The 144,179-nt window shown below is 44.2% G+C and overlaps 3 protein-coding genes and 1 long non-coding RNA gene across 9 annotated transcripts in view; 2 read left to right on the forward strand and 2 right to left on the reverse strand.

The window, feature by feature from the left end:
* Positions 1-3,755, forward strand: part of NMT2 (N-myristoyltransferase 2) — a gene marked incomplete in the record, with an annotated part of 47,621 nt that extends 43,866 nt beyond the window's left edge. The window contains 2 exon segments of the mRNA XM_056519097.1: positions 854-991; positions 2,699-3,755. Coding sequence (XP_056375072.1) covers positions 854-991; positions 2,699-2,719 — 159 coding nt within the window.
* Positions 3,756-7,901: 4,146 nt separating this feature from the next.
* On the reverse strand, positions 7,902-12,188 carry RPP38 (ribonuclease P/MRP subunit p38). The gene is given in 3 exon segments (XM_056519102.1): positions 7,902-9,895; positions 9,897-10,597; positions 11,929-12,188. Coding segments are annotated over 3 exon segments (1,059 nt in total). The 5' UTR covers positions 12,143-12,188; the 3' UTR covers positions 7,902-9,751.
* A 20,042-nt stretch (positions 12,189-32,230) lies between these two features.
* Positions 32,231-120,179, forward strand: LOC130273000 (ATP-dependent translocase ABCB1-like). 4 transcript variants are annotated; one of them, XM_056519098.1, is made up of 28 exons: positions 32,244-32,538; positions 34,266-34,381; positions 46,003-46,081; positions 60,358-60,502; positions 60,630-60,678; positions 64,504-64,695; positions 73,241-73,412; positions 73,667-73,791; positions 74,262-74,433; positions 76,005-76,118; positions 81,109-81,219; positions 87,202-87,327; positions 87,455-87,658; positions 87,896-88,066; positions 88,802-88,963; positions 90,959-91,141; positions 92,848-92,994; positions 95,066-95,167; positions 96,648-96,725; positions 97,731-97,814; positions 101,683-101,886; positions 105,110-105,210; positions 105,341-105,481; positions 110,152-110,308; positions 111,644-111,841; positions 111,950-112,156; positions 113,808-113,954; positions 119,666-120,179. In XM_056519098.1, exons 2-28 carry the CDS (start codon positions 34,275-34,277, stop codon positions 119,864-119,866), a joined length of 3,879 nt encoding a protein of 1,292 aa, XP_056375073.1. In that variant the 5' UTR covers positions 32,244-32,538; positions 34,266-34,274; the 3' UTR covers positions 119,867-120,179. The 4 variants fall into 4 exon arrangements, with proteins under 4 accessions (XP_056375074.1, XP_056375073.1, XP_056375075.1 ...); XM_056519099.1 differs by lacking the exons at positions 105,341-105,481; positions 110,152-110,308; positions 111,644-111,841; ... (1 more) ...; positions 113,808-113,954; positions 119,666-120,179 and adding an exon at positions 103,135-103,175 and having other exon boundaries at positions 32,231-32,538; positions 105,110-105,211; XM_056519100.1 differs by lacking the exons at positions 32,244-32,538; positions 34,266-34,381; positions 46,003-46,081; ... (14 more) ...; positions 95,066-95,167; positions 96,648-96,725 and adding an exon at positions 103,135-103,175 and having other exon boundaries at positions 97,737-97,814.
* LOC130273003 (uncharacterized) lies at positions 64,613-82,146 on the reverse strand. Of its 3 annotated transcripts, XR_008843824.1 has the most exons (4): positions 82,101-82,146; positions 72,029-72,244; positions 71,470-71,745; positions 64,613-64,717 (listed from the first exon to the last, which is right to left on the reverse strand). It is a non-coding gene; the product is annotated as an uncharacterized LOC130273003 (long non-coding RNA). The 3 variants fall into 3 exon arrangements; XR_008843822.1 differs by lacking the exon at positions 64,613-64,717 and having other exon boundaries at positions 70,429-71,745; XR_008843823.1 differs by lacking the exons at positions 64,613-64,717; positions 82,101-82,146 and adding an exon at positions 76,920-77,150 and having other exon boundaries at positions 70,429-71,745.
* Positions 120,180-144,179: the final 24,000 nt, after the last annotated feature.

Consider the following 144,179-nt stretch of genomic DNA (forward strand, 5'->3'; position numbering starts at 1 on the left):
AGCTGCACAATCCTAAGGGAGATAAGCCGCCACCAGAGGAGTCTGGCACCATCTTACTCCCCTCTACCCACTCAGAACACATGCATGGTTTTCCAAGCTGAGCATGCATGTTTATGGGAGAGACAGCTTTTGACTAAACAAGCTTTCAGCAGACAGATATCTAATGTGTATGGTCAAGCTTAGTTGTCCCTGTGCTGTTAAACTATTCACTGGTAATTTACATGTCTCTTTATTTAGAGGGGTTGGACCATGGACAACATTTATCTCCTATAAATAGTATCGGGGAAAAATGCATGATCCCTGGGGGTCTAACCACTGGGGACCCCCATTGGTCCCAGAATCTACTTAGTGACCACAGCCTACAGTCTATGGAATTGATTAAAGGGTATTCCAGATTTATACATGTTATCCCCTATCCATAGGATAGGGGATGAGATTTATGATCGCAGGGGTCCCGTCGCTGAAGACCCCCGCGATCTCGGTGCAGCCCCCGGCATTCTGTGCCAGGCGATGTCTTTGACGGGAATGTGACGTCACGCCCCCTATTGACATCATGCCACGCCCCCTCCATACATGTCTATGGGAGGGGGCGTGATGTCCGTCACGCCCCCTCCCATTGAAATGTATGGAGTGGGCATGGCATGACATCTCGTCCCCGTCTCAGAAGCAGCGCCCGAGATCGCGGGGGTCCCCAACAGCGGGATCCCTGCGATCATACATCTTATCCCTTATCCTTTGGATAGGGGGATAAGATGTATAAAGCCGGAATACCCCTTTATCGTTGTTGCATATTTACTATGTACGAGGAGAACTCTAGCTCCCATTCATGTGTCTTATTCCTCTCTCCTGGCAGAAAGGATTCGATGTGTTCAACGCTCTTGATCTGATGGAAAACAAAACTTTCTTGGAAAAACTAAAGTTTGGCATCGGAGATGGCAATTTGCAGTACTACTTGTTTAACTGGAGATGCCCGGCTATGGACTCTGAAAAGGTGAGAACATATTGTATCTTTCCAGAAGCCGGACATATGGGAGGGTTTATGGAGAGGTCCTCATGTTGTAGAACTGCTTTAGAGATAGTAGCATTTAAAAGGTTAAGCTCCTGTCCAGTGACCGTTCGGCACCCCACGATTGCATTGCCTAAGGCAGGCTGTACCAGCAGAGCACCAATCTAACTGATCAATGCTATGCCATAGCATTACATTGATCACTATAAGCAATCTAATGATGGCTTATAAAAGGCCCCAAGAGGGACTCAGAAAGTGTTAATAAATAAATAAAAAATAAGCCCCTCCCATAATAAACACTTAAATCGCCCATATTTTCCCAATTTTTAAATACGAAAAATGTAATCTCCATGTGAATTCCGTATAGTGAAGGTGGTACCCTTAGTGCAGTGTTTCCCAACCAGGGTGCCTCCAGCTGTTGCAAAACTACAACTCTCAACATGGCTGTCCGAGCATACTGCGAGTTGTAGTTTTGCAACAGCTGGAGGCACCCTGGTTGGGAAACACTGCCTTAGGGTACGTTCAGACGAGCGGATTTTCGGCGCTGAAGGACCCTCTGTATTCTGCCTTCAGATGTGCCTGCTTGTAGCGCCAATACGCTGCTACATGCACACGCTCTGAAACCATGTGCGAGTCGCCGCTCATGCGCGGTGTACTCGCACACATCGCGGCCGCTCCCCCTGCTCAGTGAGCTAGGCCGAGAGCTGCTGCGATGAGAGTATACTGCGCATGCGCGTGGCGACTCGCACATGACACTGTGTCACATGTAAAGGCAGAATACAGAGGGTCCTTCAGCGGCGGATCTGCAGCGAAATCCGCTCGTCTGAACGTACCCTAAGTGTGACAGATTTTCAGCCTGCCGTACATTATGTGAGAAGACCTCCTCATTAAAAGACCACTTTTCAGTGCAATTTTAGGTGGTCTTTTTAAAGAAGTTTTACTGTACATTATAGTAGTGGCAGCCATCTTCCCTGAGCTGTTTTTAACAGCATTTAGAGATCTGCTTTACTGCAGGCCCCATGAGCATAGGCAACAATAGACAGAAGCTGCTGTCCAAAATGCATGAATGGGAAAGGTGTCCAGTAGGGATCGACCAATTATCGGTTTGGCCGATATTCACGATTTTGGATGTTATCGATATCAGCAATTACCTTGCCGATAATGCCCCGCCCACCACCGCGCCGCACCTCCCCGGCCAGAGACTGCCGCAGCGCGGCGCAGTAGTGGTGGGGGCGGTCACGGTGGCGGTGATAGGACTCAGGACAGGCAGGGGGAGAGAAGCGGGTGGTGGTGGTGGTGGTGGTGGTGGTGGTGGCGGCGGCGGCCTCTGGTATCGCAGAAGCCGCTGCAGTTCATTAATTTAAAGTGCCCGCTTTAAATCAATGATCTGCAGCTGTGTCGCCGGGGGGAACGGGGGATAAATAGCCGATAACTTATACCGGAATATCGGTATAAGTTATTGGCTATCTGCCCTAACCTCCACAGAGTATCGGCCCTAAAAAATCGATATCTGTCGATCCCTAGTGTCCATTCTCTGTAACCTTTGCAGAGGTCATTTCACAGGGAGGCTGAACTCTGAGCTTCAGCTTTTGGTGTCTCATCTCTAGACTACAACTCCCAGCATGCGCTGGCTATACATCTATGTTGTAGATTGCTGCATTTTTGTGAGTATTCTCGGTCTCTTCTTTCCAGGTTGGTCTGGTTTTACAGTAATCTGCGCCATAGTCGACCGCCTCAGTCATCCGACGCATGGATCAGGAGCTGCTCTTCAGCGAAGACAAGCACAAAGCGGATGCAGATGCCGGAGCCGGGTGGTGATGAAGGAAAAGGAAGTAGCGTCCTGGGGAGCTTTTGCCACCATACAGACATTATACAGCGTTGTCGTCGTCATTTTCCTCCTGGCGCACATAACTTTATTTACAGGAATAAGAAAAAACAACGAGAAAACAGATTCCCACAGAGCGAAAAATAAAAGCCGAAAGCACACATTCCTTTGAGTTTGGAAAGAGTTTGAAAAAAAAAAAAAAACTTTTCGAGGACATGACAGATCATGTGGTCTTGACGTCACCTTCATTTTTTTTATACGGATCGAACTGCGGATTGCATGTAAAATAAACTTTTCAGATTTTGGCAATGCACCATCGAATGGAGCATCTCCGCTGTGTTGGTTTATCAGAGGGCCAAAAATAAATTACCCTACAATGGATCGCTGGCCAATTTTGCCCAGGTGCCTGTCATTTTAGTGCCCTCCCTGTCTTTTGCTTTAGAGTTTGTTTGTGCCCTTAAAGGAGCACTCTGGCAAATTTTTTATTTTTATTTTTTTTGCACCTATAATATGGACTGACTAGAAATATTCCTGCAGTGTCTATTGTTTAATCCTAGCTCAGTTTCATCCATACAGATTGAACCTTTTCATAACGGCAGCTGGGTCATGTGACCCATTTTGACCACCAGTCTAGAGCTAGTATATCCTGTGAACTACAATCAAATCCCTCCAGGCAGCTCTCGGACCCCTTCACACCAAGCACTGCCATCTTTGTTGCTCTGTATGCCTTCCTATGTGTAGATTGCTGCTGAAGAAATAATGTTTGCCCTAAGACCAGGACAAAGTGTTACATAGTAGGTGAATCCATGATCTGATCAGCTGCAGATCAGTGTAATAGAATATGGCACTGTTAAGTAATAGCGGTGCGCAAGTAGGATCCCACTCCTTGAATTCATAGAACCAAAAATAAATAAATAAATTGGGGGTGCCAAGTTTTTTTTTTTTTGTTCTGATCAGCTGCAGAGTTATACACCTCCCTTGATCACACTGACTGTCTATTCTATGCACAGAATTTACAGTGTATCCTATGAGATGCAGCTTCTGCGAGATGACAGGGAGAAACCTAACACAAGGAGACAGACTGCAGCTGCATCTCATAGGAACACACTGGGACTTCATAGTGTGAATTCGGGTGCAGAAAGCCTGTGTCACCAATCTATTACTTTAAAGCACTTAGGACTAAAAGCAGGTGCAGTGATAGGACTTCTCCCTCTCCGTTTCTGCAAGAGATGTAGGCTGCATCAGGAAACCACATCAGAGGGGAAGAAAGTATCAATATGGCAATTACAGTAGGTATACAAACGAGTCTTATCCTTCAGGTCTCACTATATAGGCAAAAGAAAATTTGCCGGAGTGCTTCTTAAATTCCCAGAAATCCTTTCTCGCCGGGGGACCAATCAGTCCTAGGATAACGTTGCAGTATCTATTATTGGCAATACTAAAAACGTGTCATTTGTAATAGAAAAATGAATAGATACGTGGGCAAGCTAGTGTTATGTTTATAGTAAATATGATAAGACCTTTCATGGCATTTGCGCAGTTTCTGGAATATCGCTTCTCAGCTGGGAAGGTTTAACAGTGTCCTTTTAAGTTTCTACATTTATTGGTTTAAGGAGTATTCCAGCTTTATACATCTTATCCCCTGTCCAAAGGGGGCTTAGCCACTGTACTGTTCATTTCCTATGTTAGTGGACTCCAGCTGTTGCAAAACTACAACTCCCAGCAAGCCCGGACAGCCGTTGGCTGTCCGGGCATGCTGGGAGTTGTAGTTTTGCAGCAGCTGGAGGCACCTTGGTTGGAAAACACTTTGCTACACAACAATAAAGAACCTGCAGCCTATAAAGAAGATTCAAATTCCAGCCACAGGCTCCATCTAGTGGTCACTGGTGAAAATGGCAGCTCCTGATATAGAACATTTTTATATGTAATTCTGTTCTGTATTTGTGCAGCCCTAATGCCATATGTTTAGTTTCCATTTTATTTCCGATCCCTCATTTGGTAATTTGTGATCTCGTCCGACAAACTAATTGTTTCTGATTACATTAAAGGGGTATTCCGGCCAAATACATCTTATCCCTATCCAATGGATAGGGGATCAGATGTCTGATTGTACACGGGGGGGGGGGGGGGGGGCTGCTTCTCCAGTCTCGAAAACTTCTGGCCCGTGACAGCCATCATGCTCCTTTGGATAGTGGATAAGATGTATAAAGCCAGAATACCCCTTTAAGATGTATGAAAATACTGTAGCCTGAGCTCATTGTAACTTGGGTCCCGCAAGTGGCCACAACCCGGCAAATCACCAGAAATCTATGCAGTATGTACTTCTGGTCATGGCTACCTGCAAGTCAGTAAGTTTTTATTAGCTGCGATATAGTGATTCAGTGAGCACGACATGGCCAACCATAGCCAAAACTATTACATCACCTACAGGATAAAACTTACCAGGAAAGGTTAAAGGACCTTAACATGTAGAGAAGAAAGAAGAGACAGGGGGGATATGATAGAGACTTTTATATACATAAAGGGAATCAACACGGTAAAGGAGGAGAGGAGATTTATATAGGAGGAAACTACCACAAGAGGACAGAGGTTTATATTAGAGGGGAAAGGTTTTTTGCAGTAATATCTGGAAGTATTCCTTAACTGAGAGAGTAGTGGATGCATGGAATAGCCTTCCTGCAGAAGTGGTCACTGCAAATACAGTGAAGGAGTTTAAAGTGAACCTGTCGTAAGCAAAACCTTTTGATATAATGTAGATAATACCATTATATGTATATTTGTAGTATACATTGGTTAAAGAAATGCTGTCTCGGCCGCTCTTGCCTGTGTGAGGGCAGAACATGCAAGACTGCAGGCTCCTGGCTTGTCCATCATCCTGCTGAGTCAGGAGCGTGTCATAGAGCCTCAATGCACAGAGCCCCGCCTGTCCTCGGTGCACAGAGCCCCGCCTGTCCTCGGTGCACAGAGCCCCGCCTGTCCTCGGTGCACAGAGCCCCGCCTGTCCTCGGTGCACAGAGCCCCGCCTGTCCTCGGTGCACAGAGCCCCGCCTGTCCTCGGTGCACAGAGCCCCGCCTGTCCTCGGTGCACAGAGCCCCGCCTGTCCTCCCACAGAAACCCACATTTTTAACTAATGTATATATAAAAAGATTTTGCTAATGACAGGTACACTTTAAGCCTGCATGGGATAGCTATAAGACTATCCTTCATATAAGATAGGCCCAGGGACTATTGAAAGTATTCACAATATTGGGCAGACTAGATGGGCCAAATGGTTCTTATCTGCTGACACATTCTATGTTTCTATGTCTGGTCAGATTGTGGGGGGAAAAAAACCTTGAATATGTAAAATATTAGACGCATTATACTCACTTTACCAATTCTCTGATTCCAACACTTCCCAGGTACCCGCCAGCCTCTGTACTTCCTGGTCTTACTAGACATGAACATGTGACAACTACAGCCAATCACTGGCCACAGCAATACCCAGCAGTTGTGGTCACATGTTTATTTCAAGAGGGACCAGGAAGCAAAGGAACAGAGGTAAGGTGAGTATAACACTTTTTTATTTTGATTTTTTTTCACAAAATCCTGAGCTGCCATAAGGAAGGGTGCATGCACAACACGGTTTATGTATATGGTCACAGTGGTGATGGGACCAATGGTGCCGAAACGCACACTCTAATTAGTTGTGATACCGCTAATTAGCAACAGTGAGTAAACATAGCCTGAAGGGGTTTATCTAGGATTAGAATTTCTTTTTTAAAAGGCTGCTGTTTTTTGGAATAAAGACAGCACCACTCCTGTCCACAGGTTGTGTATGGAATTACAGTTCAGCTCCATTGAAGTAAATGGGACAGGGCTGCAGTACTGCAGATGACCTGTTGACACAGGTGGTGCTGTTTTGTAAAATAATAAAAAAAAAAATCTGTGTTTTGTCAATCCTGAACAACCCCACAAATCAAGAACAGGGCCTGAAACGAAAATGTAGGTTTTGGACGCATTGCAGTATATGAGCCTTAAAGGGGTATTCCGGCCAAATACATCTTATCCCCAATCCAAAGGAGCATGTGCAATCAGACATCTTATCCCCTATCCATTGGATAGGGATAAGATGTATTTGGCCAGAGTACCGCTTTAATGTAATTAGACAATTAGTTTGTCGGATGAGATCACAAATGACCAACGAGGGATCGGAAATAAAATGGAAACTAAACATATGGCATTAGGGCTGCACAAATACAGAACAGAATTACATATAAAAATGTTCTAGATCAGGAGCTGCCATTTTCACCAGTGACCACTAGATGGAGCCTGTGGCTGGAATTTGAATCTTCTTTATAGGCCGCAGGTTCTTTATTGTTGTGTAGCAAAGTGTTTTCCAACCAAGGTGCCTCCAGCTGCTGCAAAACTACAACTCCCAGCAAGCTGGGAGTTGTAGTTTTGCAACAGCTGGAGGTCCGCAGTTTGGAGACCACTGCCATAGGAAATGAACAGTACAGTGGCTAAGCCCGTGCACTGTAGCTCCATTCACTTTGGGGACAATTGACCTCCCTATGATCAGTAGGGGGTCCTAGAATTTAGATACTCCCCACCAATCCTGTGCATTGGTGATACGTTTAAAGGGGTACTCCAAAATGTTTTAAAATCAACTGGTGCCAGAAAGTTAAACAGATTTGTAAATGACTTCTATATACAAACCTCAATCCTTCCAGTACTTATCAGCTGCTGTATGCTCCAGGGCAAGTTGTGTAGTTCTTTCCAGTCTGACCACAGTGCTCTCTGCTGCCACCTCTGTCCGTGTCAGGAACTGTCCAGAGTAGAAGCAAATCCCCATAGCAAACCTCGCCTGCTCTGGACAGTTCCTTACATGGACAGAGGTGTCAGCAGAGAGCACTGTGGTCAGACTGGAAAGATCTACACAACTTCCTCTGGAGCATACAGTACTTGAAGGGTTAAGACTTTTATATAGAAGTAACTTACAAATCTGTACCAACAGTACTGGAGGAGGTAGTGTGCTTCATCTATACAAATCAACACAGAGTCGGCAGTTTTGGGATGAAAAGTTCAGACATTGGATGTAGCCATTTTATTTTACATCCTACTAAATAGAAACAATTATTTAAAAAAAAAAAAAGGATAAATTGCTACATTTCACATGTCGTCATTTAGTAAAGTCCTGGCAACTGTAGCATTCAGGAATTATCTAGGAATAGAAAAAAAAGAGCTAATTTCTTACAAAAACAGCACCCCCACTGTCCTCAGGTTGTGTGTGGTATTACAACTTGGCTCCATTCACTTTAAAGGGGTACTCCGGTGGAAAACTTTTTTTTAAATCAACTGGTGCCAGAAAGATAAACATATTTGTAAATGACTTCTATTAAAAAATCTTAATCCTTCCAGTACTTATTAGCTGCCGAATATTACAGAGGAAATTATTTTATTTTTGGAACACAGAGCTCTCTGCTGACATCACGAGCACAGTGCTCTCTGCTGACATCTCTGTCCATTTTAGGTTTTCTATGGGGATTTTCTCCTTCTCTGGACCGTTCCTAAAATGGACAGAGATGTCAGCAGAGAGCACTGTGTTCCAAAAAGAAAATAATTTCCTCTGTAGTATTCAGCAGCTAATAAATACTGGAAGGATTAATATATATATATTTTTTTTAATAGAAATAATTTACAAATCTATTTAACTTTCTGCCACCAGTTGATAAAAAAAAAAAAAAGTTTTCCACCGGAGTACCCCTTTAAGGGTACAGTCACACGTAGCGTATACACAGTGTATTTTGCTGCTGCATATTTTCCTACCCATTGAGATCAATGGGTAGCAAAATCTGCTGCAGAAAATATGCTAAGTGGGACCGTACCTTAAAGGGCTGCTGCAATTAAAATAATAGACTTTAACTTCCCTCCCGCAGCTCCCCAGGTGCCGCTGGTATCGCTCTCCCGTCCTCCTCCCAAGCATATGGAGAGGAAATAAAATTTTGCCGGATAACCCATTCAAAGTAAAAGGAGCCAAGTTGTAATATCACAACCAACCTTAGGACAGGGGTGGCGCTGTTTTCTAAAAAAAACATTATTTTAATTGCAGCAGCCCAAACATATGGAAAGGAAATTTTTCTTTGGTTTCTTTGGATAACCCCTTTAATTAAAATAAGCTGCAATACCACACGCAACCTGAGGACAACAGTGGCGCTGGTTTTCTAATCCTGGATAACCCCTTTCATAGAGGCTCCGAACTCAGACATCACTGTAGCCGCCCGCGCGCAGAAATCAACACCAGCTCCGGGCCGCAGTCCATTACGCCGTTTGGCTGATGTAGATTGTTATACATTAAGCCACACCTCCTTTTACACAAGGCCACACCCACTGTTCGAAAACAGGAGCGAGTGGTGTCAAAAGAAAAAAAAAATTTAAAAAAAAAAAATAATCGCACATTTTTTGCACAAAACATGCGTGCCTTTCCTACGCCTAAAAATATTTGTCGGTGTAGAGGCTTCATAGATGGCCGCCATATAGTCTCTTATTTCTGGGCCGCTGCTTTTTTTTTTTTACTTTTGACACCACTCGCTCCTGTTAAAATAAGCTGCAATACCACACACAACCTGAAGACAACAGTGGCGCTAGTTTTCTAATCCTGGATAACCCCTTTAAAGAGGCTCCGACCTCAGACGTCACTGTAGCCGCCCGCGCGCAGAAATTGACACCGGCTCCGGGCCGCAGTCCATTACGCCATTCGGCTGATGTAGATTGTTATAAATTAGGCCACACCTCATTTTACACAAGGCCACACCCACTGTTTGAAAACAGGAGCGAGTGGTGTCAAAAAAGCCCACATTTGGCACAAAACGTGTGCGCCTTTCCTACGCCTAAAAATATTTTTCGGTGTGGAGGCTTCACAGATGGCCGCCATAGTCTCTTATTTCTGTGCCGCCGCCGCCGTTGCTTTTTTACTTTTTTTGACTTTTCGTTTCTTATTGGGGTTCGGGACGATCTTCTTGACTTTCAGCTCCTGCAGCTTCACATCACCATGCTGCGGGGCGCCGGGAGAGAGTTTACGTTTTCTGGAGGGGGTTGTGGTGGCCCCCCCCGCCATCCTCCATCTCTTCTTGCGGTTCCTCCTCCAAATCGCCAACCTCTTGGTCCTTCCCGCCCGCGGCCTGTAGCCAGGGGACGTGTAACGGCGGCACTCGCGGCGCGATGGCCTCCACCTGCACCCGAAACACCTCGGAGCTCCTTCTGAAGCCCAGCGCCAGCACGGAGGTCAGGCCCAGGGCCGGCGCCACGTTCTCGCTCAGCCGCGGCAGCTGGCAGGCGGGGACGTCGCGGCTGTGGCTCAGCTCTATGATGTGTTTGGTGATTATGTCGGGTTTGGCGGACTTGCACACTATGACCAGGGACAGGTCGTTCCTCTCCAGAGCCCGGGTCACCTCATTGATCCCTATGGCCAGCTGTTTCCGGAGATCCGCGTGGGTCCATGATGGCACCTGAGCTTCCTCCTTTGGAGTCTCCGCCTCCTCTTTTTCTCCGTTTTTGCCTTTTTTACTCTTTTTCCCCTTCGTACGGATCTGAATCCTTTTCAGTTCAAGTTGCTTAAATTTTTCCAATAAAGTCTGTAGGATGAAGTGCATGTCGTCCCTGACCACCGGGCTCCAGATCTTCTCGTAGGGGCTGCTCAGGCACGTCTTAGACGCTATCGGTTTGGACTTCCGTATGGCCCCTTTGGCGATCTTCGCGGCCATGTTGGCAACAGGATGGTGATCTCCTGCAAGAGGGAAACACATTGGATCAATAAAGCCATTTTTTGTTAATGCCCGATAGAAAAACATAGTCAATTTCTTGAGCAGTGGTGTCCAAAATTCTGTTGCAAAACTACAACTCCCAGCATGCCCGGACAGCCGTTGGCTGTCCTGGCATGCTGGGAGTTGTAGTTTTGCAAAAGATAGAGGTCCACAGTTTAAAGATCACTGGTCTTAAGTATTGGGGTTACACAAGTTTGGATACAGAAATAGCGCCACCTTTGTCCATAGGCTGTGACCGGTATTGCACATATGTGCTTTTAACACCTTAAAGGGGTACTCTGTTGGAAAACTGTTTTTTTTAGATTCCTAGCACTATACACTGCTGTGCCATTGCTTAGCATTGATCAGTGCGATCGACGATCTGCTTGTACAGCCTGTATGAGAAAATTCAGAGAGCAAGACGGAGGTAAGCAGAAGTTCTCCGTCCCCCATCTTAACTCATCGCAATGGTGCTGGTGGGGGGGGGGGGGGGGGGGGGGGGTTGGGTTGGGTTTGAATCGGCTTTGATTGTGGCATCCAAAGGGTTAATTCCCGATGTCAACTTAATGTCTGGCATTACCCTTTAGATGCTGCCATCAAAGCTGATGTCCGGGCATTAGCGGTGAATCTTGGGTAGGAAGCGATTGTTAAAGGGGTACTCCCGTGGAAAACTTTTATTTTATTTTTTTAAATCAACTGGTGCCATAAAGTTAAACAGATTTGTAAAATACTTCTATAAAAAAAAAATCCCAATCCTTCCAGTACTTATTAGCTGCTGAATACTACAGAGGAAATTATTTTCTTTTTGGAACACAGAGCTCTCTGCTGACATCATGACCACAGTGCTCTCTGCTGACACCTCTGTCCATTTTAGGAACTGTCCAGAGAAGGAGAAAATCCCCATAGAAAACATATGCTGCTCTGGACAGTTCCTAAAATGGACAGAGATGTCAGCAGAGAGCACTGTGGTCATGTTGTCAACAGAAACAGCGCCACCTTTGTCCATAGGCTATGACTGGTATTGCACATATGCGCTTTTAACACCTAAAGAATCGCTTCCTACCCAAGACTCAGCGCTAATGCCCGGACATCAGCTTTGACTGCAGCATCTATAGGGTAATGCCAGACACCAAGTTGACATCGGGAATTAACCCTTTGGATGCCACAGTCGAAGTCAATTCACAACTAAAATGGCACAGATAAAAATTACAGATCACGGCAAAAAAAAAAAAAAATGACCCTCATATACGTAAACCGTATACAGAATTTTTTTTTTTTTTTTTGGAAGTACACTAACAGATTTTAGACTGTTTACCTCCAACGGTTGCAAAACTACAACTCCCAGCATGCCCGGACAGCCAGGTTGTAGTTGAGAGTTGTAGTTTTGCACCATTTGGAAGGCCACAGTTTGGAGACCCGGTTTCCCAACCTAGGGATAAGTATAGTCGCCCATTCTCTGACAGATCACGTGCATAGCCTTTAATGCTGACTACTCCCGATAAACATTGTGGCGTCTGAGTGGAAACCATCAGCAATTTAGAATACAGTGCAGTATATGCAGAGCTGGACTCGCGGCTCCCGTGCTATCTCAATCTAACAGCAAAAAACTCACCTCTATCTCCTGCACCGATCACGTGGAGCGCCCTGCCAGGACCGGCGGCAAAACAGCCAATCAGAAAGGGCCATCTGAGCCTCGGTCCGAGGCTTGACTTCCCTTTGGAACGCACAGTCGGAAGTTACACCCGATTGGCCAGTTTGGGACCGGCTCCGCCTCTTCTGTTCGTGAGGATTCTGGGAGATGTAGTTTGTATGTATATATATATATATATATATATATTTTTATATATATATATATATATATATATATATATATATATATATATATATATATATATATATATATATATATATATAATTATTATTTTTTTTAATAGGATTTAGTACTACTGCTCTCATTATTCCTGGATTGTGCGAGTGTAAAACTTTGCGGCTGGTGCCTCAGACCACGTGACCGGGACGCTTTGACAGAGTGGCAAAATTCCTGTTGTTGTTGGTATGGTTTGGCGTTTTGTTGGGGGTGTGGCTTTCTATGTGGGCGGGGCTTCTCCGGATTTTGGGGGGAGATTTATCAAAACTCGTCCAGAGGAAAAAATTGATGAGTTGCCCATAGCAACCAGTCAGATCGCTTCTTTTATTTTTCAGAGGCTTTTAACCCCTTAAGGACCACGGACGTACAGGTACGTCTAAGCTGGTAGTTAAGGACCAAGGACGTACGCCTACGTCCCTGGGAATTTCGGTCCCTGCCGCTCGCCGGGGTGACTGCGATCAGCAGTCACCCCGCGCATATGCCCAGGGGGGTCATCAGACCCACCCATGTCGGCAATCGGCACAAATCGCCGGTGAACACAGGCGATTTGCACCGATTCTGGGTCATACGAGTCTATGCTGACCCGGTGACCCGGAGAATAAGGGGGATCGGGGTTGTCCAAGACACCCACGATCCCCCTGAAGGGATAGGAGTGCCACCCCTCCTATCCCTGCTATTGGTCATCTAGAAGCGACAACCAATAGCAGATCGGGGGGTGGGGGGGGGTTAACTTTCAGTTTCCCCGTTCTGCCCACCCACAATAGGCGGGGCAGAATGGGTAAACCGACAGAGGACCGGCGCCGAAGTCCACTTACCCATCAGCGGAGGCTGCGGGCGGCGATGTCGGGCGACTGGCTCCTTGGATCCTACGGAAGCCGGTGAGTTGCCTAGCAACATCTGGAGGGCTGCAGTTTGAGACCACTATACAGTGGTCTCTAAACTGTAGCCCTCCAGATGTTGCAAAACTACAACTCCCAGCATGCCCACACAGCTGTTTGGGCATGCTGGGATGTGTAGTTTTGCAACAGCTGGAGGGCTACAGCTTGAGACCACTATACAGTGGTCTCTAAACTGTAGCCCTCCAGATCTTGCAAAACTACAACTCCTAGCATGCCCACACAGCTGTTTGCTGTCTGGGCATGCTGGGATTTGTAGTTTTGCAACATCTGGAGGGCCACAGTTTGGAGATCACTGTGCAGTGGTCTCTAAACTGTAGCCCTCCAGATGTTGCAAAACTGAAAATCCCAGCATGCCCAAACAGTAAACAGCTGTCTCGGTATGCTGGGAGTTGTAGTTGCGTACCTCCAGCTGTTGCATAACTACATCTCCCAGCATGCCCTTTGGTGATCAGTACATGCTGGGAGTTGTAGTTTTGCAACAGCTGGAGGCACACTGGTTGGAAAATACTGAGTTAGGTGGCAGAACCTAACTGGAGGTTTTCCAACCAGTGTGTCTCCAGCTGTTGCAAAAGTACAACTCCCGTCATGCACGGTCTGTCACTACATGCAGGGAGTTGTAGTTTTTAAACAGATGGAGGTCTGCTCCCCCCATGTGATTGTACAGGGTATATTCACACGGGCGAGTTTACAGTAAGTTTCCTGCTTGAAGTTTGAGCTACGACAAATTTTTCCCGCAGTGCAAACTCCTAGCGGGAAACTCACTGTAAACCTCCGCCAGTGTGAATGTACCCTAAAAACACTACACTACACTAACACATAATAAAGGGTAAAACACCACATATACACCCACTTACACTGTCCCCCCCCCCAATAAAAATAAAAAAACGGAGCCTCCAGCTGTTGCAAAACAATAACTCCCAGCATTTCCGGACAGCCACTGACTGTCCAGGCATGCTGGGAGTTTAGCAACAGCTGGAGGCACCCTGTTTGGGAATCACTGGCGTAGAATACCCCTATGTCCACCCTTATGCAATCCCTAATTTAGTCCTCAAATGCGCATGGAGCTCTATCACTTTGGAGCCCTGTCGTATTTCAAGGAAACAGTTTAGGGTCACATATGGGGTATTTCCATATTCGGGAGAAATTGCACTACAAATTTTGGGAGACTTTTTCTCCTTTTACCCCTTATGAAAAGGGAAAGTTGGGGGCTACACCAGCCTGTTAGTGTAAAAAAATTTAAAAAAATGTTCCACTAACATGCTGGTGTTGCCCCATACTTTTTATTTTCACAAGAGGTAAAAGGAAAAAAAATACCCCCAAAATTTGTAACGCAATTTCTCCTTAGTACAGAAATACCCCATATGTGGGTGTAAAATGCTCTGCGGGCGCACAACAAGGCTCAGGAGTGAGAGCGCACTATGTACATTTGAGGCCTAAATTGGTGATTTGCACAGGGGTGGCTGATTTTACAGTGGCTCTGACATAAACGCAAAAAAATAAATACCGACATGTGACACCATTTTGGAAACTACACCCTCACGAAACGTAACAAGGGGTATAGTGAGCCTGAACACCCCACAGGTGTTTGACGAATTTTTGTTAAAGTTGGATGGGAAAATGAAAAGAATTTATTTTTTTCACTAAAATGCTGGTGTTACCCTACATTTTTCATTTTCACAAGGGAAAATGGGAAAAAAGGCCCCCAAAATTTGTAACCCCATTTCTTCTGAGTAAGAACATAGCCCATATGTGGATGTAAAGTGCTCTGCGGGTGCACTACAATGCTCAGAAGTGAAGGAGCGCCATTGGGCTTTTGAAGAGAAAATTTGTCCGGAATTGAAGGCCATGTGTGTTTACAAAGCCCCCATAGTTCCAGAACAATGGACCCCCCCCGACATATGACCCCATTTTGGAAACTACACCCCTCATGTAATGCAATAAGGGGTACAGTTAGCATTTACGCCCCACAGGTGTCTGACAGATTTTTGGAACAGTGGTCCATGAAAATGAAAAATGTAATTTTTTATTTGCACAGCCCACTGTTCCAAGGATCTGTCAGATGCCAGTGGGGTGTAAATGCTCACTGCACCCCTTATTTAATTATGTGAGGGGTGTAGTTTCCAAAATGGGGTCACATGTGAGGGAGGTCCACTGTTCTGGCACCACGGGGGCTTTGTAAACGCATATGGCCCCTGACTTCCATTCCAAACAAATTCACTCTCCAAAAGCTCAATGGCGCTCCTCTTCTTCTGAGCATCCGCAGAGAGCTCTTGACATCCACACATGGGGTATTTCCATACTCAGAAGAAATGGTGTTAAAAATTTTGGGGGTCTTTTTATCCTATTACCCCTTGTAAAAATGTATTTGGGGGAAAAACCAGCATTTTAGTGAAATTTGTTTTTTCATTTACACATCTGTGGTAAGCTTGTAGGGGTGTAGGGTATATGGAGTGTAGCTGTGCGATAATTATAGGGTGTTTTATTAACCCTAGTCACTCGTGATGCCAGGGTGAGGGCTTCTCTATATATGCTTATCCTATCGCCACCCGTCCCAAGAACGATAGGGAGGAAATAGGGACTGTCCACAACCGGAGATTAAGTAAAATGTAGGTAACTTTACTGCAGCATTTATGCAGGTAGACAACGGTTAACAGTCTGTACATAGGACCCTTCTCTTGGGTTCCTCACAGTGGTCGGGACCTTGTGGTATCTCAGCTCTGAGTCTTAAGTTGCGCTGTTCCACTGGATTAAGGGAGTAATTTGGGTCCAGTAGTCACGCAGGGATAACAGAATTGGGAATTGTTAGATTAGATCCAGGTCGAAGGTAGCAGGCTTCAGGCCTAAGCTTGTCTTTTGGTTGCGTAGAGCTCCTCTCGCTGTCATATCCCAGGGGAAAGAGAGCAAGGGTTGGCTAACAGCTCCTTATAAGGAAAGGGGCTGGCTAAGAGCTGATTGGTTCCCACTGACTGTCAGTCACTTACACAAAGCATTGTGGTACATCAGGTGACCACTCACGTGACCTGGAAGGTCCTCAAGCATACCATAAAGAATTAACACCGATCACATGACCTAAGGTCCTGCTACCACTATACAATAATTATATTTACAATAATTATACACATTAGACACATAAAACCAAAGAACGAAGAGGTGACCAGGGGTTATCTCAGCAAGCGGACCCCACTGGAACGAAGTAACTCTGGATTTGGGAACCACAAGGTACAGTATGGAATACAGTACCGGGAAACCACACATCCAACTTTAACAAAAAGTCGTGAAATACCTGTGAGGTGTTAAGGCACACTATACCCCTTGAGTTCCTTACGTTCCTTGAGAGGTGTATTTTCCAAAATAGTATGCCACGTGTTTTTTTTTTTTTTTCTTTTCTGCTGTTCTGGCACCATAGTGGCTTCCTAAATGCGACCTGCCCCCCCAAAACCATTTCAGCAAAATTTGCTTTGCGCTTTAGTGAATTTTTTTTTTACACATCCAACTTTAACGAAAAGACGTCAAACACCTGTGTGGTGTTAAGGCTCACTGGACCCCTTGTTATGTGCCTTGAGGGGTGTAGTTTCCTAAATGGTATGTCATGTGGGGTTTTTTCTGCTGTTCTGGCACCATAGGGGCTTCCGAAATGTGACATGCCCCCCAAAAACCATTTCAGAAGAACTCACTCTCCAAAATCCCACTGTCGCTCCTTCCCTTCTGAGCCCTCTACTGCGCCCGCCGAACACTTGGCATACACATATGAGGTATTTTCTTACTCGAGAGAAATTGGGTTACAATTTTTTAGAGGATTTTTCTTCTTTTACACCTTGTAAAAATTCAAAAACTGGGTCTACAAGAACATGCGAGTGTAAAAAATAAAGATTTAAAATTTTCTCCTTCACTTTGCTGCTATTCCTGTGAAACACCTAAAGGGTTAACACACTTACTAAATGTTAATTTACATACTTTGGGGGGTGCAGTTTTTATAATGGGGTCATTTGTGGGGTATTTCTAATATGAATGCCCTTCAAATCCACTTCAAAATTGAACTGGTCCCTGAAAGACTGCTGAGACACAATTAGCTCCTAGCAGGCTATAACTACCCCTCCCCCTTACTACAATAATTAATTAATTAAATAATAACTGACACAACAACAATTTAACTTTTCCGTGGGTGGGGATCGGCCACAGCTTTATTTATAAAATTACTTATATAAATAACAATTTAACTGTAACAAAGACACCGATTGGCTTCTTGCCAACCCGAGAGGTGCTGCCACACCGTCCTGTGTGGAGGTCTACCCCGGGTTGACCCCGCTTTCACCGTCTTCTTACCGCCAAGCTGTGACTTACAATAAACAGAGATACAAAAAAGGGAGGGAGGGAGGGCAAAACTCTGGGTCCTGGGCAGATTGAGGGGGGAAGGGAGGCACCACAGCTATAAATACCCAGGGGAGGGCCCCTGAAAGCCCGGGAAACTATTGAACCCCTGATTGGTGCACTCCTTCCCCCACCCATGGGACATACCACTATAGCCACTGGCAAGTTTTACAGGTGGGGGAGGGGGCTAAAACATTGCCTGTATATTTCTTAACCCCTTACTGCTCACCAGTCAGGGGGCAAGCTAGTTATGCACAGCTTGCCCCACCAGACTGTTGAGACCCAATTAGCTCCTAGCAGGCTATAACTACCCCTCCCCCTTACTACAATAATTAATTAATTAAATAATAACTGACACAACAACAATTTAACTTTTCCGTGGGTGGGGATCGGCCACAGCTTTATTTATAAAATTACTTATATAAATAACAATTTAACTGTAACAAAGACACCGATTGGCTTCTTACCAACCCGAGAGGTGCTGCCACACCGTCCTGTGTGGAGGTCTACCCCGGGTTGACCCCGCTTTCACCGTCTTCTTACCGCCAAGCTGTGACTTACAATAAACAAAGATACAAAAAGGGAGGGAGGGAGGGCAAAACTCCGGGTCCTGGGCAGATTGAGGGGGGAAGGGAGGCACCACAGCTATAAATACCCAGGGGAGGGCCTCTGAAAGCCCGGGAAACTATTAAACCCCTGATTGGTGCACTCCTTCCCCCCCCACCCATGGGACATACCACTGTAGCCATTTGCAAGTTTTACAGGCGGGGGAGGGGGCTAAAAACCTTGCCTGTATATTTCTTAACCTCTTACTGCTCACCAGTCAGGGGGCAAGCTAGTTATGCACAGCTTGCCCCTCCAAATTCCAATTTTGAAAATTTTGAGAAAAATTGGAAAATTGCTGCTGAACTTTGAAGCCCTCTGGTGTCTTCCAAAAGTAAAAACATGTCAACTTTATGATGCAAACATAAAGTAGACATATTGTATTTGTTAATAAAAATATAATTTATTTGGAATTTCTATTTTCCTTACAAGCAGAGAGCTTCAAAGTTAGAAAAATGCAAAATTTTCTATTTTTTCATAAAATTTGGGAATTTTTCACCAAGAAATTATGCAAGTATCGACAAAATTTTACCACTAACATAAAGTAGAATATGTCACGAAAAAACTATCTCGGAATCAGAATGAAAGGTGAAAGCATCCCAGAGTTATTAATGCGTAAAATGAAAGTGGTCAGATGTGCAAAAAACGCTCTGGTCCTATGGTGAAAATTGGCTGGGTCCTTAAGGGGTTAAGGACCACAGGTTTTTCAATTTTTGCCCTTTCGTTTTTTCCTCCCCACCTTTAAACCCTTTTAATTTTGCACCTAAAAATCCATATGATGTCTTATTTTTTGCGCCACCAATTCTATGTTGCTGTGAAATCAGTCATTTTACCCAAAAATCTACAGCGAAACAGGAAAAAAATCATTGTGCAACGAAATTGAAGAAAAAAACGCCATTTTGTAACTTTTAGGGGTTCCGTTTGTACGCAGGTCCATATGGTTAAAATGATACCCTACTTATATAGGTTTGATTTTGTCGTACTGACCCCTATAACTTTTTTTATTTTTCTGCGTACGGGCCGGTACGAGGGCTTATTTTTAGCACCGTGATCTGAAGTTTTTATCGGTATCGTTTTTGTATTGATCAGACTTTTTGATCACTTTTTATTAATTTCTTCATGATAAAAAAAGTGACCAAAAATACGCTATTTTGGACTTTGGAATTTTTTTGCGCGTACACCATTGACCGTGCGGTTTAATTAGTTATATATTTTTTTCATAGTTCGGACATTTACGCACGCGGCAATACCACGTATGTTTATATTTATTTTTATTTACATGTTTTTTCTTTTAAATGGGAAAAGGGGGGTGATTTGGACTTTTATAAGGGAAAGGGTTAAATCACATTTATTAACTTTTTTTTTACACTTTTTTTTTTTTGCAAAGTTATAGCCCCCATAGGGACCTATAACACTGCACACACTGATTGCCAGCACTGTTCACTGCAAAGCCATAGCTTTGCATTGATCAGTGTTATCGGCGGTCGTTTGCTCAAGCCTGAATCTCAGGCTTGAAGCAATCAATTGCCGATCGGACACACCGGAGGAAGGTGAGTGACCCTCTGCTCGCATCCTAGCAGATCGGGACAACGCATTTTCACTGCGGTGGTCCCAATCAGCCACACTGAGCAGCCAGGAAGCTTTTACTTTAGATTTAGATGCAGCGTTCAACTTTGAACGGCACATCTAAAGGGTTAATAGCGCGCTGCACCGACGGGACCGACCCTATATGACGCGGGGTCACCGTAAATATACGTCCATGGTCGTTAAGGGGTTAAAAAATGAAAGAAGTGATCTGATTGGTTGCTATGGGCAGTTCTGCAACTTTTCCTCAGGACAGGTTTTGATAAATCTTCCCCTTCCCCAACGTAGACCACAGACCAGACCCCATAATCTATACCCAACATTGCAGACTCCAGACCATACCTCATATTCTACACCCAACCATGAAGACTATGGGGTCTGTAGTCTACATTATTGGGTAATCCAGATCGCATAACTTCCACACCCAACAATTCAGACCTCAGACTTGACCCTATAATCTAAACCCAACACTGAAGACCCCAGACCAGACCCTATAATCTACACCCAGCAGTGCAGAGCCCTGATCAGACCCCCTAGTCTACACCCAGCAATGCAGACCCCCCAGATCAGGCACCATATTGTTTAACCAAAATTCAGACCCCAGACTGAACCCTATAATCTACACCTGACAGTGCAGACCCCATACTGGACCCCTTTGTAAACACCCAACAATGCAGACCAGACCCCATAATCTACACCCAACCATGCAGACCTCAGACCAGACCTCATAATTGACAATAAACACTCCATGCCCTAGACCAGACCCTATAATCTACACCCAACAATGCAGACCCTAGACCGGACCCCATAATCTACATCCAACACTGCAGACCCCAGACCAGACTTCATAATCTACACCCAACTATGCATACTAAGGGATCTGGGGTTTTCATTGTTGGGTATCAATCATGGAGTCTGGTCTGGGGCTTGCAGTGTTGGGTGCAGATTATGGGGTCTGATCTATGGTCTGCATTGTTGGACAGAGATTATTGGGTCTTGTATCTGCATTATTGGGTAATGCAGACACCATAATCTACACCCAGCAGTGCAGACCACAGATCAGACCCTATAATCTACACCCAACAATTCAGACCCCAGACCAGACCCCATAATCTACACCCAAAAATGCAGACCCCAAACCAAACCCCATAATCTACATCCAACAATGCAGACCCCAGACCAGACGACATAATCTACAACCAAAAATACAGTCCCCAGACCAGACCCCATAATCTACACCCAACAATACAGACTCCCCACCCCGGACCCCATAATCTACATCCAACAATGCAGACCCCATAATCTACAACCAAAGAAGCAGTCCCCAGACCTGACCCCATAATCTACACCCAACAATACAGACCCCATATTCTACATCCAACAATGCACACCCCAGACCAGACCCCATAATCTACAACCAAAAATGCAGTCCCCAAACCAGACCCCATAATCTACACCCAACTATACAGATCCCAGACCAGACACCATATTCTATACCCAACAATGCAGACCCCAGACCAGATTCTATAATCTACACCCAACAATACAGACCCCAGAATGGACACCATATTCTATACCCAACAATGCAGACTCCAGATCCGACCCCATATTCTACATCCAACAATGCAAACCTCAGACCCCATAATCTACACCCAACTATCCAGACCCCATAATCTACATCTGTTACGACACTCCCCGACAGGTAGAGGAAGCCGCCGCTTGCAATGATCCCCTTCTCCAGGAACGCAGGTTGGTTCCAGCCGACCGTCCAACTCCCGACCGGAGGATACGAACGCGGCCGCTCCCGATCAGCAAATCAGTCGTACTCCTTCCATAGCTAGAAATAACGAAGCGCTGTCCCAATAGTAATTCCCCCCCACAAACGAGACCAGCTCCGTCTTGAGGCTCAAACAGGAATGACTTTAATGGGGCTACCTGCCCGGTATTTATGCAGGTCTCCACCAGGTGGACACTCCCCTAGGGGACCTGATGGAAGACTGTAAAACATAGTGGACAGTAGCCAATCGCAGTGGCTTCAACATAAGCCCTTCCTACTTTACCCATACCTCCCTCCTCTCTATCCCCCAGACAACTTGGAAGAAATCCAATTATCTCCCAGGATGAAGAAATCCAATTATCTCCCAGGACAGAGACAATCGCCATCCCAGAACACAACAAGAAAACACATTGAAGCATATAAATGACGAAATAGAAGGCGGACGGCAGCTTCCAGCGGTGTTTGGTAGATAAAGGGTCCATTTCTAGTTCCATAGGATTTGTACCGAACACTGCTGATTTTTCCTCGGGTCCCAAAAACGCCCGCCGCCTCGTGGTCGGCGAACGACGAATACCCGTACGAATGGAATGGAGAGGTGTCTGCGGTTAACCACAACGTTCTAATTGGGGCCAAGAGGTTAACCAGCAGATGGATCCGTCACAACACCCAACAATGCAGATCCCAGACCCCGTAATCTACATCCAGTAATGCAGACCCCAGACCAGACCCCATGATCTACACCCAGCAATGCTGACCCCAGACCAAAGCCTATAATCTACAACCAAAAATGCAGTACACCCAACGATGCAGGCCCCAGACCAGACACCATAATCTACACTCAGCAATGCAGACCCCAGACCAGACCCCATAATCGACAAGTCATAGTCCAGTTAAGATGTTAACAAACAGGGAGGTGTTAAAACATACCGAAAGTTACACATACCTACAAGCTGTATGACTGAAAAAATGTCTTGTAGTGTCTGAGACAACTCAGGAGGTGGATCATTCACAATAAGTGCCCAGAGCACTTGCCCAACCCCTCCTCTCAGCTCTGAGAGACAGCTCTAGTGGTCTACATACATACTAAATGGGGTCTACCTACCAACTATACAGGAGATATATACCTAAAATGGGGTCTCCCAATCTTTTACATACCTAGAGTGCCCTCATCCCTTTGCCTAGAGTCCCCTCAGCCAGAGTCCCTCCATGACAGTGGGGCTCTCCTGTAGGGCTTACCCCTAGTCACCTCTTAATAATGTGATATTTAATGTATATATTTATATTTAAAATGTATAGAAGATCTCTGTATAGGACCTTAGAGGTCACGTGCCTTTAATTTATGTTATGCTATGGTTTAAAGGGGTACTCCGCCCCTAGACATCATATCCCCTATCCAGGGATAGGGGATAAGATGTCTGATCGCAGGGGTCCTGCTGCTGTGGACCCCCGCAATCTCTCCTGCAGCCCCCCGAGTCATCAGCTCTCCGGAGCAAGGTTTGCTCCATGGCTGATGACTCATGATACAGAGACCGATGGTTCGTGACGTCATGGCTCCGCCCCCTCATGATATCACACCCCGCCCCCTTGATGCAAGTCTATGGGAGGGGGCGTGACTGTTACCACACCCCTCCCATAGACTTGAATTAAGGGGAAGGGCGTTACGTCACGGACTGCCGGCTCCTGTCATCAGCCACAGAGCAAACTTAGTCCCGGAGAGCTAATGACTCGGGGGGCTGCAGAAGAGATCGCGGGGGTCCCCAGCAGCAGGACCCCTGCAATCAGACATCTTAACCCCTATCCTTTGGATGGGGGATAAGATGTCTCAGGGCGGAGTACCCCTTTACGGACCTTTGGTCATGTGATATACCCAGAGTTCACTGGGTCAGGACTGACAGGTTCTGCTGACCAATGAGCTGTTGTTCCACCCCCTTAATATATAAGGGGCTGCTGCCACTAAATTCGCTCTCTTCTGCCAGACTATCAGAGAAAGCACATCTATATCTTCAGCTTCAATTCAAGCTAGGCCTGAAGCCTAATCTTCAGCAGCCACAAAACCGTGAGTTATTCCAGCTCATAAACTACTAAAATCCTGTGTGACTACTGCAACTCAAATTCAGTAGCACAGTAGCTAGCAACAAATCTCATAAATCTCAGAAATCCCAGCAAACCTGTGAGGAACCTGAACTAAGGTCCTCTCTACAAAGACTGTTCTGTTACATGCAGTTGCCTAAAATATACAGTAAAGTTTATCCCGTTTATTTTTCAACTTCTGCTGTGAACATTCATTTCTTTCTCCCTACTGTTTATGGGACAATTGGCGGTAGGACCATTACCCTAAGGAAACATCACCCTGGCGTCACGACAACTAAGGGTTAATACCAACACCCTACACTACTACCCTTGCAACACCCCAGACACCAAAAGTCCCTCCAGGCTACCACATAGCTTTTTGGCGTCTTACGAATAGGATACGGGTGTGTGCCTACAGCTATTCAGCCACCATTATTGCAAGCAATAGTACTCCCCCTATTAAGAACTGTGATACATGAACTGTTTGGAATTTTCGCAAGCTCCAAACATAATTTGCGCACAAAAGTGTACGGGACTTTGCTATTAAGATTGTGTTGGACCGGTGCGCAAGAAAAGTAAGGGGGAGGCGAAGATTGGTTCACTGCAAAAATGTGTAAAGTCCGCAGCAAAGCCATGCTGCGATCCTCAGTGCCATTCATGCCTAAAAGGGTTAACTACTTGCCTGAAAAATGTGCAAACATGTCCTGTGCTGCTCCGCGACCCTGGACGTGGACATCAAGTACACGTGTCGATGCCGAAGTGGAACTCTGATTCTTTGCTGATGTTCGCCGGGGGGACGGAGGTCGGCGGCCATTTTGTTTGAGCCTCATATAAAGGAAGCACTGCAGCGCGACCTTTTCAGTCTGGAGAAGGAAGCAAGGATTACAGAAATGGCGGAGCACAGTGCTACACCTGAGGAGAGCATCAAGATGGTGCCTGGACACCGAAAAGTTGCCGCCGCCGCAGCGCAACTTTTTCAAGACCTTGCCGAATGCTTGCAGCGGTTGTCCATCTGGGCCGAGGAGGCCTGCAACCTAGCACCGCTACCCGAGGACGACGAGTGGCCGGCTACCCCGAAAGTGGGATCACTAGGGACATCGAAGGCGGCATCACCGGTGAGACTGTCCACTCACCATCGGACATGGGGGTCCTGGGCCGAGATCCCAACAGAGGAATCAGATGTGAGTACCCAGGCTGAAGCCGATTTTTCCTCTCACCATGCCGAGTGCACGCCTGAGCTCACCCCCTCTCCCGAAGTGGGAATTTGGAGATGAGCCTGAGCTAATTGAATATATGCCGGACGTTGTCCTTCCGCAGCCAGGGAAGTCCCATCCACCGGTCCCCACAGCTCAGTTAGAAAGGGCCTGCAGGGAGGCTGAAATTAACAGCATAATTGAGAAGTTAAAGGCTGTAACAGAGAATGTGCCTAGGCCTACTCCATGCCCGGAGGTGTGGCCTAACCAACAGGCACCAACAGAAGTGCCGCGGCCTACTCCAGTTAAGGAGGTGAGGCCGAATCAACCGGCACCAACCGTGGTTCCAGTGGCCTCAGCAGCGGCCATTCATTTTGTAGTGAGTGTGAATCCGTCTGTGTCACAATCAAGGCTCACTAATGTTTCATGGGACACTGCTATTCATCCCATGAAGGAGTCCCCACCTCGCGCTCCTCGCTATGTGTCCGACAGGAGAAAGAATCCTGACAGGCGAGGGTGGGTTTCCAGAAGATATCCGATGTAGAGCCTTTGATCTGTTGTTTTGCTTGTCATTAACTCTCTGGTACCCAGTACCTTTGTTTCTCCAACAGACTATGCTGTTTGTAACCTTTACACTATAGAAAAAAACAAGTTAACTACCATTTACATACCGTATATACTCGAGTATAAGCCGAGTTTTTCAGCACGATTTTTCGTGCTGAAAACACCCCCCTCGGCTTATACTCGAGTGAACTCTCCACCCGCAGTGGTCTTCAACCTGTGGACCTCCAGAGGTTTCAAAACTACAACTCCCAGCAAGCCCGGGCAGCCATCGGCTGTCCGGGCTTGCTGGGAGTTGTAGTTTTGAAACCTCCGGAGGTCCGCAGGTTGAAGACCACTGCGGCCTTCGACATCATCCAGCCCCCTCTCACCCCCTTTAGTTCTGTACAGTACTCGCCTCCACTCGGCGCTGGTCCGGTGCTGCAGGACTGTCCGGTGGGGAGGTGGTCCGGTGGGATAGTGGTTCCGGGCTGCTATCTTCACCGGGGAGGCCTCTTCTAAGCGCTTCGGCCCGGCCCCAGAATAGTCACGTTGCCTTGACAACGACGCAGAGGTACGTTCATTGCCAACGTACTTCTGCGTCATCGTCCAGGGCCCGAAGCGCGGAGAAGAGGCGCCCCCAGTGAAGATAGCAGCCCGGAACCACTATCCCACCGGACGACCTCCCCACCGGACAGTCCTGCAGCACCGGACCAGCGCCGAGCGGAGGCGAGTACTGTACAGAACTAAAGGGGGGTGAGAGGGGGCTGGATGATTTCGAAGGCCGCAGTGGTCTTCAACCTCCGGACCTCCGGAGGTTTCAAAACTACAATTCCCAGCAAGCCCGGACAGCCGATGGCTGCCCGGGCTTGCTGGGAGTTGTAGTTTTGAAACCTCTGGAGGTCCGCAGGTTGAAGACCACTGAGGGCGGATGATGACAAGAGGATGATGAAGGGGGGTGTGGGATGATGACAAGAGGATGATGAAGGGGGGGTGGGATGATGAAGGGGGGTGGGGATGATGACAAGGGGATGATGAAGGGGGGGTGGGGATGATGACAAGGGGATGATGAAGGGGGGGGTGTGGGATGATGACAAGGGGATGATGACAGGTGATGATGATGAGGGTCTGGATGATGACAGGCGGTGATGATGATGAGGATGTTAATGACGGGTCTGGATGATGACAGGGGGGGATGATTTATTTCCCACCCTAGGCTTATACTCGAGTCAATAACTTTTCCTGGGATTTTGGGTTGAAATTAGGGGTCTCGGCTTATACTCGGGTCGGCTTATACTCGAGTATATACGGTAAAAAAAAAATACCTTTTATTAGATTACACTTAAAAACAGTATCTCACTAAGGTAATGATGTAAGCCAAAATTACAGAAATAAACAAGCCAGAGTTACAAAAACAGCTACAATGTTGTATATCAATAAATGGAAATCATCCGTATGCAGTGATAACATTATTATAAAGTATGGCGCAGAGACTAGGCATCATGGGAGGCACCATGTGGCATGTTCCTCTCCCCGTATGGGGGTCACTCCCACCCTTACTGTCCCTGTAGCTAAGTGTTAAAGTCTGTAATCACTCACCTATATCAATAGCTGGATTTGCGCCTGGACCCCGAGCGCGCTTTCGCTCCTTCCTGTGCGGAACCTGAACCAATGTCCTCTCTACAAAGACTGTTCTGTTACATGCAGTTGCCTAAAATATACAGTAAAGTTTATCCCGTTTATTCTTCAACTTCTGCTGTGAACATTCATTTATTTCTCCCTACCGTTTATGGGACGGTTGGCGTAGGACCATTACCCTAAGGAAACCGCACCCTGGCGTCACGACAACTAAGGGTTAATACCAACACCCTACACTACTACCCTTGCAACACCCCAGACACCATAACCCCTCCAGTCTACCACACTAGTTTATTAGGGGTTTACCTACCTAATATCTCCAATATTGGAAAGGGTCTGCTTACCTGTTCTATCTGCACACGGCACAATCTCCAACAGCAATGGTAACACCACATCAGCTTTATTCAAATTTCTAGATAAAATCACACACCAGTGAAGATGGACATACGAGATAATGCAGGGAAATGCTGGGCATGACTGACTCAACTGCATGAAAATAAAAGAATGAAGCTTCACCTGAATGAACATCACAACGTTTTGCCTGGGGGATTGTTGCCTAGAGGATTGTTCATACCCCCCAAGGTTCTTGGATGCGTTTTCTTCAAGGGCCTTTTGTGCTGCCAATGTAAGCCACATCCCATTTGCTGCGCCAAAGTTTATAAAAAAACAAATGTTGACTTACAAATAATAAAGTGTTTAATTGGATAAACTTTTTTGTTGCAAGTATGAGCGTGTCTGTAGACAACACATTTCTGCTGACCGCATTTGTATAAACCTCTTGAACCTGACTCCACAGCGCCCCCTGTAGAGGTAGAAGAGCACTAGGAGACAAGAGGTTAAGCCAAGTTGGGAGCTCTCCTAGAGGAAAGATTACAGCCAGATGGATCTTGATGGTTGATATTCCTTAATGCTATTTTTAATCTGATTAATCCCCAGGCTGTAGGTGGTAACAAAAGAAAGTTTGTTTGGTTGACAGCGACCATTGCGAAATTAGTTATGCTTAACCCTTATTAGTCCATGTTTTGATCAATTACTGACTCTACATTTAGCCCTGTTCAGAGACCATAACAGATCCCGGCGGTCAGTCAGGCGTCCACATACAGCATTGACCTCAGGTTTATAAGAATCTTCAGAGAAACAATTTCTTCTAGCTCAGGTCATCTCACCCACAGGTACCACTAAAACGATGTCTTTAGAGTGACATAATTCCATGTAAAGAACAGTGTTACGCGCACTAGGTTTTCTGTATGTGGACGTCTGAATTTGACCATCCTGAATGTTGAGAAAAACATCCAGAAATGGAGTCTCAAATCGATTCCAAGAGTAGGTGGAAAACAAATGATGAAAGATGTTCACAAACTCCACATCAGAAATAGCTTCAGACTCTGTGGATGACCAGATAAAAAAAAAATGCGTCGTCCATATATCTGCTGCACCAAAAAATACTGTCTCGAAATGGATTATTCTCACCAAAAAAATGTATTGCAATTCCCACCAGAAGACAAATACATTTGGAACTGAAGGGGAGAATTTTGCACCCAGTTTGGTGCCTGTGCATTGCACATAAAAATAATCCGTTATGGACTCTGAACAGGGCTCAACAAAGAGTCAGTAATAGATCACGACATCAACTATTAAGGGTTAAGTATAGCAAATTTCGCAATGGTGCCTTTCAACCAAACAAACGTTTTTTTTTTGTTTCCACCTACAGCCTGGAGTTTAATCAGATTAAAAATATCATTAAGAATTATTAACCATCAAGATCTATCTGTGTCCAAGTTTTTGCAATCTGTCTGTAATCTTTCCTCTAGGAGAGCTCCCAATTTAGTTAAAACTCTTGTCTCCTAGTGCTCTTCCACCTCTACTGGGGGCGCTGTGGAGTCAGCTTTGCTGTCACTAAGAGGTTTTTACAAATGCGGTCAGCAGAGACTTGTTGTGTAAGACTCACAGCAGTAGGCTGTAACACACAAGGTAGTAGTGGATCCGCTGGACCTGTGTGGTAGATGACGTGGGCCATGCCAGGGAGCGAAGTCTAAGGTGCCGCTGGTTTTCACCAGAGCCCACCGCAAAGCGGGATGGTCTTGCTGCGGCACCCAGGTCGCTGCCCCTGGCACAACTCGGCCACACAGGCGGTTGAGGAGGTACGAGGCACAGGAGGGATGCGGCAAGATGTGGTCAGGATAGCTGAAGGTCAGGGCTGGCGGCACAGATGCGAGGTCAGGAGTGTGGCAGGAGGTCAAAAGGCAGGCGGCACAGGAGCAAAGTCAAGTCACGGAACAGAGGGATCTGGAACATGGCAAAGCAAGGACAAAACACTTTCTTTAAGGCACAAATGGCAAACAAAGATCCAGCAGTGAGTGGGAGGAAGTGCAGAAACTTATAACAAAGGTGCAGGTGAAGGTGATAATTACGGGCTCACTGGCCCTTTAAATCTTAGAGCTGCGGGCACGTCAGAGCAGGGCAGTGTGTCCGGTCGGAGCGCCAGGCATAACATATTGTCTGCAGACACGCATGTAAAATTCCAAGCACCCTTCATACTTGCAACAACAAAGTTTATCCCATTAAATCCTTTACTAAGTCAGTCACTTGTTTTTTTGTTTTTTTTTTAAATAAGGCGCAGCGAATGTGATGTGACTTACATTGGCAGCAGAAACCATCCCTTGAAAAAACATCCAACAAAGCCTTTAGTGTTTGAACAGTCCTCTAGGCATCAATGTTTCAAGTGTGTCAAAACACTTTCGTGACTTTTTTGGGAAATTCGAATGAAGCTGATGTTGTTTTACCGCTGACTACCTGCTTGCCTACCTATTATCCACCTACTACACCGGGTCTACCTACCTACCTACTACATGGGTGTGCTACCTACCTATTCCCAAGGGAGATATCCATGATTAACCAAGCACAGAATACATGTTACATCAGACTGCGGGGCCCTCCACTGGTTGCTAAATCGGGATATCCTTGCTCACATTCCTCCTTGGATGGAGAACGCCACGGCCGAACATCAGCAAAATCCAAGGACCAATATTTAATCCACCGGAGAATGAAGAAGAATGAATGCGCTTGTTCTTTCGTTAAAATGATGCATGGACTGCATTGACGCATTGAAGGGATTTCGGAGGCAGGAGCGGCCGCACGGGTGGAGATTTCATAGTGTGAACATATCCTAATTGTTGAACTTTTTTGTTATTTATAAAATAAAATAATTTCTTTTTTGCTAAAACCAGAATAGCTGTTACGCCGAGCGCTCCGGGTCCCTGCTCCTCCCCGAAGCGCTCGCGGCGTCCCTCTCTCTGCAGCGCCCCGGTCAGACCCGCTGACCGGGAGCGCTGCACTGACATTGCCGGCGGGGATGCGATTCGCATAGCGGGACGCGCCCGCTCGCGAATCGCATCCCAAGTCACTCACCTGTCCCGGTCCCCGGCTGTCACGTCCTGGCGCGCGCGGCTCCGCTCCTTAGGGTGCGCTCGCGCCAGCTCTCTGAGATTTAAAGGGCCAGTGCACCAGTGATTGGTGCCTGGCCCAATTAGCCTAATTAGCTTCCACCTGCTCCCTGGCTATATTACCTCACTTCCCCTGCACTCCCTTGCCGGATCTTGTTGCCTTGTGCCAGTGAAAGCGTTTAGTGTTGTCCAAAGCCTGTGTTACCAGATCTCCTGCTATCCACATTGACTACGAACCTTGCCGCCTGCCCCGACCTTCTGCTACGTCTGACCTTGCCTCTGCCTAGTCCTTCTGTCCCACGCCTTCTCAGCAGTCAGCGAGGTTGAGCCGTTGCCGGTGGATACGACCTGGTTGCTACCGCCGCAGCAAGACCATCCCGCTTTGCGGCGGGCTCTGGTGAAAACCAGTAGCAACCCTAGAACTGGTCCACCGACACGGTCCACGCCAATCCCTCGCTGACACAGAGGATCCACATCCAGCCTGCCGAATCGTAACAATAGCGCAGAGGTATTTGTAAATAGCACAGAATCTGTTGAAGGTCAAATAGAGCTGGTGCAAGGACTTTTGCCACTCTAGGCAAAAGCTAATTTTGCAGCCCCTTGACTCCGCCCATTGTCCCGCCCTTTGACACGCCCCACCTTACTACTGGGGTGACATACAAGCCCCCTTCTCATGCTCCTGGTTGAGCAAGTGCTTCGGATGCTGGTTGTCTAACTTTCATGCAACAGGCAGAGTGGCGCCCCCATCAAGATGGCGCTCTAGGCGGCTGCCTATTTTGCCTATAGACAGAGCCGGCCCTGAGGTAACAGAACTAACCCGATGACTTCCAGGTATAATGCCCCAGTAGGGCATATGCATCTCACAGTCCTATCAGCTTGAGTCCATGCACATCCCCAGAACTCACGTTGTATATTATTTTTAAAGGACCTTTGATAAGGTCACATGGTTATTGATCACATGATAATGGTTGTCACATGTTAAAGTCACATGTTTTGTTACCCAGAGAGCACCAGGTGTCGAGATGATCCGCAGCTAGCCTATGGGCTCCTTGCTCAGCCCCATTTATAAAGGGGGGAGGTACTACAATCTCTCTCTTGTGATTCACTTTCTGCTGAGCTGTAGTCCAGTCCAGACGTCTCAGGGTCGGTGTCCAGCACATCTGGAGGCCTCAAGCCTAAATTACAGCCACAAGTCAGTAAGTCAAGTCATCTCTGTCTGCTGTCACTATCTTCAGTCAAGTCAAGTCTATTATAGTCAGCGTGGCTGTCCTAAAGTCTGTCCAAGTCACTGCAAGTCCCAGCAAGCTGTGAGGTCCTTCTGTGTTACTGGTCACCTCTCTAGGATCCTGGCCTAGCTGTAAAGACTCTACCATCTGTTTACCTCAGTAAAGCTACCGTTAACCCTAACCTGGCCTTGGACTCTTACTTGCCCTCCCCAACTACGACTAGCGGTGCTATCGTTCGGGTGGTTCCCGGTAAAACCACGCCCTGGCGTCACAAACATTTAGGGGTTAACACCATGTGCCCCTGGGCTACAACCTCTGCCCCATACACCTCACATTACACCGCCATGGCTCACCACACAGGCGTCTGATATGATGTCACCGACCAGATCTGTTCATAGACATCAGGAGGGGAGGGAGGGAGGACGCTGCAATGTCTGCCGAGGTTTATATATAAATATGGGAGGACGGACGTCTCAGAGCGTATGAGAAACTATATAACTATATGATTCCTTATCTCCATTAAATATTAAAAGACAGAGGAGGAGTCACTGCCCCCGGGGGCCGCCCCCAAACCGGGGTCACATCAGGACGACAAGTGCAATTTATTGGCCTTGGGGAGGAGGGAACCAAGAAGATTCTCCTACATTTCACAGTCCTCCTCCACATCAGGATAAGTGCAACATCATCTCTGCCTGCTCATCTAGAGAAACCGTAAAGGTAGGTAAAAAAAATAAAATAAAAAAAATAATAAAATAAATAAAAAATAATATATATATATATATATATATATATATATATATATATATATATATATAGCAGAACCGAGCTGCACAGATACAACAGTATTACGTTTGTCATTTGGAACAGGTTGTTGTAATATAGTCTGCTTACAAAGCACAGATAATGTGACATAACCCATTCAGCTCTGCTACATTTGTATAGCGTTGGTCAGGATAATTACATTATACAGCTTCTATTTTTGTCTGTCTTTGTGCTGCGGAACAATAGCGCAGATTTATTATTTCCATTCTGGATTTAGACATAAAGCTAGAAGAGGTAGGTAGAAACTGCGGGGTAGTTTTTGCAAAACTACAACTCCCAGCATGCCCGGACAGCCTTTGGCTGTCCGGGCATGCTGGGAGTTGTAGTTTTGCAACAGCTGGAGACACACTGTTTGGAAAACACTGTAGTACGGTAGAGAAAGTGTGTAAAACATAAAAAAAATTGGGTCACAGGGTTTAAAGAAGAAATTTGACCCCCTGCTGAGCAAATTGAAAAACAAAAAAATTTTATGAATATACTGGAGCCTACATGTACCATATATATTATGGAAAATAACATAGAAAGACAAGATTACTCTACCTGTATATCACCACTTTTTAAAAAAGTCCAATGAAATGGTATATGAAGGAGTTGCTATTTAGGTTATTTTGTCACCATATTAATGTAGGTACTTTGAATAACCTGGAAGATTTAGTTGATCCTATATTTGGTAATTATTATATATAATTTTTTTTTATATATAATTTTTTTTAATAAAATTATAAAATATTATTATTATTATTATTAATAATAATTCTTTTAAGGTTATTTTGTCACCAAATTAATTTAGGTACTTTGAATAACCTGGAAGATTTAGTTGATCCTATATTTGGTTATTATTATTATCTATTATTATTTTTTTTTTTTTTTAGAATATTTTTTTTAATACAATTATATATTATTATCATTATTATTTATGTTTTTAAGGTTATTTTGTCACCATATTAATGTTGGTACTTTGAATAACCTGGAAGATTTAGTTGATCCTATATTTGGTTATTATTATATATTATTGTTTTTTTACATAATATTTTTTAAATAAAATTATATATTATTATTTATGCTTTTAAGGTTATTTTGTCACCCTGTTAATGTAGGTACTTTGAATAACCTGGGAGACTTAGTTGCTCCTATATTTGGTTATTATTATATATTATTATTTTTTATACAATATATTTTTTCAATAAAATTATATATTATTATTATTATTTATTTATATAAAAAATTTATATTTATTTATATTATTATTATTTTTTTAGAATATTTTTTAATACAATTATATATTATTATTATTATTATCATTATTATTTATGTTTTTAAGGTTATTTTCTCACCATATTAATGTAGGTACTTTGAATAACCTGGAAGATTTAGTTGATCCTATATTTGGTTATTATTATATATTATTGTTTTTTATATAATATTTTTTTAAATAAAATTATATATTATTATTATTTATGCTTTCAAGGTTATTTTGTCACCATATTAATGTAGGTGTTTTGAATAACCTGGAAGATTTATTCAAATATTAGGTTGTTATATATATATATATATATATATATATATATATATATATATTACAATATATATTGTTATAAATTGGTTGTTATATATATTTACAGTAATTAAACATGACAAACGACTGGAATAGTGTACCCAATGGGATGGAGACGAAAAGCCAAGCTAAGGATGTCGGAGACGTTCAGGTGGATATCGCAGACCCCAACCCAGCAAAAAGGTGATTCTTGTGATATATATAGATGTATTGTTATTTGGATTTAATGGTTTGTTAGAGAGGAAAAAAATAAAAAAGGAAGAAAACTAATAAAAAATTAAATGTAAAAAAAAAGTAAAGATAAGTAAATGAATAAATAACAAATAATGTGTTAGAAGAAAATGGAAAGAAAATTTATAAATAATAAAATGACTAAAAAAATAAGTGAATGAACTAATAAACAATGTGTTAGGGGAAAAAAGGAAAGAAAATTAATATACAATAAAGTGAATTAAAAACAATAAGTAATAAACAAAGAATTGTTTCTAATAAGTTATCAAAAATAAAATGAATAAAAACAAAAACAAGTAAACAAATATACAATAAAATGGATAAATGATAAAATTATCAAAAAAGTAAACAAATAAACAATAAATGAATGAATGAATGAATAATGTGGCAAGGAAACAAAGAAAGAAAGAAAAAATAAGTAAAGGAATAAACAATGAACAAATAGATTTTTTTTGAGGAGGTGGGAGAAGAATAAAAAAAATTGATAACTAATTTAATGAATTAGAAAATAAGAAAATGAATAAACAATAAATGAATGAATAATGTGTTCGGTAAAAAAAGAAAATGAATAAATAAAATGTATAAATAATAAGTAAATGACTAGCAATAAAAAAAATAAAATTAAAAAAATAAAAAAAAATGTGTTAGGGGAAAATAAAAGAAAATGAAGAGATAGTAAAATGAAGTAAAAAAAAAAAAGTAATTGAATTGACAATTAAGAAATAAATATTGTGTTAGGGGAAAAAAGAAGGAAAGTTAAAATTAAATAAATAAGCAAACAAAAAAAAAAACTAAAGGTCACTATATAGCTTAGATTGAAATAGGTTCAATGCGCCCCCTCCGGTGGGTTCAGCCTTTTAAAGGGGTATTCCAGCGAAAAACAACTTTTCGTCTATCCACAGCCAGGTTAGGAGATAAGTGTTTGATCTCGGGGTGCCCATCTGCTGGGACCCTGGCAATCTTCTGCCCGGTGCCCAGGCTTTCTGAGAGAAGCGTTTGCTACATGTATTTTCTATCAGAGCGCAGAAATGACCCAAGTGCTGTCTTTCGCCGGACTACCCATTTAAAGGGGTTGTTTCAAACGCTGGGTGCGGGCTGCAGGGGTCGTAATGGCTGTGGAGTCATGACCCGCGCAGCCCGCACCCAGTGTTCAGAACAAAATGTTCTGAACCCTGGGGCAGTGGAGTACCCCTTTAAGGGATGATATGGAGGTCTCTCAACTCTTCACCTGCACATGATAAATAAATAATAATACGAGTAACTTGGTATCATGGTTGGAATATTGTTCTGTCACATACAGTAGTACAGGGCATTTTTTTATGACTTCATTTTGTCATATGCACGTTGCACCTCCTCTGTTTGCGGTTACATGTGGCACAATGGATAAAACAAGAGGGGCATTGTATCTCATGTTACCATTTATCTCCAGGATCTCTTAGAGCTCCAAAAAAGACTTTAAAGGGGTTGTGCGCTGCCATGACTTTCAGAGCTTCGCTCACAGCGTCCGGAAGTTCATTACTCCGAACGCTGTGTGCGGGCTTCTGTGTTCGTGACACCGGTCGCGCCCCCTTCCCATAGACTTTCATTGAGGGGGCGGGCGAGACGTCACGAGGGGGTGGGCGAGACATCACGAGGGTCCGGGCGTGACGTCACGCCCGGCGGCCGCGAACACGGAAGCCCGCACACAGCGTTCGGAGTAATGAACTTCCGGATGCTGTGAGCGGAGCTCCGAACTGCAGGGCAGCGCACAACCCCTTTAAGGGGTTATCTAGGATAAGAAAAACAGAGCCAATTTCTTTAAAAAAAACAGCGCCACGCTTGTCCCCAGGTTGTGTGGGGTATTGCAGCTTGGTTCCATTAATGTGTATGGAGCCATTTTGTAATACCACGTACAACCTGAGGACAGGTATGGCGCTGTCTTTGAATTTTAGGAATATAGCTCTGTTTTTCTATTCCAACTACACACCTTTATGGAATATTCCTAGGCAAAGAGGAGGAGGGAGGTGAGCGCTGCGAGGGATGGTAAGTACACTTTTCTCCATTGCATTCTATTGGAGTTTCAAACCAACTGGTGCCAGAATGTTAAACAGATTTGTAAATTACTTTGATTTAAAAATCTTAACCCTTCCAGTAGTTATCAGCTGCTGTATGCTCCACAGGAAGTTCTTTTCTTTTTAAATACATTTTTTTGTCTGACCCCAGTGCTCTCTGCTGACACCTCTGTCCATGTCAGGAACTGTTCAGAGCAGGAGCAAATCCCCATAGCAAACCTCTCCTGCTCTGGACAGTTCCTGAGACAGACAGAAGTGTCAGCAGAGAGCACTGTGGTCAGACAGAAAATACATTTAAAAAGAAATGAACTTCCTCTGTGGTATACAGCTGCTGATAAGAACTGGAAGGATTAAGATTTTTAAATAGAAGTCATTTACAAATCTGTTTAACTTTCTGGGACCCTTTAAGGGAGGAGTGTTGGTCAGAGTAGAAATCATTTATCAGAAAACTACATGAGATCCTTGTTTGTACAATCTGACGGCATAGCCCCTGCGCCAAAGAATATTGTGTATTCCACATTCCTCATCTATAAAAGAATCTTCATTAAACGGAAACAACATCTTTAAAGTGTATTTTCTGGAAATCATTGTAATTCTCCCCAGTCTTTTCCTGCTTCCCGGTCACTCAGTCATGTGGATTTTATCAAAAATAAAACCTTCATCCTGAATCACGGGGGGTCCGATTGTTGTGGTGGGAAAAACGGAGTCCACACAATAGTGGGCAGCACCTGGTGGATCCTGATATGTCATCTGTATATGTTTAACAAGGTTCCCTGGGACTTTAAAGGGGTACTCCGGTGAAAACCTTTATTCTTTTAAATCAACTGGCTCCGGAAAGTTAAACTGATTTGTAAATTACTTCTATTAAGAAAAATCTTAATCCTTCCTGTACTTATTAGCTGCTGAATACTACAGAGGAAATTCTTTTCTTTTTGGAATGCTCTCTGATCACATCACGAGCACAGTGCTCTCTGCTGACATTATTATAACAATAATAAGTCTTTATTTATTGTTGTCCTTAGTGGGATTTGAACCCAAGTCCCCAGCACTGAAAGGCAGCAGTGCTAACCACTAAGCCACCATAGTGCCCTTAGCATAAATCTGCTATGCACGGTTGCTAAAAGGGACAGAGATGTCAGCAGAGAGCACTGTGCTCGTGATGTCATCAGTGTTCCAAAAAGAAAGGAATTTCCTCTGTAGCATTCAGCAGCTAATAAGTACTGGAAGGATTAAGATTTTTTAATAGAAGTAATTTACAAACATGTTTAACTTTCTGCCACCAGTTGATTTAAAAGAAAAAAGGTTTTCACCGGAGTACCCCTTTAAGGGTACGTTCACACGTTGGCTGTCCGGGCATGCTGGGAGTTGTAGTTTTGCAACATCTGGAGGTTCGCAGGTTGGAGACCACTGGTCTAGGTACTTATCCCCTATTCACAGGATAGGGGATAAGTGTTGATCACGGAAGTCCGTTTACTGGGACCCCCCACAATCTCCTGTATGGGGGCCCGGCTACATACCCGTCCTTTGTGCACTCCGAGCCCCCACATTTGTGCACAGGCACAAGAGACGGCCCGCACAGCCAATCACCGGCTGAGGTGGGACATCACTATGGCCGGTGATTGGCTCAGTTGGCTATCACTTGTGTTTGCCCAGAAAGGTGGGGTTCCGAGGGCACTAAGGATGTGTAAGTAGCCGGGCCCCCATACAGGAGATCGCTGGGGTCCTAATAGTCGGACCCCCACAATCAGACATTTATCCTGTGGATTTTGGCTCTCTAAATATGGGTAGTTTGCAGGTGTAATCGGTAAGTAGATGTTTGGGCCCACATGCCGACATTATCAGCGATATTAATATTAAAGGGGTACTCCGGTGGAATTTATTATTATTATTTTTTTTTTTAAATCAACTGGTGTCAGAAAGTTAAACAGATTTGGAAATTACTTCTATTAAAAAAAATCTTAATCCTTCCAATACTACAGTGCTCTCTGCTGACATCTCTGTCCATTTTAGGAACTGTCCAGAGTAGGAGAAAATTCCCATAGAAAACATATGCTGCTCTGGAAAGTTCCTAAAATGTACTGTGGTGTCAGCAGAGAGCACTGTGTTCCAAAAAGAAGAGAATTTCCTCTGTAGTATTCAGCAGCTAATAAGTACTGGAAGGATTAAGATTTTTTAATAGATGTAATTTACAAATCTGTTTAACCTTCTGGCACCAGTTGATTTAAAAAAATAAAAATAAAAAAAAGTTTTCCACCGGAGTACCCCTTTAACCCCTTAAGGACGCAGGACGTAAATGTACGTCCTGGTGAGGTGGTACTTAACGCACCAGGACGTACATTTACGTCCTGTGCATAACCGCGGGCATCGGAGCGATGCCTGTGTCATGCGCGGCTGATCCCGGCTGCTGATCGCAGCCAGGGACCCGCCGGCAATGGCCGACGCCCGCGATCTCGCGGGTGTCCGCCATTAACCCCTCAGGTGCCGGGATCAATACAGATCCCGGCATCTGCGGCAGTGTGCGATTTGAATGAATGATCGGATCGCCCGCAGCGCTGCTGCGGGGATCCGATCATTCATAACGCCGCACGGAGGTCCCCTCTCCTTCCTCCGTGCGGCTCCCGGCGTCTCCTGCTCTGGTCTGAGATCGAGCAGACCAGAGCAGAAGATGACCGAAAACACTGATCTGTTCTATGTCCTATACATAGAACAGATCAGTATTAGCAATCATGGTATTGCTATGAATAGTCCCCTATGGGGACTATTCAAGTGTAAAAAAAAATGTAAAAAAATGTAAAAGTAATAGTAAAAAAAAATGAAAAATCCCCTCCCCCAATAAAAAAGTAAAACGTCCGTTTTTTCCTATTTTACCCCCAAAAAGCGTAAAAATGTTTTTTTATAGACATATTTGGTATCGCCGCGTGCGTAAATGTCCGAACTATTAAAATAACATGTTAATGATCCCGTACGGTGAACGGCGTGAACGAAAAAAAAAAAGTCCAAAATTCCTACTTTTTTAATACATTTTATTAAAAAAAAAATTATAAAAAATGTATTAAAAGTTTTTTATATGCAAATGTGGTATCAAAAAAAAGTACAGATCATGGCACAAAAAATGAGCCCCCATACCGCCGCTTATACGGAAAAATAAAAAAGTTAGAGGTCATCAAAATAAAGGGATTATAAACGTACTAATTTGGTTAAAAAGTTTGTGATTTTTTTTAAGCGCAACAATAATATAAAAGTATGTAATAATGAGTATCATTTTAATCGTATTGACCCTCAGAATAAAGAACACACGTAATTTTTACCATAAATTATACGGCGTGAAAACGAAACCTTCCAAAATTAGCAAAATTGCGTTTTTCGTTTAAATTTCCCTACAAAAATAGTGTTTTTTGGTTGCGCCATACATTTTATGACATAATGAGTGATGTCATTACAAAGGACAACTGGTCGCGCAAAAAACAAGCCCTCATACTAGTCTGTGGATGAAAATATAAAAGAGTTATGATTTTTAGAAGGCGAGGAGGAAAAAATGAAAACGTAAAAATTAAATTGTCTGAGTCCTTAAGGCCAAAATGGGCTGAGTCCTTAAGGGGTTAACGTGGAAAACTTTTTTTTTTTAAATCAACTGGCTCCAGAAAGTTAAACAGATTTGTAAATCACTTCTATTAAAAATCTTAATTCTTCCAGTACTTTTTAGGGGCTGTATACTAAAGAGAAATCCAAAAAAGAAATGCATTTCCTCTGATGTCCTGACCACAGTGCTCTCTGCTGACCTCTGCTGTCCATTTTAGGAACTGTCCAGAGCAGAAGAAAATCCCCATAGCAAACATATGCTGCTCTGGACAGTTCCTAAAATGGACAGCAGAGGTCAGCAGAGAGCACTGTGGTCATGACATCAGAGGAAATGCATTTCTTTTTTGGATTTCTCTTTAGTATAAAGCCGCTAAAAAGTACTGGAAGACTTAAGATTTTTTAACAGAAGTGATTTACAAATCTGTTTAACTTTCTGGCACCAGTTGATTTAAAAAAAAGTTTTCCACGGAAGTACCCCTTTAAGGACAATCCCGCCTTTCCTCTATTCCTTCCCTGACACCGAGTTCTTGAAGTAGTTAGGGGTAACCAGTATAGTACATATATTTAATGGGGATGTTTTTTTAATCCCTTACCCAACTCAAGGAGCAATATGTCACATCCTGTATGGCTCTTTATAGGGATTTTCAACTTAGATTCCCTTTGGATAACCGATTTCCACGACCCCGGTAGCGTATATCACAATATCCTCTGATAGGAGTCTTTAAGACACAGGGACCTTCGGGGCTTATCTTGCCCTTGTATACAGTACAGTAATACAGTTTCTTCTGTGAAGAACAAGTGGCAATTCCTATTTCCTACCCTTTTATGGGGTACTTTGGAGGAAAAACCTTTTTTTCAAATCAGCTGGTGCCAGAAAGTTAAATACATTTGTAAATTACTTATTTTTAATCAGCTGCTGTATGCTCAAGAGGAAGTTGTGTAGTTCTTTCCAGTTTGATCACAGTGCTTGTCACGATGCCGGCTGGCAGGAGGTGGATCCTCTGTGCCAGAGAGGGATTGGCGTGGACCGTGCTAGTGGACCGGTTCTAAGTCACTACTGGTATTCACCAGAGCCCGCCGCAAAGCGGGATGGTCTTGCTGCGGCGGTAGTGACCAGGTTGTATCCACTAGCAACGGCTCAACCTCTCTGACTGCTGAAGATAGGCGCGGTACAAGGGAGTAGACAAAGGCAAGGTCGGACGTAGCAGAAGGTCGGGGCAGGCAGCAAGGATCGTAGTCAGGGGCAACGGCAGGAGGTCTGGAACACAGGCTAGGAACACACAAGGGAACGCTTTCACTAGGCACAAGGGCAACAAGATCCGGCGAGGGAGTGCAGGGGAAGTGAGGTATATATAAGGAGTGCACAGGTGAACACACTAATTAGAACCACTGCGCCAATCAGCGGCGCAGTGGCCCTTTAAATCGCAGAGACCCGGCGCGCGCGCGCCCTAGGGAGCGGGGCCGCGCGCGCCGGGACAGGACCGACGGAGAGCGAGTCAGGTACGGGAGCCGGGGTGCGCATCGCGAGCGGGCGCCACCCGCATCGCGAATCGCATCCCGGCTGGGGGCGGTACCGCAGCGCACCCGGTCAGTGGATCTGACCGGGGCGCTGCAGCAACGAGGATGAGGCGAGCGCTCCGGGGAGGAACGGGGACCCGGAGCGCTCGGCGTAACAGTACCCCCCCCCCTTGGGTCTCCCCCTCTTCTTGGGTCCAAAGAACCTGAGGATCAAAAACTCAATTCTTTCGTGATGAGGTCCGATGCACATTAGGAGGGGTTCCGTGCGGTAACGCACGGCACAGTCCAATCTTTCATTGTTAACACAATTGATGTAGAGGGGTCTGGCGAGACTGGTCACAGGGATGTTGAACCTGTTGATAAGAGAGGCCAAAAAAAAATTTCCTGCAGATCCGGAATCCAAGAAGGCCATAGTAGAGAAGGAGAAGGTAGAGGCAGATATCCGCACAGGCACAGTAAGGCGTGGAGAAGCAGAGTTGACATCAAGAACTGTGTCACCTTTGTGCGGAGTCAGCGTACGTCTTTCCAGGCGGGGAGGACGGATAGGACAATCCTTCAGGAAGTGTTCGGTACCGGCATAGTACAGGCAAAGATTCTCCATGCGGCGTCGTGTCCTCTCTTGAGGTGTCAAGCGAGACCGGTCAACTTGCATAGCCTCCACGGCGGGAGGCACAGGAACGGATTGCAGAGGACCAGAGGAGAGAGGAGCCGGGGAGAAAAAACGCCTCGTGCGAACAAAGTCCATATCCAGGCGGAGCTCCAGACGCCATCCGGAAAAACGCATGTCAATGCGAGTGGCAAGATGAATGAGTTCATGTAGGTTAGCAGGAGTTTCTCGTGCGGCCAGAACATCTTTAATGTTGCTGGATAGGCCTTTCTTAAAGGTCGCGCAGAGAGCCTCACTATTCCAGGACAACTCGGAAGCAAGAGCACGGAACTGAATGGCGTACTCGCCAACGGAAGAAACACCCTGGGCCAGGTTCAGCAGGGCAGTCTCGGCAGAAGAAGCTCGGGCAGGCTCCTCGAAGACACCACGGACCTCAGCGAAGAAGGACTGGACTGTGGCTGTGGCAGGATCATTGCGGTCCCAGAGCGGTGTGGCCCCAGACAAGGCCTTTCCAGAAAGGAGACCACGGCAGAGTCTAGAGTCCTCATCAAATTTGTCCGGCAGGGACAAGCAGGGGTTAGGAGCGGCCGGTTGCTGCGGAGGAGTTGCAGGAGCCGGCGGAGGAGATGGTTGTTGCAGCTGCTGTGTCTGTGACTGAAGTTGCTGTATCTGCGGCAGCAGCTGCTGTATCTGTGACTGAAGTTGCAGTGTCATGGTGGTCAAGTATGCCAGCTGGTGATTTCGTTGGGTGATCTTTAGGGCTTGCTGGGCGATCACCGTGGAAATGTCGGCAAGACTTGACAGCGGCACCTCAGCGGAATCCATGGCCGGATCTACTGTCACGATGCCGGCTGGCAGGAGGTGGATCCTCTGTGCCAGAGAGGGATTGGCGTGGACCGTGCTAGTGGACCGGTTCTAAGTCACTACTGGTATTCACCAGAGCCCGCCGCAAAGCGGGATGGTCTTGCTGCGGCGGTAGTGACCAGGTCGTATCCACTAGCAACGGATCAACCTCTCTGACTGCTGAAGATAGGCGCGGTACAAGGGAGTAGACAAAGGCAAGGTCGGACGTAGCAGAAGGTCGGGGCAGGCAGCAAGGATCGTAGTCAGGGGCAACGGCAGGAGGTCTGGAACACAGGCTAGGAACACACAAGGGAACGCTTTCACTAGGCACAAGGGCAACAAGATCCGGCGAGGGAGTGCAGGGGAAGTGAGGTATTTATAAGGAGTGCACAGGTGAACACACTAATTAGAACCACTGCGCCAATCAGCGGCGCAGTGGCCCTTTAAATCGCAGAGACCCGGCGCGCGCGCGCCCTAGGGAGCGGGGCCGCGCGCGCCGGGACAGGACCGACGGAGAGCGAGTCAGGTACGGGAGCCGGGGTGCGCATCGCGAGCGGGCGCCACCCGCATCGCGAATCGCATCCCGGCTGGGGGCGGTACCGCAGCGCACCCGGTCAGTGGATCTGACCGGGGCGCTGCAGCAACGAGGATGAGGCGAGCGCTCCGGGGAGGAACGGGGACCCGGAGCGCTCGGCGTAACAGTGCTCTCTGCTGTCACCTCTGTCCATGTCAGGAATTATCCAGAGCAGGAGAGGTTTGCTATGGGGATTTGCTCCTACACTGGACAGTTCCTGACACGGACAGAGGTGGCAACAGAGAGCACTGTAGTCAGACTGGAAAGAACTACACAACTTCCTCTGGAGCATACAGCAGCTGATTAGTACGGGAAGGATTAAGATTGTTAAATAGAAGTGATTTACTAATCTGTATAACTTTCTGGCACCGGTTGATTTGAAAACATTTTTTTTTCACCGGAGTACCCCTTTCATATGAAGACTGGGCGCATGTAGAGGAGTCCCCTAATGTATGTTTCCTCTGGGGCCAATAATACAGTTATATCATTTGTACCCAGGTTAGGCTTCACTGGATGAAGAGATTTCCACATGATTGTTGCCATAGATGTCACTTGCTTAATGAAGACTTCAGGTGCTTAATATGGAATTTCTCTAATATACAACAATTCTGGGAGGATCTACTGACTACAATCATGGGTCGTCCGGTTGCATGTCCCCCTGCAGTTTGTTTATTTGGCATCTTGGATGAAGTAGAATGGTCCCACCTTGAACAAATCTTTTTTCGGGTGCAGCTTTTTAAGGATTGTAAAGTTGGCACCGTGCAAAATCGTTCCCCGTGAAACTAGTGAACATGTCTCTTCTGAATATATTGTTTAGAAGTAGAATGGGTGTCCCGAGAAATTCCACTCCAGTATTTCCCAATCAGCGTGACCCCAACACGGGTGTGAACATAGCCTTTTTGGGATCATGATAGTAGAGCCCTCTGCGGGACTGTTTTCTTATTCCCGCCAGTGCCCGCCGGATTTCTGAACATTACCATAACCTCCTGCAATTTGTGTGTCCAATCCCACCCGCTTCTACAAACAATTTGTAAGATTTTAGAGATAGTATCCCCTGTGCAATGTTATCACCCCCTTGTGCCATTTTATTACCCCAATGCCATTTAATCACCCCCTTGTGCCATTTTATTACCCCTAGTGCCATTTAATCACCCCCCTTGTACCATTTTATCACCTCTTCATTTTGACACCTCTGTCATTTCATCAGCCCCTTGTGGCAATTCATTAACCCCCTGTGTCATTTCATCACCCACTAATGCCATTTCATCACACCCTTGTGCCATTTCATCACCCCCTTGTGCCATTTCATCACCCCTTGTGCTATTTTTTATCACCCCCTTGTGCCATTTTATCACCCTCTTGTGCCATTTCATCACCCCTTGTGCTATTTTTTATCACCCCCTTGTGCCATTTCATCACCCCTTGTGCTATTCTTTATCACCCCCTTGTGCCATTTTATCACCCCCTTGTGCCATTTCATCACCCCTTGTGCTATTTTTTATCACCCTCTTGTACCATTGTATTACCTCATTCTGCCATTTCATCACCCCCTTGTGTCATTTCTTCACCCCCTTGTGCCATTTTTTATCACCCCCTTGTGCCATTTTTTTATCATCACCCCCTCGTTTCATTTCATCACCTCCTTGTGCCATTGTATTACCCCATTGTGCCATTTCTCACACCCTTGTGCCATTTCATCACCACTTGTTCCATTTTATTACTCCCTTGTGCCATTTCATCACCCCCTGTACTATTTCATCACCCCCTGTACTATTTCATCACCCCCTGTACTATTTCATCACCACCTGTGCTATTTCATCACCCCCTGTACAATTTCATCACCCCCCTGTGCTATTTCATCACCCCCTGTACTATTTCATCACCCCCTGTACTATTTCATCACCCCCCTGTACTATTTCATCACCCCCTGTACTATTTCATCACCCCCTGTACTATTTCATCACCCCCTTTGTGCAATTTCATCACCCCCTTGTACGATTTTATTACTCCCTTTTACCATTTCATCATCCCCTTGGCCATTTGATCACCCCCTTGTGCCATTTCATCACCCTCTTGTGCCATTTGATCACCCCCTGGTGCCTCTCTGGCATTTTAGAGGTTTGCGGGACTGGGCGAGATTTTGCAGGACCGGCTATATGTTCTGTGACCGACTGCTCCCGCCCGCAATAACCTCAATACCGGCTGCAAGTTTTTTATTGGGTCCTGCGGGACCCACAGGATCCCAATCCTGATGCAGGGCTCCATATTATTGAAGTGATCGCCTTGGTTCACCCAATTGATCCTTATGGTTTGTTTTTTATTGTGATTAAAAAACTGTGAAAAAAATGGAAGAACTTTAACCAATTGTGTTCTGACTGGGTTATGTAACTTTCCATTACAGGAATAAAAAAAGTTTTTTCTCTGGATCGAAGGAAAAGGAAAAAGTAGAAAAACCAAAGATGATCAGTCCCTTCACAATGGTAAGAGGCTCCTGATGTAGAGCTGTGTTTCCCAAACAGGGTGCCTCCAGCTGTTACAAAACTACAACTTCCAGCATGCCCAGACAGCCGAAGTCTGTCCGGGCATGCTGAGAATTGTAGTTCTGGGAAACATTGATCTATACAGCCTGGTGCACCCCTACTAGATCCATTAAGTTTATTGAACTGAATATAGTCATCTAGTGACTACTTTTGGTAAATTTTCCAGCTGTATACTGTTATTTTTGGGGATTTGGGAAACAAGAGCCCAAAATGCATAAAAATATGAAAGCTGCAGTTACTTACCTCCCCCCCCCCCCCCCCATCCTGTGCTGATCCCCCATTCAGGCTCCAGTCGGCACCCAGGTCTTCCTTTTAAAGCAGACATGACAGTGGACATCATGGCACCCATCACCAAGCGGTGATACCTGGAGTGCAGCACGTGACTACTAAAGGCCGCTGATTGGCTGCGGCAGTCACATGACATCTGCTTTAAAAGAAAGATTAGAGTGTCAACCAGAGAGTGGACAGTGGGATAAGAGTGGGATCGGAGGAGTAAATAACATTTAGGGCCCTTTCAAAAAACACTCAAATTTTAACTCTAGCGGTCCCCATTGGGACTCTAGAGGTCCCCATTGGGACTCAGGGCTTGCTTCTAAGCTGGTGAGTATTGGCTGCTGTCAGTAGCCTGGACTCACCGCTAATGCATTAAAGGAGTACTCTGGGATATGAAAATGTGGTGTGCCAGGAGGGTAATGGTGTCTAGGGTGTTGCAGTGGTAGTGTAGGGTCTGATGGTATTGACCCTTAGATGTTGTGACGCCAGGGTGAGGTTTCCTTAGTGTAATGATCCTACCGCCAACTGTCCCATAAATGGCAGGGAGAACAAATGGAATGGCCACAGCAGATTTTATTAAGTAAACTGAAGAAACTTTACTTGCAGATTTTATGCAACGGCATTGAACATAACAGTCTTTTCAAGAGTGAACCAGGACACAGGTTCCTCACAGGTTTGCTGGGACTTGGAAGCAATGAGCTTTCTCATGCAGGCCACTGTGCTACTATTTTAGGATATTTGAACTGGTAGTAGTCACACAGGATTAGATAGGTTGAGCTTTGATTAACTCACGTTTTGTGGCTGCTGGATCTTAGGCTTTGGCCTAGCTGGATTAGAGATTTGTGCTGTTCTTGTGTACAGGATAAGATCCAGGAGATAAGTGAGAGAATTTAGTGTCAGCAGCCCCTTATATATTAAGAGGGCTGGACAAAGCTAATTGGTTGGCAAACCTGTAAGTCCTGACCCAGTGAACTCTGGGTACATCACATGACCTCTAAGGTCCTTAAACCATAGTACAACATAATTAAAGGTACGTGACCTCTAAGGTCCTATACATAGATATTCCCTATACATTAAATATACATACATTAAATAACAGATTTATATGAGGCGACTTGAAGTAAGCCCTACAGGAGAGCCCTATGAGAATGGAGGGACTCTGGCTGAGGGGACTTTAGACAGGGACAGGACCAAGTCCTGTACCGGGACACCACAAAAACGTATCCCCTATCCTAAGGGGGGGGGGGGGGGGGCGACCGCCCCCTGCGATCTCCCATACAGGGCCCAAGCAGTAAGCAGCAAGGGGGTGTGTCCGATCACCTACATGCCCCCTCAATACATCTCTATAGGAGAGCCGGAGCGCTGCATTAGAGATGTATTAAGGGGGCATATCGGCCGCCGCATCATGCGGTGGTCAAAATGTGCTATTTCAGCAAAAGCCACGGGGACCGTTAGGGAGATCGCGTTGGGCCCCGCGATCTGAATCTTATACATCTGCGGGTGGGTTTGAGGGGGCTGATACCTTTAGTAGGGTGATCATGGGGTCCTGATCAGCTGAGATGAGGGCCCAAGGTCGCCCACCTGCCACCTTGTCTGATCTTCCATCTGCTTCGGCAGCCTGTATAAGCAGAGCGCCGATAACACTGATGCTATGCTATGGCATATATTGCATGAGATAGTCCCCTATAGGTACTAGAAAATAGTAAATAAAATAATTTTAAAAAATGTGTTTATGCCCCCTCCCTAATAAAAGTTTGAATTACCCCCCTTTTTCCATTTTCTTCCCCCAAAAATTGTAAAAAAAAATATATAAACATATTTAGTATTGCTGCATGCGTAAATGTCCGAACTACTAAAATATAACGTTAATGCAACCACACAGTGAATAGCGTAAATGTAAGAAGGTCCAAAATTGCTAAAATTTTGTCACTTCATATATAAGAAAAAATAAATAAACAGTGATCAAAAAGTCCCATCTAAACGTAAATGTTACACATAAAAACTACAGATCACGGCGCAAATAATGACCCTCATACAGCCCTGTATACGGAAAAATAAAGGAGTTATAGAGGTCAGAATGGGACAATTGTAATGTCATCTGATACAAATGCACATTCTAAACACAATACACAAGTAAAAACTAAAAAAGAACTTCTGACAAACGCCATGTTACTCACCTAATAACATTATAAGAACCTCTTTTTAGCACAATCACTTCTAGCAGATGGTTCCTGTAGCTACAAATAAGATATAAACAACATTAAGGAGAAATTTGGGCAATTTGTTAGTTATTTTTGTGTGGAAAGTCTCATGTTACTAAAGCCTAATGTCAGATGGAATTACTTTAATTGCTGCTAATGTCCTTTTATCGCTAATGATTCAGGCTTAGATCTCTAATGGGCGCACACTGCTACAGGCTCCGTCCATTTCCCTAACCACTGGCGGGACAGACCGGCAGCTCTTAAAGGTATATTCACACGTCCAGGATCTGCTGTAGATATCCATGAGTCTGCAGAACATCCAGTACATGTGAATGTACCACAGATTTTATGTTGTACTTAAAGGGGTACTCCGCCCCTAGACATCTTATCCCCTATCCAAAGGATATGGGATAAGATGTCTGATCGGGGAGGGCCCGACGCTGGGGCTGCGGCACCCCAGACATCCGGTGCACGGAGTGAAATTCACTTCGAGCTGGATGACTGATGATACGGGCAGAGGCTTGAGACATCATGGTTACGCCCCACCCACTCCCATAGACTTGCATTGAGGGGGCGTGGCTGTGACATCACGAACCTCCGACGCTGCACCTGACGCTCCAAACGAACACCAGGTGCAGTAGGGAGATCGCAGGGTTCCCCAGTGGCGTGACCCCCGTGATTAGACATCTTATCCCCTATCCAAAGGATAGGCGGGGGTCCCGGCATTGGGGGCCCCCTGTGACCTCGGCTGCGGCACCCCAGACATCCGGTGTACAGAGCGAACTTCGTGCTGGATGACTGACATCACGAACGGGGTGTGGCCGTGATGTCACGAGCCTCCAGGGCTGCACCTGACACTCTAAAGGAACACCGGGTGCAGCAGGGAGATCGCGGAGGTCCCCAGTGGCGGGACCCCCCGTGATCAGACATTTTATCCCCTTTACAAAGGATTTGTATAGGGGACCCCCGCAATCTGAGCTGCGGCACCCGAGACATCTGGTGCACTGAGCGAACTTCACTCCGTGCCAAATGACTGACGATGCGGGGCGGAGGCTTGTGACATCATGGTCACGCCCTGCTCATGATGTCACAACCCCATCCCCTCAATGCAAGTCTATGTGAGGGGGCGTGGTGGCCGTGACATCACGGGCGTGGCCGTGACATCACGAACAGGGCTGTGACAACATGAGCCTCCGGCACTGGACCTGACGCAAATAGTGAATGCCAGCAGAACATGCCAGTGCTAGGATTGCTTGGTAATGCATCATCTCCAGGGCTCAAGTCCTGCAGGAACTCATGGGAACAGAGTTCCTGCACTTTTTCCACAGCAGGAACGCAGTTCCCATTAGCAGGAGTCCTGCAGGACCAGCCCTTAAAGGGGTACCCGGCCCCTAGACATCTTATCCCCTATCCAAAGGATAGGGGATAAGATGTCTGATCGCGGGGGTCCCCCTGCTGGGGACCCCCGCAATCTGGGCTGCGGCACCCCAGACATCCGGTTCACTGAGCGAACTTCGCTCCGTGCCAGATGACTGGTGATGCAGGGCAGAGGCTCGTAACGTCACAGTAATGCCCCCTCCCATAGACTTCCATTGAGGGGCCGAGACCGTGACATCATGAGCCTCCGGAACTGCACCCAACACTCTAAACGAATGCCAGGAGCAGCAGGGAGAACGTGGAGGTCCCCAGCGGCGGGACCCCTGGGATACATCTTATGCCCTATCCTTTGGATAGGGAATAAGATGTCTAGCACCCCTTTAAGTGGAAATCTTGGGTGAGTTCCCACACTTTTTCCCCAGGACTTGACCCCTGATCATCTCCATAGACGGCAATGCATTTCCGAATAGATTCTGCTGTTGAGTTGACAAGTCAATTCTTTTGGCAGGGGCCAGTATCAGGATTTCCGCGGCAGATGTTTCCACTATGTGCACGGTGCAGCAGAATCCCACTGAAAACAATGGAACTCTGCTGCAACGGAATTTATGAGAGGAATTCAGACGGATTCGGCTTGGATATTCCGTCGTGTGAACATGGCCTTAAAGCAGTGTTTCCCAACCAGGGTGCCTCCAGCAGTTGCAAAACTACAACTCCCAGCATGCTCGGACAGCCAAAGGCTGTCCGAGCATGCTGAGAGTTGTAGTTTTGCAACAGCTGGAGGCACCCTGCTTGGGAAACACTGTCTTAGAGGTCATTCATACGGGCGGATTATTTGCTGCAGTAGAGGAAAATCTGAAAATTTCCCACTATTGTAGATTTTCAGCTGACCCATTGAAGTCAATGGTAGCACAATCCGCAGTAGATTTTCTGCAGCATATATGCAGCAGAAAATCTGTCCCTAAATTGTCCAAACATGCACTCAGTGTGCTCCAACTGCTGGTCTTGTTGTACACCCCGATAAGTAGAAAGTCTATCAGGCTGCATTTGTGGGAGGAGCTTAGTATATTTAATCACCGCTGACCCCTCCCTCTGGGCGTATGCTGGGTTGGCGAACGTGACGTTTGAGGAAGGCGGTTGTCCAGCGTGCAGACTTCCCACGGTAACCTGGTTTATCCGGCCTCCAGTCTTTACTATGTTCCCACCCACGCTTCGTGTCCCCCGGGGGTCTGACCAGTCCTCCACGCCACACTCTGTCGCACGGGGTCTCGGGCGGAGGATCTGAACACCCAGTCCCCGGTTTCCACTGACTGTTGAGACCCAATTAGCTCCTAGCAGGCTATAACTACCCCTCCCCCTTATTACAATAAATAATTAAATAATAACTGACACAACAATTCAACTTTTTTATGGGTGGGGATCGGCCACAGCTTTATTTATAAAATTACTTATATAAATAACAATTTAACTGTAACAAAGACACCGATTGGCTTCTTGCCAACCCGAGAGGTGCTGCCACACCGTGCTGTGTGGAGGTCTACCCCGGGTTGACCCCGCTTTCACCGTCTTCTTACCGCCAAGCTGTGACTTACAATAAACAGAGATACAAAAAAGGGAGGGAGGGAGGGCAAAACTCCGTGTCCTGGGCAGATTGAGGGGGGGAAGGGAGGCACCACAGCTATAAATACCCAGGGGAGGGCCCCTGAAAGCCCGGGAAACTATTAGACCCCTGATTGGTGCACTCCTTCCCCCCCACCCATGGGACATACCACTATAGTTACCAACAAGTTTTTACAGGCGGGGGAGGGGGCTAAAAACCTTGCCTGTATATTTCTTAACCCCTTAACTGCTCACCAGTCAGAGGGCAAGCTAGTTATGCACAGCTTGCCCCTCCAGTCCCGGACTCTCCTCTGCTCCCTCCGTGGCGGCCTTCGGCCCCCTGCAGTGGTTATCTCTGCTGAGCCCGGCGATGCATGGGGTGGGGGTGCTCGGCCGCAGCCGGCCTGCTGGAGCGGCGGAGGAAATCCTGGCCTCTCCCTCCCTGTGGCCGAGCGGCGTGATCAGTTCCTCCCCGCTCATCACAGCGGTGCCGCCGGTCCGCGTGGCGTGCGGGGGACGGGGCCCACGGCTGTCACGGTGCCGACCAGTCTCTTACCTGGTTCCTGCGCCGGGTCTCCTCCTCCTTGCTCCCCGTTGCTCCAGGCGGCTTGAGCGCCTCCGTTGCCGGGCTGCGCGGTGCGGGGGGGGGGGGGGCGGAGCCCACGGCCCTCACGGTGCCCGGCCGGGCTCTCCTCCTCCTTGCTCCCCGTGGTTCCGGACGGCTGGATCCAACGTCCTCCCTCGTTGCCGGGGCGCCGCCACCGGGCCACATGATGTGCAAAGGGGCGGAGCCAAAAAGGAAAAAAATAAAAAATAAAAAGAGATTTTGTAAATACCAGGGCAGCCGGGTTCTAAACAACGGCCCCAACACATGCAGGGGCTCGGCTCCCCGCGGCCACCGGGCCGCATGTATGCAAATGGGCGCAGAGTTTCTCGGGCAATTCCTTCCCCCCCCCCCAGTTTTCTCACCCCAGGTTTCCCTGCCAGACTCAGGGCCACCACAGACCACGTCAGTGGTGGCAAACGTTCACATAGCGTCCATGCCGCACAGCCGGTTACAACGTTTGGGCCATGTAGTTACTTGTAACATTCATACCGTACAGTCATTCAGCAATCATCCCGTGCAGTCACTCGCAGCATTCATACCGTACAGATGCTCACAGCATTCATACCAGGCAGTCACTTATAGCATTCACACCGTACAGTCACTTATAGCTTTCACACCGTACAGTCACTTATAGCTTTCACACCGTACAGTCACTCATAGCGTTTTCACATGTACAGTCACTCATAGCGTTTTCACATGTACAGTCACTCATAGCGTTTTCACATGTACAGTCACTCATAGCTTTTTACACCGTGCAGTCACTTATAGCATTCATGCCGTGTAGTCACTTGTTGTTCACTGTGCAGTCACTTCTAGCTCGTACCGTGCAGTCACTCGTAGCATCCAAATCCCAAGAAGGTCGGCACTGCAACCAATAGTTGGTGCCCGAGGACCAATGTAACAAGAATCCAGTAGAAAGAAGGGTCCCGGCACTCAGAAGCTTTTTGAAATCTCAAAGGTTTTTATTTATGGAACATGCATAGCATACAGGGTAGGTACGCGTTACGGCTCAATAGCCTTTGTCAACCAGTACAGGTAACTGTTAGAATGCACCTTATATAATTACATCCGGTTCACAGGTACCACGTCATTAATTACTATCATTCAAAGCACATGATGTACTGTGAAGATGTATACATATTGAAAACAATATAAAATGAAAAAAGTAAAGAGACAAATCATTAATAGAAAATTTTCATAGCGGAGATTTCCGTAGAGTGCAGATTCATTTCCCGCTCTGTAAAGAAATTAGCAAATATATACATTAAGTAATGCCATTCAGGTCAACATATATCTATAATAATCGTGAAAGTTCATAATCGCGGTTCATACCGCGCGGCTCCAGAGTCCCTAAACGGTGTATCCAAAACGCTTCCTTCTGGATGAGTAATTTTTTTATATCACCACCTCTCCGTGGTTGCACGACCTCATCAATCACCTGATACTGTAATTGTGATATGGAATGGTTTTTATTGCTGAAATGTGCAGGGATGGGGAGAAGAAGATTTTGGCATCTGATACTCGATTTATGGCAATTAATGCGGTCTCCCACACGCTGGGTGGTCTCCCCCACGTATAGGAGACCACACGGGCATTTTATTATGTATATGACATTACGAGATTGGCATGTGAAAAATTTGGTAATGGGGAATTTTTTTCCGGAATATGGATGTGTAATTTGATTGCCTTTGATCACATTGCTACATTGAGCGCAGTTCAAACACGGATAAGTACCGGTGCGTTGTGTTCCTAAAAAACTTTGGCGACTTTTTTGTTTACCCCCGATGTCTGCTCTTATTAAAGTATCTTTAATATTTTTAGATCGTTTATTGCAGATCAATGGTGGGGTTTTAAATTCTTCTATTTGGGGGTAAGATTTCTGAAGTATGTTCCAATAATTTTTTACAATCTTGTCTATTTTGAATGTAAGGGGATGGTATGTTCGAATAAATGGAATAATTTTGGTTTGCTTGTTACGTTTTTCTACATTATGAGGGTAGGAGGTAACGGTGGGTTGGAAAACTTTACTGGGGTAGCCCCTTCTGCTAAATTTGTCCTCCAATTCTTTACATCTCACAGCACGTAATTCGGGGTCCGTCACTATCCTTTCTATTCTTTTTTTCTTTTTTTCTGGGAAATGGGAATAGATTTTTTCATGGAAGGGGGGTGGGCACTGGTGTAATGAAGTAAGCTATTTTTATCAGTGGGCTTACGGTATAGGTCTGTACAAAGGCCTCCTTTTCCATCTTTCTGAATGAGTGTATCCAAAAAACTGACCTGTCGTTGGTCAGCCATCATGGTAAATTTTAATTCTGCTCTTATGTTGTTAATAAAAGAAAAAAACTCATCCAGTGTCGCACGTGGTCCCTCCCAAATGCATACAATGTCGTCAATAAATCGTCGCCAAATAATGGCATGTTTTTTAAAAAGGTCATGTGAGTACACATATTGATATTCAAAATGCGACATGTATGCATTCGCATATGGAGGGGCCACGTTCGCTCCCATCGCCGAACCCCTGCATTGCAAATAGTATGTATCTTCAAACAAAAAGTAATTCTCTCTCAGAACAATATTCAACAGGTCAAGAAAAAAGTTTTTTTGTAACTCATCATAATCACTTTGATCAAGAATCCACTTAGTGGCCTCACAACCCCTATCATGTTCAATTGCAGTGTACAAACCAACTACATCAATGGTAACTAGCCATGTTTCACCTGTTATGTTTGTTACCCCTAACAACACATTCAAAAAATCACCGGTATCCAATAAAAATGCAGGAGTTTTCTGGATCAAAGGAGTTAACATCTTCTCCAATAAAACAGAAAGTGGGGAAAGTACAGAATCCATGGAGGAGACAATGGGGCGTCCCGGGGGATCGACCAAACTTTTATGAACCTTGGGCAAGATATAAAATACAGGTGTTATTGGATTCTGTATTTGTAAATAAGTGCACATCTTTTCATCGATCACCCCAAGGTCCCTATGTCTCTCTACCATGGACCTGATCTTTTTCTGAGTTTTACCCAGAGGGTTATTTTCAAGTGGTAAATAAGTACCTGTGTCTGACAGCTGCCGCATCACCTCTTTTTTATATGAAGTGGTATCCATAATGACAATGGAACCTCCCTTGTCGCCAGGTTTTATAGTAATGCTGCGGTCAGCTGCCAGATCAGATAAGGCTCGTCTCTCTAACACAGAAATGTTACCGTGGACTCTGTAATCCCCTCTTTTTATTTCTTTTACCAAATTATCAATGTCAGTTTTCACCAACTTACAATAGGTCTCCACAGGATGATAATATTTAGGAGGCATATAATGACTTTTTTGTTTAAGATTGAAATCCTCCAATTTGAGGATTCCTGGCGATGGCACCGACTCCTCAAGTCTAGTCGAGGAGTCCTGTTGGGGTCTATCTGTGGAGAAATGGGCTTTTAAACGGATCATGCGAAAAAATCGCTCCAAGTCAATGTCCAGTTGAAAAGTATCTAATCTGTCCGTAGGACAAAATGAAAGCCCCTTTTGTAACACCCCTATCTCCACAGATGACAAGCATTTAGATGAAATGTTAATAACAATATTCTCAGAGGTTAAAGTCTCGGTATTACCTGTGACCTCGTTATCACCGTTCCGGTTGGTGCGCCGATGATGGCGGCCTCCCCGCCTCCCTGGCGTCCTCGCCTTCGCTGAAAAAAAGGGGGGCGTCGGTCTCGGCGTGCCTGGAACTCGCTTCCCGAGCTGGAGGAGGAGTATCCTCCCCTGCCTTGAGAGGAGGGTCCCCGTTGAAAAAATCTATTCCCATTTCCCAGAAAAAAAGAATAGAAAGGATAGTGACGGACCCCGAATTACGTGCTGTGAGATGTAAAGAATTGGAGGACAAATTTAGCAGAAGGGGCTACCCCAGTAAAGTTTTCCAACCCACCGTTACCTCCTACCCTCATAATGTAGAAAAACGTAACAAGCAAACCAAAATTATTCCATTTATTCGAACATACCATCCCCTTACATTCAAAATAGACAAGATTGTAAAAAATTATTGGAACATACTTCAGAAATCTTACCCCCAAATAGAAGAATTTAAAACCCCACCATTGATCTGCAATAAACGATCTAAAAATATTAAAGATACTTTAATAAGAGCAGACATCGGGGGTAAACAAAAAAGTCGCCAAAGTTTTTTAGGAACACAACGCACCGGTACTTATCCGTGTTTGAACTGCGCTCAATGTAGCAATGTGATCAAAGGCAATCAAATTACACATCCATATTCCGGAAAAAAATTCCCCATTACCAAATTTTTCACATGCCAATCTCGTAATGTCATATACATAATAAAATGCCCGTGTGGTCTCCTATACGTGGGGGAGACCACCCAGCGTGTGGGAGACCGCATTAATCGCCATAAATCGAGTATCAGATGCCAAAATCTTCTTCTCCCCATCCCTGCACATTTCAGCAATAAAAACCATTCCATATCACAATTACAGTATCAGGTGATTGATGAGGTCGTGCAACCACGGAGAGGTGGTGATATAAAAAAATTACTCATCCAGAAGGAAGCGTTTTGGATACACCGTTTAGGGACTCTGGAGCCGCGCGGTATGAACCGCGATTATGAACTTTCACGATTATTATAGATATATGTTGACCTGAATGGCATTACTTAATGTATATATTTGCTAATTTCTTTACAGAGCGGGAAATGAATCTGCACTCTACGGAAATCTCCGCTATGAAAATGTTCTATTAATGATTTGTCTCTTTACTTTTTTCATTTTATATTGTTTTCAATATGTATACATCTTCACAGTACATCATGTGCTTTGAATGATAGTAATTAATGACGTGGTACCTGTGAACCGGATGTAATTATATAAGGTGCATTCTAACAGTTACCTGTACTGGTTGACAAAGGCTATTGAGCCGTAACGCGTACCTACCCTGTATGCTATGCATGTTGCATAAATAAAAACCTTTGAGATTTCAAAAAGCTTCTGAGTGCCGGGACCCTTCTTTCTACTCGTAGCATCCATGCCGCACGTTGCTACACGGCCTACGCTCATATCTTTGCTCCACACGTAACACATACACGGTACCTACACTCATTTGCGTACTGCTTTCGCGACACATGGCAGTTTCCATACTGCACGTAGGTCACGGTGCGCGTAGTCACTCATAGCGTTTCATACCGTGCAGTCACTCATAGCATTTCATGCAGTCGTTCATACCGTACAGTCACTCAATAAAAAAAATAAAAATAAAATGTGTATATATATATATATATATAGTACATACATGCGTTGTAGCATTATATGCAGGAGGTGCAGTTACAGTGGCGTATACAGTACACAAGGTTATAGTAGTATGCAGTAGGTTACAGGGTTAGGTACACTCGTGGCGTATTTGCAGTGGGTACGTTGTAGTATCATATACAGTACATACGCTCACAATGTTATATTGCAGTGGGTAGTTAGTATTGTATACAGTCCATGCGCTCATAGTGTTGTTGCAGTGGGTATAGTTAGGTCGTATACCAGTCTACATGCTATAGTGTTATTTGTAAGGGTCACAGTCATAGCTGCTGTATACAGTAAATACGCTCATAGTATCACATGCAGTAGGTACAGTCAGGATAGTTTGCAGTATATATGCGCAGTGTCATATGCAGGTGTACAGTCACACTGGTAGGGTGTACAGTACATACGCTCATAGTGTTATAGGCGGTAGGCACAGTTAGGTGGCACAGTGCTTATGCTCAGTGTCAAACACAGTAGGTACAGTTAGGGTAATTTGCAGTACATATGTGCAGTGTCATATGCAGTGGGTACAGTCACACCGGTATGGTACACTGTGCATACGCTCATAGTGTTATGGGCGGTAGGCACAGTTAGGTGGCATACAGTGCTTATGCTCAGTGTCATATGCAGCAGGTACAGTTAGTGTTTTTGTTACAGCACGTATACTCATAGTGTCATATGCAGAACCCACAGTTAGTGTTGCCTACAGTACATGCGCCCATAGTGTCTCATGCAGCAGGTACAGTTACTGTTGTGTTCGTTGTGTCACACGCTACGTGTACAGACATAGGGTCATACAGTCAGACCTTGGGCACTGTTCGTGTGCTTGTCGTGGTCATATTGCACTTACGTGTGCCGTCCTTTCCATACATACGCAGGTCGCTGTCCAGAACATATGCTCATAACCATTGTCATATATAGCTTTATACTGTCTTACCATACACACGCTCATAGCTTGCACTGTTCATACGCCCATGGAGTTACACGGAATATTCTATACATACGTTCGTACCTTCATACTTTACAGATGCTCATAGATTGTTCTCTACAATCATTAATAGTTACACTGAATATTCCTCGGTGCCAGTATACTTCGCATACGTTTAAGCTAGCACTGAACATACGTTTGTAGCATTCCACGGTGCGTACGTTGCAGTTTGTGGTCAGCATTAATTTGTTTAGTCCATTCAGGCAACATCACGCGAGTGTCCATCACGTCCACAGCGTTATTCAAAGATATGTCACGTCTACAGGTACGAGGTTTGAGTTAGATTGTCTTGTTACAGGCAAGATGATTACGCAAATACCTGTAACATCTACAGGCACGAGGATACGCAGGATCTGTCTAAACTACATGTACGATAGGCAAGCAGACACCGATCATGCCTACAGGACACAATGCTTGTAAATGCAGCAGGTACAGTTAGTGTTTTGTTTACAGCACGTACACTCATAAGTGACACATGCAGGAGCCACAGTTAGTGCTGGATACAGTACTTGCACTCATAGTGTCCTTAGGCAGCAGGTACAGTTTCTGTTGTGTGTATTTCATGCGCCCGTTGTGCTATATGCAATGTGTACAGACAGTGTTAGACACTCAGGCATTGGGCACTGTTCGTGTGCTTGTCATGGTCATATTGCACTCACGTGTGCCGTCCTTTCCATACATACGCGGGTTGCTATCCAGAACATATGCTCATAACTGTTGTCATATCTAGATTCATTCTGTTTTACCATACACATAGCTCGCACTGTTCATATGCTCGTTGTGTTATATGCAATGTGTACAGACAGTGTTAGACACTCAGGCCTTGAGCACTGTTCGTGTGCTTGTCATGGTCATATTGCACTCATGTGTGTCGTCCTTTCCATACATACGCGCGTTGCTATCCAGAACATATGCTCATAACTGTTGTTGTTGTATCTAGCTTCATACTGTCGTACCATACACATAGTGCGCACTGTTCATACGCTCATTGTGTTATTTGCAATGTGCACAGATAGTGTTAGACACTCAGGCCTTGAGCACTGTTTGTGGGTTTGTCGTGGTCACTTTGCACTCACGTGTGCCGTCCTTTCCATACATACGCGGGTCGCTATCCAGAACACATGCTTATAACTGTTGTCGTATCTAGCTTCATACTGTCTTACCATACACATAGTTCGCACTGTTCATGCGCTCATTGTGTTATTTGCAATGTGCACAGATAGTGTTAGACACTCAGGCCTTGAGCACTGTTTGTGGGTTTGTCGTGGTCATATTGCACTCATGTGTGTCGTCCTTTCCATATGTACGCGGGTCGCTATCCAGAACACATGCTCATAACTGTTGTCGTATCTAGCTTCATACTGTCTTACTATACACATAGCTTGCACTGTTCATACGCTTGTTGTGTTATATGCAAGGGGTACAGACAGTGTTAAACACTAAGGCCTGGAGCACTGTTCGTGTCCTTGTCGTGGTCATATTGCACTCACTCGTGCCGTCTTTTCAAACATACGCGGGTCGCTATCAAGAACACATGCTCATAACTGTTGTCGTATCTAGCTTCGTACTGTAATATAATGATACCGTACGGCTTTCCAGGCATGCTGAGAGTTGTAGTTTAAACACTAGTGGGTATGGCCTTTTGTGATTTTGAGCAATTTTGACCCAATTGATGGGGTTTCTCAGCTTCTAACATCCTATTACCAGCAGGACCTTAGTAGATGTGAAATTGTCCCAAATTCTTGATGATGCTTTAGGTTATGTTGCGATATATATATATATATATATATATATATATATATATATATATTGTTATTATATATATTATTATTTTATTTTTATTTAATTTTTTTATTTATTATTATTTTTTTTTCCAGTTCCGATATTCTGGAGGAGTAGATAAACTTCTTATGTTGGTTGGCACAATAGCAGCGATGGCCCACGGTGCCGGCCTGCCACTCATGATGCTGGTCTTTGGAGATATGACGGACACCTTTGTTGATACTGGAAAAAATATGACCAGTGAGTATAGTGTCATGGCAGCCTGTATTGTGGACTGTAAAATACTCTATAACAATATCCTATAAAATAAATACGTTATAATGCACACTATCAAAACTGAATAAGCTGAATATTTTGTTTTGTACAGTGGAATCCATGATGAATGCGACCATTGTGCTAGAGGATAAAATGACCACGTAAGTACAGTTTTTACATCACCCACCATATGTCACTATCTTGTTGGAAAAGCAGATGACATATATTATCAGCAGATAAAGTTATGCTTTGAGACCACTAAAACACTGTATTAGATTAACAGCTATTCCATAATATACACTCACTGGCCACTTTATAAGGTACACCTCTCTAGTCCTGGGTCGGACCCCTTTTATACTTTCTACAAGGTGCTGGAAACAATTCCTCATAGATTTAGCTCCATACGGACATGATGACATCACACAGTTCCTCCATATGGACATGATGACATCACACAGTTCCTCCATATGGACATGATGACATCACACAGTTCCTCCATATGGACATGATGACATCACACAGTTCCTCCATATGGACATGATGACATCACACAGTTCCTCCATATGGACATGATGACATCACACAGTTCCTCCATATGGACATGATGACATCACACAGTTCCTCCATATGGACATGATGACATCACACAGTTCCTCCATATGGACATGATGACATCACACAGTTCCTCCATATGGACATGATGACATCACACAGTTCTTCCATATGGACATGATGACATCACACAGTTCCTCCATATGGACATGATGACATCACACAGTTCCTCCATATGGACATGATGACATCACACAGTTCCTCCATATGGACATGATGACATCACACAGTTCCTCCATATGGACATGATGACATCACACAGTTCCTCCATATGGACATGATGACATCCAATATGAGACTCTCCGGTTCCACCACATCCCTGCGGGGATCTATTGGATGAGATCTGGTGACTGTGGAGGCCATTGGAGTCATGTGACCTCATTGTCCTGTATGAGATTGTCATGTGACCTCATTGTCCTGTATGAGATTATGTCATGTGACCTCATTGTCCTGGATGAAATGATGTCATATGACCTCATTGTCCTGTATGAGATGATGTCATGTGACATGGGGCATTATCCTGCTGGAAGTATCATCAGAAGATGGGTCCACTGTGGTCATAAAGGGATGAACATGGTCAGCAACAATACTCAGGTAGGCTGTTCTGTTTATACTACACTAAGTTGGTACTAAGGGGCCCAAAGTGTGCCAAAAAAATGTCCCCCTCCACCATTACACCACCAGCCAAATTCTGACCCTGTCATCTGAATGCCACAGCTGGAATGGAGACTCCTCAGACCAGGTTCTTCCAGTCTTCCATTGTGCAGTTTTGGTGCCTATGTGTATTGTATCCTCAGTTTCCTGCTAACTTTTTTCTAATATGTACTGGGGCCATTAGAGTTCCCCCAAATTAAGGAGCAGAATGTAAGTGCCCTGGAGGTTTTCACCCTTTATGCCACTCCAGGGTGTGGAAGCTGGACTAAGCTGCTAGATGATGCCAGGTTGCTTAGAAAGAGTGGGTAGGAGCTGGTCCAGCAGACCAGGAGACACCGGTGGATCACACGAAAGGTTTAGGCAAGACAGGGAAAGGTCAGGACGTAAGTTGTGGGCAGCCAGCACAATAGCATAGTCAGGTTTAGGCAAGAGAACCAAGGCAGATGGCACAGATACAGTGTAAGCAATCTGGGTCAGGTACAGGAGAGTAAGTACGCTACACAGGGGTCATGAAGAGTCAGGAGATCTGGCACCAGTTACATACAGGAATCAAAATCAAACAGCTTCTCAGGACACCTATGGAAAACCACAGGGTTACTCAGGAAGAGGTTAGTTGGTCGAGCAGCCTTAAAGGGGTATTCCGGGCAAAAATATCTTATCCCCTATCCAAAGGATAGTTTCCGGGACTGGGGATGTGATGTCATGCCACGCCCCCTCCATTCATGTCTATGGGAGGGAGCGTGACGGCCGTAGAATGCGGGTGCTTAAGCGATATTGCGGTGGGGTCCCAGCAGCGGGCCCCCCGCAATCAGACATCTTATCCCCTATCCTTTGGATAGGAGATAAGATGTTTTTGCCCGGAATACCCCTTTAAATAGGTAGTGCAGGACAGGGATAGGTGGGGGACAGATTTGGAGTGTGCATGGTGGCCCTTTAAGTTTCAGAGAAAGCATGCACACCCTCTGGGCCAAACCAGTAACCACAGCAGGGAAAAAGGCAGCCAGGATTGGAGAGTGGAGCACAGACCAGAAGGTGGCGCTGAGTGCCAACTGCTGATGTTACACACGTGTGTGTGTGTGTGGGGGGGGGGGTGTGGTCAAGATATTAGGGCAGACAATTTCCTCTTAGCTCAAGTGGCCAGTTCCATCTTACGTATGTGTTTAATGATGGCAAAAATACAATACCACAAGTATAGAAAGCTGTCTGCCTCCTGAGGTGAGAGACTCATCTCACCTCATGGATTGTCCCCCACTAACATTATAGGGGATTTTGTGGGACAAAACACAGCGATATTCTGTTGGACAAAATCTTCTGATAATACCAAGGATGGTTCATTAATGATCTATGGAAATAAGATCAGATAAGTTCCTTTCTTGTTAGTTATTGCCTCTTCAGTTCTGGTTATGCCGTCTGTCTAGGTGCAGAGTATAACAGTATCCAGGTTATCTATTAACAATAAGGTATTTTCAGCATTCATCTATGTGCCTGAAAAGGTGCCATAAGTAACACGGTCATAAAAGCTAAGATTAAAGGTCACTTCTTTATATATGACTCTCTGTGGATAAAATACTTTATTACATTTTCCTATGAATAAATTTATGACTTCTTTGATGTGACCTATTAGGGTCACTGTACTGTGAGCAGCTGCACCTGCTAAATGTCCCTACATTTTCCCGTGAAGAATGACTTGTCAGATTCTATACCACTTTTAGAATCAAGGAGGAATGGAGATTGCCAGGTGATATAACATATGTTTATAATGTAGGCACAATCCACTATTATATTGTTATAGTTTCATAAGGATGTCTTATACATGCATTATCGAAAAGAGGTCTGTCTATATGGTGGATGAGCTTTAAAGGGATTTTTACACCAATATCATTAGTGACATACCTAAAAACCTGTTTGTCAGTGGGGATCTGACCTATAGGATGATAACTGATGACAATTATATGGCCCCATATGCATTCTCCATTATAGTACAGCACAAGATATAGGACAATATGGAATTCATAAAGTACATCATATTTATTAATAAACTAGTAGAGTATTTGGTGTCCCCCCATCTTCTTACCTAAACCTTGTGGAAAAATGAACAATAACGCTTTCATCCTCATATCCCGTCCTCATGTCCCATTCTCATATCCCGTCCTCATATCCAGTCCTCATATCCAGTCCTCATATCCCGTCCTCATATCCCGTCCTCATATCCAGTCCTCATATCCCGTCCTCATATCCAGTCCTCATATCCCGTCCTCATATCCAGTCCTCATATCCCGTCCTCATATCCAGTCCTCATATCTCGTCCTCATATCCTGTCCTCATATCCCAGCCCCCTATCCCGACTTCACATCCTGTCCTTTTATCTCATCCTCATTTCCCGTTCTCATATCTCGTCCCCATATCTCGTCCTCATATCCAGTCCTCATAACCCATCCTCATATCTTGTCACCCATATCTCATCCTCATATCCCAACCCCTTATCCTGACCTTATATCCCGGCCTCCTGTCCCATCCTTATAGCCCGTCATGGTATTCACTACTTAAATCCGGTCCCCGTATCCTGTCCTCACATCCCCTTCTCATATCCTGCCCTTATATCCAGTCCTCCTGTCCCGTCCTTGTATCCTGTCCCCAATCAGGGGATAGATTGCGGCTGTACATAGTAGTAACCATATATATCACTTAGTTCTTTCTAACACCGTATTTCCCTGTTGCAGGTATGCCTATTATTACTCGGGGTTAGGATTTGCTGTGCTACTTGCTGGTTATATCGAGATCTCATTCTGGACACTGGCTGCTGCCCGACAGACCAAGAAGATAAGAAGAAATTTCTTCCATGCGGTGCTGAGGCAGGAGATCGGCTGGTTTGATGTCAATGATGCTGGAGAGCTGAACACCAGGCTGACCGAGTGAGTCCTCACTGTCACTACCCTATAACAGTGACAAAACATGTCATCAGTAAAGTCAGTGTTTCCCAACCTTTTTCGCACGGGGAACCCCTTGGAATTTTTTATTCGCGGGGTACCCCTACCGAATTACACAAAAAAAGAAAAACAAAAAAAGGGGGGGGGGGGGGTTAATCAGCCGCAATGCACAACATCAATTTATCTGTTGGCTATGTATGTAGATTACAGGTCTGCTTTATACAGCAACTCACAAGTGACGTCTTCTAAAATCAGCGTCATTCTCTTTTCCTCTCCGGGTCATCATAACAATTTCTACTGGCCACAAGTCTTTACCGTTAAACCTGTAAAACAAACCTATTAGGGTCCACACTTTTCCTGCATCAGACTCCAGATTCCCCTTTTACAAGTGAAGAGGGATATAGGGGCATATAGGTGTAAAGGTGTAACAGAGAGGTGTAAAATAGTGTACATGGGTGACAGAGGGGTGTAGAATAGTGTACATGGGTGACAGAGGGGGTGTAGAGAAGTGTACATGGGTGACAGAGGGGTGTAGAATAGTGTACATGGGTGACAGAGGGGTGTAGAATAGTGTACATGGGTGACAGAGGGGGTGTAGAGAAGTGTACATGGGTGACAGAGGGGTGTAGAATAGTGTACATGGGTGACAGAGGGGGTGTAGAGAAGTGTACATGGGTGACAGAGGGGTGTAGAGGAGTGTGCATGGGGGACAGAGGGGTGTAGAGGAGTGTACATGGGTGACAGAGGGGTGTAGAATAGTGTACGTGGGTGACAGAGGGGTGTAGAATAGTGTACATGGGTGACAGAGGGGTGTAGAATAGTGTACATGGGTGACAGAGGGGTGTAGAATAGTGTACATGGGTGACAGAGGGGTGTAGAATAGTGTACATGGGTGACAGAGGGGTGTAGAATAGTGTACATGGGTGACAGAGGGGTGTAGAATAGTGTACATGGGTGACAGAGGGGTGTAGAATAGTGTACATGGGTGACAGAGGGTTGTAGAATAGTGTACATGGGTGACAGAGGGGTGTAGAGGAGTGTACATGGGTGACAGAGGGGTGTAGAGGAGTGTACATGGGTGACAGAGGGGTGTAGAGGAGTGTACATGGGTGACAGAGGGGTATAGAGGAGTGTACATGGGTGACAGAGGGGTATAGAGGAGTGTACATGGGTGACAGAGGGGTATAGAGGAGTGTACATGGGTGACAGAGGGGTGTAGAGGAGTGTACATGGGTGACAGAGGGGTGTAGAGGAGTGTACATGGGTGACAGAGGGGTGTAGAGGAGTGTACATGGGTGACAGAGGGGTATAGAGGAGTGTACATGGGTGACAGAGGGGTATAGAGGAGTGTACATGGGTGACAGAGGGGTGTAGAGGAGTGTACATGGGTGACAGAGGGGTGTAGAACAGTGTACATGGGTGACAGAGGGGTGTAGAATAGTGTACATGTGTGACAGAGGGGTGTAGAATAGTGTACATGGGTGATAGAGGGGTGTAGAATAGTGTACATGGGTGACAGAGGGGTGTAGAGGAGTGTACATGGGTGACAGAGGGGTGTAGAGGAGTGTACATGGGTGACAGAGGGGTTTACATGGGTGACAGTTGTGTAGAGGAGTGTACATTGGTGACAGGGGGGAGTAGGTGGTTCCAGAGGGGTGTACATGGGTGTAGAGGAGTGTACATGGATGACAGGGGGAAGTAGGTGGTGCCAGAGGGGTGTACATGGATGACAGAGGGGTGTAGAAGAGTGTACATTCGTGACAGAGGGGTGTAGAAGAGTGTACATGGGTGACAGGGGGGCGTAGGGGGTGACAGAGGGGTGTACATGGGTAACAGGGGTGTTGGGGGTGTAGAGGAGTGTACATGGGTGACAGAGGGGTGTTGAGGGGTGTATATGGGTGACAGATGGGTGTAGAAGAGTGTACATGGGTGACAGAGGGGTGTTGAGGGGTGTACATGGGTGATAGAGGGGTGTAGAATAGTGTACATGGGTGACAGAGGGGTGTAGAGGAGTGTACATGGGTGACAGAGGGGTGTAGAGGAGTGTACATGGGTGACAGAGGGGTTTACATGGGTGACAGTTGTGTAGAGGAGTGTACATTGGTGACAGGGGGGAGTAGGTGGTGCCAGAGGGGTGTACATGGGTGTAGAGGAGTGTACATGGATGACAGGGGGAAGTAGGTGGTGCCAGAGGGGTGTACATGGATGACAGAGGGGTGTAGAAGAGTGTACATTCGTGACAGAGGGGTGTAGAAGAGTGTACATGGGTGACAGGGGGGCGTAGGGGGTGACAGAGGGGTGTACATGGGTAACATGGGTGTTGGGGGTGTAGAGGAGTGTACATGGGTGACAGAGGGGTGTTGAGGGGTGTATATGGGTGACAGATGGGTGTAGAAGAGTGTACATGGGTGACAGAGGGGTGTTGAGGGGTGTACATGGGTGAAAGAGGGGTGTAGAATAGTGTACATGGGTGACAGAGGGGTGTAGAGGAGTGTACATGGGAGGCTGAGGGGTGTAGAGGAATGTACATGGGTGACAGAGGGGTGTAGGGGAGTGTACCTGAGTGACAGAGGGGTGTAGAGGAGTGTACATGGGTGACAGAGGGGTGTAGAGGAGTGTACATGGGTGACAGAGGGGTGTAGAGGAGTGTACATGGGTGACAGAGGGGTGTAGAGGAGTGTACATGGGTGACAGAGGGGTTTACATGGGTGACAGTTGTGTAGAGGAGTGTACATTGGTGACAGGGGGGAGTAGGTGGTGCCAGAGGGGTGTACATGGGTGTAGAGGAGTGTACATGGATGACAGGGGGAAGTAGGTGGTGCCAGAGGGGTGTACATGGATGACAGAGGGGTGTAGAAGAGTGTACATTCGTGACAGAGGGGTGTAGAAGAGTGTACATGGGTGACAGGGGGGCGTAGGGGGTGACAGAGGGGTGTACATGGGTAACAGGGGTGTTGGGGGTGTAGAGGAGTGTACATGGGTGACAGAGGGGTGTTGAGGGGTGTATATGGGTGACAGATGGGTGTAGAAGAGTGTACAATGTCCAGAAATATAGGTAAAGGTTCAGCTCACCATTAGCAGCATGCAGACCCAGATCACAATTAACTCAGCACAACCTCCAGTGGAAGCCTCCAGATGAGCACAAGAGTAAGGAAAATCCGGCTCCCAAAACTGGATAAAAGTACGTAGCTTTAATGTATCATATTAAAATCCAACATAGAAAGAAAAATGGTGGCTAAAAGCACAAACGAAATGCACCAATGCGTTTCGACTTGTTAACAAGTCTTAATCATGGTCTCTGTAGAAGAGTGTACATGGGTGACAGGGGGGCGTAGGGGTGAAAGAGGGGTGGACAGAAATGACAAGGTGGTAATAGAGGGGTGGACAGGAGTGACAATTAGGTAACAGAGGGATGGACAGGGATGACAAAGGGACAAAGGGGTGAATAGTGGGGGTTGGACTTTGGTGATGAAGGGTAAATTGGGGGGTGGTCAGAGGGGTGGTGAACATGGGTGACAGGGACGGACAAATTGGACATGGATGACAGGAAAGTGGACAAGGGTGAAAGGGGTAACAGAGGGGTGACAAAGGGGGGGGTGGACAGGGGTGACAGAGGGTGCAGTACCTTTATTAAGCTAAGCTGTTTTTCAATGTCCTTCTGCAGGGGGCTGGGAAGATGGTCGGGCCGGGAAGATGGTCCAGCGCACCATCCCCATTGCATATATCCCCTTTCCAGCCTGCGCGCCTGTGACTCACTCACGGTGCCACAGGGGTGAGGGGAGCACTGTGTGCGCAGTGCGCATGTACACGCAATGCGCACGTAGGCTTCTCTTCCTCCCTGCGCCGCCGTAATTCACATACTGGAGCATCGCAGAACCCCGGTTGGGAATCACTGGTGTAGGTTCTGCTTGGAGGTAAAAGAATTGCTTAAAGAAGCACACCAGGTATTTTTTGCCCATATCATGGACACTCACCATCACTAGTCCTACAGCGCCATCTGTTTTATTCCAGCACAGCTGCATCCATACATTTCATTACTGTAACTGGGTCATGTGATCACCAGCCTGACCCACGAAAAAATCAGTGTTTAATGTGTCAAAGGAAGTGATCTGTCTTGGGTCAGCTGACTTCCCGTGAACTACAGGATGACATCATCACCTATCAGATTGCTCCTACTAGCTCTCACATACCTCCCCTCCCAGCTCTATCTGTATACTGCTGCTATCTCTATGGGATCACCTCTCCTCAGCTTTATCTGTATACTTCTGCTGCTTTCTTTATGGGATCAGAATATATAGTAGTTACACACATCCTCTCCCAGCTCTATCTGTATACTGCTGCTGCTATCACTTTGGGATCAGACTATATAGTAGTTACACATCTCTCCTACATTTCTATCTGTATACTGCGGCTATCTCTATGGAATCAGGACATCTAGTAGTTATACACCTCCCCTCTAGTTCTATCTGTATACTGCTGCTGCTGCTATCTCTATGGGATCAGGATATATAGTAGTTATACACCTCCCCTCCAGCTCTATCTGCATACTGCTGCTACTATCTCTATGGGATCAGCATATAGTAGTTCTACACCACTCTTGTGGTTGTGTTCACACGCTGCAATTTCCCCCAAAAAAACTTTCAGCTTTTGCCGAGATTTTTCCAAAAAATTGTGGCAAAAATGGTGCTCCTTTACCACAGTTTTAAATCCCGGGGAAAAAAACGTAATTTTTACATTTTCTAAAATCGCAGCAAAAACACAGCTCTTTCTACTACCCTGCAATCTAATGCATGGCTGCCTGATCGTCACCATTTCTGTCTGTATTGTTCCCATCTCAGTAAAATTCACTTTAAAGATTGATCTATAGAGAAAACAACATTGAAAAAGATAGTAAGATACAGATGGAAAAAAATATAATAAAGCTGCAAAATGCCATCTGGTTCTTCAAATACTCATCTGTTTCTAATTAAAAAGGAGTTTTTTGTCCAATATACTAAATTTGCGGCCAAATCTATCTCGGCTACTGAATAGTCGCTGACCATTTTCTACTTCTCAGTTGTTAGTAAATAGAATTAAACTCAATATTTGAGCAATGTTAATAGATATATTGTGATATTCTACTTCTCAGAATTGAGACTGGGCCTATGAAGGTTCTATGGCATTGGTCACCAAATTGTGGACCTCCTTCTGTTGGAAAATTACACGTTGTAGTTTTGCATAATCTGGAGGGCCACACTTTGGAGACCACTGCTGTATGGTACTGGTCAATACACATCATCATTCAGGGTATGAAGAGCTTGGCATAGGGGCAGCAAGACCCATCATCTATCCTTGTCTTAGTGCTTTATTGCTTTTGTTGAGGCAAAATCTTGCTTATGTTCTTCTTGTGAGGACTAAAGATGGAATCAATCTATTCTGAAGGCTCCATAGCTGCTACTTTTGCCACCAACATAGCTAATAGTCAATACACGTTATCATTTTAGGTATAAAAGCTTGCCATTAGGGCAGCAAGACCCACCATCTTTTCTTATATTAGTGCTTTATTGTTGAAGGGAAGTCTTGCTTAAAGACAGGGCAGGCATTAGGGCATGGCAAACCGGGCAATTCCCCAGGGCCCCCGTCCTCCAGAGGGCCCCCTGTGGCTGCTATAGTGTTTGTAGCTGGGGGAAGCAGTGACACAAATATGAGTACAAAATATATATATCTTTATTATTGCACAACAGCAAGATATTTAATAAAATTCATTTAAAAAGACAGGGAGAAATACACAACAAAATGGCAGCAGCCTGGGACTATGATGTATACATTGTAAACCAAGTGGGACTTAGTACAAAGAGGAGATGGGCATAATAATAATATGTGGACATATAACAATATTATGTACAAAAAGTCGCAAATTCCAGCAACACTATAATTATAAGGTAAGTATATAGCAGTAGTCAGTGCAATTCATATATCAGCCGGCTAACGAAAATGACAAAAGAATAATAAAGTGCAAAGTGCAAACTATAATGCCAAATATGCTGCTGCCTATATGAGCCCATACAACAAGAAATCATGTGCAGTGAATACCAACCACGTAGAGCTTAGAGAGTCAGGAAGTCCCAGGTTGCTGCCACCCCAACACGGGTTTCGGTCCTAAGACCTTCGTCCGGGGGTGTCGGCATCCCAGATGAACACAGGTTAAATATTAGATACGGGCCAATCCTAAATTGCAAAAAAATCATTAGAGAAATGCATCTCACCTGTTACGGTGAGGCACGTGAGCGCCCGCCCGGACCAACAACCCGAACTTCCGGGTACGCGCGTCGCACGGGTGTCACGTGACAAGTCACATGACAGTCCGTGCGGCAACATGTCACCAGAGCCGGGAGCAGGAAGAAGGACGGAGGCGCGCGTGGCCCAAACGAAACAGGGCAAACACATATATGTACAATATAGATGGAAGAAGAGTGGCGACATATAGTGGGCAATTTGTATATTACATCTAGTAATATGAAAGGAATGTGAATGTTTGTAGTGTAGCAGTATACATGTTGAAAAATTAAACAATGATTAAAAAATGAATTAAATTAAAACTAAACATTCATAAGGAAACCAACTGGGAAAAAAGGTTTTTTTGATGGTCGGAGAAATACTTATAAAAAGGCGAAAAACTCAATACTTCAGTAAAGCCTTCGGGTTGCAGAGTATTTAATCGCCAGATCCACCTGGCTTCACATTGAGCTGGCTGTTTGGTCATATCATCTCCACCCATACCTGGTATAATGCTGTCAATCCCTCGAATCCGGAGCAGAGAGGCATCACAATTATGGATCTTCTTGAAATGTTTGGGTATAGGTTTGAGGTCATCAATCAATTCAGAATTCTGTGGCAAGTTGATGTCACGTATATGTTAACGTGTCCGTATGTTCAGAGCACGGGTTGTTAAGCCGACGTAGATCTTGGGACAAGGGCAGGTCGCATAGTATATGACAAATTTCGCAGGGCATGTGATATGGCGTCTGATCGTGTATGTTCTTGATCCGGTAAAATCTATGAAATCAGAAGCACGTACAATGTTAGGGAACACCACACAACGACCACAAGGTACACATCCTGTTTTTGTATTAATGGTCCCAAAAGGATTCAATGGTATAGGTGTGTATTCACTTTTCACCAGGACATCTCTGAGATTTTTAGCACATCGTGCTGTGATTGCTGGTTTCGGGGACACATAATGCTGAAGGACTGGATCTACTATGAGAATAGACCAATACTTCTCCATAGTCTGTCTCATGTGAGACCATTGTGTATGGTTTCTAGTTATGAAATGTACCTGGTCGTCACAAGTCTTTTTCTGTTTCGGTTGAAGGAGTTGAGAGCATGATTGTTGTTTTGCTCTATTGTAAGCGTGCTTCAAATTCCGATTGCCATAACCTCTGTTCTGGAAACGTTTCCGCAGATCATTGGCTAGAGCTTGAAATTGTTCTTCCGCAGAGCATATTCCTCGAGCACGTACGTATTGTTCCTAAGGTACGGCCTTAATCATATGCTGCGGATGAGAAGATGAGGCATGTAAATAGTTATTGACATGTTTTCTTCCGAAACATGTGTCACTAGGCCTACCTAAGGGCCCAGCCCTAGTGCAGCAAATATCGCAGCGGTGGCAAAATGTCATGGCGCTAACATTTGGGATATATATATCTCATATGTATAAGTAAATAGTAGGCAGCACTCTAAGATTAATCGAAACAAAACTGGTGGTTTATTCCATGATGTGATAGACAACGTTTCAGCCGTCTCTCACCACCTTTTTCAAGTCTCTCACAGCCATTTTCTAATCTTGGAGTGCTGCCTACTATTTACTTTATATCAAGGGAACCGGAGCACCAAGGCTCTAATGTGCTTGCACTCAATTCATTGTGGTCTGGATGTGCTGCTTCTTATTGGTGCTGGTGCTGTGAGACCAATCTACCTATCCATGGCGTTGGTGATGTGGGGCCAATCTACTTATCCATGGCATTGGTGCTGTGGGACCAATCTACCTATCCATGGCGTTGGTGCTGTGGGACCAATCTACCTATCCATGGTGTTGGTGCTGTGGGACCAATCTACCTATCCATGGCGTTGGTGCTGTGGGACCAATCTACCTATCCATGGTGTTGGTGCTGTGGGACCAATCTACCTATCCATGGCGTTGGTGCTGTGGGACCAATCTACCTATCCATGGTGTTGGTGCTGTGGGACCAATCTACCTATCCATGGCGTTGGTGCTGTGGGACCAATCTACCTATCCATGGTGTTGGTGCTGTGGGACCAATCTACCTATCCATGGTGTTGGTGCTGTGGGACCAATCTACCTGTCCATGGCATTGGTGCTGTGGGGCCAATCTTTTCTGGAAGCTCCATAGCTGCTTTGTTGCCACCTCTATAATATGGATATCCTTGATTCTAGGCTGATGCTATGGTGTTGGGGCTGTAAAGTTTGTCTTATATGCCTCCCGTGTTATAACTTGATCTTTTTTAATATATCTCTTTTTTATGGCAGTGATGTCCAAAAAATCAGTGAAGGCATTGGAGATAAAATAGGCCTGCTGCTCCAGTCATTGACTACTTTCCTGACCGGACTTATTATCGGCTTTATTAAGGGCTGGAAGCTGACCCTGGTCATCCTGGCCATCAGCCCTGCTATGGGACTTTCTGCGGCTCTTTGGGCAAAGGTAGAAAATTTATGGGGGGAGATTTATCAAAACCGGTCCAGAGGAAAAGTTGACCACTTGCCCATAGCAACCAATCAGATCACTTCTTTCATTTTTCAGAGGTCTTTTTCGAAAATGAAAGCAGCGATCTGATTGGTTGCTATGGGCAAATGGTCAACTTTTCCTCTGGACAGGTTTTAATAAATCTCCCCCATGGCATCTATATGTTCTCCACGCTATAGAACGTTGTGTATGAATCTGATTGTTATTCACAGATATTGTCAGCATTTACTAACAAGGAGCTGACGGCTTACGCCAAAGCTGGAGCGGTGGCCGAGGAGGTTCTTTCAGCCATCCGGACGGTTATAGCCTTTGGGGGACAAGATAAGGAAATTAAGAGGTGGGTGAGGCTTTCTTATCGTATTAAAGGGGTACTCCGGTGGAAAACTTTAACTTTCTGGCACCAGAACATTTGAAAAAATTAAACAGATTTGTAAATTACTTCTATAAAAAAAAATCTTTATCCTTCCAGTACTTATTAGCTGCTGTATGCTACAGAGGAAATTATTTTCTTTTTTTAATTTCTTTTTTGTCTTGTCCACAGTGCTCTCTGCTGACACCTCTGTTCATGTCAGGAACAATCCAGAGTAGCATAGGTTTGCTATGAGGATTTTCTCCTGCTCTGGACAGTTCCTGATACGGACATCAGGTGTCAGCAGAGAGCACTGTGGACAAGACAGAAAAGAAATTCAAAATGAAAAGAATTTCCTCTGTAGCATACCGCTGCTAAAAAGTACTGGAAGTACCCCTTTAAACTGGGCTGGTGCTGCACGGGGATCGGTAGCTGTGTAATCTGCATATGTTTTACAGGTACGTCAAGAATTTAGAGGACGCCAAAAAGATAGGCATCAGGAAGGCCATCACAGCTAACGTGTCAATGGGATTTGCCTTCTTGATGATATATGCGTCCTATGCCTTGGCCTTCTGGTACGGCACCACTCTTATTATAGATGGAGACTATACTATTGGGAGCGTGCTAACTGTAAGTTAACCTGCCTTAATTTTTCTTGTAAAAAAATATATATATATTATTTAATGTAAAAAAAAATGTTTTTTAAAAATGTGTATTATAAGTAATTTGGTTCTGCTAGGAAGGAAGAGCGGATAGGAGAGTGTCTGATCAGTGTGGTCCTGCAGATCACTAGAATGGGGTCCTGTGGTCCCCCTGAATGAATAGAGAGGCTGTTTGACATGCACACTGCTGCTCCATTTAAAGGGGTATTCCAGGCAAAAACTTTTTTATATATATATCAACTGGCTCCGGAAAGTTAAACAGATTTGTAAATCACTTCTATTAAAAAATCTTAATCCTTCCAATAGTTATTAGCTTCTGAAGTTGAGTTGCTGTTTTCTGTCTAACTGCTTTCTGATGACTCACGTCCCGGGAGCTGTGCAGTTCCTATGGGGATATTCTCCCATCATGCACAGCTCCCGGGACGTGACATCATCATTGAGCAGTTAGACAGAAAACTTCAGAAGCTAATAACTATTGGAAGGATTAAGATTTTTTAATAGAAGTAATTTACAAATCTGTTTAACTTTCCGGAGCCAGTTGATATATACATATATATATATATATATATATATATATATATATATATATATATATATATAAAAGTTTTTGCCTGGAATACCCCTTTAAGCTTAGCGCTCAGCTATTTTTGTCCGGCCCATAGAGTTGAATGGAGAAGCATCATGCATGCATAGGGGGGGACCAGAAGACCCCCATTCTCGTGATCTGTTGTCGGATCCACACTGATCAGACACTCATCTTTGAGTGTGGGTAAACCATTTTAAAACTGCTGCCTTGGAAGTATGGAACTATGATATCAAGGCATCTATCCCTCATTTATCTATTTATCCATCATAAGCATCTGTTACCTTTTACCAGGGTTTCCCAACCAGGGTGCCTCCAGCTGTTGCAAAACTACAACTCCCAGTATGCCCGGACAGCCAAAGGCTGTCCGGGCATGCTGGGAGTTGTAGTTTTGCAACAGCTGGAGGCACCCTAGTTGGGAAACTTTGCCTTATACAGTATAGGCAATCTATATATGGCAACAGTCCATCATCAGATACATCATCAGAACATTCCCTTCTGGGACTGAGCAATGTATCCCACTGTATTCCTATGTAGTATGATACTTTCAGTCTTCCATCAAAGGTATGTGTATCACCTCTAGGACCCATGCCTATCTTAAGAACGAAGACCCCCAGCTGCATCCAGGCTTACAAAACTCCCATACCACACTATGAGAGTTACATAAAGTGGGCATTTGGCTGTTTTTTGCCTTCCCAACCACCTCCGGCCACCGCATGCAGGCCATAGAGGGGCCTTCTTCTTGAGATAGGTGGTGGTCTGAGAGGTGAGACCCACATCTATTAGACATTTATTTCTATATAAAGGAGTGTTTTCCAACCAGTGTGCCTCCAAAGCCTGTCTGAGCATGCTGGGAGTTGTAGTTACGCAACATCCCGAGGCACATTGGTTGGGAAACGCTGATCTAAATTGTCAGAATCTATTATTAAGATGTTTGTCTTTTATGACTCTCTTAGGTTTTCTTTGCCGTCATTATCGGAGCTTTTACTCTTGGACAAGCATCACCCAATATCGAAGCATTTTCAAATGCCAGAGGAGCGGCGTATACAGTGTTTAACATTATAGACAATGTAAGTTTCTTTCGGTAGATTATTGTTGTTTTCACACACACATATATAAATATATATATATATATATATATTAATATATATATATATATATATATATATATATATATATAGAACCAAGTAGAGAAGAGCAGCACCACCGGCAGCATCCGAGAGTGGGTGCAAGCGGGCCCAATCGCAGCTCTAGGTCACTGGCAGCAGCAGTAGGTACAAATAAAGCGTCCCACAGCACTCCTTTTATTTTTATTTTTTTAGTGTAGTCAAAAGATGAAGTTTATTTCCTCATACAATGGTGCGACGGAGTGCTGTGGGATGCTTTATTTGGTATATATATATATATATATATATATATATATATATATATATATATATATATTCCAAAAGTTATAGTGATATTAAAGGGGTATTCCAGGAAAAAACTTTTAATTTTATTTATGGCTCCAGAAAGTTAAACAGATTTGTAAATTACTTCTATTAAAAAAAAAAACTTAATCCTTCCAATAGTTATCAGCTGCTGAAGTTGAGTTGTTCTTTTCTGTATGACATCTCTGCATGTCTCTGGTACTGCACAGAGTAGAAGAGGTTTGCTATGGGGATTTGCTTCCACTCTGGACAGTTCCCGAGACAGGGAGCATCAGAGAGCACTTAGAAAGAAAAGAACAACTCAACTTCAGAAGCTCATAAGTACGGAAAGGATTAATATTTTTTTAATAGAAGTCATTTACATATCTGTTTAACTTTGTGGAGCCAGTTGATATCTAAAAAAAAAAGTTTAAAAATTCTCAAGCATGGTGGAAGAAGTACCGGTAAGTGTGTTTTTTGGCCTCCGATCTCTAGTAGCGCCTGCATTGTTCTAGGCCAAGTAGGTCAGCGGACTTTGTGTAGACTTGTAGATCCGTGATACACATGTTGACTGACAGAAGAGAAGGCTGTGAGAAAGGGAAGAGGGGGATGCAGCTGAAGCTTCTTTTTCTCTCTCTCTCTCTCTGTATGTCTATAAAACTTATGAGCAGCTTTACATTGAGGAGGCGCAGATTGTACCTTACAATCAGAAGGTCCCACCTGGCTTTAGAATGATTTCCCATATTGAACATTGCATTTGGCGTCTTGTAGCTTCATTATCTTGTATTCAACAAATTGTATTCAGTTTAGCACCCATGTGTCCATAAAATCGTCATCTTTATTTATCCATATTCAAAAGCCAGGGGTAGAGAAACATAAAATCTTGCTATAAACGTGTTTTAAATCCAAAGGATTCTTAGTCATGCAAAGAGTGTGACCAGCAAGGAGACATTTCTAGATAAAAATCACAGAAGATCTGGCTCATGAGGTAGTAGTCCCAATTAAATTTTTTTTCCATCAGCATACAAATCGTGTGACAAATATTAAAAGCAAGACTAACGCGTTTCGGACGCCATCTCCTTAATCATAGTCATGACTATGATTAAGGCCATGGCGTCCGAAATGCGTTAGTATTGCTTTTAATATTTGTCACACGATTTGTATGCTGATGGAAAAGAAAAAAAGTGAATTTGGGACTACTACCTCATGAGCCAGATCTTCTGTGATTTTGGATCTCTACTGCTGTGCTCCGGCTTTCCGTGCTCTGCGGCGGGGCTTATACAAGTGGTAGGTGCAGAGAGCTGAGCTATTGGACTTTTATACATTTATAGTTAACTTAAAAGTGTCAACTAAATTATATATATATATATATATATATATATATATATATATATATATACCAAATAGAGGAGAAGAGCAGCACTCCGAATAGTAAGGTGCAAGTTGTGGGTGCCAGCGGTCACTGGGGCCCCTGTCCTACGTCCAACAATGTAGGTACAAGAAGGTTGACTGCAGCACACCAGCGTATCCAATAAAACTTGTAGCATTATTCCATAGGTACAATGGCCCACATTTATCAATGTGTTTACACCGTTTTTTCCTTCTATATTTGATGCTAATTTGGCGCAAAGTATGTTTTTTGCGCCTTTTTTTGCGCCTTTTTGTTTAGAAGTTTCTGCTGATTTTGAGTTACGATCCACTGATTTGGGCAGTACGCATGATATGGATGTGTTTTATCAATTGCGCCTTTTATAAAAAGGCGCAAAGACCAGAAATACGGCAAAAATTTACACCAAGCTCAAGGGGGTGTAGGAAATCCTTCTACGTGTCCACTGCGCTATCACAAAAACCAGTGTAAGAGAAAGGTGTGAGATAGAGGTTTGAGGGTATTACCGTGCTTGCGCCAAAATCATCAAGATGCGTGCGCCTTTTTAATAAAAAAAGGCGCAAGTACGGGAAATATACAGGGTTTAAAAAGACGCAACAAAAACACGGAGGTAGACAGGTAATGATAAATGTGGGCCCATGACTATGTTTCTGGGGTCTCACACTATCATCGTCACCGACTATCATTGTCATTGTACCTATGGAATAAAGCTACAACTTTTATTGGATCGGCAGGTGTGCTGCAGTCAGCCTTCTTGTACCTATATACATATATATATATATATATATATATTTATTCATATTTATATCTTTATTTATTTTTACTGCTTATGGCGGATACTAAAACATGTTTTTTTTTAACCTGGTTCTATTCTTTATCAAAATGTTTTACATTTATGTTTTTTTGTACCTTATTATGAGGGCATCCATCCTGCCTGAGCTGTTTTAAAGGGGTACACCAGTGGAAATCTTTATTATTATTATTATTTTTTTTTAATCAACTGGTGCCAGAAAGTTAAACAGATTTGTAAATTACTTCTATTAAAAAATCTTAATCCTTCCAGTAGATATTAGCTGCTGAATACTACAGAGGAAATTCTTTTCTTTTTGGAACACAGAGCTCTCTGCTGACATCACGAGCACAGTGCTCTCTGCTGACATCTCTGTCCATTTTAGGAACTGTCCAGAGGAGCATATATTTGCTATGGGGATTTTTCTTCTTCTCTGGACAGTTCCTAAAATGGACAGAGATGTCAGCAGAGAGCACTGTGCTCGTGATATCAGCAAAGAGCTCTGTGTTCCAAAAAGAAAATAATTTCCTCTGTAGTATTCAGCAACTAATAAGTATTGGAAGGATTAAGATTTTTTAATAGAAGTGATTTACAAATCTGTTTAACTTTGTGCCACCAGTTGATTTAAAAGAGTTTTCCACCGGAGTACCCCTTTAAACAGTATTTAAAGATAATAATAATAATTTTTTATTAATATTGCTCAGACAGATTCTTCATCACTGTAAGCTCAATTCCACAGCGCTGTGCACACATGCTTTACTGCAAGCCCAATGGACATAGGCCATAAAAGACTGAAGCAGTGCCATTGATATGAATGGGAAAGGTGTCTGGGCATGCTCTGTGACCTTTGCAAAGGTCATTCTAGAGGGAGGGGAAGCTGAGCTGTGAGCAACATCTATTATGTGTACCTCTGTTATCTAAGCACTGGTGTCACTTTACTCTGTAATCCTGTGTTTGATGATATGGAGGAGACTGTTGGGAAATGATTACTACAGAAGTGGAAGAATCAACTTAGTTTTAGGCCTAGTGGCCAGAATGAAAACTGCAATGTTTCAAAATGATTTTAAAATATAGATAGTAAAATGAAAACAAATCTTAAAAATTAAAGGACAACTGTAGTGGTACACTTATATATATGCCCGTGCCTCAAAAATAAACAAAATAAACTCATACATACCTTCCTACGAGTCCCCGTTGGTCCAGCACAGGCCTCACGGTCCGGCAGTGCTGACGTCATTCCATTTCCTGGGGACGGGGACTCCGCAGAGCCATAGGCGTATCACCGGCCGTAGCGATGTCCCGACCCGGCCTGTGATAGGCTGAGCCCACTGTCATGTAAGAAGCCAGCCAGAGCTTCTTACATGACAGTCGGCTCAGCCTATCACAGGCCGGGGCAGGACATCGCTACAGCCGGTGATACGCCAACGGCTCTGCGGCGTCCCCGTCCCCTGAAAGTGGAATGACGACAGCACTGCTGGACCGGCCGGACCAACGGGGGCTCGAAGGAAGGTATGTATGAGTTTATTTTGTTTATTTTTGAGGCCTGGGCACGGACATATATACATTTTTACCACTGCAGTTGTCCTTTAACATTAAACCAAAATTCAAAAATTAACTGAATTCATTTTAATGAACTAACATTCTTGAAACTTAACATAAAAACAATATTTACACAATAGGTAATTTTCTGATGACACATTACCTATAACACATTTTGGGGTTAAATGTTTTATACTTACCCATAAATGTCTTCTTGCTGGTTGCGCTCTTTGGATAACTAAGAATCCTTTGGAATTGATTACATACGGTAATTAACACACTTAACACTTAAAGGGGTACTCTGCCCCTAGACATCTTATCCCCTATCCAAAGGATAGGGGATAAGATGTCTGATCGCGGGGGGGGGGGGGCTGCGATCTCCCTGCAGCACCCGGCGTTCGTTTAGAACGCCATCTGCGCCACTTTACGTCACATCCACGCCCCCTCGTGACATGTTGGCCATGACCCCTTAGTGCAAGTCTATGGGAGGGTGTGTGGCACGCCCCCTCCCATAGACTTGCATTAAGAGGGAGCAAGTAATGTCACAAGGGGGTGTGGCTGTGATGTCGTGCACCTAATGTCTGCGGTGCCACAGCAGAGATCGTGGGGGGTCCCAGCGTTGGGACCCCAGAGATCAGACATTTTATCCCCTATCCTTTGGATAGGGGATAAGATATCTAGGGGTGGAGAACCCCTTTAATATTCATATGTAAAGAATAAAACTCCCATTTTAGCAGATCCTGCCATGAGGCCGCCTTAGGCACAGGCCTATCGTGCCTAATGGTAAATCCCTGCCTAGTTGTTTTTCTTGCAGCTCATCATTACGATTCACTGTAATCAATTGAGTAGGAGGGGGGGGGGGGCATAAAATAATTAATTCTTTTTATACTTTTAGATAACAACATGGAAATGATAAACTCCTTTATTTCTTTTAGGTGCCCAAAATAGACAGCTTCTCTACTGCAGGGTTCAAACCTGACAAGATTAAGGGAGACATACAATTCAGAAATGTGAAGTTCACCTATCCCTCCAGACCTGACGTCCAGGTTTGTAGTTTTACTAGAGTTTACTCGAGTAGAGAAAACACATCCACCATTTGTATAATGATCTGATTGCTTCTCAGCATAAATTCAAAAACAGGTTGTTAGTACACATTTTGATCAAAGGTACAAGCCCACTCGCCACGTCAAGGCCACCTATTTAGAGTGGGTCCCTAACGTCCCTAGTATAAAATGGCATAGCACTGGGCGGCGATCACCACCAGTGCCCACAGGGGGAACCACCCAATGGCAGAGCAGCCCCAGTGCCACTGAAACCAGTTCCTGGGCCGCACCTGCCCACAGACACGGTGCCACAGCAGCAATGGACGCCGCACAGCACCACACCAGTGTGAACAAGGTGCAAAGGCTCACTTACCTTGTGCTCCCAGTCAGACTTTTTTTGTTGTTTTCACTTGGTCTGCACTCTGCCCCACCCCCTCAGCCCAACCCTATATAAAGTAGCAGGTAGCTGCTCAGGGCTCTTTCATTTCTGGCAGCCTCCCAGTCTGACTAGGAGCACATGGTAAGTGAGCTTTTACACCTTGTTCACACTAGTGTGGTGCTGTGTGGCGTCTGTGGGGAGGTGCGGCCCAGGGACTGGTTTGAGTGGCATTGGGGCCGCTCTGCCAGTGGGCTGTTCCCCCTGTGGGCATTGGTGTTGCGGCGGTGGTGGTCCCCGCCCAGTGCTACGCCATTTTATGCTAGGGATGTTAGGGACCCACTCTAACGAGGTGGCCTTGACGTGGCGAGTGGGCTTGTACTTTTTGATCAAAATGTATACTAACAACCTGTTCGTTTTTGAATTTATGCTGAGAAGCAAGTAGATCAAAATATTTGTGGATGTGCGACCATGTCTGTTTCCTCTACTTGAATTTACTAGAGTTTACCTTTAGACAAACTTTTTATGTCCTTACTGGAGCCTGTCGGGGAGATTTATCAAAACCCGTCCAGAGGAAAAGTTGCTGAGTTGCCCATAGCAACCAATCAGATCACTTCTTTCATTTTGCAGAGGCCTTGTTAAAAATGAAAGAAGCGATCTGATTGGTTGCTATGGGCAACTGGGCAACTTTTCCTCTGGACAGGTTTTGATAAATCTCCCCCTCTATACTGTATATATTTCCTGGAAATCTTCTAAACCAGTGCACAGACTTTATTACAGAGCAATACAACAGAAAATGCTGATTCTGGGAACTGTATTTCCAATAAACATGTCCATCATTTTTAGCTTATTCTCTGCATTGCTTATGGTGAATGTTTTGTGAACAATGTACAAAGTAAGGAGCCAAAGATATTCTATTATCTTGTCCTCAATGGCTCAACATATTTTTGTCAATTTTGTTTTCTAGGCGAAAACTATAGGAAACCTTTAATTTTTGTTTGCAAAACATGTTTTTATATGTAAAAAAAAAAGTATTAGAAACCTGACAGTACGTAATGCTGCCATCCCAAGTAGTAGTGGTCTTAAAATAGAAATAGAGATGTGCACAAGGGTTCTTTTTGAGCACTGTATAGCAGTCTTATTTTTGCAGTATAGCAGTGTTATTAATATGTAATGTATAATGGCATTAGTTATGTGTACAGTATAGCAGTGTTATTAATATGTAATGTATAATGGCATTAGTTATGTGTACAGTATAGCAGTGTTATTTATATGTAATGTATAATGGCATTAGTTATGTGTACAGTATAGCAGTGTTATTAATATGTAATGTATAATGGCATTAGTTATGTGTACAGTATAGCAGTGTTATTAATATGTAATGTATAATGGCATTAGTTATGTGTACAGTATAGCAGTGTTATTTATATGTAATGTATAATGGCATTAGTTATGTGTACAGTATAGCAGTGTTATTAATATGTAATGTATAATGGCATTAGTTATGTGTACAGTAAAGCAGTGTTATTATTATGTAATGTATGGTGGCATTAGTTATGTGTACAGTATAGCAGTGTTATTAATATGTAATGTATAATGGCATTAGTTATGTGTACAGTATAGCAGTGTTATTTATATGGAATGTATAATGGCATTAGTTATGTGTACAGTATAGCAGTGTTATTAATATGTAATGTATAATGGCATTAGTTATGTGTACAGTATAGCAGTGTTATTATGTAATGTATAATGGCATTAGTTATGTGTACAGTATAGCAGTGTTATTAATATGTAATGTATAATGGCATTAGTTATGTGTACAGTATAGCAGTGTTATTAATATGTAATGTATAATGGCATTAGTTATGTGTACAGTATAGCAGTGTTATTAATATGTAATGTATGGTGGCATTAGTTATGTGTACAGTATAGCAGTGTTATTAATATGTAATGTATAATGGCATTAGTTATGTGTACAGTATAGCAGTGTTATTAATATGTAATGTATAATGGCATTAGTTATGTGTACAGTAAAGCAGTGTTATTATTATGTAATGTATGGTGGCATTAGTTATGTGTACAGTATAGCAGTGTTATTAATATGTAATGTATAATGGCATTAGTTATGTGTACAGTATAGCAGTGTTATTTATATGGAATATATGATGGCATTAGTTATGTGTATAGTATAGCAGTGTTATTAATATGTAATGTATAATGGCATTAGTTATGTGTACAGTATAGCAGTGTTATTTATATGGAATATATGATGGCATTAGTGATGTGTACAGTATAGCAGTGTTATTAATATGTAATGTATAATGGCATTAGTTATGTGTACAGTATAGCAGTGTTATTATGTAATGTATAATGGCATTAGTTATGTGTACAGTATAGCAGTGTTATTATGTAATGTATAATGGCATTAGTTATGTGTACAGTATAGCAGTGTTATTAATATGTAATGTATAGTGGAATTAGTTATGTGTAAACTATAGCAGTGTTATTAATATGTAATGTATGGTGGCATTAGTTATGTGTACAGTATAGCAGTGTTATTATTATGTAATGTATAGTGGAATTAGTTATGTGTACAGTATAGCAGTGTTATTAATATGTAATGTATGGTGGCATTAGTTATGTGTACAGTATAGCAGTGTTATTAATGAGTAATGTAAAATGGCATTAGTTATGTGTACAGTATAGCAGTGTTATTAATATGTAATGTTTAATGGCATTAGTTATGTGTACAGTATAGCAGTGTTATTAATGTGTAATGTATGGTGGCATTAGTTATGTGTACAGTAAAGCAGTGTTATTAATATGTAATGTATAATGGCATTAGTTATGTGTACAGTATAGCAGTGTTATTTATATGGAATATATGATGGCATTAGTTATGTGTACAGTATAGCAGTGTTATTATTATGTAATGTATAATGGCATTAGCTATGTGTACAGTATAGCAGTGTTATTAATATGTAATGTATAATGGCATTAGTTATGTGTACAGTATAGCAGTGTTATTATGTAATGTATAGTGGCATTAGTTATGTGTACAGTATAGCAGTGTTATTAATATGTAATGTATAGTGGAATTAGTTATGTGTACACTATAGCAGTGTTATTAATATGTAATGTATGGTGGCATTAGTTATGTGTACAGTATAGCAGTGTTATTATTATGTAATGTATAGTGGAATTAGTTATGTGTACAGTATAGCAGTGTTATTAATATGTAATGTATGGTGGCATTAGTTATGTGTACAGTATAGCAGTGTTATTAATGAGTAATGTAAAATGGCATTAGTTATGTGTACAGTATAGCAGTGTTATTAATATGTAATGTATAATGGCATTAGTTATGTGTACAGTATAGCAGTGTTATTAATGTGTAATGTATGGTGGCATTAGTTATGTATACAGTAAAGCAGTGTTATTAATATGTAATGTATAATGGCATTAGTTATGTGTACAGTATAGCAGTGTTATTTATATGGAATATATGATGGCATTAGTTATGTGTACAGTTTACAGTGTTATTAATATGTAATGTATGGTGGCATTAGTTATGTGTACAGTATAGCAGTGTTATTAATATGTAATGTATAATGGCATTAGTTATGTGTGCAGCATAGCAGTGTTATTAATATGTAATGTACAATGGCATTAGTTATGTGTACAGTATAGCAGCGTTATTATTATGTAATGTATAATGGCATTAGTTATGTGTACAGTATAGCAGTGTTATTATGTAATGTATAATGGCATTAGTTATGTGTACAGTATAGCAGTGTTATTATGTAATGTATAATGGCATTAGTTATGTGTACAGTATAGCAGTGTTATTATGTAATGTATAATGGCATTAGTTATGTGTACAGTATAGCAGTGTTATTTATATGTAATGTATAATGGCATTAGTTATGTGTACAGTATAGCAGTGTTATTAATATGTAATGTATGGTGACATTAGTTATGTGTACAGTATAGCAGTGTTATTATTATGTAATGTATAGTGGAATTAGTTATGTGTACAGTATAGCAGTGTTATTAATATGTAATGTATGGTGGCATTAGTTATGTGTACAGTATAGCAGTGTTATTAATGAGTAATGTAAAATGGCATTAGTTATGTGTACAGTATAGCAGTGTTATTAATATGTAATGTATAATGGCATTAGTTATGTGTACAGTATAGCAGTGTTATTAATATGTAATGTATAGTGGCATTAGCTATGTGTACAGTATAGCAGTGTTATTAATATGTAATGTATAATGGCATTAGTTATGTGTACAGTATAGCAGTGTTATTTATATGGAATATATGATGGCATTAGTTATGTGTACAGTATAGCAGTGTTATTATGTAATGTATAATGGCATTAGTTATGTGTACAGTATAGCAGTGTTATTAATATGTAATGTATAATGGCATTAGTTATGTGTACAGTATAGCAGTGTTATTAATATGTAATGTATAATGGCATTAGTTATGTGTACAGTATAGCAGTGTTATTAATATGTAATGTATAGTGGCATTAGTTATGTGTACAGTATAGCAGTGTTATTAATATGTAATGTATAATGGCATTAGTTATGTGTACAGTATAGCAGTGTTATTTATATGGAATATATGATGGCATTAGTTATGTGTACAGTATAGCAGTGTTGTTATGTAATGTATAATGGCATTAGTTATGTGTACAGTATAGCAGTGTTATTAATATATAATCTATGGTGGCATTACTTATGTGTATAGTAGGGCAGAGTTATTAATATGTAATATATGATGGCATTAGTTATGTGTACAGTATAGCAGTGTTATTATTATGTAATCTATGGTGGCATTACTTATGTGTATAGTAGGGCAGAGTTATTAATATGTAATATATGATGGCATTAGTTATGTGTACAGTATAGCAGTGTTATTAATATGTAATGTATAGTGGCATTAGTTATGTGTACAGTATAGCAGTGTTATTAATATGTAATGTATAATGGCATTAGTTATGTGTACAGTATAGCAGTGTTATTAATATGTAATGTATAATGGCATTAGTTATGTGTACAGTATAGCAGTGTTATTAATATGTAATGTATAATGGCATTAGTTATGTGTACAGTATAGCAGTGTTATTAATATGTAATGTATGGTGGCATTAGTTATGTGTACAGTATAGCAGTGTTATTATTATGTAATGTATAATGGCATTAGTTATGTGTACAGTATAGCAGTGTTATTAATATGTAATGTATAATGGTATTAGTTATGTGTACAGTATAGCAGTATTATTTATATGTAATGTATAATGGTATTAGTTATGTGTACAGTATAGCAGTGTTATTATTATGTAATGTATAATGACATTAGTTATGTGTACAGTATAGCAGTGTCACTAATGTGTAATGTATGGTGGCATTACTTATGTGTACAGTATAGAAGTGTTATTAATATGTAATGTATGGTGGCATTACTTATGTGTACAGTAGGGCAGAGTTATTAATGTGTAATATATCATGGCATTAGTCATGTGTACAGTATGGCAGTATTATTTATGTACACGGCTCAGTGACATGTCTAATGAGAATATTATTTGTCATTGAAGGTTCTGAACGGTTTGAACCTTACGATTCCCAGTGGTCAGACGGTGGCCCTTGTGGGGAGCAGTGGTTGTGGAAAAAGTACAACGGTCCAGCTCATTCAGAGATTCTACGATCCAAAAGAAGGCATGGTAAGAGCGGTTTATACATTTATACATAAACCCTTCTGTCATAGTAATAGATTAGCACAAGAAGTCTTTTCCAGCCAATCTTCTCATAGTCATGGATACATTTTCACGTCATGTCTTCTCCTTACAGATCACTATTGACGGACAAGATATTCGTAATCTGAATACCAGATACTTACGAGAGATCATCGGTGTGGTGAGCCAGGAGCCCGTCCTGTTTGATACCACTATAGCTGAGAATATCCGCTATGGCCGGGAAGATGTAACCATGGAAGAAATCGTACAAGCCACCAAGGAAGCCAATGCCTATAACTTCATCATGAAGCTTCCAGATGTAAGCGATTATTTATTCTGTTTTTCTATGCACTATATTTTTGAATAATTTATCTTTTTTGGCATTTTTTTTCAGTCTTTTATTTTAATATCTGTAGTTATGATTTTTGTATTCAAGGGGTTTACTGAAGAATACAGGTCTTATCCATAGGCCCTGTCAGGGCCTATGGACATTATAGTGGGATCCTGAGTTTGAGGCATTAGATTCCATATTAACCATGTTTTTATGAATTTTCAGAGATTTGACACTCTTGTGGGAGAGAGAGGAACACAGCTCAGCGGAGGTCAGAAGCAGAGAATCGCCATTGCCAGGGCACTCGTTCGCAACCCTAAAATTCTCCTTCTGGATGAAGCCACATCTGCCCTGGACACCGAGAGCGAAGCTGTGGTCCAGGCAGCTCTAGATAAGGTATTTACTGGGTCCTGTAAGCATGATAAGGAGGCATTCTTTACATCTAGAGCAGTAGTGGCCCCCCAGATGTTGCAAAACTACAACTTTCAGCATGCCCGGATAGCATGCTGGATTTTGTAGTTTTGCAACATCTGGAAGGCCACAGTTTGGAGACCAGTGTTCTAGTGGAAAGAAGGTTTTTACCATCATCACAGATAAAAATTCTTTACTGTAAGAGCAGTCAGACTATGGAATGCTCTGCCATATAACGTAGTGATGACTCATTAAACAAGCCCAAGGGGAGCCTGGATGCTTTTCTTAAAAATAAATTATATTAGAAGCTAGGGTTAATAGATTTGTGAAGGTAGAACGTTGATCTAGAGTTTTCCCCCCTGGTATGGGGCAATTGGCATCTGCCTCATAAGACTTTTTTGCCTTCTTCTGGATCCACACATTAGGGATATAAATTGAACTTCATAGACTTGTTTCAAGCTTATCAACTATGTAACTACTACATTTTTGCTACTTTTTCTAAGCCATTGACTATGTTGCGGGATCACAGTTTATATTTTGGCTTGACTAAAGTGGCCCAAAAAAGTCCAGTAAAAAAAGTGGCCCAAAAAAGTCCAATAAAAAAGTGGCCCAAAAAAGTCCAGTAAAAAAGTGGCCCAAAAAAGTCCAGTAAAAAAGTGGCCCAAAAAAGTACTCTGTTTAACTGCCTTCAAATCTCTTCACTTTTTACTTATATTGTAGGCCAGAGAAGGCCGGACGACTATTGTCATTGCCCACCGATTGTCAACAATCCGGAACGCAGACACCATTGCTGGATTTTCTGAAGGTGTCATCACTGAACAAGGATCCCATGCAGAACTCATGAAACTAGAGGGAATTTACTATAAGCTGGTCACAATGCAGGTCAGTAGAAAGTTGGGAAAACCTGGACATACAGAACGCGTCTGACATTTAGAGCCCGTTGCGATGTTAAGGGATCATCTTGTCTTCTTCTATTAGTTTGTGTGCGGTACTTTACTATACAATTTAAGATCATCACTTACTTTGGATCAGCTGGTTTGGTTGCTCTGCCCTTGGGTAGTTTACTTCCCTTGGGAAGTTTTATGATTGCTTATTCTCTTTTGTAATCTCCCTGGCTTTTGCAGTGTAGTTCGGATTATAGTGTATGCTCTCTGTATTCATACCCTGTATTCCCTGTATTACTCTAGTTTGCTGTTCTACACTAGCTTTGTGCCCAGTCAGTCCTGTTAGTTTTTTGTTCATTCTTGTGTAGTCCTTGTTTCTTTACCTTGTAGTTGCTCCTGTTTCCCCTAATTTCATCTAATTGCACTTGTTTCTTAAAGGAGTACTCCAGTCCAGGAACACTTATCCCCTATCCACCGCCGGCAGTCCCCAGGAAGGGAGCGTGTCAACCCCCGTACAAAGTGGCAGCCGACACCCGCCCCCTCCATGTATCTCAATGGGAGAGCCGTAGATACCTGAACGCTGTATCTCCGGCTCTCCCATAGAAATACATGGAGGGGGCGTGTCGGCCGCCTTGGACTTGGTCTCTGGGTCCTAGTGCCTTCCTTTTGAGTGGGTCAGGATCACTTGTGCATTCTAGGATTTTCATTAGGGATATTTTCAGGGTCAGTGGTGTCAGTGCCCATATATAGACAGAGATAGATTTAGGTTAACGTTAATAGGGGAAGTTTTTGTAGTTTGTCCTTGTTCTTCATGAACTTGCTTCAGTTCCTGACGGCCATCTTCATCATTCATTTGCGCCATCATCTATTCCAATTATCATTCAGTTTTTGTCATCTGTTGGTAAGTTCCTATGGGGTCACTAGGCTGCAGGACCAGTCTACACCTAAAGCAGCCACTTTCCTTGGGTCATAATAATGACTCCCTGTACTCAGATGCCCCCAGGCTTTATTAGTAGAGCAGGAAGACCCAACAGTAATCGCACAAGAAAACCATACAAGCTTGTATCAAGTCAGAAATAAACACAATGGCCCTGATTTACTAAAAGTGGAGTGTAGGTGTCTTTTGTGGATTTTAACTCCCTACAATTTTTTTTCCACGGTATTTACCATGGTTTCCCTACATTTTGCACTTTTCCCTACATTTTGCTTTTTTTTACACATGCTCTGATCTGTCTGGTTTTTCTCAGCTCAAATCCAGCACATTTTCAGTGGAAACCTTAGTAAATATGTTCTCTGATCTGAAGAAGGGGGTGGCTCCCCCGAAACGCGTAATCTGTATTTTATTGTTTTTATTACAATAAACCTTCCAGTGTTTTGTACTACCACTACATCTCTGGTTAGGTTTACTTCGTGGGAATCTGCAGCGCCTATTGGGGTCTTGTTGTTCTACTTGCCATAGTAAATATGTTGGGTTTTTGTGAAAATGTCGGGGACATGCCCCCTTTTCGGCAGTCACGCCCCTTCCCCCAATGACCACACCCCTTTTTCGGATTTTCTGAGTGAAATGGAGAGTTTGTCGGGTTTTTTTTTCAATTCTGGTGCAAATTCTGACGCAGACAACCCGACAAAACCTGTCGGGTTTACAATAGCCAATGACTGTGCCAGATGGAAATAGTAGTACCAGTAGGATTATTGAGCAGACACAATGCAAGCTTTCTTTTTTCAGCACTTTTAATTGAAAATGAGGTGGATTTTTGAACGCTTCCCATTGAAGTCAATGGAAGATGAACACCACCTGTTTTTTTTTTTGGTGGTGTGGTTTTTGCTCATGTGAACATACCCTCAGGGTCCAGCAAAGTTGACTGCTATAGGTGAAGTCCACATCTGCCCTCTAGTGACCAGCCGACGTTGTTACATTCCTGTCCTTGGTGATATTTTAGAATTGTATTGACACTCCCAATTTCTATACATTCATACTTACTATCATTCTTAGACTGTAGGTGCGGAGGAAGATAAGAGAAGTCTAATGGAAGGCAATATCTATAAAAACACCCCGGACTATGCAGAACACACCGATACCAAGCTAGTGAGGAGGAAGTCAAGTCGTCACGCCAGTGTCAAGAAATCACCTGAGGATGAAGAAAAAAAAGCAGAGAAAGACAATGATGACAAGAGGGTGAGTGCCAGGATATATGGTTACTGCATCACGGTGTTTCCGAAACGGTGTACGTCCAGGTGTTGCAAAACTGCAACTTCCAGGAAGGGAGTGTGTCCGGTGTGCATGCAGGTGTTCCAGGTGTTGCAAAACTACAACTTCCAGGAAGGGAGTGTGTCCGGTGTGCATGCAGGTGTTCCAGGTGTTGCAAAACTACAACTTCCAGGAAGGGAGTGTGTCCGGTGTGCATGCAGGTGTTCCAGGTGTTGCAAAACTACAACATCCAGGATGCCTGGACAGCCGAAGGCTGTCCGGGCATCCTGGAAGTTGTAGTTTTGCAACAGCAGGAGGCACCCTGGTTGGGAAACACTGTTTAAGGCCCCTTTCACACAACAGGTATCATCCTGTAAAAAACCTCCGGTATTACTCCCGGCAAAAAGTCCAGAAAATGGCTGTCAAAAAATCCCATTCATTTCAATGGGATTTTTTTGAACATCCTTTTGCATCAGGTACGTCCGTTTTTACTAATGTCAGTTATTTCTGCCGGCACAAAAGACAATGCATGCACAAATTTTTGGTCCGGCAGAAAAAAAAAAATGGTGAAAAACCGGACGTTAAAATTTAACATTGAAGTCTACGCGAACCGGATGTTCAAAAAAAAAACATCCGTTATCATCAGTTATCTATCGTCAGGTTTTTTTATATCCGTTTTTGTACTGAGCATGGTCAGTACAGCTTTACAAAAAACAGGTTCAAAACCTGATTTAAAAAAAAAACTGATGTAACTGGTAATAACAGATGATAACGGATGATAATGGATGAACATAAGTTTTTTAAAGAAAAAAAAACATTAAAAATAATGGATGATGGTCATCAGTTATCATCCGTTATTACCTGTTATTGCATCAGTTATATTTTTCATCTGTTATTTTAAATAGTAATGTAGTGTGAGAGGGGCCTCAGAGGAGAAATAACCGTCACCTATTGGCAATGAAGACAATAGTAACACCCAGTGAGTAAAAAAGGTTCACTACACCCAGGTAAACTAGAACGCTCTAAAGAGCTAACATAACACATTGCTAATTTTATAGAGTTATAATGTATTTATGATGTAAAATTATACCTTTCAGAATTGTTTTTTATTTTATTTATTTTTTTAAGCGTACCTGTAATATCATAGATATACATAGATATACATGTGTTTTTTTTATGGGTCTAGCTTCTATATTTGGCTCACAAATCCCTCTGTTCTGCTGCTCACTCATTCTGACATCCACTGCTAGGAAGGGGCGGGTCCCAGGCAGACACTGAGCCCCCCCCCCCTCACTCACCATGCATTCACTTTCTCCCTGAGTTTGCTGTACTGTGCTGGGTCTCTTCATCCAATCACTGCAGGCTGCTCTGTAACCCCTTTCTCTTTGTTTTCATGCTGCAGTCTGATAGGACAGGAGTGAGCACAGATAAGTGCTAATCCCGCCTTTTCTTCCTGGACTATGTCCTAGCCTGTTCTTCTGCTGGGACAAAGATCATGCTGCATCCAGACAGTATAATGTTCTGGATGGTATGGGGACCCCTAGTGGTCTTTTTAATAAGGCATGATTTCTATGAAAAGAAGATAAAACTTTTGAATGTGAAAGTATATTAGAAAGGTTAAAGTTTTGCCAAGATGTTCAACATATAAAAAGTTTTAATTATGTAAGTTCCCATTTTAATTTATATTGTTTCAGATTGAAGAGGTTCCACCAGTCTCTTTTTTCAAAATCCTGAGATTGAACAAACCCGAATGGCCGTACTTTGTAGTTGGACTTATTTGTGCTGCTATAAACGGTGCCGTGCAACCATCCTTTGCTATTATATTCTCCAAGATTATTGGGGTAAGTATAGCGCTCCTGCGCATCTTGCATTACTACAATATACATGTGTGTTTGCATCAAATCTCTTAGCACAACAAAATTACACAAAATACTTAAAGGGGTACTCCGCTGCTCAGCGTTGGGAACAAAATGTTTCAAACGCAGAAGTAGGGCGCCAGGAGCTTGTGACGTCATAGCCCCGCCTCCTCATGACGGCACGCTCCGCCCCCTCAATGCAAGTCTACGGGAGGGGGCATGACACCCCCTCCCATAGACTTGCATTGAGGGGCGGGGAGTGACATCATGAGGGGGCGGGGACGGCTCCAGCGTTCGGAACAGTTTGTAAACCTATATGATCTCTCTTTTGTGCCTTTTATGCCACACTTTTTCCAGGCATGGAGCTGGAGAGCTGTGCTTTGTACTCTGACTGATCAGATTTCGCTCCTTCTTTCCTGGCAGCATGAGTCTGACACACAAGTTAAAGGGGTACTCCGGTGGAAAACATTGTTTTTTTAGGTCTTTATAAGTCAACTGGTGCCAGAAAGTTAAACAGATTGGTAAATGACTTCTATAGAAAAAATATTTACCCTTCCAGTACTTATTAGCAGCTGTATGCTACAGAGGAAATTGTTTTTTTTTTATTATTCCTTTTTTGTTTTGTCCACAGTGCTCTCTTCTGACACCTGATGTCCATATCAGGAACTGTCCAGAGCAGCATATGTTTGCTATGGGGATTTTCTCCTGCTCTGGACAGTTCCTGATACGGGCATCAGGTGTCAGCAGAGAGCACTGTGGACAAGACAAAAAAGAAATTAAAAAAGAACAGAATTTCCTCTGTAGTATACAGCTGCTAAAATGTACAAGAAGGGTAAAGATTTTTTAATAGAAGTCATTTACAAATCTGTTTAACTTTCTGGCACCAGTTCATAAAAAAATGTTTTTCACCGGAGTACCCCTTTAAGAAAGAGATACTGCAGCATCCCCCTCCTTCCTCCCTCTCTCTCCTCTCCTCCATATATTCACTTACTGTGTCTCTGAAAGGGAGTCTATCTGCTGATAAGACCGTCAGACACTACTGGATGGCTGTATAAAAACTCTGCACCTTTCCTGGAGCTCATGTGTCCGCCAAACTTACTTCGCCTTTTTTTCTTAGCCAAGTGTCAAGAAGGTGGTCTGACCTTCTCAAGTGTCACAGCTTAGCAGGCCTCCTCCCTTGCCTTCACCTCCTGGACCCTTCTTGACTGATGTGCAGGGCTCTGTATGTCAATAGAGGATGGGCTGGTGCAGTTTCCTGATACCCAATCTACCTGCTGCTGTACAATATAGGTTTTCGTATGGCGGTAGATCAGTGTTTGGAACAAACTGTTCCGAACGCTGGAGCCGGGAGCTCATGATGTCATAGCCCTGCCCCCTCAATGCAAGGCTATGGGAGGGGGCGTGACAGCCGTCATGCCCCCTGCCATAGACTTGTATTGAGGGGGAGGCGGGACGTCATTTGGAGGCGGGGCTATGATGTCACGATCTCCTGATGCCGGCTCCAGCGTTCGGAACAGTTTGTTCCAAAAGCTGAGCAGCGGATTACCCCTTTAAGTTGCAATAATACCACTGACTCCATCTTGAGAACTACAACTTCCAGCTGACCCTACACAACATCTGCCTTTTCCTCCGTGGTTGTGACTGGAAGATAAGGGCATGCTAGGTTGTGGCACATGAGCAGCTTTGCCCCACCTCCTTGACACTTGGCTTAGAAAGATTATTTTTATAAATTTGGCTGCCGCCATCGGCTCCAGTAAAGGTACTGTTTACTTTTATTGCGTAATAGTTATTCAGACATCAGGTAGCAAATGTGTAGGGCTACCTTTAGTGTCTAAGGACAATTTACAGAAAACCTGAAGTCATGTATACATGCAGTGATAATGGTATTGTCTTATACAAAGAAATAAAAAATAAATAAAATACTAATACATCAAACTGAACCCATATTGTGACCCATTATGATGCAGAATAAAGGAGCCATAGTAGAGTCAATATAATTACTGAAAATGGTAATAATACGCCAGAAATGGTAATAAACTCTTCTCTTACTTTGTAGGTATTTGCCGGCCCTGAGAATGAGATGAGATCCCAAAGCAACCTGTATTCCCTGTTATTTCTGGCTTTGGGGGGTATATCCTTTGTGACACTTTTCCTCCAGGTAATTGTTTGGCCCTGCTGTAATTTTAATATGTAAAATTGGAAACAATTAGATAAAAAAAAATGTAACTATTTCTTAAAGTGTACCTGTCACTTTAAAGGGATTATCCAAAATAGGGGGACTTTACTTATAGGAGGACTTTACCTGTCATACAGTAATGGACATGCTTACCTGGGATCTGTGCTTGTGTTAGTGGTAAATGGTCGTGTCCTGTGTTCCCATTACGATGCTGGCTTCTTTGTGTGAAATGGCTATTTCCTGTTTCTTTGACCTCCCTCCAACTACAATCCCCAGAATCTCTTGTTTCTAGTTTAAGGTGCTTTATCTCCCTCCCACACATCAACCACCCCACCCATTGCAGCACAGCTAGGCTCCCTTCCATGTGTGCTGTGCTTGAAACTACAATTGCCTGCAGCCCTGTGGAGAATGATCTCCCTCCCACCCAGCACTTGCTCCACCCATTGAAGCACAGACAGGCTCCCTTTAAACACCTGACTAGTAATGTAATGTCTCGGGCCGCACTGCAACCTGGGAAAACACTGAGACGACACTAATTTTGTATGCTGCTAAAAATGAACATAGGGGCAAAGTGCACATAAGAATTGTGAGACCACCATCAAACACAGGTACATATACTATATCCTAAACTACACTAACTTTACAGACCCTTAAAAGGGGTACTCCGGTGGAAAACTTTTTTTTTTTTTTTAAATCAGCTGGTGCCAGAAAGTTAAACAGATTTTTAAATTACTTCTATAAAAAAAATCTTAATCCTTTCAGTACTTATTAGCTGCTGAATACTACAGAGGAAATTATTTTCTTTTTGGAACCAGTGCTCTCTGCTTACATCACGAGCACAGTGCTCCCTGTTGACATCTCTGTCCATTTTAGGAACTGTCCAGAGCAGCATATGTTTGCTATGGGGATTTTCTCCTACTCTAGACAGTTCTTAAATTGGACAGAGATGTCAGCAGAGAGCACTGTGCTCGTGATGTCAGCAGAGAGCTCTGTGTTCCAAAAAGAAAAGGATTTCCTCTGTAGTTTTCCCCAGCTAACAAGTACTGGAAGGATTAAAATTTTTTAATAGAAGTAATTTAGAAATCTGTTTAACTTTCTGGCACCAGTTGATTTAAAAAAATAAAATAAAAAAAAAGTTTTCCACCAGAGTACCCCTTTAAGTTTGGGTTGACACATACACAAAGATATACACACGTATTTGAAACAGAAAATGCAGCCGTAATCGGTACAACTGCAAAATAAAATACGGCCGCACTTTGCAGGAATGCAGATACCAAGATAATTCCATAGAACAGTGGTCTCCAAACTGTGGACCTCCAGCTGTTGCAAAACTACAACTTCCAGCGTGCCCGGACAGCCAACGGCTGTCCGGGCATGCTGGGAGTTATAGTTTTGCAACAGCTGGAGGTCCATAGACTTTGATTGCAAAAGTTCCTAATATATTGTATTCCTCCGGTTTCAGGGATTCACATTTGGAAAAGCGGGAGAGATTCTTACGATGAGACTCAGGCTGTTCACCTTCAAAGCCATGCTGAGACAGGTATGATAATGCACAAGCATTAATTCAGAGCAGTGGTCTCCAAACTGTGGGTCTACAGCTGTTGCAGAACTACAACTCCCAGCATGCCCAGACAGCCAATGGCATGCTGGGAGTTGCAGTTTTTCAACAGCTGGAGGTCCACCATTTGGAGACCACTATGTTAGAGGGTTGTCTGGTTAGGCACTGCCTTGGGCATATGGACAGCCACCATTCATAGGGTCAAGGCAATTATTTTCGAAATACTCAAAAGTTAGGGACATCCCATGACTTTGTTTAGCAATAAAGTGCATTTCTTCCAAAATATCACCCCCTTGCTAGCAGGGAGGGGGCATTGCTTGAAGCAAAGCGTTAAAGAGGTACTCCAGTGGGGAAAAAAATGTTTTCAAATCAACTGGTGCAAAAAAGTTACACAGATTTGTAAATTATTTTTATTGAAAATCTTAATCCTTCCAGTACTTATCAGCTGCTGTATGCTCCAGAGGAAGTTGTGTGGTTCTTTCCAGTCAGACCACACTTCTGCACTCTTCTGCCACCTCTGTCCGTGTCAGGAACTGCCCAGAGCAAGAGAGGTTTGCTATGGATGATTTACTTATACTCTGTAAAGTTCCTGAAACGGACAGAGGTGGCAGCAGAGAGCACTGTGATCAGACAGAAAAGAACTACACAACTTCCTCTGGAGCAAACAGCAGCTGATAAGTCCTGGAAGGATTAAGATTTTTATATAGAAGTAACTTACAAATCTGTTTAACTTTTTGGCCCAGTTGATTTGAAATCATTTTATTTCATCCGGAGTGCCCCTTTTTAACCTTGTGTTTCCCAACCATATGGGAGAAGCTTCAAATAAAAATGTCCACTCCTAAGTATCCACTATTTCTAGGCGTGTATACGGTGTATAGCATTTTTTCCTCTATATCCTGGCCTGTTTATGAACTTAGAGGACTCGCTTACTATGGGAATAAATGTTTCATAAAGTGGAATTCATTTCTTTTGTCTTTTACATTTTAGGAGATTGGCTGGTTTGATGACAAGAAGAATAGCACTGGTGCTTTAACTACAAGACTGGCTACTGATGCTTCCCAAGTCCAGGGGGTATGCACTAATATTTGGTGTTAACAAAGATGACAGCTCTGTATGGGTGGATTTATATATATATATATATATATATATATATATATATATATATATATATATATATAATTTTACATATATATGTAAGATTATTAAAGGGGTACTCCAGTGGAAAACTTTTTTTTTTTTTTTTTTAAATCAGCTGGTGCCAGAAAGTTAAACAGATTTGTAAATTACTTCTATTAAAAAAAAATCTTAATCCTTTCAGTACTTATTAGCTGCTAAATACTACAGAAGAAATTATTTTCTTTTTGGAACACAGTGCTCTCTGCTGAATCATAAGCACAGTGCTCTCTGCTGACATCTCTGTCCGTTTTAGGAACTGACCAGAGCAGCATATGTTTGCTATGGGGATTTTCTTCTCCTCTGGACAGTTCTTAAAATGGACAGAGATGTCAGCAGGGAGCACTGTGCTCGTGATTCAGCAGAGAGCTCTGTGTTCCGAAATAGAAGTAATTTAGAGATCTGTTTAGCTTTTTGGCACCAGTTGATTTAAAAAAAAAAAAGTTTTCCACTGGAGTACCCCTTTAACGACGCAGGACGTATATTTACGTCCTCCGCCAGCTCCCGCAATATGCCGCGGGGTCACGCGGTGTCCCCGCGTCATATCGGGTCGGTCCCGGCGGCTATCAACGGCCGGGACCCGCGGCTAATACAGGACATCACCGATCGCGATGATGCCCTGTATTAACCCTTCAGGTGCAGCGATCAAAGCTGACCGCCACGTCTGAAGTGTAAGTATCCCGGCTGCTCAGTCGGGCTGTTCGGGACCACCGTGGTGAAATCGCGGCGTCCCGAACAGCTTACAGGACACCGGGAGGGCCCTTACCTGCCTCCTCGGTGTCCGATTGACGAATGACTGCTCCGTGCCTGAGATCCAGGCAGGAGCAGTCAAGCGCCGATAACACTGATCACAGGCGTCTTAATACACGCCAGTGATCAGCATGAGAGATCAGTGTGTGCAGTGTTATAGGTCCCTATGGCCTATAACCTATAACACTGCAAAAAAAAAGTTTAAAAAAAGTGTTAATAAAGATCATTCAACCCCTTCCCTAATAAAAGTTTGAATCACCCCCCTTTTCCCATAAAAAAAAATAAAACAGTGTAAATAAAAAAATAAACATATGTGGTATCGCCGCGTGCGTAAATGTCCGAACTATAAAAATATATCATTAATTAAACCGCACGGTCAATGGCGTAAACGCAAAAAGCGTATTTTTGGTCACTTTATATACCATTAAAAAATGAATAAAAAGTGATCAAAAAGTCCGATCAAAACAAAAATGATACCAATAAAAACTTCAGATCACGGCGCAAAAAATAAGTCCTCATATCGCCCTGTACGTGGAAAAATAAAAAAGTTATAGGGGTCAGAAGATGACATTTTTAAACGTACACATTTTCCTGCATGTAGTTATGAATTTTTTCAGAAGTGCGACAAAATCAAACCTATATAAGTAGGGTATCATTTTAACCGTATGGACCTACAGATTAATGATAAGGTGTCATTTTTACCGAAATATGCACTGCGTAGAAACGGAAGCCCCCAAAAGTTACAAAATGGCATTTTTTCTTCAATTTTGTCGCACAATGATTTTTTTTTCTATTTTGCCGTGAATTTTTGGGTAAAATGACTAATGTCACTGCAAAGTAGAATTGGTGACGCAAAAAATAAGCCACATAAAATTGAAAGGGTTATGATTTATAAAAGGTAAGGAGGAAAAAACGAAAGTGCAAAAACTGAAAAACCCTGAGTCCTTAAGGGGTTAAGGGAGGGACACTGCTTCCGGTGATTCAAAAAGGCCATTAGCACTCCGCGGGCTTCTGGGTAAGGGAATATGCAAAGCAGCTCATCACACCACTTTCACAGGTAACATGCACTAGAATCACCCTTTGATGGAGCTAAGGCTGATTCTAGGGCATGCCACCTGTCAAAGTGGTGTGATGAGCTGCTTTGCATATATACTGTATATGTGTATATATATATATATATATATATATATATATATATATATATATAATATATATAACATTTGGACTGTTCAGTCCTTCTAGGTAAACTAGATGTGATCATTGTTGTAAAAAAAAAAATAACCTGGTTGTACAGAGCTTAAAGGGGTACTCCGCTGCCCCAGTGTTCGGAACATTTTGTTCTGAACACTTGGAGCGGGCGGCGGGGGTCGTGACGTCATGGCCACACCCCTCATGACATCACAGCACACCCCCTCAATGCAAGTCTATGGGAGGGGGCATGGCGTCTGCCACGCCTCCTCCCATAGACTTGTATTGAGGGGGCGTGGTGTGGCATCACCAGGGGTGTGGCCATGATGTCACAAACCCCGCCGCCCGCACGCAGCATTCTAAACAACCCCAGTGATCAGACATCTTATCCCCTATCCTTTGCATAGGGGATAAGATGTCTAGGGGCGGAGTACCCCTGTAATGGTCTGTATGATAAAAATTGATATAAAAAAAGACAATCAGGATAGTATAAAATGAAGATGAACGAACGAACCACTAGACACTAAGAAGGTGACCTATCTGAAATAAACTGACATTTATTGGTATAGTCATCATTCATGAACTACATCTGCAAGTGAGTATAAAATAGTATAAATAAATAAAATGAAATGGGGTAAAAATACCTAGATAAAATTATTTATAAAAATAACAAGAATAATTTATGTCCACCTATTTCATGCAAGCCCATAAATTTCAAAGTTCATAAAAGTTCATATCTATATCGAAGATCATAAGTACAGTGAACCCTCGACATACGATAGTTTCAACAACAATGGGCTATCGGAACCCATCGTATGATCAATACAGCCTCAACTTATGATGCCTCTGTATGATGATGTCATCCTGTAGTTCACAGGAAGTCAGCTGACCCAGGACAGCTATATAACACTTTAATATAATATAATTAATATGATTAATACTATAAAACATTAAAGGGGTACTCCGGTGGAAAATGTTTATTTTTAAATCAACTGGTGCCAGAAAGTTAAACAGATTCGTAAATAACTTCTATTAAAAAATCTTTACCCTTCCAGTACTTATTAGCAGCTGTATGCTACAGAGGAAATTATTTTCTTTTTGAATTTCTATTTTGTCTTGTCCACAGTGCTCTCTGCTGACACCTCTGTCCGTGTCAGGAACTGTCCAGAGCAGAAGAAAATCCCCATAGGAAACCTCTCCTGCTCTGGACAGTTCCTGACACGGACAGAGGTGTCGGCAGAGAGCACTGTGGACAAGACAAAATAGAAATTCAAAAGGAAAATAATTTCCTCTGTAGCATACAGCTGCTAATACGTACTGGAAGGGTAAAGATTTTTTTAATAGAAGTTATTAACAAATCTGTTTAACTTTCTGGCACCGGTTGATTTAAAAAGAAACGTTTTCCACATGAGTGCCGCTTTAATGTGTTATAGTATTAATTATATTATATTCATGTGTTATATAGCTGTCCTGGGTCTACAGGATGACATCATCACCTAAGTACTGAAAGGATTGAGATTTTTAAAGAAAAGTAATTTACAAATCTGTTTAACTTTCTGACACCAGTTCATTAAAAAAAAAAAAAAAAAAAGTTTTCCACCGGATACCCCTTTATGCATTAAGAGTCCAACTGGCGATCACATGACCCAGTTACAGCAATGAATCACATAGATGCAGCTGAGCTGGAATAAAACAGATGGCGCTGTAGGCCTAGTGATGGTGAGTGTGCATGATATTGGCAAAAAAAATATATTTTTTTACATAGACAGTATATGAAATGTGGAATGTACGGTAATTCAGCTTATTATACTAAACATCTTTATTACAGGCGACCGGATCCAGACTGGCCCTGATGGCTCAGAACATTGCAAATTTGGGCACTGCAGCGATAATATCTTTCATTTACGGATGGCAGCTAACCCTCCTTATCTTGGTCATTGTACCAATCATTGCTGTCTCTGCGCTGCTTCAGATGAAAGCTTTTGCCGGACATGCGAAGAAGGACAAAGCGGAACTCGAAGTAGCTGGAAAGGTGAGATGTCGGCTGTAATATGTGCAGTCAGTCTGTATACAAGTGTTACCCAACTAGGGTGCCTCCAGATGTTGCAAAACTACAATTCCCAGCATGCCCGGACAGCCAAAGGCTGTCCGGGCATGCTGGGAGTTGTAGTTTTGCAACGCCTGGAGGCACCCTGGTTGGAAAACACTATACAGAGATAACCTGCTGAGCAATACAGACCAGGACGTCTGCGCTTTGATATTGTGTTCGTCTCTTTACCTTAATTAATAATTTTACAGGGCAGCTATAGATGACCACATACCTCTCTGATACTCAGTAAGATCCGCTGGTCCTCATCATACTGCCTGACAGCAGAATACAGGCAGCCATAAGTGGTATTTGTGTGATGTCCCAGTACGGGATATGCATCTCACAGTCCTATCAGCTTGAGTCCCTGCACGTCCCCAGGGTTCACTTGCACTGTACCCCTATAATCTGTATAATTGTATATTATGTGTAAAGGGCCTTTGATATGGCCACATGGTTATTGATCGCATGATAATAGTTGTCACATGTTTTGTTACCCAGAGAGCACCAGGTGACCAGATGACCCGTAGCTAGCCTATGGGCTCCTTGCACAGCCCCCCTCTATAAGGAAGGGAGGAGCTGCAATCTGCCTCTTTTGCTCTTGTTTTTCACTTTCTGCTGAGGTCAAGTCCAGTCCAGACGTCTCAAAGCCAGTGTGCAGCACATCTGGAGGCCTCAAGCCTAAATTACAGCCACAAGTAAAGTCAAGTCATCTCTGTCTGCTGTCACTATCTTCAGTCAAGTCAAGTCTATTATAGTCTGTGTGGCTGTCCTAAAGTCTGTCAAAGTCACTGCAAGTCCCAGCAAGCTGCGAGGTCCCTTGTGTCCCTCCTCTCTGGGATCCTGGCCTAGCTGTAAAGACTGTACCGTCTGTCTACCTCAGTAAAGCTACCGTTAGCCCTGACCTGGCCTTGGACTCTTATTTGCCCTGCCTAACTAGGACTAGCAGTGCTACCGTTCGGGTGGTTCTCGTTAAAACCACGCCCTGGCGTCACGAACATTCAGGAGTTAACACCATCTGCCCCTGGGCTACAACATCTGCCCCATACACGTCACTTCACACCCCGACACCACATTTGCATTCTGCTGACAGTGCCTTTATGGATTGTTACATACAGTGATATTTGTGAATTCGCAAATCTTTGTATATAATGTGTAAGTAGCTATATTGAGCCTCAAGATTCTTTTTTATAGGATCCTGCTTACAGCTGAAAGTTGCCAGAATCTTCCTTGTGGTAATCACTTTTATGTCTCCCTAGACAATATCTGCTACACCAAATGTCCCCAAAGGATCCCTGGGTCCATTAAATGTAACACAATCCTTGGAGAATAAATCCCCTCAGGGAAACCCTGACTAAAGACCCTCTAGCAAATCTAAAACATAACTTTTATTTCAGTAATAACTAAAAAAAGGGGTGATAATGTGCTCATTAGCCACTGGGTGGCAGTGGTGTTAAAACTATGACTGATGTGCGCATCAAAAAGAGTCTTAGTGTCCTATACTGACTACTCTGTATCAGGGTGCTGTATTCAGTTTTGATACTGTCTACAGACTAGTAATTTAGCAATCCAATTCAGTATATATTCATGCCACATAGTCGATCTAAAATGTCATTTCTCCTCCTAACGTTTCGCCGGTATTTCCCTGGCTTTTTCAAAGGCGCGAGACATGAAATCAATATGTCGGCTATTAATAGACTAGCTCCAGTCTCTGTTAATTGTTCGGCATCCCAAACAACCAATCTCCGTCCGTAACTTCGTGAGAACGTCACCTCCACATCACTTCCATAATGCTGATAGGTGCCCATGATCAGCCTCTTTACCTATTACGTGTCCCCGTAAGCGCATGATCGCTACCTTTGCCTTTATTTTACTTCTCCAATGTCCACTGCTCATGTATTCGGACTTCGTTCTTTTCTTGTCTTTAACAGGTATCTGCGCATGTCTTCAGACATAGCGCTGAAAGGAGCGATTCCAAGTATCTGCGCATGTCTTGGGACTTAGCGCAGATTTGCTATGCCGGTCTCCTTATGCGCATGTTTTCAGACTTTAGACGGAAAAAAACAAAACTAAGGCCCGAAAACATGTGTATAAGGAGACCGGCATAGCAAATCTGCGCTAAGTCCCAAGACATGCGCAGATACTTGGAATCGCTCCTTTCAGCGCTATGTCTGAAGACATGCGCAGATACCTGTTAAAGACAAGAAAAGAACGAAGTCCGAATACATGAGCAGTGGACATTGGAGAAGTAAAATAAAGGCAAATGTAGCGATCATGCGCTTACCAAGACACATGATAGGTAAAGAAGCTGATCACGGGCACCTATCAGCATTGTGAAAGTGATGTGGAGGTGAAGATCTCATGAAGTTACAGACGGAGATTGGTTGTTTGGGACGCCGAACAATTAACGGAGACTGGAGCTAGCCTATAAATAGCCGACATATCGATTTCCTGACATGTCTCGCGCCTTTGAAAAAGCCAGGGAATTACCGGCGAAACGTTAGGAGGAGGCATGACGTTTTAGATCGACTATGTGGCATGAATATATACTGAATTGGGTTGCTGAAGCATACTAGTCTGTAGAAAGTATCAAAACTGTATACAGCACCCTGATACAAAGTACTCCGTATAGGACACTAAGACTCTTTTTGACAGCATTTCATGCACACATCAGTTGTAGTTTTAACACCACTGCCACCTAGTGGCTAATGAGCACATTGTCACCCCTTTTTTTAATTATTACTGAAATAAAAGTTATGTTTTAGATTCGCTAGAGGGTCTTTAGTCAGGGTTTCCCTGAGGGGATTTATTCTCCAAGGATTGCCCCTAGACAATATGGCAGGGATGGATGTCTGAAACTGGTCTAACGCCTATAATTAGATGTTAGGAGAATCTAGTGAATGGATTGAGTGGACATCACTCAATGGCTCACTGGCTTTTAAGTGCCTGCAGGGTGGAGGAGTGACTTAAGGGTGGAGTAATGAATGCTGGGTGGAGGAGTGACTGCAGGCTGGAGGAGTGACTGAATGGTGAAGGGTTGAATACAGGTTGGAGGAGTGACTGCAGGCTAGAGGGGTTCATTTATAGATATTTTTAGCCTATTACATATATCATATACAACACAGCTTGTGGTGAACCCTTTGTGAACTTTATACTTCTTCTCTTATAGATCGCCACTGATGCTGTAGAAAACATTCGCACTGTGGTCTCACTAACACGAGAGAGAAGGTTTGAGGCCATGTATGAGGAAAAACTGGTGGGACCCTACATGTAAGAGAGCACATTGTATGTGCATGTATGTGTATGTCTGGCAGAATTATATGGATGTTTGTGACCTGCTGAGATACGGCAAAGAAGATCCATCATCTCTCATCAAATAATTAATTGTCTCTGTGTCTAGGAATTCTATGAAGAAGGCGCACATTCATGGACTGACTTTTGGACTATCCCAGGCAATCATGTTCTTTGCTTATGCCGGGTGTTTTCGGTTTGGGGCTTGGCTGGTAGCAAATGGTCACATGACTATGGAGGATGTATTCTTGTAAGTCTGTCTATCTATCTATCCATCCATACATCTCTCTAATATCTATCTATCTATTTATCTCATATCTATCTATGTGGTATCCCGGTGCGGAACACACCTGTCTACCTGCCCTGTTAGGTGGATGTCACTTTGCAGTGTCTGCTGCGGCCCACAGCTCAAGTTACATGTATTGTGAGTTATAATGTATATCAATGCAATGTCATATATTCAATGTCTGTGTATTTTCTTCTTTCTCTGAAAGAGTTACCCTTGTTTGTGCAGGAGGATGCACAGAGAACCACATGATCACTTTATCCAATCAGTGCCTCCTGCCCTGCTCCACCAAGGTCTGTGTAGACAGGAAGGATCTAGTTAGTAGTCAGTGAGAGGTAGTTGTGTCCAGTCAGAGGAAGGTGAAGCATCTCTGCAGTATACCTGACCCATACCTTTAAAGGGGACAGGTTCCATGTCTACTTCTTTGTCTACCAGTTCCTGAGAGACTGACTGCCCGCATACGAATTCCTGCCAACCAGGCCCTTCTTCTGTCAAGTCTGTCCACGTCAAGTCCAGACAAGTCAAGTACCAAACAGATAATGTGAGTGAAAGCTTCAGGCAACTCTGATCCAAATAGGTTTCCCCTGGCCGGTAAGCCCTAATCCTGGAATCCTGTGTTGATAATGTAGGCTGGTGGCAGTCCTCTCTTCTGTCTCTAAATCTGTGTCCTCTATGCTTTCTTGTTACGCTTAGCGCTCCGGGTCCCCGCTCCTCCCCGGAGCGCTCACGGCGTCTTTCTCCCTGCAGCTCCCCGGTCAGCGCTGACCGGGAGCGCTGCTCTGCCATGGCCGTTGGGGATGCGATTCGCACAGCGGGACGCGCCCGCTCGCGAATCGCATCCCAGGTCACTTACCCGTTCCCGTCTCCTGCGGTCATGTGCTGGCGCGCGCGGCTCCGCTCTCTAGGGCGCGCGCGCGCCAGCTCCCTGAGACTTAAAGGGCCAGTGCACCAATGATTGGTGCCTGGCCCAATTAGCTTAATTGGTTCCCACCTGTTCCCTGGCTATATCTAGTCTCCTCCCTTGCACTCCCTTGCCGGATCTTGTTGCCTTAGTGCCAGTGAAAGCGTTCTTTGTGTGTTTATACCCTGTGTACCAGAACTTCTGCTATCTCCCCTGACTACGAACCTTGCCGCCTGCCCCCGACCTTCTGCTACGTCCGACTTTGCTTCTGCCTACTCCCTTGTACCTCGCCTATCTTCAGCAGCCAGAGAGGTGAGCCGTTGCTAGTGGATACGACCTGGTCACTACCGCCGCAGCAAGACCATCCCGCTTTGCGGCGGGCTCTGGTGAAAACCTGTAGTGTCTTAGAACCGGTCCACTAGCACGGTCCTCGCTATCCCTCTCTGGCACAGAGGATCCACCTCCTGCCAGCCGGCATCGTGACAGTAGATCCGGCCATGGATCCCGCTGAGGTTCCCCTGCCAGTTGCCTCTGATATCACCACGGTGGTCGCCCAGCAAGCCCGACAGATCGCCCATCTAACCCACCAGATGTCGGAAATGTCCACCATTGTGCACCAACTTCAGTCGCAACTTCATCAGCAATCATCTCCTCCACCAGCTCCTGCACCTCCTCCGCAGCGAGTGGCCACTCCTAGCCTCCGCCTGTCCTTGCCGGACAAATTTAATGGGGACTCTAAGTTTTGCCGTGGCTTTCTTTCGCAATGTTCCCTGCACTTGGAGATGATGTCGGACCAGTTTCCTACTGAAAGGTCTAAGGTGGCTTTCGTAGTCAGCCTTCTGTCTGGAAAAGCCCTGTCATGGGCCACACCGCTCTGGGACCGCAATGACCCCGTCACTGCCTCTGTACACTCCTTCTTCTCGGAAATTCGAAGTGTCTTTGAGGAACCTGCCCGAGCCTCTTCTGCTGAGACTGCCCTGCTGAACCTGGTCCAGGGTAATTCCTCCGTTGGCGAGTACGCCATACAATTCCGTACTCTTGCTTCTGAACTATCCTGGAATAATGAGGCTCTCTGCGCGACCTTTAAAAAAGGCCTATCCAGCAACATTAAAGATGTTCTGGCCGCACAAGAGACTCCTGCTAACCTGCATGAACTCATTCATCTAGCCACTCGCATTGACATGCGTTTTTCTGAGAGGCATCAAGAGCTCCGCCAGGAAAAAGACTTAGATCTCTGGACACCTCTCCCACAGTCTCCACTGCAATCTGCGCCTAGGCCTCCCGCCGAGGAGGCCATGCAAGTGGATCGGTCTCGCCTGACCCTGGAAGAGAGGAATCGCCGTAAGGAAGAGAATCTTTGTCTGTACTGTGCCAGTACTGAACATTTTTTGGTGGATTGCCCAATCCGTCCTCCACGTCTGGGAAACGCACGCTCACACTCAGCTCTCGTGGGTGTGGCGTCTCTTGATGCCAAGTCGGCTTCTCCACGTCTCACGGTACCTGTTCGGATTTCCACTTCTGCCAGCTCTCCCCTCTCAGCCGTGGCCTGCCTGGACTCTGGAGCTTCTGGGAATTTTATTCGGGAGTCCTTTGTGAATAAATTCCGCATTCCGGTGACCCGTCTTGTCAAGCCTCTCCACATTTCCGCGGTCAACGGAGCCATGTTGGATTGCACCGTGCGTTACCGCACGGAGCCCCTCCTAATGTGCATCGGACCTCATCACGAGGAGATTATATTTTTTGTCCTTCCTAATTGCTCTTCTGAAGTTCTCCTTGGACTACCCTGGCTTCAACACCATTCCCCAACCCTGGATTGGTCCACTGGGGAGATCAAGAGTTGGGGTCCCTCTTGTTCCAAGGACTGCCTTCAACCGGTTCCCAGTACTCCCTGCCGTGACCCTGTGGTTCCTCCTGTATCCGGTCCCCCTAAGGTCATTAAGGACTCTGCCTGCCACAGGAAATGCCCCTCCCCCCCTCCCAGTTCCATCAGGCAAGCTTCTGTGTCCCCTCATGGCCCTCGTCCTGGTGTCACACTGCCCCGTGCCAGGTCTCGCCCTCTGCCCTCTCTCCCCATTCCTACTCCTGCGGTTCTGCCTGCCGTTGAGGAATCCCTCCATCCTTTCCCGGTGTCCTCATCCCAGGGGAGGCAGTTACCCGATAAAGAGAAGGGGAGACCTAAGGGGGGGGGTACTGTTACGCTTAGCGCTCCGGGTCCCCGCTCCTCCCCGGAGCGCTCACGGCGTCTTTCTCCCTGCAGCTCCCCGGTCAGCGCTGACCGGGAGCGCTGCTCTGCCATGGCCGTTGGGGATGCGATTCGCACAGCGGGACGCGCCCGCTCGCGAATCGCATCCCAGGTCACTTACCCGTTCCCGTCTCCTGCGGTCATGTGCTGGCGCGCGCGGCTCCGCTCTCTAGGGCGCGCGCGCGCCAGCTCCCTGAGACTTAAAGGGCCAGTGCACCAATGATTGGTGCCTGGCCCAATTAGCTTAATTGGTTCCCACCTGTTCCCTGGCTATATCTAGTCTCCTCCCTTGCACTCCCTTGCCGGATCTTGTTGCCTTAGTGCCAGTGAAAGCGTTCTTTGTGTGTTTATACCCTGTGTACCAGAACTTCTGCTATCTCCCCTGACTACGAACCTTGCCGCCTGCCCCCGACCTTCTGCTACGTCCGACTTTGCTTCTGCCTACTCCCTTGTACCTCGCCTATCTTCAGCAGCCAGAGAGGTGAGCCGTTGCTAGTGGATACGACCTGGTCACTACCGCCGCAGCAAGACCATCCCGCTTTGCGGCGGGCTCTGGTGAAAACCTGTAGTGTCTTAGAACCGGTCCACTAGCACGGTCCTCGCTATCCCTCTCTGGCACAGAGGATCCACCTCCTGCCAGCCGGCATCGTGACATTTCTTCAATCAAGTCTAAATTCTAGTCAAGCTCACCTAAGTCAAGTCAGCAAGTCAGTCAGTCTGTTCAAGTCAAGTTCAGACCAGTCTCAGCACTAATCTAAGTCTCAAGTTAATCAGCAGGGACTACAAGTCCCATAGTGCCAAGAAGCAATTGTGGTTCTCTGTCGCAGCCTTCAGCGAATATTGCACTAAAGTGAACTGTTCCTGTTTGTACTGCAAATTCCTGAAGTAAATTTAAAGGGGTATTCCGGCCTTAGACATCTTTTGCCCTATCCAAAGGATAGGGGATAAGATGTCTGATCGCAGGGGTCCCCTGCTGGGACCCCCTGCGATCTCAGTGCAGCTCCTGGCATTCTGTGCCAGGCGTTGCTCCTGAGATGCGACGTCACGCCATGCCCCCTTCATTCATGCCTATGGGAGGGGGTGTGGCATCACAACTCCATCTCGGGAGCAACGCCCGGCACAGAATGCCAGGAGATGCACCGAGATCGTGCGGGGTCCAATCGCAGTGGCGGATCAAGAGTATAATCTCGGGAGGGGCATCAGACTATATTTGCACATGGGAATGTGCGTATGGAAAATCTCAGCACTTGCAATTGCCCAGTTGCCCCCCCGCATCTGCCATTGTCCCAGCGGCAGGATCCCTGCGATCCCTAACCTGGTATTTGATGTATTTCTTGCCCTGCACCTGGCACAGGCAACTGCTTATCCTTGGTAGTTTGGTGGTTAACACTCCTGGCGTTACAAACTCTAGTCTACCTACACAACACTCCTTAGGCCACCACATATGTATATATATTTTATTATTAATTTATTTATTTGTTTTTTTTCCAGGGTATTTTCAGCCATTGTATTTGGTGCTATGGCTTTGGGGGAGACCAGTACCTTTGCTCCAAACTATGCTAAAGCCAAGACGTCAGCAGCTCATATATTCAATCTGCTGGAGAGGACTCCTCTTATAGACAGCTACAGCGCTGCCGGCCATAAACCTGTAAGTACAACTAAAATCATTCTGCCTACAGTATGTACAGTGTATCCCCATAGAATCTATATACAGCGTAGTCAATGCAATTTCATCAAGGTCGTTAATTCTTTAACCCCTAACGATACATGACGTAAACGTACGTTATGGTGCGATGGTACTTAAAGGGGTACTCCAGTGGAAAACATTTTTTTTTAAATCAACTGGTGCCAGAAAGTTAAACAAATTTGTAAATGACTTTTATAAAAAAAAATATCTTTACCCTTCCAGTACTTTTTAGCAGCTGTATGCTACAGAGGAAATTCTTTTCTTTTTGAAACCTATGCTGCTCTGGACAGCTCCTGACATGGACAGAGGTGTCAGCAGAGAGCACTGTGGACAAGATGCTATGACGTCACAAGCTCCTGGCGCTGGCCCCAGCCTTCAAAACAGATTGTTCCAAACACTGAGCAGTGGAGTACCCCTTTATGGCCAAAATGGGCTGTGTGCTAAAGGGGTTAAAGGGGTACTCCGGTGCTAAGACATCTTATCTAGAGATGAGCGAACTTACAGTAAATTTGATTCGTCACAAACTTCTCGGCTCGGCGGTTGCTGACTTTTCCTGCATAAATTAGTTCAGCTTTCGGGTGCTCCGGTGGGCTGGAAAAGGTGGATACAGTCCTAGGAAAGAGTCTCCTAGGAAAGAGCCGTTGGCTGTCCGGGCATACTGGGAGTTGTAGTTTTGCAACATCTGGAGGTCCTCAGGTTGAAGATCACTGTTGGGTTCAGAATCTTTTTTCTCTAGATTTTGCACCTTTAAAATTGGGTGCGTCTTATAAACCGCTGCGTCCTATAGGGCGAAAAATAAGGTAGTTTAGAGATGAGATGTCTTAGGGGAATCAGATCACAATGTACATATATATGAATGGACAGTACAGAGATCTTTCTAGTGATCTTTTTATACCTAGGCCGGTAACCGTGACAAGGGGGCATCCTCTATGTCTAGAGGAAAGAAGGTTTCACCATCACAGACAGAGATTCTTTACTGTAAGAGCAGTGAGACTATAGAACTCTCTGCCACATGATGTTGTGATGTCTGACTCAATAAACAAGTTCATGGATCAGGTTATGGATTCTAGATTTATGGGGATAGAACGTTGATCCAAAGATTTATTCTGATGCCTTATTGGAGTCAGGAAGGAACTTTTCTTCTGTCTTGGGGCAATTGGCATCAGCCTCGGGGGGTTAGCCTTACTCTGGATCTACACAGTAGGGTTGATTAAAATTGAAGGACTCTTGTCTCTTTTCAGCCTTATAAACTATGTAACATGAATGCATTGATTGACACATTTCTATTCACTGTAGTCGAGCTGTGATGGGAACATCATATTCCGAGGAGTCCAGTTCCATTATCCAACAAGACCAGATGTGACGGTGCTTCAAGGACTGGACATCAGCGTGAGCAAGGGAGAGACCCTGGCACTGGTGGGCAGCAGCGGGTGCGGGAAAAGTACCACAGTCCAGCTTCTGGAGAGATTCTATGACCCGTTTGATGGCGAAGTGGTAAGGAATTTAATGGAAGACTCAGTGCCCATCGGGAACTCCCGGTGTCCTTGTAGTGAAGCCCAGTGTTCCGTCTCTCCCATCCAGTCATCATTATGTGTCTTGTAGAGTGTGGACGGCTCTGACGTGAAGGCTGTGAACATCCAGTGGCTCCGGGCACAGATGGGCATTGTATCCCAGGAGCCCATGCTGTTTGACTGCAGTATAGCGGACAATATCGCCTATGGAGATAACAGCCGGGTGGTGCCGTTTGAAGAGATTGAAAGAGCGGCCAAGGCGGCCAATATCCAGAGCTTCATTGAATCGCTCCCAGATGTAAGTTTTTTTTCTTAAAACATCAATTTCTGTGCATATTTTTAACGCTTACTTTTAGGCAATAAAAGTGACCATTGGAAGACCAATGTGATTTACAGTCAGGGCCGTTTGAAGGAATTTGGGTGCCCCAAGCAAAATAAACATGGAGACCCCACCCCTCCACCCCCTCCCCACCTTACGTGTCCTTCTTACTCCCCCCTCCCTATGTTTTTTTTTTTTTACTCCCCTCTCTATGTTTTTTTCCCCTCCCTACCCTACCTATGTTCTCAGTTACCTCCTCTGGCTCCTTCCCTGGACCCTATAGCGTGGCCGAGCTCCTCTACCTCCTGGCTGTCACTCAGTCCAGCCGGGTACCGCGTGGTACAGGAGATTCAGTTTCCTGTTCCCGGCTGGACTGAAAGGAAGTGAGCACTCAGTGTACACTTCCTGTTAGTCTGGCCGGGAACAGGAAACTGAATCTCCTGTTCCTGTACCGCGCGGTCCAGTCCGGCCGGACTGACATTCAGGAGGAAGAGGAGCTCGGCCACGCTACAGGGAAGGGGAGGAACTCGGGAGGTGTCCAGGAGTGCTGCAGCTGTCTGGGGCTCTCTATAGAGCGCTCAGGCGGCTGCAGCCTTATAGGAAGCACAACAAGCATCGGCACTGCTTGGGGCCCCGGGCCAGCTTGGGGCCCCAAGCAATTGCTTGATTTACCTGTCCTTTAGCGACGGGCCTGTTTGCAGTTGATTTATTATTTAACCCATAGGGGGAGCTGTAGCTCAGAAATTAGATAACTGTAAGATAGCTGTTATGGGATTTAATACGATTCGATTAGTAGCATCCTAACTGGGGAAAACAATAGTGCCTAACCCCCACCCCCCCCAACCCCCCCTCCAACTAAGAAGGATGATGCATCCAACCACCGCAGTGCAGCCCCATAGACATAGGAAAAAGAGGGAACAGAGGAAATGAAGATATGCTATGGGCAACTGAGCAACTTTTCCTCTGCACAGGTTTTGATAAATCTCCCCCACTGCTCTTACTGTTAAGAATCCCTTTAGTTCTTAAAGAATTCAAAAAACAGGGCTTATTTCTTTCAAAAACCGCACCCTGTCTGTCACCAGGTTGGGTGTGGTTCTGCAGCTCAGTTATATTAAAGTGGATGGAGCCAAGTTGTAATACCACACCCAAAGTGGAGACAGAGAGGGAGCTGTTTTCGAAAGAAATAAGCTCTGTTTTTTGATTCCTGGATAACCCCCTCCAAGACCTAGTAGATGCCCACTTAGTGTATATATAGATCACTAGACCGATATCTGTATATATATTGTATATATGTTTGTATATACATAGTTATTTATTACAAACTACTACTTCCGGGTACCCTAATGTACTGGGTCCTCCTCTTTAATTGGTCATCAACAACAAATGCACAATATTCCATTTGTAGTCTACCTTCTAAATAATTGGTCTCCAAACTGCGGCCATCAAGATGATGCAAAACTACAACTCCCAGCATGCCCGGACAGCCATTGGCTGTCCGGGCATGCTGGGTGTTGTAGTTTTGCAACATCTGGAGGGCCACAGTTTGGAGACCACTTTTCTAAAAGACTGAATTGCAATAATGTTAGTTCTGGAGAACATTTATAATACTCTGTCTATATCTCTTGAACAGAAATATAACACCCGTGTCGGAGATAAGGGGACGCAGCTCTCCGGGGGTCAGAAGCAGAGAATCGCCATAGCCCGAGCGCTGGTCCGTCAACCCAAAATCCTGTTACTTGATGAGGCCACATCTGCTCTGGATACAGAGAGTGAGAAGGTGAAATACAGCAGCCTTGCAATTTGTGGATTAAAGGGGAACTCCGGTAGAAAACGTTTTTTTTTTTTTTTTTTCAAATCAACTGGTGCCAGAAAGTTAAACAGATTTGTAAATTACTTCTATTAAAACAATCTTAATCCTTCCAGTACTTATTAGCGGCTGTATACTACAGAGGAAATTATTTTCTTTTTGGATTTCTCTTCTGTCACGACCACAGTGCTCTCTGCTGACACCTCTGTTCATTTTAGGAACTGTCCAGAGCAGCATATGTTTGCTATGGGGATTTTCTCTTGCTCTAGACAGTTCCTAAAATGGACAGCAGAGGTCAACAGAGAGCACTGTGGCCGTGAAAGAAGAGAAATCCAAAAAGAAAAGCATTTCCTCTCCAGTATACAGCCCCTAATAAGTACTGGAAGGATTAAGGTTTTTTAATAGAAATAATTTACAAATCTGTTTAACTTTCTGGCACCAGTTGATTTAAAAAGAAAAAAGTTTTCCACCGGAGTACCCCTTTAAGATGAATGTCGCCCTGTGCTGGTCAGTGTCTTACAGGGTTTATCCTAAGATTACAACGTATGGCTGGGTTCATCCTAGTATAATAAAGCTGTTTGCGTCCAGTCAGGCCGGGACTTACAGTCATAATACACTAGTGTGAACCCAGCCTGAAAGGTATACGCTTTTAATTTGGGAGGGTTTGACCACTGGGACTCCCCACTGATCACAAGAATGGTGGTCCTAAATGCCCCTGTTTGGATTAAAGGGTTACTCCGCTGGAAAACATTTTTTTTTTCTGGTACCAGAAAGTTAAACAGATTTGTAAATCTGTTTTAAAATCTTAATCCTTCCAGTACTTATCAGCTGCTGTATGCTCCAAAGGAAGTTCTTTTCTTTTTTTAATTTAATTTCTGTCTGACCACAGTGCTCTCTGCTGACACCTCTGTCCATTTTAGGAACTGTCCAGAGTAGGAGCAAATCCCCATAGTAAACTTGTCTTGTGACAGTTCCTGACACAGACAGAGGTGTCAGCAGAGAGCACTGTGGTCAGACATAAAATAACTTCCTCTGGAGCATACAGCAGCTGATAAGTACTGGAAGGATTAAGATTTTTGAATAGAAGTAATTTACAAATCTGTTTAACTTTCTGTCACCAGTCAGATTTCTTCTGTAATTTTTCAGAGGTCTTTTTAAAAATGAAAGAAACAATTTGCAGTGGGCAACTGCACACTTTTTCCGCTGCGCAGGTTTAAATCTCCCTTATAGACGTTCAATTAAACATACTGACTTTCTGCAACCGCCACTAGAGGGAGGTAATATCCTAAAACACATGTGAACCGCTCTGCATTATGAACCTCCAGATACCCTGTTTTCAGTCATCGTTCTCTGTATGCGTGCAGTATAGGTGAGGGCTAGTGATGTCGCGAACATAACATTTTCGGTTCGCGAATGGCGAACGCGAACTTCCGCAAATGTTCGCGAACCGGGCGAACCGCCATTGACTTCAATGGGGAGGCGAATTTTAAAACCCACTGGGACTCTGTCTGGCTACAATAGTGATTTAAAAGTTGTTTCAACGGGACTAATACCTGGACTGTGGCATGCTGGAGGGGGATCCATGGCAAAACTCCCATGGAAAATTACATAGTTGATGCAGAGTCTGGTTTTAATCCATAAAGGGCATAAATCACCTATAATTCCTAAATTCTTTGGAATAACGTGCTTTAGCCCCCTTTAGGCAGCACATAGAGCCCCCCTTTAGGCATCACATAGTTAGATCCCCCCTTTAGGCAGCACATAGATTCCCCCATATTAGGCAGCACATAGTTAGAGCCTCCCTTTAGGCAGCACATAGATTCCCCCATATTAGGCAGCACATAGTTAGAGCCCCCCTTTAGGCAGCACATAGATTCCCCCATATTAGGCAGCACATAGTTAGAGCCCCCCTTTAGGCAGCACATAGAGCCCCCCTTTAGGCATCACATAGTTAGAGCCCCCCTTTAGGCAGCACTGGTTTTATTTCACAGCCAAAAAAGTTTTTTTTCTTTTTGAACAACTGTCACATCAAATGTGATTTGCACTAGTGTGACAATGAGCAAAAAAGGTTGCCAGCGGAGTTCCCCTTTTAAGCAGAGGTCCCCAACCAGGGTGCCTCCAGCAGTTGCAAAACACACTGACTGAACTTATAGCCCTTTTAATACTGTAGTAAGTTGCTTGAAGGAACTTAAGTTTTACACTGGAATACCCCTTTTAACCAGCGGTTCCCTCCCAACCAGGGTGCCTCCAGCTGTTGCAAGACACACGGACTGATATTTGAGCCCTAAAAAGGGCTTTTTTGGGTGCTGTCCTTAAAGCAGATGTTACACTAGTGCTTTAGGAGTAAAGTGGACCCTGAATACACCACCTAGCAGCAACCTGGCTATCGCTTTCCCTATACAGCAGGAGCAGCTTCTCTGTCCCTCCACTTTCTAAGCCTGCAGCATGCTGAATGAGGGTAAAATGGCGTCCGTGCAGGAGGTAGGAGGGTCTGGAAGGGAGGGACTGCTGCTGATTGGCTGTAATGTGTCTGCTGACTCTGACTCACAGGGTCAAAGTTTACCGCAATGTTAAAGTATAGGGGGCGGATCGAACTTCACATATGTTCGCCCGGCGATGCGAACACGAACATGCTAAGTTCACCGGGAACTGTTCGCCAGCGAACAATTTGCGACATCTCTAGTGAGGGCTACACAGCAACCTTGGCCGCATTATGGGTCGAACCAAAGATCGCTGTGTCGGACTGCAGGGATTGAGCTGCATCGCAGAAACTGTAAGTGAATAGGGCCACATTGCGATAAGTGGTCATAATCGCGACTGGACAGTCACAAGAACTCAAACCCAGATGGATTATTGGTGACTGTCAGGTGATGGTCACGGGCACTTATCGGTTACAACGTGTCTCCATGATCATCGGCATAAACCAAAGATAAGACAGGTTTGTGTGTTTTTGTTACACAATGGATGTATCAGAAATATGGAGACCCACCTACTATGAAGATACACTAAGACATTACTCAGAATTTTAGATTGGAATTTAGATTTAAAAAAAATTGTCTTCAATCTCAAAATTATGATATAATTTTTTCTGATTTTATATTCTCCACAAGCAGAGACTTTCTACCAAAAGAAGGAAAGCAACAAGGACACTCTCCTCCCCATATCCTGTCCTCATATCTTGCTCCCATATCCCGACCTTATATCCCGTCTTCATACCCCATCCTCATATCCTGTCTTCATAACTCGTCTTCATATCCCGTCCTCATTTCCTGACCTCATGTCTCATCCTCATATCCTGTCCTCAGGTGGGACTGATTTGTGATGAAGATATTGTAAGGTGAAAATAGAAGGGGACGTGGTTTTGTGGGACTGAGCGTGATTTGCAAACCAGACCGATGCACAAAAAGGATAGATAATAAAAGGAGTGGGGCTTAACCCCTTAACGACGAAGGACGTATATTTCCGTCCTCCGCCGGCTCCCGCGATATGCCGCCGGGTCACGCGGTGTCCCCGCAGCATATCGGGTCGGTCCCAGCGGCTATCAACGGCCGGGACCCGCGGCTAATACAGAACATCACCGATCGCGGTGATGCCCTGTATTAACCCTTCAGACGCGGCGATCAAAGCTGATCGCCGCATCTGAAGTGAAAGTAACCCGGCTGCTCAGTCGGGCTGCTCGGGACCGCCGCGGTGAAATCGCAGCGTCCCGAACAGCTTACAGGACACCAACCCTCATATAAGACATATAAATAACATGTGACCAAGTATTATCGAAATATCTCCAGATGCTTGGAAGTTATGCTGTAACATATAGTTCCTATAGACTTGTATGGGACTTTAAACAAAAACCCTGACCCTGGCAAATGGGGGTGAGTAAGGGTTAAAGGGGTATTCCAGGAAAAAACTTTTTTTTATATATCAACTGGTACCAGAAAGTTAAACAGATTTGTAAATTACTTCTATTAAAAAATCTTAATCTTTTCAGTACTTATGAGCTTCTGAAGTTAAGGTTGTTCTTTTCTGTCTAAGTAATCTCTGATGACACGTGTCTCGTGAAACGCCCAGTTTAGAAGCAAATCCCCATAGCAAACCTCTTCTAAACTGGGCGTTTCCCGGGACAGGTGTCATCAGAGAGCACTTAGACAGAAAAGAACAACCTTAACTTCAGAAGCTCATAAGTACTGAAAGGATTAAGATTTTTTAATAGAAGTAATTTACAAATCTGTTTAACTTTCTGGAGCCAGTTGATATATAAAAAAAGTTTTTTCCTGGATAACCCCTTTAAATCACCTATCCTATGTTTGTTGCTGACATATAAGTAACATGTGGCCAAGTTTCATGTTAATATCTTTAGCGGTTTGGACGTGATGCAGGAACATACACACACATACATTGGGGTTTATTTACTAAGAGTGTTGTGTAGTTTTTTGGGTTTTGTGGGTTTTGATTTCTGACAGGAATTTTCCCAAGGTATTTACTAATGTTTCCTTACATTTTGCACTTTCTCTACATTTTGCTTTTTTTACACCTGCTCTGACCTGTAGGGTTTTCCTCAGCTCAAATCCACCACATTTTATGTGGAAACCTTGTTGGGATTTTTCAAAACTGCCGGGGGACACGCCCCTTTTATTGGGACCACACCCACTTACTCCAGTGGCCATGCCCCCTTTTCGGGTTTTGTTTTTCTTGTAAAATGGAGGGTTTCGTTTGGTTTGGTCGCAAATTGTGTCGCATGGAACGTGCGACACAATTTGGGTGCAAAACCCGACAAAAAAAAAGAGTTGGGATCACGTTAGTAAATAAACCCCATTGAGTTTTATATATAGATATATAGATTTTGATATAGATATAGAGATATAGATATACAGTGGTCCTTCAAGTTACAATATTAATTGGTTCTGGGACAACCATTGTTGAAACCATTGTATGTTGAGACCATAACTCTATGGAAACCTGGTAATTGGTTCTAAAGCCCCAAAATGTCATCCAAAAATAGGAAAAAGTGAGAATTAAAGAAAAATAAGTAGATAACTAATAGAGATAAAGCAAATCCTTACATATAAAAGTAATAAAGATCTGCTGGGAGCTGTAATCACTGTCTATTTCAGTGTTTCCCAACCAGGGGGCCTTCAGCTGTTGCAAAACTACAACTCCCAGCTGTCCAGGCATGCTGGGAGTTGTAGTTTTGCAACAGCTGCTTGAGAAACACTGGTCTATGCAGAGGACAGGAGCTTCTTCAGGGTCCTGTACAGTACACAGTGTCCTAAAAAAGTAACATGGAGTCTCCCTCACCTGGTGTCCAAAGGAGCAGGTAACTCTGGTACAGGTAAAAAGTACATAACATGTAATACCTCCCTGTACTGTAGGGGGCGCTACCAGACATCAGTCAGTGCATACGCTTCAGTAATACAGGTGTTTTACCAGTGAATGCCCATTCTGATTGGTCAGTTCTTCCATTCATTGATACATTTCACAGATCTGGACTGTCCATGGCATTGTATGTTGAGTCTGGTTTCAACTTACAATGGTCTTTTCTGGACCATTGTATGTTGAAACTATTGTATGTTAGGACCATTGTAAGTTGAGGGATCACTGTATAGATATATAGATATAACCAGCTATTATAATGTATTTGTATTTGACTATAATGTTTCTGTTTCCCTCTCTCCCCCCTTCCTCAGGTTGTACAAGAAGCTCTGGACAAAGCCCGGGAAGGCCGCACATGTATCGTCATCGCCCACCGGCTGTCCACCATTCAGAACGCAGATAAAATCGCCGTCATCCAGAATGGGAAAGTGGTAGAACAGGGGACACATCAGCAGCTCCTGCAGATGAAGGGGGCGTATCATTCACTGGTCACAATACAGCTCGGACCCACATGACAAGACCGGACCCTGTCACCCCCATCAGGGGAAATATGAGAAACCAAAGACTATTAAAGGGCCAGTACTATAGACAGTGCCCGACAAGCCGGACCATACTGGGCGCTGATCTCTCTCTCTCTCTTTATTACCGTCCTACAATAACTAAATGTAAAATTACAAAAATGTACAATATGTTAAGGTGCCAGAATCGGGAGCTGGGGAGAGAGCGGCACCACGTGATGTGGGAACTTATCTTTTACTATATCATAGCTAGAAATACCAAAGATTTTGTTTATTCCTTGTGGTGTTTCCCAACCAGTGTGCCTCCAGCTGTTGCAAAACTACAACTCCCAGCATGCCCGGACAGCCTTCGGCTGTCCGGGCATGCTGGGAGTTGTAGTTTTGCAACAGCTGGAGGCACACTGGTTGGGAAACACTGGTCTATTGCAGTATGTCAGATAAAGGGGTGCTTTGGGATTAGAATAAAGGGCCGGTTGTTTTTTTCTAGAAACAGCGCCACTTGTGTCTATGTGATGTGTCTGGTATTGGCTAACACTCTAAATAAAATGTACCTTTTATTAAAATGCCATTTGGCACTGCCTCACACCACAACTGATAGCTATATCCATATAGGCCTGCAGTGTACTTGTAGAGAAACAATGCAGGAACCTCACTGATTTGAACCCCCCGACATGTTTCACCGTGCTACTGTAGGATGTGGATCCTCTACCTGTGTGGCTGATGACCTCGGACCGTATCGGGGAGCGGAGTCTAAGGTGCCGCTGGTCTTCACCAGAGCCTGCTGCAAGGCAGGATGGGCTTGCTGCGGCAGGCGACACCCAGGTCGCTACCCCCGACACGGCTCGACCACACAGGTAGCTGGGCAAGGCGAGGTACCGAAGGGTAAGGCAGTAGCGTAGTCAAATGTAGCAGAAGGTTAAGGCAGGCGGCAAAGGTGTGGAGTCTAGTAACGTAGCGGAAGGTCTGGATACACGGGTGAGGCTAACAGGCTATAAGGGTCGCTTAATCTCAGGCTAGGGGCACTGAAGATCCAACAGGGAAGTGTGGGAGGTGCAGGGACTTATAATGTGGTGTCAGGTGCAAACGCTAATTATGGGCGCACTGGCCCTTTAAATTTCAAAACTCTGGCGCGCGTGCGCCCTAGGAGACAGGGACGCGCGCGCCGGAGCTTAGAGACAGAGGCGATGCGAATTCCAGCCGGTCCTTAACACCTACAGGTGGTGTCCTCAGAGGCAATGGGGCATTGCATCATGTGTTTAATCACCCACAATGCCCTTCAGGACACCACCTGTAGGGTGGTGAAATATGTTGTGGGGCTCAAATCAGCAAGGTTCCTGCATTTTTCTATGTGTATACTGCAGGTACATCACCGGGTTTTTAACTTTAGGCTCACTTTAAAGGGGTACTCTGGTGGAAAACTTTTTTTTATTTTTATTTTTTTTTTTAAATCAACTGGTGCCAGAAAGTTAAACAGATTTGTAAATTGCATCTATTAAAAATGCTTAATCCTTCCAGTACTTATTAGCGGAGGAAATTCTTTTCTTTTGGGATTTCTTTTCTGTCACGAGCACAGTGCTCTCTGCTGACACCTCTGTCCATATTAGGAACTGTCCAGAGCAGCATAGGTTTGCTATGGGGATTTTCTCCTGCTCTGGACAATCCCTGACATGGACAGAGGTGTCAGCAGAGAGCACTGTGGTCGTGACAGGAAAGAAATCCAAAAAGAAAAGAATTTCCTCTGTAGTATACAGCCGCTTAGAAGTACTGGAAGGATTAAGAATTTTTAATAGGAGTAATTTACAAATCTGTTTAACTTTTTGGCACCAGTTGATTTAAAAAAAAGAAAAAAAAAAAAGTTTTCCACCGGAGTACCCCTTTAATGAAATTGAAGTTTTTTTTAGTGTTATTTCTATTGTAGGTTTTTAACAGTTGTTATCCCTCCTATACACTCCTATAGGGTCACAGTGTTTGTGATGGTATCTGGTATTGCAGCCCAAATGGAGCTGAGCTGCAATACCAGGCACAGCCTGTGGACAAGAGTGGCGTTGTTTCTGAATACACAGCCGCCTTGTATTCTAATCCCATAACACCCCTATAAAGGGAACCTGTCATAACTTTAATGCTGCCTGAACTGCAAGTCATCCAAGCGGTCCCCCTAGTGGCCTTGATTGACAGATATTTCCCTATACCTAAACAGGGAGACCTCTATCAATAAGTCATTGGGGCACTGGAGAAGCGGCAGGGACCTTTAATTAAAATTTATTTTTGGTTATAAATCATTCTCTTTCCTGTTTTAACGCGTTATGCAAAGTTTCGAGTGCTTCACAATTTGTCAAATGGAAACGGTGAACAATATAGAGAGTAGAGATGAGCGGACTTACAGTAAATTCGATTCGTCACGAACTTCTCGGCTCGGCAGTTGATCACTTATCCTGCATAAATTAGTTCAGCTTTCAGGTGCTCCCGTGGGCTGGAAAAGGTGGATCCTAGGAATGTATCCACCTTTTCCAGCCCACCGGAGCACCGGAAAGCTGAACTAATTTACGCAGGATAAGTTATCAACTGCCGAGTCGAGAAGTTTGTGACGAATCGAATTTACTGTAAGTTCGCTCATCTCTAATAGAGAGTCCTCATCAGCTCTTTACCTATGAAGTACATAGATTCCATATGCCAAAGTCCTTAAAAACATCCACAAAAACTGCACATGTCCCTGAGTTTTTGTGGCTCTATAATTCAGTGTTTCCCAACCAGTGTGCCTCCAGCTGTTGCAAAAACTACAACTCCCAGCATGCCCGGACAGCCAACGGCTGTCCGGGCATGCAGGGAGTTGTAGTTTTGCAACAGCTGGAGGCTCACTGGTTGGGAAACACTGCTGTAACTGGATGTTTTTTTAAAGGGGTACTCCGGTGGAAGACATATATATATATATATATTTTTCAAATCAACTGGTACCAGAAAGTTAAACAGATTTGTAAGTTAAAGGGGTACTCCGCCACTGGCATCTTATCCCCTAACCAAAGGATAAGGGATAAGATGTTAGATCACCGCTGTACCGCTGCTGGGGACCCCGGGGATCGCCGATGCGGCACCCCGCCATCATTACAGCACAGAGCGAGTTGGCTCTGTGCGTAATGACAGGCGATACAGGGGCCAGAGCAGCGTGACGTCACGGCTCCGCCCCTCATGACATCACGGCCCTTCCCCTTAATGCAAGTCTATGGCAGGGGGGCGTGACGACCGCCACGCCCCCTCCCATAGACTTGTATTGACGGGGCGGGCCGTGACGTCACGAGGGGCGGAGCCGTGAAGTAATGATGCTCCAGCCCCTGTATTGCCCGTCATTACTTGCAGAGCGATCTCGCTCTGCGCAGTAATGATAGCGGGGTGCTGCAGCAGTAGTCCCCGGGGATCTGACATCTTATCCCCTATCCTATGGATAGGGGATAAGATGTCTAGGGGCGGAGTACCCCTTTAAGAAGAAAAGTGCAGAAGCCAGCAGTATAATAATCTTCCCCTTTTATTGTATTCCAAGTTAAAATCTCGACATTGGCGTCTCAAATACAAACAATAAAACCTCCTGGATAAGCAAAATGACGCGTTTCAGGTCACGTGACCCTTTATCAGATGCATGATGGGACTGGGAAGAGTGGGATGTCTTATACCTGGCCAATTTAAAAAAAAACTAATTAAAAAAAAAAAAACGCATCCAGGAGCACTTGAGAGGTGTGAACACGGCATCATACAGCAATCCATCAAATGTATCAAAACTGTTCATGCAGGTGATGTGTCCGATTTTGGATTCCATGGCATCGAAATTGTTCGACAACCAGAAAGAGGTGGAGATAGAATCAAAGCTTTATATAATAGAGAAATGTATTGGATATATGCGTTACGCACATTCCAGCCTCGTGGCCTCAATTTAAAATCGGACATTATATTGCATTATTAAAGGGGTACTCCGGTGAAAACCTTTTTTCTTTTAAATCAACTGGTGGCAGAAAGTTAAACATATTTGTAAATTACTTCTATTAAAAATGTCTTCATCCTTCCTGTACTTATTAGCTGCTGAATACTACAGAGGAAATTCTTTTCTTTTTGGAATGCTCTCTGATGACATCACGAGCACAGTTCTCTCTGCTGACGTTATTATAATAATAATAACACTTTATTTATTGTTGTCCTTAGTGGGATTTGAACCCAATTCCCCAGCACTGCAAGGCAACAGCAGTGCTAACCACTGAGCCACCATGCTGCCCTTAGCATACATCTGCTATGCATGGTTGCTAAAATGGACAGAGATGTCAGCAGAGAGCACTGTGCTCGTGATGTCATCAGTGTTCCAAAAAAGAAAGGAATTTTCTTCTGTAGCATTCAGCAGCTAATAAGTACTGGAAGGATTAAGATTTTTTCATAGAAGTAATTTACAAATATGTTTAACTTTCTGCCACCAGTTGATTTAAAAGAAAAAAGGTTTTCACTGGAGTACCCCTTTAAATTTGTTGTATGCCAGCAGAAACTTCGTTTTTTGAAAAACCTTTCAAGTAATATTTGATTCTTTTTCGTTTTTATCTAAATTTGTTTGATCTACTTGCAATCAAATAAACGCACAATGACCCAGATGTATCAAACTCTGTGAGAGAAAAAATACAGGGCTTTTCCCACAACAACCAATCACAGCTCAGCTAACGAGCTGTGGTAAAGTGAAAGCTGAGCTGTGATTGGTTGCTGCTCTCACACAGTTTGATAAATCTGGGCCAATGTGTTTTTGTTACCATGTGCAGAGTTGGGACTGGGAAGGGTATCTTTGTACTATGCACCTGGGGGGAGATTTATTAAAACCCGTACAGAGGAAAAGTTGCCCAGTTGCCCATAGCAACCAATCAGGTTTCTTCTTTCATTTTTAACAAGGCCTCTGCAAAATGAAAGAAGCGATCTGATTGGTTGCTATGGGCAACTGGGCAACTTTGTCTCTGCACAGATTTTAATAAATCTCCCCCCTGGTGATTAATGGGTGTTTCTCACCTGATTCACCTGGCCAGGTATAAGACATCCCACTCTTCCCAGTCCCACCATGCATCTGATGAAGGGTCACGTGACCTGAAACGCGTCATGTTGCTTATACAGGAGGTTTTATCGTTTGTATTTGAGACGCCAATGTCGAGATTTTAACTTGGAATACAATAAAAGGGGAAGATTAATACAGTGGTCCCTCAAGTTACAATATTAATTGGTTCTGGGACGACCATTGTATGTTGAAACCATTGTATGTTGAGACCATAACTCTATGGAAACCCGGTAATTGGTTCTGAAGCCACCAAAATGCCATCCAAAAATAGGAAAAAGTGAGAATTAAAGAAAAATTAAGTAGATAACTAATATAGATAAAGCAAATCCTTCCATATAAAAGTAAGAAAGATCTGCTGGGAGCTGTAAATAATGGTCTACGTCAGTGTTTCCCAAGCAGGGAGCCTCCAGCTGTTGCAAAACTACAACTCCCAGCATGCCCGGACAGCCTTCGGCTGTCCGGGCATGCTGGGAGTTGTAGTTTTGCAACAGCTGGAGGCACCCTGGTTGGGAAACACTGGTCTATGTAGAGGACAGGAGCTTCTTCAAGGTCCTGTACAGAACACACAGTGTCCTAAAAAAGTAACATGGAGTTGGCCTCACCTGGTGTCCAAATGAGCAGGTAAAGAGTACAGAACATGTAATACCTCCTTGTACTGTAGCGGGTGCTATCAGACACCAGTCAGTGCATACACTTCAGTAATACAGGTAAAGAGTACAGAACATGTAATACCTCCCTGTACTGTAGGGGGCGCTTTCAGACACCAGTCAGTGCATACGCTTCAGTAATACAGGGGTTTTACCAGTGAATGCCCATTCTGATTGGTCGGTTCTTCCAGCCATTGACTGGTTTTGCAGATCTGGACTGTCTGTAGTATTGTATGTTGAGTCTGGTTTCAACTTACGATGGTCCAGAAAAGATTGTATGTTGAAACTATTGTATGTTGAGGCCATTGTAAGTTGAGGGATCACTGTATACCGCTGGCTTCTGCACTTTTCTTCTTGAGCTGGAGGCTTTTCTACCGTGCGGAGGATAGGGTGAGCTGACATTCCTTGTATCTGTACAAGATTTGTTAATTACTTCTATTTTAAAATCTTAAAGGGGTAGTCCAGTGGTGAAAAACTTATCCCCTATCCTAAGGATAGGGGATTAGTTTGAGATCGCGGGGGGTCCGACCGCTGGGACCCCCTGCGATCTCTCTGTACGGGGGCCAGGCTCTCGGCCCAGATAGCGGGTGTCGACCCCCGCACGAAGCGGCGGCCGACACGCCCCCTCAATACATCTCAATGGCAGAGCCGGAGATTGCCGAAGGCAGCGCTTCGGCTCTGCCATAGAGTTGTATTGAGGGGGCGTGTCAGCCGCCGCCTCGTGCGGAGGTCGACACGCCCCCTTCCCGCGGGCTGTCGGGGCTCTGTACAGGAGATCGCAGGGGGCCCCAGCGGTCGGACCCCCGCGATCTGCAACTTATCCCCTATCCTTAGGATAGGGGATAAGTTGCTCACCACTGAGTCACCACTGGACTACTCCTTTAATCCTTCCAGTACTTATCAGCTGCTGTATGCTCCAGAGGAAGTTGCGTAGTTCTTTCCAGTCTGACCACAGTGCTCTCTGCTGACACCTCTGTCAGTGTCAGGAACTGTCCAGAGCAGGAGCAAATCTCCATAGCAAACCTATGCTGCTCTGGACAGTTCCTGACATGGACAGAGGTGTCAGTAGAGAGCACTGTGGTCAGACAGAAAAGAACTACACCACTTCCTCTGGAGCATACAGCAGCTAATAAGTACTGGAAAGATTAAGATTTTTTAATGAAAGTAATTTACAAATCTGTATAACTTTCTGGAACTAGTTGATTTGGAAAAAAAATAAAATTATAATAATGATTTCCACCAGAGTACCACTTTAAGGACTTTGGATAAAATGGATTTTTACTGAAAAATGTTGGAATATGCAATCTATGTATTATGGAAAAGTCAGAGAATGTTTTGCTGCAGCTACCATGTATTTTGGTTTTTTAAAAAAAATTTTCTCAAAGTAAAATGTTTTTATTTTTCGTTGTCAGCATCCATTTTTTTTTTCGTTTAATTTTTTTTTTTTTTTACCTCTCCAGCACTGGAATAAAGCTTTGTTTAGTACAAAAAAAAAGATACATTTACAATTTCTCTGTTTCTTTGTGATAAATCTAAGATAAAGTATAAATTCCATAATTCTGTTAAAAACAATGGGGCTCTGCTGCAACGGAATGTGCTGCAAGCTGAATTTTTCTGCCAGATTCCACTCGCAAATTCCACCTTGTTAACAAGGGCTAAATGGGAAGATAGCCAGCCCCCCCCCCTCCCATATAGTAGGTATCTAGTGGATAGGTAGACAGGCCTCAAATAATATTCAGAGGCTGATAAGTTGGGATCGGGACCCGAAACAGCTCAAGCACTGCTCTAACCACTAAGATATAATGTCAGCCAATCAGAATGCTCCATCATGGATATGCTAAGGAGATGGTGGCAGAAGTTGCACACATATGGTGTCCCAGAGCAGAACACCTTTACTACCAGAGCTCTGTCGGGTGGTTATTCTCAAGGTGCCAGTCTCTGACCCTAACCTGTCTTTTGAGGTAAACAAATGTCTTAATTGTGTTTACCGTGCTTTTATTTACGCTGTAAAATGTAATTGTCTGCCTCTGTAAGGAACTAGTGAGTAGCCATGGCAACAGTCTCCGCCAACACTGGCAAGCCAGCCCTTCCTCCACCCTGGTCTCTCCAAACAGGGAGGAGCCTAAAGTCAGAGAGGTGAGGAGAGATCCCCTGCTGAAGTCTGCTGCTCTTGTACCTCATGGGAGTGAAGGCCTCAAGTCTAGTCTACATTATTCTATTCCAGAGTTCTGTACACCCCTCACACGGATCCAGCCGCTCAGGGTAGTCATGTTGTCTCCAGGCTTTGGGGACAATAGTTAACCTGCAGGACTATTACCACCAACATCTTCACACACACACATGACTAAAGGGACTTTAGATTGTGTTCCTGTTAGGCTAGGTTCAGACTACGGAATCTCCGGGCAGAAAATTTCCGCCCGGAGATTCCGAGTTCCGCCTGCGCCGACTGAATTAGTCAGCGCCAGGACCGCGCGGACACTGCAGTCTCCTATAGACTCCTATGTGTTCCGCTAGGATTTCCGCCTGAAGAAAGAGCAACCCCTTTCTTCAGGCGGAAATTTTCTAGCGGATTTTTCATCCGGATTTTCCGCTTCACAAACTCCAAAGTGTGAATTTGTGAACGGAAAACCATTCACTACACTATGCATTATAGTAAGCGGAATTTCTGCCGGAAATTTCAAAGCGAAAATTCCGGTGGAAATTCCGTAGTCTGAACCTAGCCTTACCGGAGTTCCTAACTTGCCTAACCCAAAAATGACACTTGACACATGCCTGGAGAAAAGGGCCCGTTTATTAACAAAATAATTTAAATATTTCACATTTAAACAATATTCACAACATTAACAGTAGACCAATTTAGAAAGGATCCCTGGAGGGCAACTAAAAGCCCCTCTGTAACTTCCACCACATTTCACCACCACATTCACTACCAAACACATTACCCATGCAATCACCCGGCCCACAGGCACCCACATGACCTAGTGCATGTACCCAATTACTCCTGGGGCCCCGACCACCACCAGGAGGCCCATTCCAACTGTAAATAACCAAACCTATCCTGAGATACCACCTCCAAGGACCCTTTACCTGCCATTCTCACAAAATCTCACACCAGAAAATAAAAAAAGAGAGGGAGGGTGGGTGGGAACTTTCAGGTATGATCTTTACCGCCACTGAAATCACTCCTCCCCTACCAGCCTTTAAAGGGGTACTCCGGCGCTTAGATATCTTATCCCCTATTCAAAGGATAGGGGATAAGATGCGTGATCGCGGGGGTCCCGCACCCCGTAAAAATCAGTGTGTTTGCTCCGGGTCTGATTACTGTCGATCACGGGGCCGGAGCGTTGTGACATCACGGCTCCGCCCCTGTGGGACGTCACGCTCCGCCCACTCAATGCAAGCCTATGGGAGTGGGCGTGACGGCCGCCACGCCCCCTCCCATAGACTTGCATTGAGGGGCGGGGCGCGATGTCACACGGGGGTGGAGTCGTGACGTCACACTCTTTTGCTCGCGTGGTCGGGATCCGAAGCCTCCAGCGTTGCCGGAAGCCATTGAGGTGGGGGCTGCAGCCGAGATCCCGGGGGTCCCCAGCGGCGGGACCCCCGCGATCAGGCATCTTATCCCCTATCCTTTGGTTAAGGGATAAGATATCTAAGCACTGGAGTATCCCTTTAAGTAACCTCCTAGCCCCCGCCCCTTGAACTCTTGACCGCCCCATTTCCCTTATCTCCAGCCCCGACTGACCACTGCCTCACGCAAAGCATCCCCCCCTATAAATACATACTATTACCCACTGGAACAACTAAACCCCTAGTCAAGGCGCTATTCCGCTACGGGTTCCCCTCTGCTACATCTGCTTACACACTCCTGGCATCACAAATCTTCCAGCTACGTAGCCACCACCCAGCACTTACCTATCACCACACACGCAACTTCTTCTCAACAAAGCCCTATTCTCCTGCTGGCGCTGCATCCTGTACCCGTGCAGCGGATCTTAGCTAATCAGCGTCTTGGGGGGGGGGGGGAATAATAATAATAAATCAGAAGGAAATAATTTTATTCATATTGTTTTGCTGCCCAGAGACGTTATGGCCCCGTGCCCAGTTCTGACCCGATTGCACTAGTGAACCTGACTGATACCTTTGGGCCTAATAAATGACAGTGTGACCTTGAGGGAGACGCACGCATTCTGCTTATCCCTAGAGACTGGAAAGGGGCCTGGTAACAAATCATGGCACAATGTTTTCTTCTCTCCAAAATTTAATTAAAGGGTACCTCTCATCAAAAAAACTTTTGATATATTATAGATTAATGTATGCAGAATAACTTCACAATTGCATGTTATTAAAAAACATGCTTCTTTCTATTTAATGTTCCACTTTGAAGAAATGACCACTAGGGGTCTCCCTACCAGTCCTGGCAGCTAGCATTTCAGACTCATGCTGGAGTCCTAAACACTACGAGCTGCCAGTCTGCTTTGTTCACAAAGGAGAACACTCAGAGCTGCCAGCCTGCTTTGTTCACAGCCTGTTTGGCTGTGAACAAAGCAGGCTGGCAGCTCTGAGTGTTTAGGACTCCAGCATGAGTCAGAAATGCTTGCTGCCAGGACTGATCGGGAAAAATACAATAGAAAGAAGCATATTTTACATTAACATGCTATTGGAAAGTTATTCAACATTCATTAATCTAAAATATATCAAAAGTTTATTTCATGAGAGGTACCCTTTAAAAATAAAAAATAAAAAAGGTATGTGAGGAAGATACAAGACCCCGTATTGCTGGAAAAGCAAAAATAAAAGTTGTAAAATGCGAAGATGAAAACTGTCTCACTCTAAAGTAATGTTTTCCAAACAATGTGTCTCCAGCTGTTGCAAAACTACAACTCCCAGCATGCCGGACAGACAAAGGCTGTGCATGGGCCCTTAGGCTGGGACGACGCTGCTGGAATTGTGATGTTAGGGTACGTTCACATGGGCAGATTTTTTTGTGGGTTTTCCGCTGCGTATTTGAAAGGGGGCGGGCTCTTCTCGGCTGTCCGCAGCAGATTTTCCGCGGTGGAATTTACACTGCGGAAAATCCTCCGCAGTCCCTACTGACTTCAATGGGGCTTGCGGCGGATTTTCTGCAGCGAAAATCTGCTGCGGACAGCCGAGAAGAGCCCGCCCCCTTTCAAATACGCAGCAGAAAACCCCCCAAAAAATCTGCCCGTGTGAACGTACCCTTCCACCGCCTGTATTGCAGCTAATGACGTTAGGGCTATATGGGGACTGGGAAATAGGTCGCACATGATCATAGTGTCAGGTCCCTGCATTGCAGCTACTGAAAGTGCATGAGGTTATGATGCAACGCGCAAGATAGGCTATGTTCACACTACGGAATTTCCGCCTGCAATTCCGCTTTGAAATTGCAGGCGGAAATTCCGCTTGCTAAAATGTGTAGTGTAGTGAATGTGTTTCCGTTCACAAATTCACACTTCGGAATTTGTGAAGCGGAATTTGTGAACGGAAAATCTGCTTTAAAATTTCCGCCTGAAAAATTCATCAGGCGGAAATACTCGCGAAACACATTGCAGTCTATTGGAGACTGATTCAGTCAGCGCTGGCCGCACTCGGAATCTCCGGGCGGAAATTTTCTGCCCAGAGATTCCGAAGGTGAACCTAGCCTTAGGGTCTATTCACACAGAAGAATTTCTGTTAACAGTATACGCCGGCATCGCGTTTTCGAGAATAACGAGAGCAATGACGTAGAGTGAGCCTACCCTTACAGGATGTTTAAGGGGGTTCTCCACTGCTTTAAAGGGGTATTCCAGGAGAAAACTTTTTTTTTACATATATCAACTGGCTCCAGAAAGTTAAACAGATTTGTAAATTACTTCTATTAAAAAATCTCAATCCTTTCAGTACTTATGAGCTGCTGAAGTTAAGGTTGTTCTTTTCTGTCTAAGTGCTCTCTGATGACACCTGTCTTGGGAAACGCCCAGTTTAGAAGAGGTTTGCTATGGGGATTTGCTTCTAAACTGGGCGGTTCCCGAGACAGGTGTCATCAGAGAGCACTTAGACAGAAAAGAACAACCTTAACTTCAGAAGCTCATAAGTACTGAAAGGATTAAGATTTTTTAATAGAAGTAATTTACAAATCTGTTTAACTTTCTGGAGCCAGTTGATATATATATATATATATATATATATATATATATATATATATATATATATATATAAAAAAAATTCCTGGATAACCCCTTTTACCTTCTTGGGGCAGTTAGGTAGTACTGTGGCTATATGTTATTACCCCTATGTTTCCTGCTGGTAACGCTACTGTAGTTGGGTTATTTTTTACCTTATTTTCAAACCCGGAAGCTGGTTACTTCATTAGTTTGCTGGCTTTTTTTCGACCACTGTTTTTTTTAATTCATCTGCCGCCATCTTTCCATCGCTACGGCACCCTGCTGGGTGTTGTGTTGGACGCCGGGCCTGCCCCACGCGCCGTACGTGCCCGCCTCCCGCGCTGATGAATATTCCACCGTCATAATCGCACCATAACATAAATGCAGCGTAACTTTGGATTAGAGATGAGCGAACTTACAGTAAATTCGATTCGTCACGAACTTCTCGGCTCGGCAGTTGAGGACTTTTCCTGCGTAAATTAATTCAGCCTTCAGGTGCTCCGGTGGCCTGGAAAAGGTGGATACATTCCTAGGAAAGAGTCTCCTAGGACTGTATCCACCTTTTCCAGCCCACCGGAGCACCGGAAAGCTGAACTAATTTATGCAGGAAAAGACATCAACTGCCGAGCCGAGAAGTTCGTGACGAATCGAATTTACTGTAAGTTCGCTCATCTCTACTTTGGATTTCTTGCACGTAATAAGGCAACCGCCCCCCCCCCCCCCCCCCCCCATCGCTGCCATCTTTGCCCATAAAACCAGTGTTGCAGCTATAGTAGCAGTGTCGCTGCAGCCCAGTGTTTTCCCAACCAGGGTGCCTCCAGCTGTTGCAAAAACCACAACACCCAGCATGCCCGGACAGCCTTTGGCTGTCCGGGCATGCTGGTAGTTGTGGTTTTGCAACAGCTGGAGTCACCCTACTTGGGAAATCCCCTGATGTATCTATTGCCAGCAGCTGCAACATTGTGATTAGAGATGAGCGAATTTACAGTAAATTCGATTCGTCACGAACTTCTCGGCTCGGCAGTTGATGACTTATCCTGCGTAAATTAGTTCAGCTTTCCGGTGCTCCGGTGGGCTGGAAAAGGTGGATACATTCCTAGGAAAGAGTCTCATAGGAATGTATCCACCTTTTCCAGCCCATCGGAGCACCTGAAAGCTGAACTAATTTACGCAGGAAAAGTTATCAACTGCCGAGCCGAGAAGTTCGTGACGAATCGAATTTACTGTAAGTTCGCTCATCTCTAATTGTGATACCTGCTTTTCTGAGCTGTCAGCCTGCAACCTAAAGCTGCACATCAGCAGTGCCTCAACCTATTGGCGGTGAATGGGTTACACCTGCAGCCTCTCCTCCGTGCCAGCTGTTGTAGTCAGCTACTATGGGTGATGTCATGGCACCAGACAATGGTAACCAATCAGGGGTCCTGGAGCCTGGAGGAGCACTGACCCATATAAAAGGGACACAGATGAGCTGTGGATTATTGTAAGAGCTGCTGCTTCTGATAGAGTCCTGCGGCCACCATGTCTCCCCAGGTACATGTCATGTCGCTACTGCAAATAGATGATGTATAATGGACTATGTACTGTACATTTTTTTATTATTTGTATGTGAGGGTTGTAGTTTCTTGAAGGCCGGGTTCACACCACATATTTGCAATACAGTTCCTGTATACGTTTTCAATTAGAAAACTGTATTAAAAACTGAATGCATTGACTCTCCACTAAAAACCGTATGCCAAAAGATGCATCCTGTTTTGTACGTTTTGCATCTCGTGTGTGTGTGTGTGTGTGTGTGTGTGTGTGTGTGTGTGTTTTTTTTTTTTTTTTTTTTTTTTTTTTTTTTTTTTTTTTTTTCCCCCTGTAGCCTACCACGGTTTTTGGTCTGGGTGAAAAAAGTATTAATGTACTTTTTATTTTTTATATTATTTTTTCCAAGGGAACCATAGGTGTGTGTGATTCCATACGGTTTTTGACTTTGCACAGTTTATTTTAAATTTTTTTATTTTTTTTTGGAATTTCAAACAAGTGAAACTTTATTCATAATGGAATGGGGAAAAAAAAAAAGATGCAACCGGACATATATTTTCAATAGAGATGAGCGAACTTACAGTAAATTCGATTCGTCACGAACTTCTCGGCTCGGCAGTTGACTTATCCTGCATAAATTAGTTCAGCTTTCAGGTGCTCCCGTGGGCTGGAAAAGGTGGATACAGTCCTAGGAGACTCTTTCCTAGGACTGTATCCACCTTTTTCCAGCCTACCCGAAATCTGAACTAATTTATGTAGGAAAAGTCACCAACCGCCGAGCTGAGAAGTTCGTGACGAATTGAATTTACTGTAAGTTCGCTCATCTCTAATTTTCAACTGTATATGGATTAAAATTTGTACACCCATTTTGATTGTTTAGTCAGGGTTTTGAGGAATCCATATCTCTCTCTATATCTCTATCTCTCTCTATATCTCTGATTCGAGAACTGTTGCAAAAAAAATGTGGTGTGAAACCAGCCTTAAAACGATACGGCCTGTATCAAAGTGCAGGTAGAGCTGCGTTTCACTTGGCACTGCCCATATTGAATGCAATGCAGCTCTGAAGAGTTAAATGACCATCCCAGCTCTGCTACATTCGCCTGCACAGAGCCGCCCTGTGAGTTGTATTGTTGCGTCCCTTATTGTGGTAAGATAATACACAAAATCTTGAGGGAATTTGAAGACTATTAACCCTTGCCGTAAAGCAGTGTGTGATGTAGGCTTAATGCGGCGCTTTCCAAAGTGCGACCCTCCGGATGTAGCAAAGCGACAACTCCCAGCATTGCCAAGGGCTGTTCAGGGCATGCTGGGAGTTGTAGTTTTGCACCATCTGGAGGGCCGCAGTCTTTAGACCACCGGTCTAGTGAAATATTGTAATGTTGTTGTACACGGTTAGGGTGGCAGAGTTATTGTCTAGATTGTGGAGTCGCCATTGACAAATACGAATGTTCATGCCGCCTGTATCCTAATGGTCCTTCTGTTTTAAGGCAAAGTTTCTTAGGGGGGGGTTATTGCAATCATGACTTATGGCAGTGGTCTCTAAACTGTGGACCTCCAGCTGTTGCAAAACTACAACTCCCAGCATGCAATAGCCTAAGGCAACCTAGTTTAGAAAATACTTTTAGGGTGTGCTTACATTAATGTTTTTAAATGGGTTATCATATTTTACTTTTTTTTTTTTTTTTTTTTTTTTTTTTTCCCCCTTTGGGTCATCAAGCAGTCCCCCCCTCCACCACCAAGAAACAGCCTCAGTTTCTGTGTGGTATTGTGAATCAGTTCCATTGAATTGAGTAAGTTGTAATACCACACACAAGGACCACACTGAGGACAGTAGAGGTGCCGCTCCTTGGGGGAGGGGGAGCAGTTTTTCCAATCTTGGATAAACCCTTCACATAGTTAGATGGAGATTTATCCAAACCTGTGCAGGAGAAAAGCTGACCAGTTGCCCATAGCAACCGATTGGATTTTTTTTGTTTTTTTCTTTTTCCCCCGAGGTCTTTTTAAAAATAAAAGCGACTGGTTGCTGCACCACTCTTCCTCTACAATGAATTTGATAAATCAGGGCTATAGTTTAAGGTGAAGAGAATCCATAAAGTTCAACCTATAACCCTACTTGGGGGCAGACTGACAACACGCGGGGGGCCCCCTGTCCAAAAAAATCAAGGGCCCCCTGCTATGCTCCGCCGCTGGTCACACTTCTGCCCCTATTCCACCCAAATCCCTCAACCACCCTGCACACAAAATAAACTAAACTTTTATATAGAAGAAACACTTTAATGTAGATAAAATAATTTTCCATGACTAATACCAGTATACAATGAGTAAATGTATACCCCCACACAATAACTGGATTATACCGCCATACTGTACTAAATAAAACCACTATACACAGACCAGTAGAAAGGATCTGTATACAGTGACCTCCGATGGCCCCAACATACGATAACTTCAACATGCGGTGGTCTCTCAGAGGCTATCGCATGTTGAAGGCAGCATCAACATTCAATGCTTTTGTATGTCGGGGCCATCGCTTAAACGACTATCCGGCAGCGCAGACTGCTTCAGCTGCCACCGGATAGCCGTTTACGGGGCTGCAGTGACGATCACTCACCTGTCCTCAGGGCTCCGGAGCGTCCTCTTCGGGATCCCCTGCATCGTTGGCGCTCTCCCTCGTCATCACGTTGCCATGCACACCGGCTTGTCATCCAATAGGAGCGGCGTGCAGAGTGACGTGATGGCAGCGACGGAGAGCGAGGATCCCGGGGATGCAGACATCCGGAGCATCGGGGACGCGGCAACAGCGATGGAGGGCGTCATCCAGGGCAGTGGTGACTGTCCGGAGTGGTGGGGACAGGTGAGTATAACTTCCTATTCTTTCCATTGCACGGATCCCTCAACAAACGATGGTTCATTTGGAACGGGTTACCATCGTATGTTGAGGGACCACTGTACAATTTGTGATTTATACAGAACCATATGGTGGTAGATATCAGCTGTACACAGGATGGGGGAGATTTATAAAAACCTGTCCAGGGGAAAAGTTGCCCACAACAACTAATCAGATCGCTTCTTTCATTTTGCAGAGGCCTTGTTAGACATGAAAGAAGCAATCCGATTGGTTGCTATGGACAATGTTTTCCTCTGGACAAGTTTTGATTTCCCCCGATATCTATACCATAGAAGTGATTAGTTACAATTACGGCTTTTCTGATCAGCGGCGTCCGCTTTCCTTTTCTTCTCCGTCTGGATCAGACCGCCATGTCTATCTCCTCTGCAGGACAAACATGTCACTCTGACTTTTTCCAGTGCCCTCCCCTCCTCTACACAATCTTCCCATTTATAGGCCCACAAACTGTAATAATGCACTCCTTGGTGTCCTGCACAGTAAAAAGGTAGGTAGATCAGATATGTAGGTAGGTGAATAGCTAGGTACTTGAGCAGCTATATATGAAGGCCAGGTTATGTACACTAGGTAGGTAAGCAAGATATGTATGTAGGTAGCTAGGCAGCCAGGTATGTAGGTGAGTAGTTGGGCATCCAGGAGTTGTGGTGTCTGGGGTGTTGCAATGATATTACAGGGTCTGGTGGTATTAACCCTAACTGGTGACGCCAGGGTGCGGTTTGCTTAATGTAGAAGATCCTGCCGCCAAACAGCAGGGATAATAAACGGAATGTCCACAGCAGATTTTACAAGATAACTGGAAACTTTTACTTGAACCTTTCATGCAAACAGTCTTACAAGTATACAGTGTCTCTCGAGGTAACCGGGATGCAGGTTCCTCACAGGCTTTGCTGGGACGGATAGTCTTAAGCTTTAAGCAGGCCACTGTGCTACGCATTATAAGATTTGAGTGGAATAGTAGTCACACAGGATTTGTAGGTTGAGCTTTAACTCACGGGTTTTAGTGGCTACTGGTTCTTTAGGTTTTGGCCTAGTTGAGATGAATGAAGGTATGCTGATTGTGCTTGCTTTGGATCCGGGAGATAAGAGCGAATTTAGTGGCTACAGCCCCTTTATATACCAGGGGGGCTGGACTAATCCCATTGGCTGCAAAGCCTGTAAGTCCTGAACCCAGAGAACTCTGGGTACATCATCACATGACATCGGAAGGGTTCCTAAATATCTATACAACCATTATCTACCACGTGACCTGGGTAGGTCCTATACACTTGTACACTAAACGAAGATACGCTTCTATGATGCAACCAAGGGGCAAGCCCTGCAGGAGAGCCCTGTGGAATGGAGGGACTCTAGCTGAGGGGACTTTAGACAGGGACAGGACCAGGTCTTGTACTGGGACACCACAAACCCCTTTACTTAAGAGGACTTGTCCTCGACGTAGGTCCCCAAAGGTAGTGGGACGAATGGCCATAGGGCCGGATGCAGTCCTGAAGCAGTAATACAAATGTCCATGTCCAGGCTGCTGCTGATAGAATGATGGAGAATACATATAGAATCTTTGTGCATTGAGGCAATGTCCATACATGCTCTAATAAAAAAAAAAAATACACGCACAGAATTGTTGGATTGATTCACAAACAGGATGAACATGTTTTATACCTTGGAGTATCTAAACTTTATCTTATGACCTTTTTATGCATTTACTGACTATGTATGACATTTTACTTATGGACTAGCTATAACATCCTCAACTATAGCTGAAATTTTATTGCCATTCTTTGGTTTATGTCTGACCCTTTAGTTCTGACAGACATATAGACTTTTGACTGTAATGCGTCACATACTACAATTAATCTGCTATTTTTCTGTTGACAGACATTTGATACAATACCACATTATTTTTCCTCATGTTATACACTGGTTGCGGATTGGGTTGCCTGAAGCTTTCTGCCCAATGCCTTAGCTACTAGGGTCTATCGGTACTACACACTTACCCCTAGAACTCTTTAGACCTAGATAACAATTAAGCATACTGTTACCTTACAGGATGCATGTATTGTTCAGTCAGCTACAGGTATACCTTCTGGCCAGGAAGAGCATCCTGAACACGTAAAGACAAAAGAACATATTAGTGCATAACAGTGGTATTGACCGATCTAGAACATTGTTACAGTCCCTAAGATTGACCCCCCTATAACTTTCTTTATTTTTCCATATATAGGGCGATATGAGGGCTCACTTTTTGCACCATGATCTGAATTTTTTTTTTTCCATTGGTACCATTTTTGTTTTGATGGGATTTTTTTTTCTTCTGTTTTATACACTTTATATTTTTATTATGGTATACAAAGTGACCAAAAATATGCAATTTTGGATTTTTTTTTTTTTTTTACATGTACGCCATTGAGAGTGCGGTTTAATTACTATTTTTTATTTTTACATGTTTTTTTTATATGGAATTTGGGAAAAGGGGGGGGGGGGGGATGTGATTCAAACTTTTTAACTTGGAAGGGATTAATGGGTGCGATCCACCCCACTGGACCACCAGGGATTGTTTAAATGTCCCTGTAGATGCCGCTGTCAACTTTGACACCAACTAACGTTGATATCTAAAGAGTTAATAGCCGGCTGCAGCGATCGCCGCATATTGGCTATCAATGCCGACCACCAGCTACAAGAATCAGCTGGGGGACAGCCAGTATGACACCGCTTGTCGTGTCAGGACGAGCCGGCTCGTCCTTAGATGGCAACGGGTTAATCTTTTGCCAAGTTGTCAATGGCTTTCCGGGCATGCTGAATTGTAGTTTTGTAACAGCTCAAGGCACCCTGGTTGGGAAACATTTGACTACCCTTTAAGCAACAAAAAAAAACAAATGATTGTATAGAAATGACTTGGGAATGCAGTCCATGGGCCCACTGATGCTTTCAGTTCGGGTCCCTAGACCCATGTTCAGGCATTGTCTGGAATGTGGATGCCAACATGTTCTGTGGTCTATGGGTCACTCCACATATAGCAGAAGTCTACTGCTTACATATGAAACCCTTACACAAATGGGGTTATGTTCACATGCATGTGTTGCTGCAGACTTTCTGCTGCTGATTTTCCTAACCGTTGAAGTCAATGAGTAGGAAAACCGGCAGCAGAAAATCTGCAGCAAAGTGTGCACGTGTGAATGTGCCTGAATTGTGGGGGGTGGGGGGGGGGGGGAGAAACCAGCTCTGTGGTATTTACAAATCTGCCACAAAATTCAAATGCTGCAGATTTTTTGTTTTTGTTTTTTTAAATCAGCTCAGTTTTGTTCAGTGTCTGCAAATTAAGCAATACAAGTCTATGGAGGAGGGAGGCCACCCACCAGCTCTGGGAGAACTGCAAATCATAGAAGTAGCTGACAATACCATATACAAGTTATATAATGGCCAAAATATTGCACACAATACACATGTAGCCAAAGTAGATTTTGCTGCTGAATTGCTGCAGACCTATGCCAAATCCTGTGGGGCTCTTGTGACTTTACCAATCTACCCCAGACCTGGCCTAGAAAACTGGCTGTGGACAGCATTTTTAAAGTTGCACAGCAGACGGATCGTACCAGGATGGTGTCCTTTAAAGTGTACCTGCACCATACATCACATCACATGCTATGCAACCATTTAATAATTTGGCATACATACACCTTGACATTAACCCTTAACTGTTGTGACGCCAGGGTGCAGGTTCCTCTCTGTATATATACCGCCACCTGTCCCAGGAACAATAGGTAAGAATAAAAGATTGTCTACAACCAGAATTTTAGTAAACTGAAAACTTTACTGCAGGTTAAATGTAGTAACAGTCTTTACAGAGGACCAGACTTTAGGCTACTCACAGGTTTGGTTGGGACCTTGTAGGGAATAGTGTTGAGCGGCATAGGCCATATTTGAATTAGTGAATATTCGCATATTTGTAATCTCGTTTTACGCATATGCGAAAATTAACGTATGTGAAAAATTAGCATATGCAAAAATTCGGACGCCAGTCTCACACAGTAGTATTAGAGCCTTCTTTACACCACACAAGCTGGAAGCAGAGAGGGATGATCACTGATGTGTACTGTGGGGAAAAAACAAATATTCATAATTACAAATATATAGTGCTATATTCGCAAATATGCGATATTCGCGAATAAAATTCGCTTTGCGAATATTCGCGAACACTAGTAGGGAATAAGCTTGGGGGATTTGCTTTATGCTGTTCCACTGGATTTAGGGGTACTGTTTAGGTCCAGCAGTCACGTAGGATTAATGGAATTTGGATTGAGTAGACTCGCGGTTTAGTAAGGACAAGAGAGCAAGGATTGGATAAAAGCGCCCTTATATCTAAAGGGGCAGGATTCAAGCTTATTGGTCCCTCAGACCTGTCAGTCCTAATAATAAAAGCATTGTGGTACATCACGTGACATGAGCACATGACCTGGAAGGTCCTTATCATGTGACATAAGGTTTAATAATTCTGTTCTGCTAAGGTCCTGGAAGCAACATTTACACTATGCAATATATACATAAAATTAAAGGAAGAGGCGACTAGGGGTTATCCCACTAGAGCATCCTATCAGTACGGAGGAACTCTGACTTTGGGGACTTATTACACAAGGTACAGTACCGGGATACCATATATAGATATTTAGGACCTTCCGGGGTCATGTGGTGATGTCACATGATGTACCCAGAGTTTTCTGGGTTCAGGACTTACAGGCTTTGCATCCAATGGGATTAGTCCAGCCCCCCTAATATATAAGGCAGTGTAGTCTGTAAATTCGCTCTCTTGGTCCTGCTCTTATCTCCCGGATCCAAAGCAAGCACAATCAGCATATCTTCATTCATCTCCACTAGGCTGAAGCCTAAAGTACCAGCAGCAACTAAAACCGTGAGTTGTAAAGCTCAACCTACAAATCCTGCGTGACTACTATTCCACTCAAATCTTATAATTAGTAGCACAGTGGCCTGATTAAAGCTAAAGACTATTAGTCCCAGTAAAGCCTGTGAGGAACCTGCATCCCGGTTACCTCGAGACACTGTAAAATTGTAAAGACTGTTTGCATAAGTTTCCAGTTATCTCGTAAAATCTGCTGTGGACATTCTGTTTATTATCTCTGCCGTTTTTGGGCCGGTTGGCGGCAGGATCTCCTACACTAAGCAAACTTCAACCTGGTGTCACAAGTAAGGGTTAATACCACCAGACCCTGTAGTATTACTGCAACACCCCAGACACCACACATTTGTGGTGCCGGGTGAGGCAATGGTGTTGCAGGGTCTGGTGGTATTAACCCTTGATTTGTCGTGACACCAGGATGCGGTTGTTTGGTATAGAAGGCCCGGCCAAAATAAACGGCAGGATAATGAACGGAATGTCCACAGCAGGATTTATGAAATAACTGGAACTTTTACTTAAATTCTTGTGCAAACAGTCTTTACAAATATACAGCTTCTCCTGAGGTAACTGGGATGCAGGTTCCTCACAGGCTTTGCTGGGACGAATAGTCTTGAGATTTAAGCAGGTCACTGTGCTACTAATTATAGGATTTGAGTTTAATAGTAGTCACAAAGAATTTGTAGATAGAGCTTTATAACTCACGGTTTTAGTTGCTGCTGGTTCTTTAGGCTTTGGCCTAGTTGCAATTGTGCTTGAATTGGTATTGCTGATTGTGCTTTCTTTGGATCCGGGAGATGAGACTGACTTTAGTGACTACAGACCCTCATATACTAGAGGGGCTGGACTAATCCCATTGGTTGCAAAGCATGTAGGTCCTGAACCCAGAGAACTCTGGGTACATCACATGACCCAGGAAGATCCTACACATTTGTACAACCATTACATACAGACTGCCTTGTATAAATGTCTTCCTGTATATTGTTCAAACAAGGAGCAAGCCCTGTGGAATGAAGGGACTCTAACTGAGGGGACATAATACAGGAACAGGACAAGGTCCTGTACCGGGATACCACACATTGCATAACTACTCAGGTGTTAAAAGGGAGCATATCTGTGCTTCAATGAGTAAAGTGACCACTGGGTGGGAGGGAGATAATTTTCCACAGGGCTGCAGGGAATTGTAGTTTCAAGCCCAGCATGGAAGGGAGCCTAGCTGTGCTGCAATGGGTGGGGTTGATGATGTGTGGGAGGGGAAAAAAGTCACTTCCCACATAGAAAGAAGGGATCCTGGGGATTGTAGTTGGAGGGAGGTCACAAACTGGAAATGGCCAGTTCACACAAACAAGCCAGCAGCATGATAGAGACACGGCCATTTACCACCAATACAAGCATGGATCATGTCCATTAATGGCTGACAGGTAATTAGTAAAGTCACCTTATGTTTGCTAACCCCTTTAAATTACAACTCCCAGCATGGCCAGAAAGCCAATGTTGGTCTGGTAATGCTTGGAATTGTTTCACCATAGGTTGGAGATCTAGTTACGTTGCTTGTTTCAGAAGTGGTGTAAGTAAATGTCGTGACAGACTAATACAGTATAGTCACTAAAAAGTACATGGAACTCGATGGTTTCTCAACCAGTCATAGAACATAGGCTTAAAGACTCCAAATGACCCAGTTGGTGTACACTTCACTGCACGGTTTCATATTGTACAATGAACAAGCTTTATCTGTTTAAAGGAGTACTCCACTGGACAGCGTTCGGGACTAAATGTTCCTAATGCTGTTTTTTTGTTCTGTGGGGGTCAGCCACTCCCCTCATGATGTCATGACCATGCCCCTCAATGCAAGTCTACGGGAGGGGGCGTGACAACCGTCACGCCCCCTCCCATAGACTTGCATTGAGGGGTGTGGCCGACCCCCACAGCGCAAAAACAGCGTTCAGAACATTTAGTGCCGAACGCTGTCCAATGGAGTACGCAATTGAAGTAGAGTAATATGGCCCTTAAAATATTTTAATTGGACTATTGCACCTTGATACATATACAGGCCATATCTTATGGTGGAAGATAAAGCTTATAATGTTACTGATGTTTTACATCCCTTCGGACAAGTGTGTAGAATTATTCGCGGAAAATAATTGCAGCCGGAGCGCCACCAGCATGGAGATGAATGGGTCCATTAATATATTCCGTTTCCACAATCCCCAGTAACAGAACAGTAACAGACTGTCACCACATTGTATGGGCTCTTGGAAATGTCCCATGACTGGGTGAGAACTTGCGCTAAAGATCCTACAATTAACCTATTGTTTCTCTGAAGGACAAGTTCAAGTCGGGGACTATGGACGCGTACAAATCCTTCCATAGAGACTGCTTTACTACAGTGCTGATTCTGTAATAGTTATAATGGGCGATCTCCATTGTGGTAAGCCACCAACCTTGGCCTCGTATTTAGAGGTGGGGCGCATTAGCGATGCTTTGTGGTTCTAGATGTAAAAGTTGCCTGGAACTGCATGTGAGGTAAAACCCAGGGATGAAACGCTGTTACAGTACCTCAGTACCTATCTAAAATTCGGGTTCACATTTTTGAAAATAACTTTGCACCGGGACCCCCTAGATCTCCTCCTGAACTAGGCCCTGGCAGTTTGCTGCGTGCCCCCCTCCCACACATGGAGCGCAGGCCAACACTCCCCCTCGGTGTATCCCATAGTGATATATGGAGGGGGTGCGTTGGCTGCAGCTTCCTGCAGGGGTCAGAATACTCGCTTCTGGCAGACTGATGGGGCCCTGATCGGGGGGGTCGTCCGACTGCTGGGATCTATTCTTATCCTCCTTTTGGATAGGGGATGTCATTTTTCGCCGCACTAATCCTACGGAAGTACTCCAGTGGAAAACAATTATAAATTTTATTTATTTACAACTGCTGCCAGAAAGTTAAACAGAGATTTGCAAGTAACTTCTACTTTACAAATTTTAATCCTTCCAGTACTTATCAGCTGCTGTATACTACTACAGAGGAAGCTGTGTAGATCTAGAACTGTCCAGGGCAGGAGCAAATCTCCATAGCAAACTGCTCTGGACAATTCCTGACATGGACAG

This window comes from Hyla sarda, chromosome 5, assembly GCF_029499605.1.
Source record: "Hyla sarda isolate aHylSar1 chromosome 5, aHylSar1.hap1, whole genome shotgun sequence".
Lineage (NCBI taxonomy): Eukaryota > Metazoa > Chordata > Amphibia > Anura > Hylidae > Hyla > Hyla sarda.

What these genes read in the sequence shown, in the direction of transcription:
- LOC130273000 (XM_056519098.1), top strand. Translation starts at nt 34,275, where the DNA reads ATGACAAACGACTGGAATAGTGTACCCAATGGGATGGAGACGAAAAGC. An exon ending in ATAAGCTGGTCACAATGCAG is followed by an intron (nt 88,964 to 90,958) that starts GTCAGTAGAAAG and finishes TATCATTCTTAG; the next exon opens with ACTGTAGGTGCGGAGGAAGA. An exon ending in AAGACAATGATGACAAGAGG is followed by an intron (nt 91,142 to 92,847) that starts GTGAGTGCCAGG and finishes ATATTGTTTCAG; the next exon opens with ATTGAAGAGGTTCCACCAGT.